The 144,179-nt window shown below is 41.4% G+C and overlaps 5 protein-coding genes and 1 pseudogene across 7 annotated transcripts in view; 2 read left to right on the top strand and 4 right to left on the bottom strand.

The window, feature by feature from the left end:
• The window catches only part of LOC138981787 (myoferlin-like), a 128,037-nt gene extending 114,717 nt beyond the window's left edge, over window positions 1–13,320 (top strand). For both annotated transcript variants that reach the window (XM_070354866.1, XM_070354867.1), the window contains 7 exons: window positions 250–393; window positions 938–1,028; window positions 2,598–2,697; window positions 3,805–3,989; window positions 5,708–5,817; window positions 6,345–6,492; window positions 7,011–13,320. In XM_070354866.1, coding sequence (XP_070210967.1) covers window positions 250–393; window positions 938–1,028; window positions 2,598–2,697; window positions 3,805–3,989; window positions 5,708–5,817; window positions 6,345–6,492; window positions 7,011–7,049 — 817 coding nt within the window. In that variant the 3' untranslated portion in view covers window positions 7,050–13,320. The remainder of the gene's footprint in view (window positions 1–249; window positions 394–937; window positions 1,029–2,597; window positions 2,698–3,804; window positions 3,990–5,707; window positions 5,818–6,344; window positions 6,493–7,010) is intronic.
• Window positions 13,321–14,779: 1,459 nt separating this feature from the next.
• LOC138981791 (4-hydroxy-2-oxoglutarate aldolase, mitochondrial-like) lies at window positions 14,780–27,395 on the bottom strand. The gene is made up of 8 exons (XM_070354871.1): window positions 27,255–27,395; window positions 25,945–26,167; window positions 24,145–24,273; window positions 22,318–22,445; window positions 19,951–20,085; window positions 19,503–19,599; window positions 17,198–17,331; window positions 14,780–16,130 (listed from the first exon to the last, which is right to left on the bottom strand). The coding sequence occupies exons 2-8, from the start codon at window positions 26,150–26,152 to the stop codon at window positions 15,981–15,983; spliced, it is 981 nt and encodes a 326-aa protein (XP_070210972.1). The 5' UTR covers window positions 26,153–26,167; window positions 27,255–27,395; the 3' UTR covers window positions 14,780–15,980.
• Window positions 27,396–36,339: 8,944 nt separating this feature from the next.
• Window positions 36,340–49,646, bottom strand: LOC138981783 (probable ATP-dependent DNA helicase RecS; annotated as a pseudogene).
• Window positions 49,647–63,139: 13,493 nt separating this feature from the next.
• Window positions 63,140–74,344, bottom strand: LOC138981781 (THO complex subunit 3-like). Its single transcript, XM_070354858.1, has 6 exons — window positions 74,073–74,344; window positions 73,140–73,296; window positions 70,295–70,499; window positions 67,887–68,048; window positions 66,422–66,522; window positions 63,140–65,270 (listed from the first exon to the last, which is right to left on the bottom strand). Exons 1-6 carry the CDS (start codon window positions 74,247–74,249, stop codon window positions 65,110–65,112), a joined length of 963 nt encoding a protein of 320 aa, XP_070210959.1. The 5' UTR covers window positions 74,250–74,344; the 3' UTR covers window positions 63,140–65,109.
• A 6,520-nt stretch (window positions 74,345–80,864) lies between these two features.
• On the top strand, window positions 80,865–124,716 carry LOC138981785 (uncharacterized). Of its 2 annotated transcripts, none has more exons than XM_070354860.1 (17): window positions 80,865–81,043; window positions 95,544–95,778; window positions 97,584–100,011; window positions 100,403–100,675; window positions 101,911–102,267; window positions 102,979–103,696; window positions 104,102–104,253; window positions 104,758–104,895; window positions 105,315–105,444; window positions 106,263–106,406; window positions 108,802–109,064; window positions 109,639–109,786; window positions 112,485–115,268; window positions 116,085–116,206; window positions 116,974–117,052; window positions 118,576–118,685; window positions 120,780–124,716. In XM_070354860.1, the coding sequence occupies exons 2-17, from the start codon at window positions 95,615–95,617 to the stop codon at window positions 120,951–120,953; spliced, it is 8,184 nt and encodes a 2,727-aa protein (XP_070210961.1). In that variant the 5' UTR covers window positions 80,865–81,043; window positions 95,544–95,614; the 3' UTR covers window positions 120,954–124,716. The 2 variants fall into 2 exon arrangements, with proteins under 2 accessions (XP_070210961.1, XP_070210963.1); XM_070354862.1 differs by lacking the exon at window positions 80,865–81,043 and adding an exon at window positions 88,697–88,805.
• A 408-nt stretch (window positions 124,717–125,124) lies between these two features.
• Window positions 125,125–136,061, bottom strand: LOC138981795 (uncharacterized). The gene is made up of 7 exons (XM_070354876.1): window positions 135,883–136,061; window positions 135,268–135,361; window positions 134,926–135,059; window positions 127,142–127,244; window positions 126,370–126,655; window positions 125,962–126,016; window positions 125,125–125,275 (listed from the first exon to the last, which is right to left on the bottom strand). Exons 1-7 carry the CDS (start codon window positions 136,050–136,052, stop codon window positions 125,218–125,220), a joined length of 900 nt encoding a protein of 299 aa, XP_070210977.1. The 5' UTR covers window positions 136,053–136,061; the 3' UTR covers window positions 125,125–125,217.
• Window positions 136,062–144,179: the final 8,118 nt, after the last annotated feature.

The raw sequence follows: 144,179 nt of genomic DNA, 5'->3' as shown, positions 1-144,179 counted from the left end.
TGACAGTTATTTCCTAACATTGTGTATTTCCACAACTGTAAGGGAGACTGTGCCAAAGCAATCTAAGATAGTAAGGCAAGGCAAGGCAAAGGTTATTTTTGTTAAAACCTAGGGTTACATGAATTTGAAAAACAATTACATTTGGACTAACAAGCAACTTTCGTCCTCACTTTTACTACCATTTTGTTGTACTGTGCTGTAATGGTGAATGTATTGTGTGATGACGTGTGGCTGTTTGTGACCGTGAAGGTACGAGCTGCGTTGCATCATCTGGAACACAGTGGACGTCATCTTGGAGGAGGAGTCCATCACAGGGGAGAAAATGAGCGACATCTACGTCGTTGGCTGGATGTCCGGCATCGAGCAGAAACAAGAGACCGACGTCCACTACAGGTGGGTGGATGTTCATTTGTTCAGGATGCACTTGCATGTAAAACCATACACACACACATGCACGCCTTGCACGCACACGCATGCACACTCACATACACACACACCCGCACGCACACACACACACACACACCCGCACGCACACACACACACACACACACACACGCACGCACACGCACGCACGCACACATGCACACACACACACACACACACACACACACACACACACACACACACACACAAGCAAACAAGAACTTTCTGTTATATTAGACTTAGGCTGGTTTTTGAGATGCATGTGCAGCATCAAGTTGATACGAAATGAATGCACTTGTAGCAAACACACAAACAAACAAACACATTTCTCTTGGATCAGGGGAAGGCTGATTTTAGATGAGTTTAATTTGTGTGAAAGTTTCTTACCTTTTGCTTCTTCATTTTTTATTTTTTATTATTCCTCATTTGTTTCTTTCATTGGTTTAAGTTAAGGCATGTTGTTTTACTGCTTGGTCTGCGCCTTTGTGTTTTAATGATTTGCTTTTGACTCCAGGTCGCTGGACGGAGAGGGCAACTTCAACTGGCGCTTTCTCTTCCCCTTTGACTACATGGTGGCTGAACAGACCATGGTGGTCAAGAAGAAGGTACTGGCCCTGTCTTAACTTTCATGTTCAAAGTGTTATTTTCTGTGAACGCTATTTTCTGTGAACGCAAGTGTTTCCCATTGTCAAAACTCGTACCATTTCGCTGAGTACAGTGTTGTTCCCAGACACAGTAAACAATAGGTCAGTTGGACCTGGATTCAAAATATATAGGTCAATATGTCCTGCCCGCAAAAAGATGTTGCGTCAAAAGACATTCCATGTATCAAAGCTATCTTTGTTTGTGATATGGAAAAGAGATTATAGAATACTGTCTCAAACTTCCGTTCTGCTTCTAAACTAGTCTGTAAAATATGTGTTGTATCAGTTTAAATCATATCATAGCAACAATGTGTGTCATTCATTTACAAAGTGCACAGGAAATGTTTCAGAGTGATGATTGTCCACCGCAATATCACTTGAAAATCAGGGATCTAAGAATTGTAGAGGCTTCTTGACACTCCACAGAGAATACCACTTTAAAGCTATGAAAAAATATTAATGTCTCTGCCTGTCCACTTGCTTATACAGTAGAACCCCCCTTTTAAGACGTCCTCTATTTTAAGACCATACTTTTTACATTTAGTCAAGTTTTGACTAAATGTTTTAACATAGAGGGGGAATCGAGACGAGGGTTGTGGTGTGTGTGTGTGTGTCTGTGTCTGTGTCTGTGTCTGTGTGTGTCTGTACGTGTCTGTGCGTGTGTGTGTGTAGAGCGATTCAGACTAAACTACTGGACCGATCTTTATGAAATTTGACATGAGAGTTCCTGAGAATGATATCCCCGGACTTTATTTTCCTTTTTTCGATAAATACCTTTGATGACGTCATATCCGACTTTTTGTAAAAGTTGAGGCGGCACTGTCACACCCTAATTTTTCAATCAAATTGATTGAAATTTTGGCAAAGCAATCTTCGACGAAGGCCGGGGTTTGGTATTGCATTTCAGCTTGGTGGCTTAAAAACTAATGAGTGAGTTTGGTCATTAAAAATCGGAAAATTGTAATTAAAATTATTTTTTTATTAAACGATCATTTTCTGATTCCAAAAACATATAAATATGTTATATTTGGATTAAAAACAAGCTCTGAAAATTAAAAATATAAAAATTATGATCAAAATTAAATTTCCGAAATCGATTTAAATACAATTTCGTTTTATTCCTTGTCGGTTCCTGATTCCAAAAACATATAGATATGATATATTTGGATTAAAAACACGCTCAGAAAGTTAAAACGAAGAGAGGTACAGAAAAGCGTGCTATGCAGCACAGCGAAACCACTACAGCGCTGAACAGGCTCGTCAGTTTCACTCCGTTTTGCACAAGCGGCGGACTACGGTCATTGTGAAAAAATGCAGTGCGTTCAGTTTCATTCTGTGAATTCGACTGAGCTTGACTAAATGTTGTATTTTCGCCTCCTTTTTAAGACTATACTTTTTTCAGATTGTCTCTTCATGGTCTCCGTAAAATGATGTACCTCCTTTTAAGACCATACTTTTTTCAGATTTTGAGAGGTCTTAAAAGGGGGGTTCCAGTGTATTCCCTGAGCTAAGAGTGATTGTTTTGTGTAGGAACACTTCTGGAGCCTGGACGAGACGGAGCTGCACACGGTTCCCATCCTCATGGTCCAGATCTGGGACAACGACAAGTTCTCTGCTGACGACTTCCTGGGTAGGATATGCATGCCTCCATCATCAAAAAACAAGAATTGTAGGTTATTGGAACGTTTTAATTTTTGACAAAAAAACTAAACATTAACGTTTTGTCAATAATTAGACGTCCCAATAACCTACAATTCTTGGTTTAATGATTCTGAATGTTGGAACGTTCTGTTTTGGGATTAATGCGTGCCTCCTTTTTCTTCCCCTTCTTTTTCATCTCCGCCTCCTTCTTCTCCTCCTCTCCATACTTCCTGTTGCCTTCTTTACCTAGGGCATATTCAAGTTTTCTGGTTTGATTTTGAAAGAAGCAGAAGTAAATTTATTTGTGAGAAAAAAATCAAAAGCTTGGGGTTAGCAGAGAAAGAACTTGATGGACAACAGGGTGGGCCACAAAAAGAGGGACAAAATCAAACTCTCATATTTTCTAAGAAAATAATTGTTTCTTTCTGACCAGAATGTCCTTTGTTGTTGTTAACCACACTACCAGTGTTTCTGAACTTATCAACCAAGCGTGTGATAGTATGACGATGTGGTATTTTCTTCCCAGGGTGTTCGCGTCGAAACTGTCTTTGAACCAGAGTAGGCGACTTACAGTTCCACAATCTTGGTCCTCTCTTCGACGGAAAAGTGATCGTAGGGGTCCATTCTTCTGTCAGATAAAACTTACAGGTCTTCTGGATATATCACCTGAAAATCAGAAAGAAACAATTATTTTCTTAGAAAATATGAGAGTTTGATTTTGTCCCTCTTTTTGTGGCCCACGTCATCCAGCAGCGCGGGGCCTGGATTGAACATGTCATCAATTACTGACAAGACCAACCAAATGTTCTTCGATTTCAAAATGCTTTGGTATAATAAAAATTTGAGATGTTGTCCACATCTGGTGAAAAAAATCTTGCGAAAATTCTTGTATTTGTAGAAACTATTACAGTTTCTTTTTGTCCCTCTTTTTGTGGTACACCCTGTAAAAGAATGGACAGGCCTCATCATACCAAAACTCAGCTTACCAGAGACAGAACTGGAGAACAGTTGTAGTTGTTTCAACCTGTGGGGAGTTAAGGTAAAAACACAGAGATGATCCCACCGATTTTGATTGTTTTTAAATGTCCCTTTACAGGAACGATGGAGTTGAACCTGAACTGCATCCCGCTTCCGGCCAAGCGCGCCAAGTCCTGCAACCTGAGCCTGTTGCCAGACATGCAGGGCGTGAACCAGATCAAGACAGGCAACCTGTTTGAAATGAAGCGTCTGAAAGGATTTTGGCCCTGCTATAATGACGAGACTGGAGAACGTCTCCTTACGGTAATTCATTCTTTAGTCATCATTTTGTGATTCCTTGATTGTTGGAATCATAAACTTAGTGAGACAGATCGATAATAACAAGATCTTAGAAACTAAGGGAAGTAAACAATTTATTTAGCACATTTACTTTCCTTTATTTCTTAGATCTAATCCTTGTTAGAATCATAAACAAATGAGGCAGAATGCGAATGACAAGATCTAAGAAACAAAGGGAAGTAGCACTCTATATTTAGCACATTAACTTCCCTTTAGTTCTTAGATCTAATCCTTGTTTGTTAGTCTGCCTATTTTGACAGCTTTCCTTCCTGGTTTGAAGCAAGGAATTTCAATTACAGCGGCACTGATGCATCTTTTCTCACAATTGAGTGGGAAATAACCTGAATACAAATCTTTTCAAGAGAAGTGAGGTGTTTGTCACATATTTGAGATGAGACTTTAGCTTTCTGTTTGAATACAATCAAGAAAAAGTTGTTTGGAGGGAATGGTTTTCACAGTGGTACAGTGAAAACTGTCAAATACGGTCACTGGACTTAGCGGACACTCGCAGAATACGGACAGTCAGTCTCGGCACGGACTGCTTTACACTGTAAAACACCAGTACGTTACGGCCACCTCGGCATTACGGACGCGGACACGTATTTTGGGTCCATAATAAGTCATATACCGGTTCCCCTGTCATATCTGAGAGAGGAAACACTTCCTGCATCGGGGTCAGTGACCGACTTTAACTGAGTGAAAATATGTGTGCGGCCAGATCAAAGGCATTGTGATAGCTGGGTGGCCTTGTTAAAATACACGACCTTCTTCCCAGGGGTCAATGACCCAGTTTTTGCCATGAGAGGTGGTTCCCCTGTCATATCTGAGAGAGGAAACACTTCCTGCATCGGGGTCAGTGACCGGTCAGTGACCGAGTTTAACAGAGTGGAAATCTGTGTGTGCGGCCAGATCAAAGGCAGGGCAGTACCTAGTAGCTGAAACATGCATTATCACAAGTTTTTAGACTTGTTTTACAACAGTCAATATTAAATGTTTCTCTATTTTTTAGTATGCATTCTTATTCTTTTGATTGGAAATGAGTATTGTTACAACATAATTTCCATATGGATTAATAAATTTGAGTTGAGTTGAGTTATTTAATCTAAACAGCTTCTGTTTTTCTTATAAATGTACATGTACATGTGCAGTGCTCTCTCTCTCTCTCTCAACTTGACTTTGTTGCGTTTACTTGCACCTGTCTAATAAGGACACCTGCAGAATAAGGACACTTTTGTCTGGTCCCAAGGGTGTCCTTATTTGACAGGTTTTACTGTAGTTGTCAATATTACAAAGTTAAACAAGTGGTTGTCAAAGTAACAGAGTTGTCACTGTGATGATTGTCATTTTTACAGTTATCAGAGTGGTTGTCATAGTTACAGAGTTGTCACGGTGATTATTGTTACAAAGTTATCTGAGTGGTTGTCATAGTTACAGAGTTGTCACTGTGATGATTGCTACAGTTATCTGCATGGTTGTCATAGTTACAGAGTAGTCATGGTCATGATTGTAACAGTTATTCGAGTGGTTGTCATATTTACAGAGTTGTCACAGTGATTATTGTTACAGAGTTATCGGAGTGGTTGTCATAGTTACAGGGTTGTCATGGTGATGATTGTTACAGAGTTATCGGAGTGGTTGTGATTGTAAGAGAGTTGTGACGATGACTTTTGTCATGGTTACAGGGCAAGGTGGAGATGGAGCTGGAACTGATCCCGATAGAGGAAGCAGAGACCAAGCCGGCGGGATTGGGACGGGAGGAACCAAACGCCAACCCAACCCTAGAGCCCCCCAAGTAAGTGCAGTGCAACATCATAGTCGGTTGTCTTTAGCCTTGCTGTGTCTCTCTGCTTGTTGATGTCTTTCTCTGTAACATTTTGTCTGTGTGCCTTTGTGTGTCCTGAGCTTTTTGTGCCCTTTTTTCTTCACAGTGCTTTTGTGCCTCTCTTTGTGCTGATCTGTACTTGTCTGTGTCTTACTTATCTTTGGTGAGGCCTTTTCTCTTTTTCTTGTTTCTATTCAGCCCAGTGGGCTAAAAGCACAAGGAACACAGCTTGGCAATGGAGCAATCACTGGCTCACCCATACACATAATAGAGCTTCATACCTAAACATGGCTCTCAGGCAAAATACAAATAAATAAAGATCATTGGGAACAAAAACATTTCCATGTACCCACATAGAGTTGATCACAGTGATGTTGAATGTACCCACGCTTTTAACACTAGTGGGGCCACTTGGTACAGAGATGACTTATTCATGCAATATAGGCAGCTGTATTCTGTCTTCAGAGGATACAGTGATAATCTGAATCTGATTTCAGGCGGCCAGAGACGTCATTCCTGTGGTTCACATCCCCGTTCAAGACGCTCAAGTTCATCATCTGGCGCAACTACAAATGGGTCATCATTGGCTTCATCGTCCTCCTCTTCTTCCTGCTGCTCATCGCCCTCTTCATCTACTCCTTCCCCGTGAGTACTCTGCCACTTGGGGCGGCTTTTAATGCTGAAAAGGCCCAGTATGTCAAATTTAACGTTTTTACCAGTTGTAAAGTCCCTCAAGGCCTTACTGCTGCTCAAAGAATGGAAGCCAATTTTGGAGTTTTGTCATTATTCACTTGTTGCAGCAACTTTCTATTACAGGTGCAGGATGTTCATATTTTGTTGTATGTCAACTGTGTTGAATTTAATAATAGTATCAGAGGTGGATCAAGTTTTTACCAGATTGTTTGTGTAATTGTAAAGGTGTTATAAGTTGGAATCAACCTGTCTTTGTTGGTAACCGTGGATTCATTGTTCTGTCAAAAAATTATCAGCAAAGCAACAATTTTATGTTTGGACCAGCTTCGTTTCCTGATTTCACAACCATCCTGATTTTGCAAAGCAATTACCAGTTTGCTGCACTGAAGCCAGTCTCTGAGCTCATGAGGTGTGATGTATTGTGTATATTGTACTGTTTGTTGACTTGTCTGTGACTGTGTGTTTTGCAGGGAGAGGTGTCGAGATGGATAGTGGGCAACCCATCTTAGAGCAATCAACCCTGGCCTGTCCGTCTAGAGCACCAGTGTCTTACTCGGTGTTTGAAGTGTCGTCCCTTGACGTCCATCGCCCGCCGACCCACCTCCTCTCCTCCCATCTCCACTCTGCCTCTGGTCAGCATGGGATTAGAGGCAGACTGCATACACCCTCGTGCACCCCTTTTTAATCTTGTCTAACCTCTTTCCCTGTCCCATCGGAAGCTCATTTATCAGTACTCCTGGCTACTACAGCTGTTTCTTATTCATGTGTAGCTGAGGTTGGTGCTTGACTGCCAAGCGTCAGACTGGCCGTTCAGTTCTGATCATTATATTTTCACAATGTAACAACCTACACTCTACATGAAAATGCATCTTAGATGGCATTGTCAGAACTGTGCTGAAAAAAGGATCTGAAAACAAACATTTTTAGACACAGCTGCATGTGATGTCAGCCAGTGCTTTCCAAATTCCGGTTGTGCTTCAAGTATTGTGAAGCAGAAGTAGGCCCACCCCCCCCCCCCCCCCCCCCCCCACACACACACACACCCTCTTAAGAGACACCAAGCCCTTTCTTAAATGACGAAGCCTAAATCCTTGTTCAGTCATTTAAATCTTACAGGCAGATAGTTTAGATGTTGACGAGCATGGGCGAGTGTAAACTGATGCATCCCTCTGCTTGCTCTCCCTCTGTCAACAACAGGGCGAAATAGCTCACCTGATCACCACTTTCATGGTGGAGCGCTTCGCAAAACAGTCCCCCTTCTTGGAGGCCTCTTCTAGTGAACACATCTTAGGTGAGGTGGAGGAGCTGAAGACTGCTGTGACCCCCAACAAGCCCAAAGTGTCTCATGAGTCCAAGAAAGCACGAGATACTTGGCACGCTCTGCGCCCCAGAAACCACCATCCAACGTGGGAGGACTTATTTTACGACACGGAAAGATGAGGTCCAACAGCGCGTACTATCTGCGGTGAAACTCAACTGGCAGCCTACTCGCACGTCGGATGTCTGCCCACCAAGGTCAAGGTCGGGTGATCTTCACGCCAAGGTGACAGTGAGCCTCTGCTTCCAGCCCCATGCAAGTAGAGACAGAGGTGGTGGAAAAGCAGTCAAGGGGTGAAAGGAGTATGTGTTGGTGAATGCGATTTGCAACTGCTCTGCACATTGGGTTCCAGGTCCATCAAGCCTGTCTGTTTTGGTGTAATTGTCACACCACGGCCTTAGAACTGAGATTTTGACTCGCGTTTGTATAAACATGGGTCCATGTCATTATCACAGTAACGTACCACAATGGTGCACGCTGGTATCATCACTGACATCAGTCATTGAAAAATGTTAGCTCTGTAATAATCCCCATAGTCGATCAGTCTGCTTCTTGGACATGAAAAATAATGAGCCCGCTCCCAGAAAAGCTCCATGGAAATTTCGTCACACACAGAAACCCTTTTGGGACTTGTTCATTATGATGATGTACAATTACAGGCCTAATTGTCGACAATTGCTGATATTGGCACTATTTTGGATTTTATAGTTTGTCCACTAGCAAGAAAAATCTATTCTGCTAGTCATAGCAAACCAGATAATGGCACAAAATTAGATAGCGTCTGCATTTGAGGTCAATGCACAATGTAGCACTTGGGTGTTGTTTTTCTTGTTTTTCTGATCATAATGGCACAATGTTATATACATATTTTTTCTACTGGTGAGAAAAAACTATTTTGCTAGTCATGTTAAACCATCTGGTTGTAAACCATTCAGTTATGGTCCAGCTTGCATACGTGCCTTATAGATGGAGTGAAAATTGCACAGATTTTCAACGTTGATACATTCAGGACAATATTTTCATCAGTCATTGAAATAAGGACGCATTTTTAACATACAGAAAAGGCAGGGAATATGTACAAGTGAAAATGCTGCTGCGGATTTGTATCGATCTTTTGTAGTGTGCCAACTTCCATCACTGAATCAACAGATAGTGGAAAAATAAGCATGCATAAAGAAAGATGACTGCAAGACCATGTTGCTGTATGACTTTAAAGTTGACCCTGACAGGCTTATGTTGATGTTTTATTTGACAATATTGGGGAACACCTATGTTTTGACATGAAGACATGTATTCCATGACTTGTTAATAGGAAAATAGCTGCTGTCCTTACACAGCAGAAGTGCTGCATGCATATTTGTGATACATTTTACAACTTGTTTACGTCTTCCACTACTGACCAACGATCATACGCTTTCTGGCTTATTTGTCAGGGCAGGACCTGTCATAGCAATACTTTTTTAGCATATATATACGTATACACTTTTTTTTAAATTTTTATTTTTTTAGTTCTTTGGTTTTTATTTTGTTTTTACTTGCATAATTAATTGTCCGTCATGTAACGCTCACCAAACTGTGCCTGATATTTTACTTTTCGTTTTTACACTCCCTTTCCCCTTCCACTTTTCTTTTTTTTTGTTTCATTTTGAAAGTGAAACTGTCTTCAAAACTTTTTTTTACATTATCTATCATGCTTCAGATATACGATATTGATTCCTTTCATAATTAATTAAGTGTCTGTGCATGTTTTGCATTTGTGATAACATCTTTTTATCAAAGTGACAGTAATGGTTGAATCAGTTCACGGTTTGTGCTGACTCTGAATTTCTACTGCACTTATTTCTATACAACTTTATGCATGAATGATCACACTTTGCTCATTTGGCATTTGCAAGTGATGTAGGCACCCTACTCACAAAGCAATATGTACTTTACTTTTCTTGTTTTTGTGTTTGTACAGTGTGTTGTCTATTCTTATGGAAAAAGAAGCAGTTTACTCGATTGCAAAGGAACTTGAAAAATTGGGTTTTTGATCACCATTGGTACAGCTGACTGTAAGGATCTTTGTGATTGTTTGCTTGTGCTTTAAATGATCACGGTCTGTCTTCAGATCACAAAAGTATCTGTACTTAACTGTAAAGGTGCAGTTGCTGGGTAGAAAGGGTATTTTGTGAGTGGAATAACAATAATGGCAAGAGTCTCAACAGCAGTAGCTCCCTGTCACTCATTGCATTAAACTTATACTCTCAAGAGAAAAACAAAATCTGCTACATTAAAGTTTGATTTCATTTTCATTTAAGCAACAGCATCACCTTGAAGCTTGACATAAGTTTTTTTCTTGCTTGATTCAGGTGAAGACTCTTTCCCTCCATTTCATGGCAATCTAGTGTTTTTGTGCATGATGTTTATGTATATACACAGGGCCGTAGCAGCCCTACCGGCCACTCCGGCCATGGCCGGACCAGTTTTTTGTTAAAAAAAAAAAATCGTCTTCATAAGCTTCAGCGCTGTGTTAGGAGGAAGGAGGGGTCGTGACTTAGATCGCACAATGACAGCGTTAAGCGAGAAATTGTCACTAATAGTTCAGGAGAACATAATGGCCAGGGACCGTACCTTTTTATTTTTTTTATGGCCGGACCACTTTTAGGAGCTGTGCTACGGCACTGTATACATACTGTGCATGTAAACCCTTCTCTTCCCTCACCATTTTTGAGCGTTTTAAACATGGCTGACTGAATTCATAGGAAGCATGGCTAATCCTGTGTTGCAGTGTCATAATGACATGTGCAGAGACATATTAATTCTTTGACATCAAAATACTGGTGAGGAATTAATTACATTATCGGTAGGTGTGATGGCATATTACATCCACCAGCATATTATTGACATCTCTATTGATCATTGTTCTTGAGGCCCTTAATTATCTTTGAAGGAAAACTATTACGTGTATGCAGGTTGTTTTGTTTTTCTTGTAGAGCTTTGAATTTTGGTATCATTATAGGCATCTTTCACTTACTAATATTTGTGTGTGTTTTCATGAAAATACCACATGCATGGTTCTTCGGTTTTTGTGTGCGCATTAATCTTCTTGACTGAATTTATTCTATATCTTTACTCTATTATCTCGTTTGCATCAGCTTTTCTTTTACATCTGCTTTTTCGGTTTATTTTATGGATATATATACACATGCTTCTGGGCATATATACATGATCTTGTACCTTGTTAAGAATTGTTCTGTTTGCCACCTTGCTTTTATACACTCTATATGACTGTGTTAGAAGTGTCTGTGCAGTTAATTGCAAGACATGTTTGACATTGTTTTGTACTTGCATCTTTGCAGTACACATTTTTTTTGAGGTTATTTTATTTGTTTGTCCTATTTTGTTGAATTTTTGATCTTCGTTTGCATGGAAAGTCATTAGTGTGAAGGCGATCGATAGAGTGAGGAGCAGTCATAGTGATCAAATAAAAGGCTCACAGGCAAAGTGGTCTGTCTCCAAACTTAATAAGTAGTGAAGAAAGAGAACGATTAACAAAATTGCTGTTGTGTGGAAGAAATATCTGTTCTTAACTATCACACAAGATATTTCACTCGAGATCATCTTACATTTGAGTAACCTTAGAAACTATGGAAAAATTGAAAGATATGTTCTTCAGCATCCTAAAGTTGTTACAATTGGAGTCAGGCCACTTTGCACCTCTCCCATCCAAACACTGACAGTGCTGGGAATGGTAAACTTGTATGGGATATAACAACCAGGATAATTTTTCATAAACTCTAATGGAGACTGGTGATCAAAAGCCATATTGACGGGCTGATGTGATGAAATCTTATTACATGTGAACAAGACTGAAAGACGGAGAAAAAAATCTCCAGACTATACTTATACTGGTGGTTTTCTGCATGAATGTATCTGGTGTGAACTTGCACGTAATGGGTGATGATAAATTGTAACCCCTTTCCTCTGAAGTTCAAGCAATATTGACATTTACCAGAATTTTTTATTTTGTTTTTAGCAGAATGGGAAACTGATAATATATAAGAGAAAAGCATTTGTTCTTGCCTGCTGTGACTGTTAAGATGTGCAATAGATCAAGCTCGTCTAGGGTTTTCAAGGGTCAAACTGTAGCTTGCCAAACAGTTGTTGATCACGCTTTTCATGATGGGTTTTGTTTTGTTTCCGAGCATGGTAATGGTTTCCCTTTCTTCTGTTTTCATTGTTTGCCGTGTCTCTGTGGATTTTTTCTTTGTTAGCTTAATTGTTTGTTCTCGGTTGGGTATATAGCTGTCTTTTCTGAGGTCTGTCTAATTAAAGTTGCTGAAATAAACCCACCACTCCACAAAGCAGTAGATTTCATGCATGCTTCAATTCCCACCTCACCTTGTAAAATCGACAACTTCTCATGTTCTTATATCATTTAACCCTGTTATTTCTTTTAACTTGCATGTTGAACAATCACGTTGACGTTAAGTAGATCTAAAAAAAAAAGTGTTTGGTCACAGTATGAAAGTGTTAAATTAATGTAAAAACCAATGTTATCACTTTTGTCTGCGTTATTCCCTTCTATAAATCTAGTTTGTAGAATATCTTATTTTCTAAACTCCCTTCCCCTTATACGTATAGCGTCTCCTTATATGTTCTGTCATTTTGATAGCAGATGTTTAACTTTGCACACAACTACTGTGCTAGCTTTTTCTGCATTAGTTTTAATAGTTTTGTTGGTTCAAAATTCTGAAAATGACCACAGCTTCCAAATCCAACTGCATTCCAGTCAATTACATATACATGTAGTTACTTGTTTTACTAACACATTTTAGGGAGCTGAGATTTGTGTCACTTACCAAGTCTTTTTGTGTGTTGAAAATGGTATTGTTTCAAAATGATATTTTAGTAAAAGTCCTTCAGGGCCTGCTACAAATCAAAACGCATTTTCATGACACTAAAAAGGCAAAAGCAGGTTGACTCCTGCAACGCTTAAGAAACTGATATTTGGCATTTTTATCAACATTGTGATGATTTTGGTATTTTTGTTAATTGAAGGCTTTTATCGTATAGTACACACCACTGTGAATGTTTGAGCATTAATTAGTCATGCCCTTTTTTTCTGTTATACATTTGTTGTTTGAGTAGTGATTTTTTTCTTTCAGTGGTGAAAATATTCGGTGTTTAACTTAATGTATCTACAGAAAATGTAGGGGAGAAGGTATATTTTTTTGGATACTGTGATAGGTAAAACACATTTTAAATAGTAGTGAATAGTAGTAAACCAATGTCAGTTCCAGTGGGGGTATTGTTTTCTAGCTGGTTTTTTTTTGTTGGACAGATGTTAAACGTACACATTTTGTTTAGTCATTCTTTGTGCTTGTAACTTTCCCCAATATTTTATTCTAATAGTCGTACTATTACTTCTATATACATATGTATATTGCCAATAAAACCAATCTAATACTTGAAGCAAAGTGTGTGTGGATCCTTGGCAGAATGAGTTAAATATGCTTCATGCAGCTCTTCAACACGATAGTTTAAATACATTGTTAAAAGGATAACTAGATTCCTTACTGTGCAAAGGAAGATGTAAATAATCACATCTCTCCAAGCTATAACAAGGAATAATCTGAACATCTTTTCGCTTGGACATGCACAACAATCAGAGAGGGTGATTTTTTAGATTTATTAAAAAATTTGCTGATTTAGCTCTTCCTAAATGGACATAGGTGTCATTCATGAAATGAACCGGTCACACAATTCTCACTCTGCATAAGAAGCAGCCAGGCTGTTGGCTTTCGGTGTGTGTCCAAGTAAAAAGGTGTGGACAGAGATCTGACTGTTTACATGATGGTTTACACAAGGTTGGCACATACATTATTTCTAAGTTTGAATCTAAACCGAGTTATTATGTCTAAGTCAGAGTTGCAAGTATTTACTCTCTCTCTCTCGCTTTCTCTCTCACACACACACACACACACACACACACACACACACACACACACAGACATTTTAAATATTCTTGATTGTATATCTTGTTTTCTTTTAAGTCATAAATATCACAATAAGTCGCAATGAATCATTACATGATCAGTTACATCACCTCACGCAAGCTTAGCTGCGGTGTAATAAAATTATAACCTTCCATGAGTATTATAGTATTTTTTTCTAGACCAGCAATGAATGTTGTGCAAACCACCTGCATTTTTAGCTGTACGTTAAAAGATCATGAACATTAAATTGTACAACTTCTATATAGCAACAGAAATTGGTGAAAGAATACATTGCACTTTGGATTACAAGCAACCAACTGTACAACTGGCTGAGAAAAACGCTATACATATTGTTCACAACCTGCTGAATTGACCGGTTCGCTGCCAGGAAATATTTGTATACAAAGCATTACCTTATTTCAATTTACCTTTATATTTTTACCCCAGACCTTTCTGCAATACCTAAACAGTCCAGAATTCCACAGGTTCTGAAAATTGAGAGGCTATTTAAGGTTCAAAAGTTCAGGAAATTTCAGGAAGGTTTGGATAGGTTTGGGAAATTTAGAAATCATACTGATCAGAAAATCTCGAATTATAGAAATTCAGTGAGCCAAGGTAGTGCTCCGATGAGTGTGGACCGTCTTTAGATCCCTAGCCTCTAGCTGTCATCTGCTAGCATGGACAGTGATAACTCGTTCTGTGCTACAATTATTGCTCTGTAAATAATGTATTTGACCTATTAACAACATTTAAAAAATTGTGTTCATAATTGAAAAAGTTTAATTGTCAACTTTGATTTGGCTCTTGGGCTTATTTCGTTAATAAAAAAAAGTCAGGAAATTCTGAGTAAAAAAGTAAAAGGAACACTGATTAAAGAATTACAATACATGATGAATCCCCCCTCCAACCTCATAATCTTCCTAGTACCCCCCCCCCCCCCCACACACACACACACACACACAAACACACACATGTACAAACACACTCAATATGCACAAAGCTCTAAAATAGTGCTACACATCACACAATTACTTACTGCTTCAACAAGCCTCTCCTATGAACCAATTTGGCAGCACAAGTTCAAGTGATTTCAAGCTACAACCAATACCCATGACGAGCAACATATTACAAAAAAATTGACAATTCTTTTTCACATGATGTGACATGTTATGGCATGCAACAACTCGCACCACCTGATCAGACTTTCACAGTTCATCATCACCTGATCAGACTTTCACAGTTCATCATATCATAAAACTGCAAGACCATGGAATGTTTAGCAACACATGCAGTCAATCTACTTTAAAACATACATTTTGAATACAATATCCATACTTAACCCTTAGGCTGGTTGTCGCGACATATGTCACGCTACTTTACATATACTGTCACCTGGTTGTCACGACACTATATGTCGCGCTACTGGCTCAGTATGTTTGGTCGGTTCCGATTACCTCCCATGGATGCGAAAACCTATATGCCAGTTTTTCTTTATTTTTTTCTCTGTTAATTCACCAGTGGCTATGTAACGTGTTGCAGAATTGCACCAGTGTAAGGATTAATAGATGTCTGAATTTCAAATGCACAGCCCTGGAATATTTTTCAACGTTGCTCAATACTGTTCGACTTCATTTTCACACCAGTTAAGAGAGTGGTTCAACAATACAGTGGTACTTGTGATGAAAGGACACCCTTGGGACCAGTTAAAATATATATATCTACATTGCTGGTGACTGGAATATTTAGGTCAAGATAACTGCAATACTTTACAGAAGGTGTCCATTATCGGGAGGTGTCCTCTCACCAGAGAGGCCACAGATTGCAGCTACAGTGGGACCCCCCCTATCAAGACCACAAATCTGAAAAAATCGGGTCTCAAAAAGGGGACGTGTCTGAAAAAAAAAAAAGGGTGAATTTTAAGAGGTTATGAACAGAGGTTATGATCTAAGAAAACGGGGTCTTAAAAGGGAGGGAGTCTTAAATTGGGGGTCTTTAAAAGGGGGTTCCACTGTACCTCTGTTCCTATTTTCATTTTGGTCCTCAATGGTCAAATACAAACTGGGAGCAAAAAACAAAAAAAAAAGGACCAGCAGACCACCCTGTACAGTCGCCACACCGTACATGCAAACAGAAGACGCTGGCTACATGTAGCCCGACTCCTTGAATACGTTGCGCTGAGCAGTGAGCTGGGACTCGGTCAGGGGCAGCATGGGAAGGCGAGTGGGGCCGCCATAGTAACCAAGGTCATCCATAGCGGCTTTCAGACCTGGCACACCCAGCTGCTTGGTGACCTGTGCAAATTGCATACCAATTAGGTGAGCCATATCTTACAATTAACTAAACAGTTGCAATGTATCATATTGTGCAAGGACTAAACAGGTGAGAATTCTATTAAAACAAGAAGAGCAAACGCTCGATCGAGTCACTTTCGCAGTTCTGAATATTATATGAGGCATCAGATGGACAGGAAGAAATTGCTATTCACAACACAATGAGTCACGTTCACATAAAATTTGAGCCCGGTCACTTTTATAGTTTCCGAGAAAAGCCCAACGTTAAGTTGTGTGTTGCCGAACAGAAAAGGCTAGTTATCTCCCTTGTTTTTCTGATAACGTTCGTAAAAGGCTACAGATGTAAATACTTTGATGTAAAGAATAATCCTACAAAGTTTCAATCACATCCGATGAACTTTGTCAAAGATATAAAATGTCTAATTTTTCCTTTGACGCTGACCTGTGACCTTGAAAAAGGTCAAAGGTCAACGAAACCATCGTTAAAGTGTAGAGGTCATTGGAGGTCACGACTAAACAAAATATGAGCCCGATCGCTTTGATAGTTTCCGAGAAAAGATATAAAATGTCTAATTTTTCCTTTGACGCTGACCTGTGACCTTGAAAAAGGTCAAAGGTCAACGAAACCATCGTTAAAGTGTAGAGGTCATTGGAGGTCACGACTAAACAAAATATGAGCCCGATCGCTTTGATAGTTTCCGAGAAAAGTCCAACGTTAAGGTGGTGTCTACGGACGGCCGGCCGGACGGACGGCCGGCCGGACAGACTAACACTGACCGATTACATAGAGTCACTTTTTCTCAAGTGACTCAAAAAAATAGTAACATTTCATGAACAAGACTTAAAAATGAATTGTTAAATACTTCTGCTCACACAAAAATAACACTGCCGTATCAACAGTTATAACCATCTCACAAAATTTAAACTCCTGGGCAAACACAGAGTATGGCTGCTTCAATTGTGGAGTAGAAAAGGATCATACTCATAACACTGCTAAAATAATAGTCATAGCTCCCGAACGCAATATAATAAGAAAAAAGAATTCAAATAATAGTTTTATCACTCACAGAGGCATTGGGTCCCACAAGTCTCTGCTGTAGGGCTTCAGCTTCCTTCATCTTGCCGGCCTTGAAGAGTTCCACCAAGGTGCATAACTCCTGGCCCAGGATGTTAGCCAGTCCGCACACACCTCCCACACACCCTGCACAAGTCAAATGTTGACAAAAATGTCCTTTGAAGTTACACAGTCCTTCAATGACACTGTTTGAATCATCAAAACTCTACCACAGTCGAACCTGTCGGTAACGACCACACAAAGGGCCAACCAAATGTGGTCCCTGTAGACAGGTGTTCGGATAGGGGAAAGGAACAAGTCGGGGGGTTTCTTTGAGGTTGTCCTAATGGATCACAAGTTTAATTCTTCTTCTTCTTCTTCCTCGTTCATGGGCTTAGACTCCCACGTTCACTCATGTTTTTAGCACGAGTGGATTTTTACGTGTATGACCGTTTTTACCCCGCCATCCAGGCAGCATACGCCGATTTCGGGGGAGGCATGCTGGGTATTTTCGTGTTTCTATAACCCACCGAACTCTGACATGGATTACAGGATCTTTTCCGTGCGCACTTGGTCTTGTGCTTGCATGTACACACGAAGGGGGTTAAGTCGCGAGCAGGTCTGCACATAAGTTGATCAGGGAGATCGGAAAAATCTCCACTCTTAACCCACCAGGGGGCAGCGACTGGGATTCGAACTCACGACCTCCCAATTAGGATGCCGACGGCTACCACCACGCCACTGCGCCCCTACAAGTTTAATTGATATGTTTTTAAATCAAATGCCTTTGATCAGGGGTGACGCTCACTAAAGATCAACAAAGAAGAAATTCCTGTCTTTCAAAAATTAGGTACATACAGTGGAGTCCAGCTATAACGAACCTGGGTATAACGAAATCCCGCTTTTAACGAACTGCCATTGATTTCCCGGCAGACAGCCTTCTATTTCTTACTTGTTACTTTCTGGCTACAACGAACCTTTTGAACTCATTTGCATAACGAACCCCTCTTATAACAAAGATGTTTTCATCGCCCCAGAGCCGTTTTGTCTCTAAAAGTCACAAGGCTACAACGAACTGATGTCAATAATTGTCTCCAAAGACAAAAATACACAAACACAAGTGCACATCGCGTGATGAGCGAACTCGGAACAAACAGCGGGAGGTGCACGGAACAGCCACCGCCGCTGTGTTTTCAGTATTCCAATCAGCTGCTAAGCTATGACAATGCTCTAAAAAGTCACAAGGCTACAATGAGGCAGATCAAAGGCAGGTCCATTGTGATAGCTGGGTGTCCTTCTTTATAGACACTGACCTTCTTCCCAGGGGTCATTGACCCAGTTTTAGCTATGAGAAGTGGTTCCCCTTTCATATGAGAGAGGAAACACTTCCTGCACCCGGGTCAGTGATGGAGTTTAACCTATGGGGCGGTCTCTTTGATGTCTTGAGAGGAAACTTGGCCAGAACTGGTGGACACCATGAAATCGGAGATTGATCAGAATGTACATGTACATGCTTTTACACGACTTTTTAAATTTTACTTCTAAAATTGTGACAGTAAAGTGAACATTTGAACTATGCCTCTATGGATTATATTATGAAGCTGTTGAAAACATGCAGAGATTGTACTCTCCAAGGAAAGATCGATGGGACGATCATTTGAAGGTGAGTGGGAAAACTTGTCTTAAGGCCATTTAGGGTTGAAAACTCTACAGCGAATTACTGATATAATGAACTAAAATGTATCTCCCTTGAGATTCGTTGTACCCAGACTCCACTGTACTACTCTCTGGAAGATTTCAAAAATCCATATGAAAACGTCAGGTACCCACGCAGACTGGATTTTCTATTCGCGCAATTCTGCCACTCTGCTGAAAAGTCTCATCCTTTCTTCTTCTTCTGCGTTCGTGGGCTGAAACTCCCACGTACACTCGTGTTTTTTTGGCCCGAGTGGAATTTTACGTGTATGACCGTTTTTTACCCCGCCATTTAGGCAGCCATACGCCGTTTTCGGAGGAAGCATGCAGGGTATTTTCGTGTTTCTATAACCCACCGAACTCTGACATGGATTACAGGATCTTTTTCGTGCGCACGTGGTCTTGTGCTTGCGTGTACACACGGGAGTGTTCGGACACCGAGGAGAGTCTGCACACAAAGTTGACTCTGAGAAATAAATCTCTCGACGAACTCACGCTGACAGCGGCCAACTGGATACAAATCCAGCGCGCTACCGACTGAGCTACATCCCCGCCCGTAAGTCTCATCCCTCAAAAGTAAGTTCATCATGGCAATTATGAGAATATTATGAAAACCATCTCACCAACACTGTAGGCTGGCATGAGGAACCCAGCGGAGCCAGCCAGAATCTGGAAACCTTTTTCCTTGGTTCTGAATGCCACCAATCCTAGTTTGCTCACCTTTCAATAAAAAAACAAAAACAATGCTGTTAAAAAAATCAACCAAACAACTAAGTCAGTTTCTCTGACAAACTTACAAACACAAAAAAAGAGGAGAATAATTCAAAATTCATATTTAGGCGGTTAGCCGAGACTACAAAATAGTGCATGTTTGTGTGGGTTCAATCGTAAAAACTAAAAGGAATTCTAACCAGAATCGATCGATACATAAATGTTATTTGTATTTTTTTAGCAAAATATGACATTTGACACAGATCGGTCTCGGAGGAACACTGACTGTCTCGGATCCGTGTAAAATGACATATTTTGGTCAAAAATACAAATAATGTATAATATATAATGTATACTCACATCACCTCCACTGTCCTTCAGGCCGATAATGTTTGGATGGGACGCCAACTTGACGATGACCTCAGGGGAAAGGTCAAGGCCTGTGTTACCAGGAACGCTGTAGAGAATGACTGGAACAGGACTGGTGTCTGCCACCTAGTAAGGACAAACAAAAGGTTAAGAAATGTGGGTGGGGGAGTGTGTATGTGTGTGTGTGTGTGTGTCTATGTGTGTATGTATCAATGGCATTCAAGAAGTTACTGCGCTAACAATACAGAATTAATATTTTGTGGCATAGGATGACAAAGTAGTTCTCCTCGATATGACAGCCCAGGAAAGTGCATACGCCTTGAGACACCTGTGGAACTGGGAGAGCTGTCTGTGACAAGGTCTGGCAACAAGGTATGTTCTCCTGCTTTACTAGACTCTTGCTGACTTTGAATTGGCAAAGCGGATGTTTTATGGGGCAGGGATGTTGCTACAAATTCATACCTATGGGACAAATGTCCTGAGTTCTTCAGCATCAACAGGACATTTGACCGCTTTCAGAAAGTGTAATAGGACATTATGAATTTGCGCCAAACAGCTTATAACACATTCCATGGAATTGTTCCAAAGTCATGCGCCCACACACACACGCAGACACACCCACACGCGCGCGCTGTAGAACACACACGTAATATAGTAAATACATCAACACAGTGTGCATATAATGTTGTATTTGTTTAGTTTCAAAGAAACCACAAAAAAGAAACCAACATGAACAACTTCAGAGCTCTTACTTTGGTGCATGATTTGGATAAAAGTTGAAAAACAAAATGATCGGTTTGATCTAATGCTGATCTTTTGCAGGCTTTAGTTTTTTTTTCCAGCGGCATAATTCAGTGCTTCGTCTCGTATCGAAAACAAAAGCAGACGACAAATTTAGTCAGTTGGAGTTGTCTCCCGTACTCCTGTAGCATGCACTGATCTAAAAATAATCCACTATTTTTAGATCAATGCGCTGCACCGAGACGGTTATACCCAAACAGCGCACACCGCAAACGGTTCGGGAATTCCCGACAAAAGAAAAGATCCGCACGCGGCACTGGCAACTTCAATTTCACAGGGTCCCCACTGGTTTTTAGAAACAAAATTCCATGACTTTTCCATGACTTTCCATGAGCCTCAATAACATTTTCCATGACTAGATCCACAGGTCGCCATTTCCGAACACGCAAACTGTTTACGTCTTGTCACTGCCAGTTTTGACACTGGCTTGCTTTGCACCGAATTTGAGTCAGTTTCTACGCAGTGTCTCTTCGACAAGCAAGTCAAGCATTTGTTACGCAGTCAGATTATCGGTAATGTTTGCTGGTCCTGTCATTTCAGTAAAATGGACCACAGGCGGAATGTATCGTTCACTGGACCACTACATTCATAGAAAGACTTTCTATGAAAGTCGTGATCCAGTGAACGATACCTTCCCCAGTCACTGTTTGTATCCATCTGCACTTTTGTAAATTCCGTTTCGTAACCGTCACTGTGACTTGACGAACTGTCATTTTTTTCACCGCGATACACAGTTCATTGCGAAGATCTTCCTTGGTAATTCGTTCCAATTCCGCATACTTTTTGTTGTCAAGAAACAAATCGAAAGAAACTTTCCAACTCATCATCCTTCATCTTGCTTGTCGAAGCGCTAAAGTACTTTATCGATGCAAAAACAAAAGCAGAAAACTTCGACGAAACCGACTCAAATGCAGCGCAGACGACACGACGAGATAACGGAAGGAAGTGAGCCTCGCTTTGGCTCAAGTGCCGTTAAAAATACCGTTATTCTCGTATGCAAATACGAACGAGAAGTTGGTCATACGAACAAGCCTTGTGCTGGCGACTGGCTGGCAAAGGGGGGGGGGGGGGGGAATGGCTGGGCGACGAAAATAGCCGCTGGCGTGCCAAAGGTTAATTTTTTTCTTTCTTATTTTTGTTAAATTCCATGACTTTCCATGACTTGAATTGAAATTCCATGACTTTCCAGGCCTGGAAAATAAAAAATCAAATTCCATGACTTTCCAGGTTTTCCATGACCTGTACGAACCCTGATTTCAGCTGAACACGAGAGCGTTCGGTCTTTTAGAAGATTTGTATCTTGAAATGAAAATTAACGAATATCGCGCTGTCCGAAGGAATGGAGTACATATCGGACAATGACCACGCTCAGGCTAAAACGATAGGACATCTGACCGACATGCGGCAATGTGAATCGGACATTTGGGGATTTTCATCGTTATATGTCCGATGTCCGACGCCTAACGACATCCCTGATGGGGTAATAATTTTGCCTAAACTCGCCCCTGATTTATGTGACTCAAGTATTTTTAAGCTCTCTTTTGCATAGTTTTGTACCTTAGTGAAGTGTGCGATCATGGCTTCATTGGTCATATTAGCTTTGTAGAAACAGGGAGTGACCACCATCACAGCTGCTGCTCCTGCTTCAGCCATCCTCTGCGTCATGTCTATCGTGCCGCTTGTGGCTGCAGAAATATCACAAAGCACAGGGATGTCATTTGGCGTCAGCAGTCTGTGAAACACTGAAATCTATCTTAAATCGCTGAAATCTTTGCCAATTTGCCAAACTTGTTCACAGTTGGTGGAAAGGTGACAATCAATTGCCGAAGCTTTTATGGCCATTTCAAGAAATTTTATTAAATAAATCCTAGCAAAACTTGGCCTGCAGTATTCATTCCTAGATATTTTTACTTTACAATTTCAATTTTCCTCATGTCTGTAGTGCCTCTTGTGGCTGTAGACAAATCGTAGAGTTTTTCCTCAGTATTTATGAAAATTGAGGAGTTCCCCTCTGAAAACTGAGCATGAGTAGAAAACAGCCAGACCAGTAAAAGTTAACCCATAATTAATCACAGTGGGTATTGTGGGAGTTTTAATAGCCTATGGATGCAGTAAAAGAACAAAAAAAGAAAACAATGAAGCAATTGCAATCTGTGATTGCAACATGCGCAACATACTCACACATTGCAATAACAAAGTAAACAAGAAGAGCAAACGCTCGATCGAGTCACTTTCGCAGTTCTGAATATTATATGAGGCATCAGATGGACAGGAAGAAATTGCTATTCACAACACAATGAGTCACGTTCACATAAAATTTGAGCCCGGTCACTTTTATAGTTTCCGAGAAAAGCCCAACGTTAAGTTGTGTGTTGCCGAACAGAAAAGGCTAGTTATCTCCCTTGTTTTTCTGATAACGTTCGTAAAAGGCTACAGATGTAAATACTTTGATGTAAAGAATAATCCTACAAAGTTTCAATCACATCCGATGAACTTTGTCAAAGATATAAAATGTCTAATTTTTCCTTTGACGCTGACCTGTGACCTTGAAAAAGGTCAAAGGTCAACGAAACCATCGTTAAAGTGTAGAGGTCATTGGAGGTCACGACTAAACAAAATATGAGCCCGATCGCTTTGATAGTTTCCGAGAAAAGTCCAACGTTAAGGTGGTGTCTACGGACGGCCGGCCGGATGGCCGGCCGGACGGCCGGCCGGACGGCCGGCCGGACAGACTAACACTGACCGATTACATAGAGTCACTTTTTCTCAAGTGACTCAAAAATGTTAAAGTATTATTGATCCTCTTGTGCGACGGGCGCAGTGGCTTGGTGGTAAGACGTCGGCCTCCTAATCGGGAGGTCGTGAGTTCGAATCCCGGTCGCTGACGCCTGGTGGGTTAAGAGTGGAGATTTTTCCGATCTCCCAGGTCAACTTATGTGCAGACCTGCTAGTGACTTAACCCCCTTCGTGTGTACACGCAAGCACAAGACCAAGTGCGCACAGAAAAAAACCTGTTATCCATGTCAGAGTTCGGTGGGTTATAAAAACACGAAAATACCCAGCATGCCTCCCCCTGAAATCGGCGTATGCTGCCTGCATGGCGGGGTAAAAACAGTCATACACGTAAAAATCCACTCGTGCTAAAACATGAGTGAACGTGGGAGTTTCAGCCCATGAACGAAGAAGAAGAAGAAGAAGATCCTCTTCTGCAACAAATGATCATTGCCATCACAGCTGTTGGCTTCTGTTATCTTTTCTGTCATGTTTTTTAATTATGCTGCCTGTCTCTGGAAAATTATCAGAACACACACACACCACTGCAATAACAAAGAAGAAACTAACATGTTATAAAACGAAACAGGAACAATTAGCAACAAAGCTTACATTCGCAACCGGATCCTGCAATGATGAGTTTCTCTTGTGGCACCATCTTCTTTACTCTCCTCACCATCTCCACTCTTTCTTCTGCTGTCAGGAATGCATACTCTCCATTGGATCCTTGGACGACATAGCCTGTGAACAATTCACATCTGTAATGAATTAATCTCAACAACCTTGTATTATAACGCAAGGTGACAATAAGATAATTTTTCATAGTCATGAAAATGTTCCTGTTCATAAATAATCAATGCTTGAATGTTTCCCCCCCTTCCTTCAAAATTCACACACCCCTCCCCCCCTAATCCTCCACACACACATACACACTCTGTCCTTGTCGTCTTCTTTGTAAGTTGGTTAGTTGATTTCTGATCTGCTGTACACAGATGAGTTTAAATTTGTTGGACTCCCACCGCAATATGTGGGAGTAAGAGAGAGTGTGAATTTTGAAAGCCAGAGGTCCCTGAAAGGCTTTTCAAACTGTGGATACAGATCTATATCAGTCTGCTGATGGAACAGGTTACTTCTCTGATTAACTCATCGTTCTTTTCCTTGGTACCGGTCCAGTTAAATGTGATTTGTATAATAATAATAATAATGGTGATTTCTATAGCGCTTTCGAACACACAAAGCGCTTTACAAAAGCAATAACAACATCATTACCAGAATGACGCCATTGACGGAATAGAACACAATCATAAACACTTTACAACAAAAACCAAAAACAAAACATAAATGTTACAAAAATCCAGAGGCTCTTACAGGAACGAACTCCCAGTATACACAACAATTATAATGCACACACACACACACACCCACACATGTCCACACACACACCCACCCACACATGTCCACGCACACACACACACACACACACACACACACACACACACACACACACACACAGTAAACATTGTTCATCCAAAAGTGCACATTCACATGGTCGCGACAACTACATCATCATAGAATGCTTCTCTGAAGAGGTGAGTCTTGAGATTTGCTTTGAAAGAAGGCAGAGATGGACTGAGACGTAGAGACAAAGGGAGTTTGTTCCAGATATGATCAGCTGCGACTGAAAGACAGCGGCCACCATGATCGTCCCTCTGATACTTAGGAGCTTTGACAAATTTATTTTGGGAGGCAGAGCGGACAACCCTTTCAGGATTGTTTTTCTGCACTAGATCGGACAGGTACTGTGGAGCCGTGCCCGCGGCAATTTGATAGAATATGCAGCAGATCTTGTATTTAATTCTTTGTTCGACTGGAAGCCAATGTAGCTGTTTGAGTAGAGGCGTGACGCTTTGTTTCATAGGTGTTCGAAACACGAGTCTAGTGGCAGCGTTCTGGACTAGTTGCAGGGGCTTGGTGACAGATTTGGGACATTCAGCAAGCAGTGAATTACAGTAGTCTAATCTAGAGAGTATGCCGGAACAGACTAGTCTTTTGGTTGCGTCTTCAGTAAGGTACTGTCGAATGGAACCTATACGCCGGATCTCCATTCGCGCTGCTTTACATGTTTGGACTACATGCTGTTTCATGCTAAGATCTTTGTCAAAAAAGACTCCGAGATCACGGGATGTATCCGAGAACTTGATGTCAATATTGTTCAAAGAGATTGTATGGTTTCCTGCTCTTTTTTCTGTAACAGATTAAGCATAATGAATAATAAGAACTGAACCGCAATGGAAGATAAGGTGTTTTCTTCAGTAAAAAATGTGTTTTACTTCAGTCCCTTCATCACTAATCTTTTTCCAGACACAAAAGTCACACTGCAACCACACTGAGGGTTTTAAAGTAGAATTTTACCTCTGAGAGGAATGGTGTTCCATTTGTTGATGTTGAACTCCAGTTTGTCATACGCTATGCTTTCGTCAGCGTTGAACGGTGTGGGTATGGGAGGATATACTCCGCTGATGTCTAGTGTGCTGGCAGCACGCACACCTATGTTACCGTGCAAGGAAGTCTGCAGGAGTTGTGGCAGGCGGGTCTTTGCCGCTTGGATCACTGTGGCCATTTTCTTTCTCTTCACCTTTTCAGTACAAAAACAGGCATATTTGCAAGGCATTTCAAATGATCCAGTCATCCACATTTGAAAAATGCAGTTAGTTGTAGTTATTGTTGTAGTTTTTCTCCAAAATGAATGTACATGTATGTAAAATGATACTCTTCTTGGACTGGCCGGTTAGAGGAGGCAACTACACTACAGTGTGTTACTCTCTCTCCCTCTTTCTAAATCCCCCCCCTGCACACACACACACACACACACACACACACACACACACACACACGTCCCGGCTGCTCCTTAATTCCCTTCTAATAGACCCTATTGGTATTCCAAGCTCTGGTAAGCTCTCGCAAATTTCAGAGCATAGCAAAGCACGTGGTACAGCGATCTCGCGCAAGCTGCAAAAGCCGAGGTTCGAAGTTATCGCGACGTTCAAAGCATTACAAAGAACGTGTCTCGCGAGAGCTGCTCAGATACCGAAAAGGTCTATTTCCATGAATGAAGCAGCTTTGATAATGTACATTGCAATGGTTTGATAATAAGCAGTGGCACCACCATCTCTCTGTCTCTCTCACACACACACACACACACACACACACACACAGTGACACACACACACACATGATAATACATGTATACAGTAATACACAGACATATATATATACATGCACACATGCAGTACTATGCAGATAATGACACCGTTTCTTTTCTCAGGGAAGAAAAAAATCACACAAAAACCTTGCATGATTGTGCACAAATCTACACATTTAATAAGTAGAGTATCAGTGTCAGTGTGTCACTCAACACATGATACGACGACCACCACACGCGGGGGGGGGGGGGGGGGGGGGCTATTCTTTGTATAAGGAGACCAACACACAACTAGCAGTTAATGACATTCTTTGGGGGCAGAAAGGAATGCGTCCACGTACAGAAATATCCAGTTTTACCCCCAAGTTAACCCCACAAACCCATGTCCGTGCACAGGCGGCGCCTGTGGTCCGTGTCACATGCATCCACACATTAATTGATTAAATTATCTAGATGCACCATGCAGCACCTGCTGTCTCATCGATTATTGAAGAAGTTGCTGAAAAAATATTTTACTCACCAAACGCAGCTTGCACGCAATCTGACAAGACGTCTTCACGGACACGGATGATTAATTGGCACTGAACAACTCCGGCAGAGATGGAAACTTCGTTGCCTACCTGTAACAACTTTCAACTTGCAGCCGACAGATTTCTTGTTCGCGTCCTTGACCTTGATGAGGCTGAACTCTCACCTCAAAAGGTCACGCCATGAAGCTTGTATGGAAGTGTGTGCGTGTGCGTGTGTGTGTTTGTCGCTGTATGTGAAGACTATGCGTTATTACAGCTATTCTTCGTTTTTATGGTTTCAATGTTTGTTTTGTGTTGGATTTTTTTTCGGGAAATTAAAGTTGATAAACATACGGAGCTTGTCACACAAACACACATACACACCTGACACACAAACACACACATGCATGTACCTTTGCCTTTTGTCTTCATTTTTTTTTTCAGAATATTTTCGTCACGTCGTCAATTGCTGACTTTTAGTGACTAGCGCTCTTTAAGAGGACAAAGACGGAGAAAAAATAAAAGTAACTGAGGATAGAAAAGACTTAAGCATAAAGGAAGTAGTCAAACGAAACAAAACGATCAAGGAGGAACTGAATATAACTGAGACCCTACTCTAACTTTGAAATAAAATAAGGAGTAGGGAGGAGTTAGAATGAGAGTTTGGAGAGCTCCCCTCTGAAAGATACCAGAGAGGGAGCCTCAGCAGCAGCTGCCGGGAGGGAATTCCACACGGGGATGGTACGCGGGAAGAAGCTGTATTTGAAACAGTTTGTACGGGCGGAAATTTGGCGAAGTTTAAGGTTGTGGTTGGATCGAGTTCTGCCAGTGCCAGGGGTGAGGTAGGGGTCTGGGGGGATATCTACCAGGTTGTTGATGATTTTGTGGAGCATTGTGAGTTGGGTCTTGGTGCGCCTACTTTCTAGGGTTTCCCATCCGAGTGACTGCAACATGGAACTGACACTACTTTCATAACTATAATCGTGTGTCACGTACCTTGCTGCCCTACGTTGAATCTGTTCTACCTTTTTAGTCATCTCTACGGTGTGCGGGTTCCAAACTGCACTACAATACTCTAAGTGTGGTCGTACGAGCGTGAAGTATGCGTTGGACTTGGTCTTCGGTTGTGCGTAGGTTTCTTTTCAGGAATCCGAGAACGCCGTTTGCTTTCTTGGTAACACGGTCGATGTGGGACTTCCATGAAAGGTCACTACAGATATCTACACCTAAATACTTGGAGCTGGTTGTCTGCTCTAGTGTGACTGAAACCTTTCAAAACATAGTCAAAGGTGGTTCTCTTGCGTGATCTGGAGCAAGTCAAAACACTACACTTCTGTGGGTGGAATTCCATACCCCAAGTCCTTTCCCACTGTGACAAGGTGTTTAAATCACTTTGAAGGAGTCTACAATCCTGTATGTCTCTAATTTCCCTGTAGACAATGCAATCATCTGCGAACAACCTGGTTTTAGAAATGAGTTTATCTGGGAGGTCGTTGATGAAGAGGAGAAACAAAAGGGGCCCCATTACTGTTCCTTGTGGCACTCCGCTCACTACTGGGACTTGGTCTGATGTTTCACCATCTACAACTACCTGTTGGGTTCTGCCTGATAAGAATGCTTCGATCCATTTGTGGGTGGTCCCCCTAATGCCGTAATGGTCTAATTTTGCCAGGAGTCGACGGTGTGGGACACGGTCGAACGGCTTTAGAAAAGTCTAATTACAGTGAAACCCGGCTATATTGAAGTGGCACGGGACCCGGGAAGACCTTCAATATAGCCGGAACTTCAATATAGGCAATTCTCGGTTATATTGAATTTTCCTCCTTGTTCCTTCAGAAATTCAATATAACCGAACTTTTTTTCACTATACGTTCTTATTTCCGTGTCCACACATTGGTTTGATGTGAGATATATTCCCATTAATCTTTCACCTAAAGCCTACGAGGGGTATGAGAGCCAAAACATCCTCCAGAGACAGGCAACCAACAACAGCCGCTGTTTCAAAGCTCCTACCTCAAAGACTGATCAATACAGGAACTCGTTCTTTATAAAGACAGTGATCGAGTGGAACAACTTGAGCGAAGCCACCGTCACCTTGACCACGCCCAGCGCCTTCTCATCGGCGTTAGGGGGGCAGAAACCAGTGTGAGAGCCTCAGTAGTTTTTATCCAGTTTTTAACATTGTAACATAGCATTTTTTAACTGTGCTTGAAAAGCCTACATTCTAGGGCAAACGGACTAAAACCGCAAGTACAGCAGCAAGAAGACCAGCTGGAGTTGTACACTATATCCACCTTGTGTACAGTGAACTTTTAAGACTCTTTTAGATGCGCACACCCAAAAAACGTCACGTTGATAGTCGTCGTCGGCTTCTGTGGCGCACCCGCCAACCACCAACCCAGGCGGGTTATCCAGATCCAGATCACCTGTTGGCTGTTAAAATTGTTCTTCGAGCCTCCTTGCTTTTTCTGCACACACACACACACACACGGACACACACGCCCCCCCTCCCTTACACACACAAACCCACAGAGCCATTCACAGTATCAGATGGACGCCAAATGAAGCATTTGTCACACAAAAATAAACAGACAAAAGAACAAACGAACAAGCAAAGTCCCTAAGATGTGCAGGTCCGATACGCAGTGCTAAAAAAGGAAGGGGGGGGGGGGGGGGGGGGGGGGGGGGGAGAGGAGGATGTACACAAGTTACCAGCGCTGTTTACATCAATCATACGACTCAGTGATCAACAGCGGGAGTAACTTGTGTACTGACCTGCTCTTCTTCCACCTGCCCCCCCCCCCCCCCCCCCCCCACCCCCCCACTCTGCACACATCAGAATTCACAACACATCGATCATACAACACAGTAAAGAGAAGCGGGAGTAACTTTTGAACCTTCTCTTCTTCCCCCCCCCCCCCCCCCTCACTACTGACTGCACACATCACACAACACGACACATTAATCATACGACACAGTGATGAACAGTGGGGGTAACTTGTTTAACTTCCCGTTCCTCAACTGATTGCGCTGACAGAGGCGTGTCATACCGCGCAGTCATTGTTCTTAAAAATAACAAGTCGCGTAAGGCGAAATTACTACATTTAGTCAAGCTGTGGAACTCACAGAATGAAACTGAACGTAGTCCGCCGCTAGTGCAAAAGGCAGTGAAAGTGACGAGCCTGTTTGGCGCGGTAGCGGTTGCGCTGTGCTTCATAGCACGCTTTACTGTACCTCTCTTCGTTTTAACTTTCTGAGCGTGTTTTTAATCCAAACATATCATATCTATATGTTTTTGGAATCAGGAACCGACAAGGAATAAGATGAAAGTGTTTTTAAATTGATTTCGAAAATTTAATTTTGATCATAATTTTTATATTTTTAATTTTCAGAGCTTGTTTTTAATCCAAAAATAACATATTTATATGTTTTTGGAATCAGGAAATGATGAAGAATAAGATGAACGTAAATTTAGATCGTTTTATATATATATATTTTTTTTTTAAATTTTCAGATTTTTAATAACCAAAGTCATTAATTAATGTTTAAGCCACCAAGCTGAAATGCAATACCGAAGTCCGGCCTTCGTCGAAGATTGCTTGGCCAAAATTTCAATCAATTTGATTGAAAAATGAGGGTGTGACAGTGCCGCCTCAACTTTTACAAAAAACCGGATATGACGTCATCAAAGACATTTATCGAAAAAAAGAAAAAAGTCCGGGGATGTCATTCCCAGGAACTCTCATGTAAATTTTCATATAGATCGGTCCAGTAGTTTGGTCTGAATTGCTCTACACACACACACGCACAGACAGACACAGAGACACACAGACAGACAGACAGACACACACACACACACACACACACACACACACACACACGCGCGCACACACACACACACACACACACACACACACACACACACACACACACATACACCACGACCCTCGTCTCGATTCCCCCTCCTATGTTAAAACATTTAGTCAAAACTTGACTAAATGTAAAAAGTTAAACAAATCTTTGGAGCAAACATTTAATATAGCCAGGTAAAAACGTCCCGTGGGCTTCTTCTTCTTCTTCTGCTGCGTTCGTGGGCTGAAACTCCCTCGTACACTCGTGTTTTTTTGCACAAGTGGAATTTTACGTGTATGACCGTTTTTACCCCGCCATTAAGGCAGCCATACGCCGCTTTCGGAGGAGTCCCGTGGGCTGAATTTTTGTTTCAATATAGCCGGGATTTCAATATAGCCGACTTCAATGTAGCCAACATTTTTTAACAAAGAAAAAGTAGAGCTTCAGCCGGGACCTGAAAAATTCTTCAATATAGCCGGGATTTCAATATAGCCTACTTCAATATAGCCGGGTTTCACTGTACTATGTCTGTCTGTTTACCTAAATCTAAGCTAGCGGCCAGTTCATGTGTGAGAGTCAGAAGTTGAGTTTCGCAGCTGCGGCGTGCTCTGAAGCCTTGTGCGTCTGTTAGGATCTTGTGCTTTTCTAAATGGGCCATGGTGTTGCTGGTAATAACATGTTCCTGGAGCTTACAACATAAACTAGTGAGTGAAACTGGTCTGTAGTTGGCTGCGTCGTGCCTGCTTCCTTTCTTAAAAATGGCGGAGACGTTCGCTCGTCTCCAATCCTCGGGGACTGCCCCTTCTTCTAGTGATTTGTTGAAAATTACAGTTAAGAGTGGTGCAAGCTGGTGGGCGCACTCTTTGAGAACCCAACCGCACGCCATACAGAGTTCCACTGGACCTACATTCCTAATGGATGGCTGTCTCAGTGCGCGCTCTCTCTCTCTCGCCTTGTCAGGCAGAGAAACGAGGTCAAACCAAATGCTGGGGATCGATCACATCCGGTTTCAATTCCACCAGCAATGTAATCTGCAAAAACTTCAACGTCGACGACATTCTTCGGGTAAAATGAAAGCTATTACTATGTTTTCCGCGTATAACTTATGAACTGTTGATTTTATGTGTGAGTTTAGATAGAGCGGACAGCGTCAGATAAACTTTATTTAAACGAGACAGATTAGCCGCGGGTGGAGGAGGAGGATGTTAGATACTTGAGGTAGGCCTAAAGGGATCAGTGTTGGCAGGTAGGGAAGAGAGGGTAGTAAAGCAGGATATCAACACTTAGGCCCGTAATTAGAAAGAGAGGGGAGAGGAGGATTTGTGAACGTCAAGGAGAAGAGCCCAGCCGCAATGTCCATGTTGCCGGGGGGCTTGCACGTGTGATGCATCAGCGGGGGTCTATAAGAACGGGAGAGCAACACATTGTGGTCAGTCCTTACCAGCGCGGCGCAGCGGGCATATGCCAACTATTTCTTACTGCAATATGGACTTCGAATTTGGAGCGTGGGCGACAGATCTGCCTTTAACGGTGGTTAAAGTTCTCCAGGATGAGGAGTTGAACACCCTCAATGTGCTGAGTAATGTGACTGCCCAGGATTTGGAGGGCCTGGGTCTCAAGCGTGGCCACTACGTAGCGCTGAGAGTAGCAGTGGCGGCCCTGCAAAAGCGAAGCGGGGGAGGGCCACTATCCCAGCGGGTGACAGAGGAAAAAAAGCGTGGAACCACTCCAGGGATTGTTAGGCGGCTTGTCACTGCAGCCAACAGGTGAGACCTCCTATCTTTCCATTCTGGATTTTGTGCCGGGGTCGATGGCGGCCGAGGAAGAGGTGACACTCGGGGGAGGTGTCATCCTAAAACTCAACCAGAGACCAAAACTTGACAAAGTCTCCCCCTGCCACTGGATTGTGGCAAACGCACGCATCATGGCGAGGTTGATTGCTGAGAAGCCCGGGTTTGACTCGACCGCCTACCTCCGGTACACAGAGATGATAGGCGAGCTGGGGACCAGATACTTGTGGCAGTCGGTGCTTCTGTACGACGACGAGTACAGAAGGCGCCAGTCGTCCAGCGGATTCAAGTGGGGAACCCCCAACCCCCACCTGTCCACGGTGATCCTGCGGGACCGGCTCCAGCATGGCGTCCAAGACAACAAGGGCGGCAAGGCTACGACGGCCAGCGGCGGTTCCCGGCGACCAGCGGGACCCAACGGGAAGGAAGTGTGCTTATTGTATACCAACAAAGGCGACTGTCCCTATGGGTCCCGCTGAACAGATTCCAGTCCACGTCTGCGACACCTGCGGCATGGGCCACCCCGGCAAGGACCACAAAGTGACAGAGCTCTACCACCTCCCCAGCCTAGGACACAGCGCAGCGAATTGCCGACAAAACGGTAGGCCCCACCTTCAACAGCCCGTTCCCTCAGCTAGATTCCAATAAGTGCAAATTTCTCGGAAATAGTGATTCCATTAATGCTAAATCTCAAATGTGGCACAAGGTGCTAGAAGGCGATCACGACAAAACCTTTTTATTAGATGGCATAAGAAACGGTTTCCGTGTAACAGAAGAGAGTAGGGCAGGCGTACTAGACGTAGAGCAAACAAACCATAGGTCATCGAACGAACACCATAAAGCTGTGGAAAAAGAGCTATTAGATCAGATAGAAAAAGCCGGTTATTACATTGTAGCTAGTAGAAAACCAACTGTGGTAAGCGCTATCGCTGCGATTCCCAAGGATGATGGCAGCATCAGGTTGATCCATGACGCTAGCAAACCCACAGGTAGGGCAATGAACGACTATTCTATACCTGAGTCAGCTAAATTTCAAACCGTATCTGACGCGTGCGCCCTAGCGAAGACAGGGTATTGGTGTGCAAAAGTAGACTTGCAGTCCGCCTATCGGTCAGTATGCATCAGTCCGGACGATTATTGAAGTGACAAGTTGCAGCAACTGCGGCAGCGACTCCTCCAGATCCGAGGAAAGAAGCGCGCGACAAAAACTCATCTTGAACACAAGGCCAGTACTGTAACTGCCCTTGATACGGATCGATCCAAGGGGGGACAATCTCAGTCATCTCAAAGAGGGAAATCCAAACGCTATCAGCTTTGTTCGATTTTATGGGCTTGGACGATAGAGAAAAATAAGAAAAGCTAACAGTGGGGTAAACCTGGACGAAATTGCTATCAAGAACGCAGAATTGATTTTTTCTGAGTTTTTTTTTTGCCGTAAGCGCCATGTTTATCGGAGCAGGAAACTCTTCCAGAGTGAGGCCCCTTTGTTGTTGTTGGTTTCACGACGGCCGCATTGTCAACAGCAGTTATGAGAAATTCAGAGCTTCAGTTTTTACTCTACACAGGAACCCACAATGGTAAGTTTTCGCTCTTCTCCTTTCTCAATTGAGTGCCAATGATCATTATGGTTCTTTATCATTCATGTCATTTGGCTCTTTTTCATTCGACAGGTTTTGCAAGGAGATTGTGTTGACTGCAATGATTACGGCCGTCCCTCTCTGCTCTTTCACACGCGTGTTCGTTATTTGATTTCAGCAACACAAACCAGTAGCATGTTCCTTAGACGCAGCAATTATCATCTCTCATGGGACACTGTCGTTGATGAATTGATTTCACGCAACCACCTTCTGCTAGATACTTTGCTCGCCTACACTGTCCCTCTTCAGAAACAGCACAGTGGAACCATTTTTGAGCAGCTGCCCGCTGTGCTTGGCATGGTGTATGCCACCATCATAAAGTGCAGGTGGAAGAAGCTGTCCCTCATCCAGCATGTCATTTCCCTCACACTTGTTGAGGAAAAAGTGCACCAGAAGGTATTCCTGTCTTTCACTTGCACGATTACATTGCCAGTTCAGCCTGCCAGTTAACACTGTTTTGATCCAAACTTTCTTCATGTTGCATGGTTTTGACTGATTACATTCTTTGCATGGAATTATAAATTACTCGGGTTTTAAAATAGTGGTAATTTAAATTATGAAGTGTACTTAGTTTCAGGCAAGAGATATCAACTTTTTTTTTTTAAATGAAACCAGCTGCCCTAATTATTATAGGCAACTGTATCAAGACTGGTAGTGTAAGGTTTCTTGATTTTTCTCTCACTTTTTTGCTAGTTGCTCTGATTAGCCTTTGGAAATAGTCCCAATTGCAAGACTTTATATGTAATTACATAAAAGAAATAGAATTTTTTTTAAATCAAATCCTGGAAGCACATTTTTGATATTTCTTTCCATGTAATTCTTTCTAAGGCAGATCTTAGGGTTTCGACATTTAGCGTAAGATCACATCATAATAACTACGAAGGGTGATTTGCATGTTTGAGCACACAAAAGTTGGCCTGAGAAGATTAAATTTAACTGTTTGCCATAGTCGGGGAATATTTCACAACTGATATTTTTTTTTTGCTTTTTTTTAAATACCCTTTGATTGCATTTATTGTTTTTATCTAATTTTCCCTTTTTGCATGTTTAATTCAGTTTTGGGATCTTGTACTTCAGATGAATAAAGTCCAAGATATTGTTTCCATTGTGGTAATCATGGTTGATTGTGTAACTTGTAAGTGTCTCAGTTTACTATTAAGTATGTGTTCTTTACCTGGTTTCAAAAGCTGTTCAAAGCTTTCAAAATCATGGGGCATGTTGGTGAAGTCTCCCTCACAGAATCACCTAGGCTTTAGAGACTGTCTCATTCATGTTGTAAATAAGGCAAATTAAAATAGCCACAATTATGGGTGCACTGAGGAGAAATTAATATTTTATTGCTCTATATTTCACATGATTCCCGAGTCGCAGCACAGAGTACTTGCCACAGAGCACAACGCTTTCACATACAAACTTAAAGTTGTGCTCTGATGTGAAAGGCGCTGAGACATTTCGAAACACGTGCTGAACCAAGGTTGGCTCGCAAAGTTACACCTCATTCAAACTCGTTGCAATTAGTTGACAAATGCTCTGCGGAGAAATCGAGAAATTTGGCTCAGTGGGACTTGGTTCTTATGAAGTTGACTTACCAAAGGAAAAAATAAAATAATCAGAAATTAATTGCTCATCAACGCGGCCATAACTGTGGCTGTAATGTACAGTTTTGTCTCAAGTACATAATTACTGTTACAGCCTTGAAAGCCCGGATGATTCTGTGAGAGAGACTACACCTACCTTATGTATCTTTAAGCAATAAAATATGTACATACAACGACAACATAAAAACACATAAAATAAATACTGAGACTAATGAACAGTTTTGTGGATTTCAGACTTGGTTTATTTTGTTGAATACAAAATGATCAACCCAATGTGTCTACTTGCTTTTAATGGACTTGTACTAATGATGAGGAGTAATGACTGCAGCCAGCATCTTGTACACAGATTCTGCCACTGAACGTTCAAGGTTGAACTCTCTGCATAAGTCATCTGAGCTGTTAAAAGACTTAGACATTGCAGCAATCTGCTGGATAACTGAACAGGTTATAGTCTTTCTTAAAGTGTGAGTAGTGTCTTTCTGAACATAATCCACAAGGCAGCTGCGAATACATTCCTTTGCCCGACTGTTAAATGGCAGCTGGTATTTAACTCCGAACTGAGAAAAGCAAATGTCACAACAATGCACAATTGTACCAGAAGAACATGGTTCGCTAGGACTTGGAAACCCAAAGCATTTGTTCAGGAAACTTTGCCTGCACTCAGTTGTGTTTCTGCACATGGCCCGCATTGTGTCTGTCACGGCAGGCACCCCAAGGTCTTGGTTGTTGTAGTACATTATGGCTGCTGAAGTGTCTCCTCCTCTTCCAGCTCGACCTGTCTGTTGCACGTATGCTGGAACACAAGAACAAACATTTTAGCATGTAATGAAAATATTGTTCACAATCTTAAATAAATACTATGGCATTCTTTTTCTGACTTTGAGTTGACAGGTACAGTGTATAACTGAAAGGCATATCACTGCACATCATGAAGGTAGATTTTACATGTCACCAAAGCTCAGTGGTATTTATGCACTAGTAGTAGTATGTCTTATTTTGTTACATGTTACATCCTATTGCAGTAAAACAACAATAAGAAAATGAGGTATACTGCACAGGAAAACAAACACTTGTTGAGATACTGTATTATCATTTTAATTTAACTCAGTGTTATTGTTATTGTCAGTGGCTCTGAAATATATTATCCCTTACAGTGGGGAAATCAGAAAAATAACATAAAATCTGGATGAGAAAGCTGTACATGTAGTAACTTTAAACAGGACTGTGATGTTCTCATTACAAGGTGTACATAGTGTTTTGTGTTTTCATTTTTGACTCACATGCGAAGCAAAAGTGAGTCTATGTACTCACCCGAGTCGTCCGTCCGTCCGTCCGGAAAACTTTAACGTTGGATATTTCTTGGACACTATTCAGTCTATCAGTACCAAATTTGGCAAGATGGTGTATGATGACAAGGCCCCAAAAAACATACATAGCATCTTGACCTTGCTTCAAGGTCAAGGTCGCAGGGGCCATAAATGAACTTGTCTAAAAAACAGCTATTTTTCACATTTTTCCCATTTTCTCTGAAGTTTTTGAGATTGAATACCTCACCTATATATGATATATAGGGCAAAGTAAGCCCCATCTTTTGATACCAGTTTGGTTTACCTTGCTTCAAGGTCAAGGTCACAAGAGCTCTTCAAAGTTGGATTGTATACATATTTTGAAGTGACCTTGACCCTGAACTATGGAAGATAACTGTTTCAAACTTAAAAAATATGTGGGGCACATGTTATGCTTTCATCATGAGACACATTTGGTCACATATGATCAAGGTCACTTTGACCCTTATGAAATGTGACCAAAATAAGGTAGTGAACCACTAAAAGTGACCATATCTCATGGTAGAAACTGAAAGAGCCAATAAGCACCATTGTACTTCCTATGTCTTGAATTAACAGCTTTGTGTTGCATGACCTTGGATGACCTTGACCCTGGGTCAAGGTCACATGTATTTTGGTAGGAAAAATGTGTAAAGCATGTGAGTCGTATGGGCTTTGCCCTTCTTGTACTAATTGTCAAGGTTCTATTCCCCCTGAAATTGTCTCTTTAAGGAGTTATAGTCCAGCAAACATGTTGAGGACTATAGATTCTGTTCAGGCCAACCAAAAAAAGTTGTCTTTCTAATACCCCAACCAACCCTATTTTTTGACCTGAACTTTTTTTGTATGCCAGGCCCAGAGTCACCCAAAAATATGTCGGAAAGAAAAGAACAACAGTAGTTCGTATTATCAAAACCGGCCAAAATATTGAAACCGCCATCGAAACCGACTGAAATATCGAAACTGACCTGATTTTCCGTTAATGATGATAGCTGATCAGTGCTTAAAGTTAAAGCAAACAATACAATACAATACGACGTACTTTAGTGTCCCACAGGAAAAATTGTTTATAACATATCGCAGAAACATAAAGTAATCAATCAGTTTGGCAAGTTGTGTCAACACACTAAACGGCACGGCATGGCGGTAACCGAAAGCACATTCTGACCAAGCATACCAAGTTATCGTTCCTGGGACTAAAAAAAAAAAAATCAGAAACAAATTGACCACCAGTGCTGTAGGTAAGAAAATCAAAAAACACAAGGTTCAACTTAAAGCACTTAAAAAAGGATTGTACAAAACCGTCGCAAAATTGTCGGCACAATTGCCTTTGCAAGCGGACAAACAAACAAACAGACAAAAAGATGAATATATTAGTTTTTAAACTTATCTGTGTGTGGCTTTGTCAGTTTGTCAGTTTGGTCTCAGTCCACTAAGGAACTGAGGCGACCGCGGTAGGCTAATGATGTTGTTCTGTCTCTCGATTGATTTGCTCGGTTTGCTCATACCAGTACCCAAGATGACAATATTGTCGATGTGTCAAAAAACATGAACAGGTCGGTTTCGATATATCAGTTGGTTTCGATGACGGTTTCGATATTACGTACTACCCAAGAACAACATAAACGACAGTAACAGACGACTCAGACAAGGTAAAACAATCATTTTATACCCTTTGTAACACTTTTGTTTACATAAATCTATCCATAGCGAGTCCTGTCTCCTTGTATTTTTTAGTTATTTTCAAGAATTCTACCCTAGCAAAAAAAAAAAAAAAAAAATCCCGACCTACCGACCTTTTTTTTTTTTTAGCTATGTTATCAGAAACAGACAAATTGGGGGGGGGGGGGGGCTTATACTCTTTTTTGTACAATAAAACATTAATTACGAGAGGTTAAAAACATTTGTATGCTTAGTTTTATGTGTTTTCTTTTTACCAATTGATATCAGCTGATGTTAAGGTGTTATTCAAACATAAATGATCTCATTAAGGCTGGAGTACACTTTGGAGGCCCAATTTCAAAGTGATTAGGTAGTTTTAAAAGTTACTTTTTCTGTTAGTTCAATGTTTGCTTTATCAGGAAAATACAAAATATAAAGGGCTTAACGCGCAAAATTTTAAGATAACGACTGAAGTTTAAGCATAGGTATCAGATTTTTTCACGCAAACACTACTGAATAAGTTGCAATATTGTATTGTGAAAATGTAAACAAAATAACAATCAGATGATCACAAACTGAAGAAGAGAAATAGGGAAGCAAAATAGAACATTAAACGTAGTGATTTTACTTGTGAATTCGGAAAAAAATCCTTTTGTATCCATTTTGAAGCTCAATTTGAAGCATGGAACACCAACAAACATTGATTAAAAGTGTTAAAGTGATTACAGTGTTCAGAAATAGTGTTAGATACCAAGTTGAGTTATCCCTCTTTACCAATTTAAAAAAAAATACACCTCTTAACGCGCAAAATTTTGAACTGTGATGCTTTTACTAACCCCACCCCCTTCCCATTTTTCAGAAAAGAGTGCATATTATCTTCCAAATAGAAAAGCAGGGTAGTCAGATGATCAAAAACTTAAGAAGAGAAAGAGGGAAGCAAAATAGAACATCCAACATAATGATTTAACTTGTGAATTATGAGAAAACTATTTTTTTTACCCATTTGTGAAGCTTAATTTGAAACTTGGAACACAGACAAACATATATTAAAAGTGTTAAAGTGATTACAGTGTTCAGAAATAGTGTTAGATACCAAGTTGAGTTATCCCTCTTTACCACTGTTAAAAGAAATACACCTCTTGTCACGCAAAATCTTGAACTGTGATACTTTTACTTCCCCCACCCCCTACCCATTTTTTCAGAAAAGAGTGCATAATTATTATCTACCAAATAGAAAAGCAGGGTAGTCAGATGATCAAAAACTGAAGAACAGAAATAGGGAAGCAAAATAGAACATCCAACATAGTGATTTAACTGGTGAAATCTAAAAAAAAAACCACTTTTTTACTCATTTTATTAGCTTAATTTAAAGCTTGGAACTGAAGACAGAAAAAAAAATTAAAAGTGCTAAAGTGGTTACAGTGTTCAGAAATAGTGTTTGATACCAAGTTGAGTTATCCCTCTTCATCACAGTTAAAAAAAAAACACCTCTTGTCGCGCAAAATCTTGAACTGTGATGCTTTTACTACCCCCACCCCCTACCCATTTTTCAGAAAAGAGTGCATATTATCTTTCAAATAGAAAAGCAGGGTAGTCAGATGATCAAAAACGTAAAGAAGAGAAAGAGGGAAGCAAAATAGAACATCCAACATAATGATTTAACTTGTGAATTATTAAAAAAACATTTTTTTTACCCATTATTGAAGCTTAATTTGAAACTTGGAACACAGACAAACATAAATCAAAAGTGTTAAAGTGATTACAGTGTTCAGAAATAGTGTTAGATACCAAGTTGAGTTATCCCTCTTTACCATTTAAAAAAAAATACACCTCTTAACGTGCAAAATGTTCAACTGTGATGCTTTTACTACCCCCACCCCCTTTCCATTTTTCAGAAAAGAGTGCATATTATCTTCCAAAAAGAAAAGCAGGGTAGTCAGATGATCAAAAACTTAAGAAGAGAAAGAGGGAAGCAAAATAGAACATCCAACATAATGATTTAACTTGTGAATTATGAGAAAACTATTTTTTTTACCCATTTTTGAAGCTTAATTTAAAACTTGGAACACAAACAAACATAAATTAAAAGTGTTAAAGTGATTACAGTGTTCAGAAATAGTGTTAGATACCAAGTTGAGTTATCCCTCTTTACCACTGTTAAAAGAAATACACCTCTTGTCGCGCAAAATCTTGAACTGTGATACTTTTACTTCCCCCACCCCCTACCCATTTTTTCAGAAAAGAGTGCATATTATCTACCAAATAGAAAAGCAGGGTAGTCAGATGATCAAAAACTGAAGAACAGAAATAGGGAAGCAAAATAGAACATCCAACATAGTGATTTAACTGGTGAATTCTAAAAAAAACCACTTTTTTTACTCATTTTATTACTATTAGCTGAATTTTAAAGCTTGGAAGACAGAGAGAAAAAAAATGAAAGTGGTTACAGTGTTCAGAAATAGTGTTTGGTACCAAGTTGAGTTATCCCTCTTCATCACAGTTAAAAGAAACACACCTCTTGTCGCGCAAAATCTTGAACTGTGATGCTTTTACTACCCCCACCCCCTACCCATTTTTCAGAAAAGAGTGCATATATATTATCTTTCAAATAGAAAAGCAGGGTAGTCAGATGATCAAAAACGTAAAGAAGAGAAAGAGGGAAGCAAAATAGAACATCCAACATAATGATTTAACTTGTGATTTATTAAAAAAACATTTTTTTTAACCCATTTTTGAAGATTAATTTGAAACTTGGAACACAGACAAACATAAATTAAAAGTGTTAAAGTGATTACAGTGTTCAGAAATAGTGTTAGATACGAAGTTGAGTTATCCCTCTTTACCAATTTTTAAAAAAACACACCTCTTGTCGGCCAAAATCTTGAACTGTGATACTTTTACTTCCCCCACCCCCTACCCATTTTTTCAGAAAAGAGTGCATATTATCTACCAAATAGAAAAGCAGGGTAGTCAGATGATCAAAAACTTCAGAACAGAAATAGGGAAGCAAAATAGAACATCCAACATAGTGATTTAACTGGTGAATTCTGAAAAAAACCCACTTTTTTACTCATTTTATTAGCTGAATTTTAAAGCTTGGAAGACAGAGAGAAAAAAAATGAAAGTGCTAAAGTGGTTACAGTGTTCAGAAATAGTGTTTGGTACCAAGTTGAGTTATCCCTCTTCATCACAGTTAAAAGAAACACACCTCTTGTCGCGCAAAATCTTGAACTGTGATGCTTTTACTACCCCCACCCCCTACCCATTTTTCAGAAAAGAGTGCATATTATCTTCCAAATAGAAAAGCAAGGTAGTCAGATGATCAAAAACTTCAGAACAGAAATAGGGAAGCAAAAAATAACATCCAACAGAGTGATTTAACTGGTGAATTCAGAAAAAAAACCAATTTTTTACTCATTTTATATGCTGAATTTAAAGCTTGGAAGACAGAAAAAAAAAATTAAAAGTGCTTCAGTAGTTACAGTGTTCAGAAATAGTGTTAGATACCAAGTTGAGTTATTCCTCTTCATCACAGTTGAAAGAAACACACCTCTTGTCGCGCAAAATCTTGAACTGTGATGCTTTTACTACCCCCGCCCTCTACCCATTTTTCAGAAAAGAGTGCATATTATCTTCCAAATAGAAAAGCAAGGTAGTCAGATGATCAAAAACTTCAGAACAGAAAGAGGGAAGCAAAAAACAACATCCAACAGAGTGATTTAACTGGTGAATTCAGAAAACACACACTGTTTTACTCATTTTATAAGCTGAATTTAAAGCTTGGAAGACAGAACAAATAAATTAAAAGTGCTAAAGTGGTTACAGTGTTCAGAACTAGTGTTAGATACCAAGTTGAGTTATCCCTCTTCATCACAGTTAAAAGAAACACACCTCTTGTCGCACAAAATTTTATACTGTGATGCTTTTACTACCCCCACCCCCTACCCATTTTTCAGAAAAGAGTGCATATTATCTTCCAAATAGAAAAGCAAGGTAATCAGATGATCAAAAACTTAAGAAGATAAATAGGGAAGCAAAATAGAATATCCAAAATAGTGATTTAACTGTAGATTTCAGAAGAAAAAAAACCTTTTTTTTAATCATTTTTGAAGCTGAATTAGAAGTTTGGAAGACAGAAAAAAAAAAGAAAAAAAGTGCTAAAGTGGTTACAGTGTTCAGAAATAGTGTTAGATACCAAGTTGAGTTTTTGCTCTTTATAAAAGAAACACACCTCTTGTCGCGCAAAATCTTGAACTGTGATCCTTTTACTACCCCCGCCCTCTACCCATTTGAACAGAAAAGAGTGCATAATTTGTATTCTCTTCCAATTAGAAAAATAAGTAAAAGCAACTGGACATTTTTAAAATACATCTTTTCTGTCAGTCCAAGGATTGCTTAGTCCATTAAAAACAAACAGACTAGGATTTAACGCACCCATTTTAAGAAAAAGTTAACATGATAATTGATATATCAGACTTTTTTTATGCAATTACTACTGAAGATTCCAGACCAGGTAAAACAATCATTTTATATCCTTTGTCACATTTGGTTTTTCTTTTTATAAATCTATCTATAGCGAGTCTTGTCTCTTTGTGTCATTTTGTTATTTTCAAGAATTCTATCCTGGCAACAACAACAACAAAAACACCTACCTACCTACCCTATTTTTTTTTTAGCCATGTTAATAGAAACAGACAATTTATTTGTTTTGGCCTAAAGATCTTGAAACATTTGTTTTAATAGAGAAATAACAAGTACAGCCATTAGCTGTGTCACTCGAATTTCTTTGTCAGGCTGAAACTTAGCTGTTGCGTTGGTGTCTGCTGTGTGTATCTGGGTCCAAAGCAACTTTCACATTCTCATCTACACACTCACGTTACACAAGTATATATACAATTCCACCCACAGAGGCGTTCGGGGATGGGGGTCTCGCACTCGGGCGAATCACACCACAAAATACAAAGTATAACGTACACAGATTTTACTATTGAACCAAAAAGCAAATTAAATCATGAATAAATCAATCAAGCAAAACTTCCACACAATGACACACTCACTCTCGGTTCACACTGCGCTCTGGACGTGCACACTTGGCAGCACGTATACCGTTCCGGCACCGTTTGTCTTCCTGCAAGTCCAGCATAGGCACACGATTGTCCAAGAATCACAATAATCCTCGTGAATGTCACAGCAGGCATAGTAGAAAAGTCCAAAAGGGTGCGTTGATGGTGGTAATCCGGTGTACACACACACACACACACACACACACACACACACACTCCGGTTTGGTAAGTTACCTGATAAATAATGTAGCCTGTGGATTTAACGGGGAGACTGGTCAGACAGGAAGAGCATTTCACATTTCCGATGTTCAGCGATAAACTTGTTTTCTTCGAGAGTTCGATCTTCGTGCGATTCTGGCGCGTTGTCACCAAGAACGTAAAAAAAAAACCCCAGGATATCATCATGATGCCTCTCTACAAAAACCAGGCATTCTAGGAACTCTTCATCTAAAGTCAGTCAGTATTAGCCCCTCAACACAATCCTCATCTTGTCCCATAGTGATTTCTGCCGCCAAAGAACGTGTGGTTCTTAACTCACAAGACGGATTTGTCGTCTTCCATTGCGAAATTCAGATCTACCCCAACTACGTGCATTGATCTGAGCAATAAAATGTAGATGCGATAATCTGCAAACATCTCTTCAACACAATCTACATCTTGTCCCATCGTGATTTCTGTCGGCAAAGAACATGTGGTTCTCAACTCACAAGACCGATGTGTCATCTTTCAGAAATTCAGATCTGCCCCAAGTACGTGCAATAAAATGTAGAAGCGATAATCTGAAAAAAAATCTTTTCGCGTGAACGCTGCCACGTTGTCATCAGTCCGATGTCTTTTATCCAGAGCAGGGATGAACACACTTTTTCATCAATAGTTTGTTATGTTTATCCGCAGACTGCTTTCCATTACTTGTCGTCTGTTTTAGCTTGACTCGTGGGGTTCTTCAGCCAGGCAAAAAGTGCTTGTTTACAGTGACACGTTCTCACGCACGACATGTCGTAAATGCAAGTTCTAACGATTGTTTTTTATTGCACTGATAGAGAATGTCGATATTTGTAAACGTCTGCCATTTCCTAATGTTTATTTCATTATTTTGCATACGGATATGGCTAGTAAGTGGATAATCTGTTACGACACGAAACGCGTTCTAAATCCGGGAAGGGAGGCTACTCCAACGTAGAAGGGAGGCTACTCCAACGTACTTTCCAAAGTGTGCTCCAGCCTTAATGGGGTTAAAATCAGATAGTCTGGTGAACAAATTCTGGACTTTTGATTCTGTTTATACTTTCTTAGTTATAAAGTATTTACTAAGAGGAGTGTACACAGTTTTAGTTACCTTCAACAGTTTTAGGTGTTCCAACGTTGACAACACGCACCACATTCTGTAGATCTGCACCCATCCCCAGAGCACTTGTGGCAAAGACCATCTTCAAAGGACTCTCAGCTGGGTCTCTACTGAGATTTGTCCAGATGATCTTGCGTACCTATTGAAATAGATGCAGAACATATATATTGTAAAATTTAAAAAGGTACAGAAAATGTAAATCAAAAAGTTAGTGCTGGAGATATTAGTAGTGTATGAATTATGATTAGTAGTTATTACTGTATCAGAATGTGTGCAGCATGTCATATTAGACACAATATAGAATTACAGAAACCCTTTAAAACTTTTTCTACCATGTTGTAACAACTGTACATTCCTGCATTTACAATTATGATGTTTTTTTTAATTCACTGTTGGAGCTGTATTTTTTTCTCTCTCTTTTTTTTCTTGGATTTGTAAGAAAGCAATAAAACAAATACTTACAGTTACACTTAACATCTATGTTTCTCTGTTTGTTTTCTTCATTTCATTTTAAGAGGAACACCAAGTCAGTTATATATTTTGAAGGAATGATACAGTTTCCGTGTCATCATATTTGTCTTGGACTGGAATCACAGGGAGTATCATATTGTAAATTATATGCCACATTATCCCCTTCACTGTGTTTACACAGAAAAAGAGAAAGATGCTGATAGGACTGTCCCTCACAGTTTATATTAGAGGGGTTTCTCTGTAACCATTGATAATTGTATGGGAACATAAAAAAAATATATATAAAAAAAAATAGAAAACACATAAAAAAATCCTTCGGGTGCCAAGCATTTATACAATATATTTACCATAATTACCAGGTTACTTCAATTTAGCAAAACTTGACTTGGTGTTCCCTTTCAACTCACTTTTTAAAGTACACAACTATGCATCCTAATTACAATGATTGGAAATTGTCATCACAACTATTGTCTGTTACCTCTTCATCTTCTCCCTTATCAACAGAAGCATGGAACTGGACAACCCTGGCGTGCTGAAGATCTTGATGATCTCCTGCATACATCTTCTCCCCAAGAAACCGCTGACTGAATTCATATGCAAGTCCCACCCAGTTCTGGCTGCCATTGAAGTACACAACTGTTAACGGAAAGTCTTGTTTCTGTACAATCAGTTCCACAAGCAATGGCTCAATGGCCTCCATTGTATCTGCTGATGCTGGTCTTTGCTTTATACTCAGAAACGTAGAAGCATGTGCAGGCCGTTCTAGCACTGACTGGGGCTTTCTCAGGTGAAGGGAGTCTGCCAGCTGTTGTTGGGAATCCACTGTCAGTGTTGCACTCATGGCTAGGACAGGTGCATTGGGCAACAGGATTCTAAGGGCAGACAACTCATGATATGCCGGTCGAAATTCACTTCCCCATTCAAGCACACAGTGGGCTTCATCGATGACTATAAACGTTTGAATATCAGGTGGCAATGATGACAGAAGTTCGTTCAGTTCTTTGTTTCGAACAACTGCTTCCGGGTGTGCAATGTTGAACTGCAGTTTGGAAATCTCAATCTTTACTTCTTTCACATTACCGGTTGTCAGTTCCTTACACACTGGTCCAAGTTTTCTTAGCTCTTGCTCAATGATGATGTTCAGTGGTGCAACAATCAGCACAAGACTTTTCTTAGCTCTTGCTCAATGATGACGTTCAGTGGTGCAACAATCAGCACAAGACTTTTCTCATCTTCCCCATGGCAAACATTGACAGCGGTAGGCAAAATTTCGTAGATCAGTGACTTGCCATAGCCAGTTGGCAGCATGCAGATGGTGTCTTCTTTCTTAAGTAGGTGGTCGATGGTCAGAGACTGAAGTGGGCGCAGTTCATGCACGTCCTGATGAAACTGTTTGTTGAAACGTTGGACACATTTTTGCTGCAAAGTTGGGTCCTGAAAGCAAAGAAAACTGTATCAAAAGTGTACAAAGGTGATATAGTAATAAAACAACAGTGCCACAAACAAACAAAACATATGAGACTGAAAGTCAAAAAGGGGGAAAATGTGTAAAAAAGTAATATAAAACAAGAGGCGAAGCCTTCAAGGCTCACGTAAGAAATCGACAAACAGTAACACAAACTCAATCACTCCGTCACACACACACACACACACACACACACACACACACACACACACACACACACGCACACACACACACACACACACACACACACACACACACACACACACACACACACACACAGTAAGCATAGGTGAAACTATGCAAGAAAGCGAGACCCTGGATCTGCCAAGAAGTCTCGGCCCGCTCACAATAACAATGACCGAGACTTTCAGTAATTCCTTTGCGTGACGTCTAACCCTCTTACGTCATAATGTGACGTCTTCAAATAGTTTCTATCACACACGTCGAACACTTTTGACCGAGACTGACGTAATCCATAGACTCGGAAATGTTAAAGTTTCTACCACAGACATACACACATACATACGCACGCACGCACAGACAGACAAAGTTTATCATCGCATAGGCTACACTTACGTGAGCCAAAAACCATGTTTTTATCTGCCTACCGACCCTATTTTCTTTTGGACATGTTACCTTAATCACAACATTTGTTCCCCTGTATGAATGGAATTTAAACTCATCTTATTAAATCTCCATTTCTATAGTAAAAAAAGAATGGATTCAGAGTTCCCGGTAGGATTTTTTTCAGAGAGTCTCACTCTCAGCTGACTCTCAGCTAAAAATTTCGGGAGTCACCAGGCTGTGACGCAAACTTTCTCTGCCAGATTTTCTGAAGGGGGATGGGGGGGGGGGGGGGAGGCTTAAGCAAACTTTCTCTACCAATTTCTTTTGAGAGCGGGGGAGGGGGTGACGAAGTTACCGGCAGGGGTGGGCGGGTGTTTATGCTAAAGAGCTTATGCTTTCAGATGTTTGATTCGTGGGAGAGATTCAAGATTCACATTTTTTAGAGAGAGAGGGAGAGAGAGAGGGAGATAGAGAGAGGTTATTTGAAAACCCGAGATCTACTCATTGTGCAGTTCTCAACTGAGCAGTTTTCAGACGACACAGTCCGAGCGTTGTTATTTTAAAACCCGAGATCTACTCATTGAGCCGTTCTCAACAGCCTGTAGTGAGAGAGAGAGAGAGAGAGAGAGAGAGAGAGAGAGAGAGAGAGAGAGAGAGAGAGAGAGACGTACACACCCACATCCATGACTCGGACACGCACGCACGCACACACACGCACGTACACACGGCGCACTGACAAACACTCGCACACACCATCGCACATACACACACACTCACTAAAACACACACACACACACACACACACACGCACACACACCATCGCACACACACACACACACACACACACTCGCACACTTCAACCTCACTGTCAAGGAGGCAGAGAAACTCAATGTGAGCAGAGGGAGGGGTGGAAGGAGGTGGGAGAGAGAGGGAGAGAGAGAGAGAGAGAGAGCCGCGCTCGGACTACTGTGGCGAAGTTACCGGGACCGGTGACGAATCTACCGTGTGACGAACTTACTGGTAGCCGAAGCAGGAGTGCAAACCTCAACACAAGCTTCTAAAAGTTTTAGATGGGACTAACAATACTGCAAAGTGAAAAGCTTAAAACAAGTTCGATCGATCTTCTCCAACCGGCCTCAAAGACAAAGGAAAACTGACGGTGCTGGGTAATTGAAATCAAATAATGAACACTGACAGCATGCACAGCTGTAACCAACACCTTTTGCTCACAAGACATGTCAAATAAAGTGAAAAATAGCAACGACTTACCATTGTGCACTCCCGTGTCGAGCTAAAACTGAATTTGCGGTGCAAATTTCGCGTCTCGCACATCTGATGTTGACATGCATCAACAAAGGGGCCTCACTCTGGAAGAGTTTCCTGCTCCGATAAACATGGCGCTTACGGCAAAAAAAAAACTCAGAAAAAATCAATTCTGCGTTCTTGATAGCAATTTCGTCCAGGTTTACCCCACTGTTAGCTTTTCTTATTTTTCTCTATCGTCCAAGCCCATAAAATCGAACAAAGCTGATAGCGTTTGGATTTCCCTCTTTGAGATGACTGAGATTGTCCCCCCTTGGATCGATCCGTATCAAGGGCAGTTACAGTACTGGCCTTGTGTTCAAGATGGACAAAAACTCAGCTACAAAGCATAGCGGGGTCCCTTAATTGGGCCTGTCAGGCTGTCAGAGGAGGAAAATTCTTTCTGCGGCGGATACTGGACACGATTAAACCCCTTCAGCAGCAGCGACACAAAGCGAAACTATCTGGCGAATTTCATAAGGATGTACAATGGTGGCTTTCTTTTATGCATGTATTTAACGGCACAGTATATTATTTTCACAATGCAAAACAGCATGTTCATGTAGATGCATGTAATATTGCAGCGGGTGCCTTTTGGCAAGGTGACTGGCAGTACACCATCTTTGAAAAAGACATGCAGGCAGCAAAGGAGCTACATTATTAACTATAAAGAAGTGTGCGCTGTGGTGCAAGCAGTGACACGATGGGCTCCGATGTGGTGCGGACAAGAAGTGATTATTCATACCGATAGTACTGTCGCAAAATATTAATAAGGGCAGATCGACTAATAAGTATGTGAACAGTCTGCTCCGTAAAATGGCGTGGGAATGTGCAAAAGTGAACTGCAAAATCGCGGCGATACATGTGGCTGACACAATTTCCCGCCTCCATGAGCCCAGACGGCGCGAAGACTTAGTGCGTCTGTTGACATTCTGGCACCGGGGGAGACCCCCCGACATCAACCTGTGTGACCATATGTCTGACCAAGCCCTGTTGTTCCTTGTTTTTCAGACCAGCAGCCCCCATTAGGGGCGCAACTGACGGCAGAAGTGTTGGATTACAGAGCAAGTGCCTTTTCTGATAACACTAGGAAGACTTACCGCACCCACCTTACCTCGTATTTACGTTTCTGTGGGGAGATGGACATAATGCCAGTGCCTGTGAACGAGCAGACTGTTGCGCAATACGCAGCGTACCTAGCCCGACGTTTGAAACCGTCCTCCATCAAGCAATACATCAACATTATTCGCATTTTTCATCTTGAAAGCGGCTTGCCGCACCCATTCAGGGATTCGTGGTACGTCCAGACAACACTTAAGGGCATCGAAAAATGCAAGGGATGTGCGGCCACTGATAAGAAAACCCCAATCACCCCTGAATTACTACACACAAAAAAAAGCCAGCTGGACCTTGAGTGTAGGCAAGATATTGTGTTCTGGGCTGCGTGTTTGGTGCTTTTTTTCGGAGTTCTCCGGAGATCGAACTTGTTTCAGGACAACGGGAACTTCGATCCTTGTAAGCAGCTCACAAGAGACCAGGTGGTTAGGCCCAAAAAAAAAAATTGTCTGTTTCTGGTCACCCGACCGACCCTAAATTTCGGCGCCGACCCTAAACTTTTTTTTTTCAAACTCAAAAATGTTTTATTTTTTTTTGGTGGTAAAGGACAGGGTGAGAAAATGAACAACAAAAACGTGTGAAAACGAAAGTCCGCTGACGATTTGTAAATGTGTTGAGTGTCTTGTCTCTATGTATAGTGAATCCAGTCTCTTTGCGCGATTTTTAAAGTTAGTTTTATTGGTCTACATTTGGGGTAAAAAAAAAAAAAAAAAAAAAAAAAAAAAAAAATCCCGACCTACCGACCCTATTTTTTTTTAGCCATGTTACCAGAAACAGACAATTTTTTGGGGGCCTTATTCTGGGTACGGGCATGTCAATAACGCTCCAATGGAGCAAAACGATTCAGCGTAAAGAGCGCTCTGTTGAAATTAAGCTCCCGGCAATGTCACTCCATCACTTGTGTCCAGTGTCTGCCGTGACCGCTGTGATGGACCCCAAGGCGCAGGTCTTCCCAATGAAAGGATCAGACTTTAATTCCAGCGTCGCGGACGACGCTGGTATCTGTGGTTGGGGAGAACGTGCCTGTGGAGAATTAGTCTCCAAGCCAAAGCGCGCTGACTCTCCAAGCCAAAACAATTTCAAAGCTGAAAAAAAATGTACAATTTACGCGAAACGATTAAACACAGCTTTCGGGTGTTTTTTATAATCTAAGATGTACATAAATATACCACTCCGACCATAAGGAAAAGAAAAAAAGACACACAAAAAAAAAGACCGAGAGGAGCCGAGTCAATCCGAGACCAACCGAGAGGACGTGTTTCGCGCCGTTTCGACGTCGTTTGTTCAGATGCGGCCGGTTGGATCAGTTGCGGTCATACAGGGGCGCCTTGCACAAGAAAAGATCTTCAACAATCCCGATCATCATCATGGTACAATAATGTTTTGTGCGCCCCCATGTATGTGTTCTGTGCTAATAATGCACGGTTGTGAAATGTCCGTACACATTTTGTGGCACTATGTAATTGTTAGTGCATCCTCCTGCGGATGCTTCGTGCTAAAAATGCACTTCCATTAAAATATTGTACGCTCATGTCAGTAATATATTTTCAATTGTTTCTCTGTCAATTTCAAGTGTTTGTTTCCAATTACTTCAGTATCTCCCTGTTGCAATTCCAGGTGATTCATTATGCATGTGCCAATTTGAGGTGTTTAATTCTGATTCCTGTATTTACAGTGTAAAATTAAAACTATTGTTTTAATAATAATAATAATAACGATTACTTATATAGCGCGTAAACCTCGTGGTGACGAGCCCAGAGCGCTTTACACTTACACAATCATAATACAAACAAGGAAAGAGAACTAAATCCGAATAAATTCAAACATGGTCACACCCACCCACACACGCACGCACACACACACGCACACACACACACACACACACGCGCGCGCACACACTCACACACAATCTTTCTTTCGTCATTGTCAATGTTCAGGTAACCCGCAATGTCATTCCATGTACGCATACGTTATTCTAGTACAACACACACAGGCACATACACATCCTCATGAACGCCACACTTTAGTATATATAATACACGTGGCAGCGCCGATGACTCACCGATCATGGGATCTCCTTCAGAGGTCTAACTTAAACATGTGTGTTTTGAGGGCTGTTCTAAAGGCAGATGGTGACTGGGAATCCCTAATGCTCCGGGGGATTTTCTCCCAGACAAGAGGTCCCTGGTACTTGAAGGATCTCTCAAATCCATAGTTAGTTGATTTTCTGTTTCTTTTTGGTTTACTAAGTACATTGGTATCTGTTGCAGAGCGAAGAGAGGAGAGGTTTGAATATTTTGATAACATCTCAGAGAGATAAGCAGGTCCTGTACCATGAAAGAAAGAGAAACAAATGCATGCAATTTTGTATTGAATACGACTTCTTACAGGCAGCCAGTGAAGGGATCTCAAAACAGGTGTGATGTGGTGTCTTTTAGGGGTCTTTGTGATTAATCTAGCGGGAGTTGTTCTGTACTTTCTGCAGTTTTTCAATGAGATAGTCAAATGAACCAGAAAGAAGGGCATTTCCGTAATCTAGCCTTGAAAGAACGAGAGAGCAAATGAGGGTTTTTGTAGCATCGGAAGAAAGGCAGTGGCGGATGGAGCTAATTTCAAACATTCCTATGACACCTGGTAATGGTTCTGTGGTTTTGTTTTTAATTTGTATTTTGTTTTTCTGCAATAAATATTTGAAATGGATCTGAGGCCGGCTTACTACTTTTAGCACTCTTTTTCACCACATTCCCACGTACAGATATTGCAATATCAACTCTTCCTGTCTACCTGTTTCAAACAAGCTCTATTTTTTGATTAAAAAGTTTTTACTAAATGTCTTAATATAGAGGGGGGAATCGAGACGAGGGTCTTGGTGTATGTGCGTGTGTGTGTGTGTGTGTGTGTGTGTGTGTGTGTGTGTGTCTGTGTGTCTGTCTGTGTGTGTGTGTGTGTAGAACGATTCAGACTAAACTACTGGACCGATCTTTATGAAATTTGACATGAGACTTCCTGGGAATGATATTCCAGGACGTTTTTATTTTTTTTTATTTTTTTATAAACGTCTTTTATGACGTCATATCCGGCTTTTTCGTACAAGTTGAGGCTGCACTGTCACACCCTCATTTTTTAATCAAATTGATTGAAATTTTGGCCAAGCAATCTTCGACGAAGGTCGGACTTCCGTATTGCATTTCAGTTTGGTGGCTTAAAAATTAATTAATGACTTTGGTCATTAAAAATCTGAAAATTGTAAAAAAATAAATAAATTATAAAACGATCCAAATTTACGTTCATCTTATTCTTCATCCTTTTCTGATTCCAAAAACATATAAATATGTTATATTTGGATTAAAAACAAGCTCTGAAAATTAAAAATATAAAAATTATGATCAAAATTAAATTTCCGAAATCGTTTTAAAAACTATTTCATCTTATTCCTTGTCGGTTCCTGATTCCAAAAACATATAGATATGATATGTTTGGATTAAAAACACGCTCAGAAAGTTAAAACGAAGAGAGGTACAGTAAAGCGTGCTATGAAGCACAGCGCAACCGTTACTGCACCAAACAGGCTCGTCACTTTCACTGCCTTTTGCACTAGCGGCGGACTACGTTCAGTTTCATTCTGTGAGTTCCACAGCTTGACTAAATGTAGTAATTTCGCCTTACGCGACTTGTTTTTTCTTGTGGCTGTTTGATCAATTCATAGCAAGCATTGACTGAAATAAACAATTTATATATCCAGCACAACATGCAATTCATTGACTTTTGACCCTAACCTTTTAACACTTCCCAAAATAAATCTTTGGTGGACATTGCATCGACGCTGTTCATTTTTAATGAACATTTTTCTTGTAAGAAACTGCGCTTGACTACCGCTGTTGCTGGGGGAAACCTCTCCAGCCACAGCTTTCGGCGGGGTGGTGCCGCGTGGGCGTTGAGTTGTGGTGTGCCGGGGGAAATTGTCAAGGTGATGGGGGATTGGAAAAGCAACGCGTACTTAGGCTACTTAGACCAGCTGCCACAAAAGATCATCTTACAGATCACATGTAGCCCAGGCAACTCCTTCATGTATAACATTACAGCAATCCTAAACCTCCCACCTCAACCTAGTATACTGTCTTTAGTTGGGCTGAATAACGAGCTCATTTCTTTGGGATTATCGTGTGCCAGGCTCTTGATTTGCGCCGGGGGGGGGGGGGGGGGGGGGGGGCGATAAGTGAGTAGTTTAAAATATTGAAAATCTTCTTGCTTACGTTTTTTGTTCTCCCTGTCGCCGTAAATACTCGCTTTGTCGACTGTAAGTTGTGCAACAGTACCCTTGCAGACTTTCCTACTCCTAGTCTACTAAGCTGGTAGTTTTCAAACTTTGGCTTGTTCCCTCTCTACGCAAGTCAAGTTAAAACATTTAGTCAAAACTTGACTAAATGTAAAAACGGACAGAGTTATTTCAGGAAACGCACTGGCACTCGGAGTGTATACAGGGGTCAGAATCTTGAATACACTCAGCGAATTTGCCATTCGGACACCACTTTGCGATAGAAACGCAGAGGGCAGTTGATTATTAGAGTAGAAAGAAATCAAATCAATCTGATGCTGCATGGCCTTTCCTGTAACGTCACAAGGCTAGATTACATTTTCGATACTGAACTGCATCACTCAACACTCCGCCGGCCGGGCGGAGCCGGCGTCATTCGACACCATTTTGCGAAGGTACGCTTCACTTTCGATTCATGGTATCAAAGTAAGCTGGGCCGACAAACACAGACAAAAATAAACAAACACACACACACACAAAACTGATGCAACTGCAAGCTGCGTTTGGTGAATAAACTATTGTTTTCAGCAACTTCTTCAATATTACAATAATCGACGTGACGAGACAGTTAATATAGAAAATGTAGTGAACTTTGTAAGTTGTGGCTTGTGGCCACCCGGCTTCGGCGGAGAGGAGGAGGAGGGGAGATAGACACAGGAATAAAGAATACCATGCGAGTTATATATCTTCTGCTGTTGTTGCATTTGTTGTTGACGGAATGGAGAGAGAAAGACGTGTATGACGGTCTTTGTGTCCGTGAGTGATCGTCCAGTGAGTCCGGCCCTAACACATTCCCATCTTAACGACAAATTATCATCGATTAAAGTTTCCATCTTTTTGGAACCTGGTCACAAATGGCTGATCAGTAATCAAGTCGATTTTGTTTCCAAATCGTTCCTCGAACCTGATTACATTGGCGTTAGAGTGTAAGTAAGTGTGTTACTATGAAGAGCGAGATAGTGCGTTGCTAAGAGACTGTACATATGTGAGATTGAGTGAACAGTTGGTACATCGAGAAGTGATCATGGACATGTCCGGACGGGTTTACGTTATATCTGGAACCAAGACTGTTGTGTTAAAGGACCGTTAGTTATCGACTCTTGCATTTGATCGTTTTGCATGAATGTGTGTGACCGTGCATGTGCTCTTTTATTGTTTCTGATATTATACATTGTTGCTGTTTCGTTGACTGAACATGTCTTTGTCAAGTTCTGTTTGGTTGATGTCCTTTTCAGCGTTGAACTTGCGAGGGCGCAGTTTGGTAAAAACAACAACTGCGAGATGCATGACAAGGTGCATTCAGTCACCAAAGATAGAGTGAAATTATTCCCGGTCAATTAATTGTCCCTCTCTTTCTAATGATCTCCCCCTGACCCAAGTTGTGTCTGCCGTTAGGATCGCCGCTGTAGCTTGTAGGTGTGCCTAGATACTGGTCCCTAATTGGTTAATTGTTTAAACGGGTGCGCGCGAGTCATACTGATAGCGTGGGCTGTGTCAGTACCCCGTGTGATTTTCGTGGCGAAGCCGGGTTGTGATTTGGATTTGTGTTGTTCAACTTTTAATTGAACGATGACTGTGTTACTGTGTTAATGCAGGGAGTGTAGTTGAGCCATTATTAACTTCGTTTGGCAGGAGCAAGAAAAGATAACTTAGTTTGTGTGTGTTGGGAGAAGTATCTCGAGCTGGTTTTATCAGTGTCAGCGATGTGACCGGATTTCGTCGGAGGAAAGTTGTGTGACGAGTTCTGTAGGAGTTGTGCTATACATTTAGGAGTGATCGAACTACACGTACTGCCTTCTGGTATATGTTATAATAAAAGTCACGTTACTGCAACCCCTGACTTGGCGTCTCTATTCAATGCTTCCTGATCTGAGCACCCCTTCCACCACTCCACATCTCACGATGTTCAACATTCTTCGTTTTCATGGTTTCAATGTTTGTTTTGTGTGTTTTTTCGGGAAATTAAAGTTGATAAACATACGGAGCTTCATAATAAAAAAAAAAATGCTCACAGCACTGAATGTTTTTTAATCAATAATGTCAGCTGATAAAAATCGTCTGCTATTGTAGACTGCCTGGGGAAGTAAACCTCACATGATCTCTCTCTCTCTCCTGCCCCCCCCCCCCCCCCTCTCTCTCACACACACACAGAGTAGTAGGAGGCTTTCTCTCTCTCTCCCTCAAGATTACTTTCTTATTTTTTCATTAAAACTCTGTATGTGAATAAAAGGACAGGTTGGAAGATTATGCCAAGCCTTGAAGTTGAACCGGTACTCCTTCAAAATAACATTTGACGATCACCTGGGTTTTGACAAACATATCCAAAACATAATAAATAAAGCGAATAAAATGCTTGGTATAATAAAGAGAACATTTTCCTGTATTGACAATCACACATTCACAAAATTGTATAAAGCATTCTTTATTTGGTGTTTAACGTCGTTTTCAACCGTTCAAGGTTATATCGCGACGGGGAAAGGAGGTGGGGGGGATGGGATAGAGCCACTTGTTAATTGTTTCTTGTTCACAAAAGCACTAAGTATAAAGCATTGGTTAGACCACATTTAGAATATGCCAACGTTATCTGGCATCCGTATCAAAAGCGTCAATCAGCCGCCCTTGAAAGGGTGCAAAGGAGAGCGACAAAACTGGTTAAGGCCTTGAAAAACATGACATTACATATGTTGAAAGACTACGGGTACTCAATCTCCCAACCCTTAAATCGAGAAGACTCAGAGGCGACCTGATACAGACCTATAAAATCTTTCAGGGTATTGATAATGTCAAAGTCAAGTCTTTTTTTCAAGAAGTCTACCACTGATGTAACGAGGAAAAATACGGACAAAATCTTTATTGAATTTAGTAAAACTAATATCCGGAAACTTTCCTTTTCTAACAGAGTTGCACCATCATGGTGTTGTTGAAAATGCACAAACTATTGACGCTTTCAAAAATCTGCTGGACATACAAAAACTTATGACTGAGTCACTTTCTTTGAATTTAGTAAAACTATCCGGAACTATTCCTTTTCTAACAGAGTTGCACCATCATGGAACACACTGTCTGATGTTAAAAATGCACAAACGTTTTCAAAAATCTGCTGGACATACAAAAACTTATGACTGAGTCACTTTCTTTGTACGATAATTGATATTGAGTAAATACGACTTTGAGCATGTTAATATGATTTGACCTGCGACAAATTTGATAATGACATGGGACGCGAACAAAAAACTGTGAGGCTTATGGATACCAATCCAGTCACTAACCACTACTACTAAAATAAAGTTCTGATTTCTTTCTCATTCACACAGAGCCTAAAGCCGGAAGTGACACAATCAATCAATCAATCAATGACGCTTATATCGCGCATATTCCGTGGGTACAGTTCTAGGCGCTCTGCAGTGATGCCGTGTGAGATGAAATTTTATACGGCCAGTAGATTGCAGCCATTTCGGCGCATATTTACCTTTCACGGCCTATTATTCCAAGTCACACGGGTATAGGTAGACAATTATTAACTGTGCCTAAGCAATTTTGCCAGGAAAGACCCTTTTGTCAATCGTGGGATCTTTAACGTGCACACCCAATGTAGTGTACACGGGGGGAGGGTTCGGACACTGAAGAGAGTCTGCACACAAAGTTGACTCTGAAATAAATTTCCGCCGAACCTGGGATCGAACTCACGCTGACAGCGGCCAACTGAATACAAATCCAGCGCGCTACCAACTGAGCTATATCCCCGCAGAGCCTGAAGTGCCTCAATCGACGATTTTCTGAAATAACTCAGTTTTATGTATGGGCTGAGGATGAATTGCGAGTGATAATAAGCATCAAAATGATAATTTACTCCAACATACATTTATTGCAGTATCTGCTCAATAGTCTCATGTCCACCCAGCGACCTTCCCCTTGACCCTGCTTGTGACCTCGATGTTTTTTGCCCCCGCAAGGGGTACGGTACTCTCTAAGCACCCAAATCCTCAAAGAGAGATAACTGGCGGAAACCTTCCTCTTGTAGTCTCCTGTGCCAGTGCCAAAACCTCATAATTGTAATTATCAAGGGAATTAGTAATTTTCCCTTGATAATTACCATTTTCACGTGTTAATTACTAATTTTTCCGGAAAAATTACTAACTTTCACCTGTTAATTACTAATTTTTAGTTTTGGCTCACTTCCTGACGGATTGCTAGTGCCGAAAATAAAAATTAGAAATTTTCCCGTGAAAATTAGTAACTAACAGATGAAAACAGTAACTGACAGCGTTAATTGGTAATTATCACGTGATAATGGGTAACACCAGGTTTTGGCACTAGTAAGCCGTCATACTCCTGTCCGCCCAGCCGACCTTCTCCTTGACCCTGCTTGTGACCTCGATGTTTTTTGCCCCCGCAAGGGGCACGCACCCAAAACCTCAGAGAGATAACTGGCGGAAACCTTCCTATTAGATGCTGTTTTTTGAGATAAAAACAAGTCGCGTAAGGCGAAAATACAACATTTAGTCATGCTGTCGAACTCACAGAATGAAACTGAACGCACTGCATTTTTTCACCAAGACAATAAGAATAAGAATACTTTATTATCTCATAGAGAAATTCAGCTTCGTCAATCCCTCGCACGTGTATAACGCAGTGAAATTGACAAGCCAGTCAGTTTAGTGTAGCAGCGGTTCCGTTTAGCAGGATAGCGCGCTTAAATCTGTATCTATTCTTTTTAACTTTCTGAGCTTGTTTTTAATCCAAACATTTCTTCTTCTTCTGCGTTCGTGGGCTAAAACTCCCACGTACACTCGTGTTTTGCACGAGTGGAATTTTACGTGTATGACCGTTTTTACCCCGCCATTTAGGCAGCCATACGTCGCTTTCTGAGGAAGCATGCTGGATATTTTCGTGTTTCTATAACCCACCGAACTCTGACATGGATTACAGGATCTTTTCCGTGCGCACTTGGTCTTGTGTTTGAGTGTACACACAAAGGGGGATAAGCCACTAGCAGGTCTGCACATAAGTTGACCTGGGAGATGGGAAAAATCTCCACACTTAACCCACCAGGCGGCCGCGGCCGGGATTCGAACCCTCGACCTTCCGATTAAGAGGCCGACGTCTTACCACCCTGCCACAGCGCCCGCAAACATGTCATATCTATATGTTTTTGGAATCAGGAACCAACAAGGAACAAGATGAAATTGTTTTTAAATCGATTCCGGAAATTTAATTTTAATCATAATTTTCATATTTTTAATTTTCAGAGCTTGTTGTTAATCTGAATATAACATATTTATATGTTTTTGGAATAAAAAAATGATGAAGAATAATATAAAATTGTTTTTGGATTGTTTTATAAAAAAACAATTTCCATTACAATTTTCAGATTTTTAATGACCAAACTCATTAATTATTTTCTAAGCCTCCAAGCTGAAATGCAATACCAAAGTCCGGCCTTTGTCGAAGATTGTTTGGCCAAAATTTCATTCAATTTCATTGAAAAATGAGGGTGTGACAGTGCCACTTCAACTTTTACAAAAAGCCGGATATGATGTCATCAAATACATCTATTTAACAAGAAGGGCAAAGCCCATACGACTCACATGCTTGACCTTGACCTTTACATGACCTTGACATTCAGGGTCAAGGTCAAATAACTAAACCTAGCAATGACATACACTAAGAACTGCTTTACACATTTTTCATACCAAAATACATGTGGTCAAGGTCATCCAAGGTCATGCAACACAAAGCTGTTAATTCAAGACATAGGAAGTACAATGGTGCTTATTGGCTCTTTCTACCATGAGATATGGTCACTTTTAGTGGTTCACTACCTTATTTTGGTCACATTTCATAAGGGTCAAAGTGACCTTGACCTTGATCATATGTGACCAAATGTGTCTCATGATGAAAGCATAACATGTGCCCCACATAATTTTTGAGTCACTTGAGAAAAAGTGACTCTATGTAATCGGTCAGTGTTAGTCTGTCCGGCCGGCCGTCTGGCCGGCCGGCCGGCCGTCCGTAGACACCACCTTAACGTTGGACTTTTCTCGGAAACTATCAAAGCGATCCGGCTCATATTTTGTTTAGTCGTGACCTCCAATGACCTCTACACTTTAACGATGGTTTCGTTGACCTTTGACCTTTTTCAAGGTCACAGGTCAGCGTCAAAGGAAAAATTAGACATTTTATATCTTTGACAAAGTTCATCGGATGTGATTGAAACTTTGTAGGATTATTCTTTACATCAAAGTATTTACATCTGTAGCCTTTTACGAACGTTATCAGAAAAACAAGGGAGATAACTAGCCTTTTCTGTTCGGCAACACACAACTTAACGTTGGGCTTTTCTCGGAAACTATAAAAGTGACCGGGCTCAAATTTTATGTGAACGTGACTCCCAGTGACCTCTACACTTTGACGTCTGCTTTGGTGACCTTTGACCTTTTTCAAGGTCACAGGTATGTCTTGAAGGAAAAAAATTGAAATATCATATCTCTGAAACTATTCATCGGATTTGATTCAAACTTTATAGGATTATTCTTTACATCAAATTATTTACATCTGTATTGTGTTGTGAATAGCAATTTCTTCCTGTCCATCTGATGCCTCATATAATATTCAGAACTGCGAAAGTGACTCGATCGAGCGTTTGCTCTTCTTGTTAAGTTTGAAACAGTTATCTTCCATAGTTCAGGGTCAAGGTCACTTCAAAATATGTATACAATCCAACTTTGAAGAGCTCCTGTGACCTTGACCTTGAAGCAAGGTAAACTAAACTGGTATCAAAAGATGGGGCTTACTTTGCCCTATATATCATATATATAGGTGAGGTATTCAATCTCAAAAACTTCAGAGAAAATTTGAAAAATAGCTGTTTTTTGGACAACATTTATGGCCCCTGCGACCTTGACCTTGAAGCAAGGTCAAGATGCTATGTATGTTTTTTGGGGCCTTGTCATCATACACCATCTTGCCAAATTTGGTACTGATAGACTGAATAGTGTCCAAGAAATATCCAACGTTAAAGTTTTCCGGACGGACGACTCGGGTGAGTACATAGACTCACTTTTGCTTCGCATGTGAGTCAAAAAATGAAAAAAACGTCTGGGGATATTATTCCCAGGAAATCTCTTGTAAAGTTATATTATCGTTCCAGTAGTTTACTCTGAATCGCTCTACACACAGACACCACGACCCCCGTCTCGATTCCCCCTCAGTATCCACTGTCTCCATGATCGCTTGCCTTGACAGATCAATGTGAGTTTTGTCCGAAAGCGTTTCCTAAAGGATTGCACAGGCAGATTTTTTTCTTTGAACAGACACAAGTCGTGTGGAATGCAAAGTTTTTGAGTGAAAACCTATTGCACCCCAGCCTGTTACACTGGAGAGTGTAATGCGGTTGAAAACTTAGTTTAAAAAAAACCCACCAAGTGCTGTTTTTTGGCTCACGTAAGTGTAGCCTATGCGATCGTAACTTTGTCTGTCTGTGCGTGCGTGCGTATGTTTGTTTGTTTGTTTATTTGTTGCTTAACGTCCAGCCGACTACGCAGAGCCATATCAGGACGAGGAAGGGGGGGATGAAGGGGGCCACTTGTCAAGCGATTCCTGTTTACAAATGCACTAACCCATTACTTGTGTCCCAGCAGGCTTTAGTAAAACTAAATTAATACCTACTGGAAGATTACCAGTTTCCAGTATGTTAAAATAGGCTTAACCTATCTACTGCTGGACTTACATCAGAACACTAACAGATTAAACTATACATGAATCGCGAGACAAGCGGCAAGAGAAGAGATTTTTGGAAAAAATACAGGTGAATGAGCAAGAAGGCAGAAAAAAGAAAAGAATTCATGAAGAAAAAGAGAGCATGACAGGAAAGAGGAACCAAAAATCTACCTAACAGCAAACTAGAAAGCTCCTGCGGTTCCAAAAACAGGAGGGGCCTTTAATTTCATAACCGCAGTGGGGCACTGCGGTTGCGTGCGTATGTCTGTGGTAGAAACTCTAACATTTGAAGACGTCACATTACATTGACGTCACATTATGACGTAAGAGGGTTAGACGTCAGGCGAAGAAAGTACTGAAAGTCTCGGTCATTATTATTTTGAGCGCGCCGAGACTAGTTGGCAGTCGTGTCCTTGTAAGTAGGCTACATGCAGACAGACAGATCTAGATCTAGTGTCTCGCTTCTTCACCTATGCTCTTTCTGTGTGTGTGTGTGTGTGTGTGTGACGGAGTGATTGAGTTTGTGTTACTGTTTGTCGATTTCTTACGTGAGCCTTGATGGCTTCGCCTCTTGTATTTCTTTGTTATTATTGCATGCGCACACCCTCCCACACACACACACCCATTTGGTTGTGACATGAAAAGAAATGCACAAACAAAAGCAGGCATTAAAAGTATTTTTAACATAAAAATGTACATACAGTTCCATCATATATGCACGCAAGTGCATACAAATCATCATAATCATACAGTAGTCTCTCTCTCTCCCTCTCAATCTTACAAATGCAGACTGCCAGCTGTTTCGTGTTTAAAACACAAGTGCTACTGAATCCTGCATGATCTTCAATATCTCTAGGCACGCACTGCTCTGGCAATCGTACACCCTCCCTTTTAAGACCCCATGATTTATTCTGTTCGCTGCCACAAAATATTTGAATACAAAGTATTACCTTTGTTTACCTGAAATGACAACTACATTGTAACAGTGTGTCCTTAATGTATTTAAATGAACACACACACACACACACATCGTTTGTTGTTTTTCTTCTTATTCTCTTGTTTATTGAACGGTTTGTTGCACATTAAAGCGAGGTACCCAGCTGACCTCCTACAGGCAGCGAAAGGGTTAACCCCTTCACTGCCACAGTATAACAGCATTTTGGTATTGCTGTGCGCCAGAGCAAATTTCGCTTTCTTCGGTAGGTTCACTAATCTGTTCACTGCTCAATCATTTATTGAGATATCTCTTAGATCTTTGGCATGTGGTTTGCTTACACCCTTGGCTATTATCTGATAACATGATCATTGGACTTTGTTTGTGATTGTTATAGTAAAAATCGATATGACCATTTTTGTCAAAAATTACAGTTTCCAAACTTTCACACACACACTGCAGCATGTAAAACCGCAGAAAACACAGCTAAAACTGGTGTCAAACATCAGGTACTCACATTACAGCCCATAACAGTATTCTTCTGTGTGGTAATCCATAAGTCACTTCTTGTAGAGCTTCCAGAACACTGTATCATTTGAAAACAGGTCTACGAGTTGATGTCCGACTTTCGGCCGCCATTTTGAATCTTATAGATCGGAAAAAACTTCTAAAAATGTTTTTACCACGTGGTACTAACTTATCTGAACGGTCAATGGGAAAGAACTGTGTTTAAACCCCAACAAGAAGTTGGACAGTGGTTACCTCCCATTTAGTTTTCACAAATGTCCTGAAAAGTGCTGATGTAAATGCCACATACCTAGTAGTGTATGGGCGTATGACAAACCAAACATGACCACGTATCTAGTACGTGCTGGGCAGTGAAGGGGTTAAACCCTCTCTCCTTTTAAGACCCTGATTTCTGACATTTTCTGTTCAAAATTTTGCACATTAACCTTCATTTCAATACCTGAATTTCTCAGATTTAAAAGAGGGGTACTATTGTAGTCAAATTGTGTGTTCACAATCAGTGTTTCTGATATCTATTTAGCACCAAACTGCAATGCAAGATCTCCGCAACCTCACTTCAGCCAACACATGTTTAACAGGTCAATTTACCTGAACACACAAGACAACAGGACTCAAGAGACATCATTTTCATCAGCTGACTAAAACAGAATTCTGTAAACCCTCCAATTAGCAATGCACAGATCAACTTCAATTCTGCTTTGGGGTTTTTTTCTGTTGTTTTTTTTTTCCAGGGAAAAAAAAGTGAAAGGTTTGGTTTTAGCAAAGCAGGTTCCAGAGTGCTTCAAACCACCTGAGAAAAAAGTCTTTTTTTTTTTTTAAAGCAGAGCCCGCTAGTGTCAACTGGACACTATGACGCCGAGTCAAAATTCTGACTTCCATCCTTCTTACAAACCAGTGTTGTTACTTTTCTGTTTGCTCTTCATGCCTATGTTGCTCTGGAATCTAAGTAGACAACACTGGATTTTACATGTAAAGGAATGGGTTAACTGAACGTTCTTGACTTTCAAAAAGCCCAGGATGTCCTGAACGTTCCAAACTTTCAAGAGCCCTGAACATTCCAGGCTTTCTAAATCCCTGAATGTATTAGACCTTCAAAAGCCCCGAGTGTTCCAGAATTTCAAAAGCCCTGAATGTTCCAGAGTTTGAAAAGCCCCGAACCTCGTTTTTGCAAGCATCATCATGAGTCATTTGGGAATCCAAAAACGCGTACAACACCGGAGTCTCGATCCCTGTCTCTGTCGCTGCGGTCGTCACATGCGTAGGCCAGGAGGTGACGTTTGGGATGCCAGGCGACGGTGAAGGTGGGCGTGTCACAGGGTATTTCATGAATCTTCTCTCCTAAAATGGGGAAAAAGCAGTACTACTTATAACGCAGGAAGACCAGTTATCCCAAAATACAGCCACCTTGTCACAGTAATCAATTAAACTTGAGAACATGGCAATGACTTTGCTAAGAAAAAGTCTCAAGTACAATCAAAAGAAAGTCCAATAGAATACCATTATTTCTTGAAAAATCTGGAGTACCACGTATATACAGTGGAGTCCGGGTACAACGAATCTCAAGGGAGATACATTTTAGTTCGTTATATCAGTAATTCGCTGTAGAGTTTTCAACCCTAAATGGCCTCAAGACAAGTTTTCCCAATCACCTTCAAATGATCGTCCCATCGATCTTTCCTTGGAGAGTACAATCTCTGCATGTTTTCAACAGCTTCATAATATAATCCATAGAGAGAGGAAAACTAACAGCGGGAGGTGCATGAAAAGCGTCAGTTTTCACGATAAAACTTTGACTCGCTCATGCACGGGACATAACTGCACTCCGGACTGTCCACAGTGTTGAGCAATTTAGGAGACTTCACTGCCTGAGGAGAGTATTGATTCAAACGAACGCGTGGTTCTATATCGCGTCACTCGGTCACGGATCGGAGAAAACAAAAAAACAGTTCCAGATTTCCAAACCATGTTCGTCAGCCATTGTTTTTAGCAAGACAGACCACATGTGCACGAGCTTCGCTGACGTACATTGCAAAATGTCATGACGTCATCACAACTTTCGGTTTTGGTTCGATCTGTTCCGTGCACCTCCCGCTGTTAGTTTGTTCAGAGTTCGCTCATCACGCGATGTGCACTTGTGTTTGTGTATTTTTGTCTTTGGAGACAATTATTGACATCAGTTCGTTGTAGCCTTGTGACTTTTAGAGACAAAACGGCTCTGGGGTGATGAAAACGTGTTTGTTAAAAGAGGGGTTCGTTATGCAAACGAGTTCAAAAGGTTCGATGTAGCCGGAAAGTAACAAGTAAGAAATAGAAGGCTGTCTGCCGGGAAATCAATGGCAGTTTGTTAAAAGAGGGATTTCGTTATACCCAGGTTCGTTATAGCTGGACTCCACTGTACTGTCCGACAAAAATGTATACCCATGCACAAAATACCTTGTCATAGTTGACACAACCTGAGCAAACCTGGTGAGGTGAGGATTGCATCTTACCTGTTTCTACCTCAGCAATGTCGATGACAAGATCCTCGGATGCTGAGGCAATCATCTTGCCGTCATGGCTAAAACTGAGTGTGCGAATGGGCCAGTCTAACCTGCAACACAATGGGTTAAACACGTCACATCTCAAAACGGGGTGTACAGCACATTTTTACACATCAATAACAAAGCAAACTTATTTGCTGCATGACAGGGTATTCCAATTCATGCCTGCTTAATCTACAAACACACAAACACACAGACGCAGACACACACACAAAAACACACCACAGAGACAGAATCAAGTAATCTACCTTTATCAATTGCTGGGCTTTCTGTGCCTGTTCTGATTCAGCCATGATTATCTTCAAATTATATACCACCCACTGTAGCCTGATTGTGTAAGGAAACATTAGCAACCAATTAGTTAACTCATTGTCTCCCAGGTACGGATATATCCAAACCCACTCATATGGCTCTATCTGACCAGGTACGGATATATCCGCTTAGACTGTTAGTTTCAGTCGTTTCTTGTAACATCGATCTAACGCCTGCATTCCAGCGTGTTGATACACAGTTACAACACAGTTACTACAATTCTGAGTGACCTGCTGCAGCACAGCTGATCTCGGCTAAAAAAAAAAACTTGGTCAACATAGGTGGGGTAGAAAGTGTTAAGCTCACTATCTGAGCTGTTAGAATTTGGAAAAGTCTCTCTTATGCTCATTGTTCATAGTGAATGTATTTCGGATTCAGAATATCGTGACAAGGGTAAAAGACTGTGACAGTTCCATTTCCATAAATTTGTTTAATCTGTTCTTCAATGTACAAACAAACAAATAATGACATGGTTGGCTACTAAGACAGAAGTGATGAGTGGACAGGCCAACTCCCAACAAGCAATATACATATTTACACCCCCGGTATAGGGGTGTGTATAGGTTTCGCTCGATGTGTTTGTGTGTTTGTGTGTTTGTGTTCGCATATAGATCTCAAGAATGAACGGACCGATCATCACCAAACTTGGTGAACAGGTTCTATACATTCCTGAGACGGTCCTTACAAAAATTGGGACCAGTCAAACACACGGTTAGGGAGTTATTGGTGGATTAAGATTCTACAAGGACTTATAGAGTGACATATTAATGGTCAAAGGGAAATAACCTTCTCAGTTGGTGGCAGTGAGAATGGTTATTTCCCTTTGACCAACGGGGGTGTTTTTCCTACCTCGAAGGAATTTCTTGTTTACCTTGCAAATATGTGCACGTAGATAATGTAGCAGGGGTCTTCATGATTGTGTTATATTAGGCTACACCAAAAGGGAACATATTCACATCATGCAATAACCTCCCAAAGAGGTACACTTTAAGAGAAAGTAGCAGTGGTACCACAGGTACAATAATGGCTTCGCTACGACGCTTTATCATTGTCAAGCTAAGGCTTAGATGAGAGGGAAGCATCCCAACATGCAGTAAATTACCTTGCAAAGGTGCGCACACAGACAAGGTCGTGGAGGTCCCACAGGCTGACCAAGGCATCAGCACTGCCAGTGGCAAAGTAATGACCAGTGGGGTCGAACTCTATGCAGATGCAGTTGGCCGGGTGAGCATTGAGAACATGCTGCAGCTTCAGGTCTGGATAGCTGGAAACAGACAGCGTTTAAAGGAATGCTATTCTTCCATAAACATGTGTTTTCTTTATTAAAACTAATAACTCTGAAATAAGTCAGATTGAAAGTCTTAATGTTTGAGAGCTTTTATTCATATGTGCACGTCCATGATACTTGGTAACAGTTTTGGGACATGAGTACTTTGACAAAAAAGTATCAATAATCAAACTTAAACAGGCTTGTCCACATACAAAAGACCTGTTTTCAATCAGATATTCCAAAGACAAAAAATTGAAGGTTCTCGAGCATCTATTTCATCACAACACATTGACAATTGGGTGGGGTTGACTGCGTGAAGTCAGTTAGTGTGCTTTGCGCACATTACAGAAGGAAACGAAACCAAGTGAGATCGGAAAATTGTCTGCGTTTATCGCCGATCATTGATATTTTTGAAAGATCTATTGCTCAATTAATTAAGTAAGTTATAATTCAGCATACAAAATAATGTTGTTCCTGTAAAATGTGCGCGTTAGTACATGTTAGTACTTTAGACAATTTATTCTCCCTGCATTGTTTATGGAAACGAAAGTAACTTACGACAAGGCTTTTTTCAATTCCATCTAAATCTGAAATAACTAAGTGTTATATTATTTTCTGTGTTTTTATTGGAAAAATGTACCCTAACCTCAAAGCATATGTCCCAACAAATGATCTTTGGTGTTTCTAACAAAAACACCAGTGCATAGAAGTGAGAAGCTTTGTTCATGTCCCCCTTTTAGGCGCCCTTTTGAGGCCATGCTTTGATAAACAAAAATATTTAAAAAATTCACAAACACAACTGTTTTTGCAAACACGTTTTATTGGATCAGACAAAGTTGTCCTACATCACATGAAACCATCAACTGAGTCCAAGGCTTTGTGAGAGCAAGTTTATAGACCAGCAAAGTTAATCACTCACTAATTTTGTTACTGTTAGTGTTACCCAGTATCACGGACGTGCACATATGCTTTTTCTTTTTAAGACTCCATTCCCACAGTTCTGTACCAGACATTCCTCAACTTTAAACCGTTATTTCTTCTGGTTTCTGGGCACATTTCCTAAATTCATGTTAGTATCGTTACAGAAGTTTCCCAGGGAGCATGTGATCAGAGGTTACTTTCGTGAACTCAAAAACAGCACAGCCCAGCTACTGAAGTCCTTAGAGTATGAACTTCAGATTAATATTTTGTGCTTTCTTCACTCAGTAAAGCTTTACATACCATGCTAAGAAATTTCATATGTACAGTAAAACCTGTAGAATGCGGTCACTGGACTTAACGGCCACTCGCACAATACGGACAGTCTTTATTGGCACGGATCGTTTCCTTCATTAAAATCACTGTACTTAGCGGACACCTCGGAATTACGGACGCGGACGCTATTTTAGGTCCCTACTAAATTGTGTAACTGCTCAATACGGAAAAAGGATGTTCGTTTAACTTCCAAACATCATTGCGATTGACTGTCTTCTCTCTCTCGCAAGCTTGATTTGATTTGAGAGGTAAAAGAAGCTTAATCGCGATTGGTCGGCTTTGAGCTGAAACTGAAACAAGCTTATTAGCGATTGGTCAGCAACCTCATAGCCAATGAAATGCATCGAAAGTATTCTACGGAAGTTGGTACATTTGTAAACAACATCAAAGATTCTCACACACTTGCACAGCTGATTCAGTCGCTTTTTGCCGAAGTTTGAATGAATCATGATGGCTTCTAGGTTGCGGAAGGAACGAAACGCTCTCACTTTAGAGCAACGAGTGTCTGTGGTGAAAAAGCTGCAGAGCGGACAATCATGCTGATCGATCGCGCAAGAGCTGGGCTGTGGAAGGACGCAGATTTCAAAAGTCAGCATAGACAGAGAAAAAATTATGGCTTTGTGGGAATCGGGAGACGGTCGAGCAGATCAAAAGTGGATTTCGAAGAAGGCAACTGATTATGAGGAACTAAATGATGCTGTTTTCCAATGGTTTTCAACAAAGCGTGCTAATCATTTTGTCCTTCTCTGTGGACTGGATCTGTTACAACTGGTAATAAAATACTGTATTTCACTGTTTTTACTTGTTATTTTTTTAACTCTTAAATATGTACATACAATATAGCACTTTCCTTTTCGCAACCACATTTGCTTGAACCTGTAAAATAAGGACACCTGCAGAATAAGGACACTTTTCAAGGGTGTCCTTATTTGACAGGTTATACTTATTATATGTATTCCAGTATCAAGAGAAAAGCTAGAGCTTACCTGAAGATGTGAATGCTGCCATTTCCTGAAGTAAGAAAGAACAAGTCTCCTTCGTTGTTCCAAGATATTTCATTCACTTCAAACTTGTACTGCTCCTCTGCTCGAGATCTTGCTGATCGTACGTCAAGGAATGTGACAAGGTCATCTTTGTTTCCGACAGCTATTGTGCTGCCATCTGGTGACCAGCAAATGTTGATGTTCTCCCCTGTGGATGACAAAATCTTAAGTATATATTATTATATATAATAATAATTATGCTGACAAATAAAAAAGAATTTATTCCAAGACTCTGCTTTTAAAAGCTATGCACTGTGGAATCACTGGATGCAGCAAATTAGTCTCTTCTTTGCCACTTTATCTTTTAAAAGCACAGCACGTCTCCCGTAAACCATCACAGATACTGTCAGGCTTTTACACACAGTACAAACACGCTTTCGTTTAAACACTCACCGCTTGAGAACATCCTAGGTGCCCTACGTAAAGAGTGAGCAATTTTCAAAGAATTGATTTTGCGGATTGTCTGATCAGACAATCGGACGGTGGGTTTTGGCGTTAGACCTAACTTTTAAAATCTAAATAATAAATTGACAGCTTGTTACACAAACATTCTTAAATCATAAAAGAATTCTTTTTTCATCAAGACAATATCAGTACAATTCGAAGTTTTGAAAGTTTGAAAAAAGAAAAGCCTGGAAGCAGGGTCATGCAAGGTCGTAGTTCTCATAGCAGACGACGGTTATGCCTATCGCCAGTTCCTCTGAACAGTCAAAAGCCATCGCTAGAGTACGTGTGAATCGCAGCCGTTTGTTGCGTTTAGATTCAGAGGTACATAATAACGTGCTATTGCAGATAAGCTTACAGCAAGTCGCATTGAAATCATAAACTGACGACTACACTTTGAAAATTACTCGCTCTTTACGGAGGGCACCTAGGATGTTCTCAAGCGGTGAGTGTTTAAATGAAAGGGTATTTGTACTGTGTGTAAAAGCCTGACAGTATCTGTGATGGATTACGGAAGGCTTACTGTGCCTTTGAGATTGCAGCACAGTAGTCTGTTTTCAATTATGCAAATTCTATCTCCAACTGTGGGAAAGATGCATAACGTCAAAAAGGTTCAGTGTGCCATGGAATCCCAAAGTTTGTGAAAGCTATCATTTTAATTATTACTACATGTATTTTAACAATAACATTATCTGAGATTACTGAGTCTCCACACAAACTAAAGACACTTCCCAATACAGTCTTCTATTTCTAAGTTTTGCTCTAAACATGTGCCCAGAAATGTGCATTCCTGGTATGTAATCAAGAGCACAAAACACTTTTTATTACCTTTGGAGACAAACAGAAGTTTGGGCTAAGTTAATATACTATATATATATATATACTAGATGATTACCCGCTTCGCCGGGTACCGGCTTCGCCGGGAAGAAGTAGAGCCGAATACCAGGCTGCGCCTGGGACCCGGCTTTGCCGGGTGTACGCCGGCGAAACGCGCAAAACACTGGAGACCTTCTAAAAATATTAACGTGCAGTGACCTTCTGAAAATAGTAACGTGGTAACGGGAATATGGATTGACGCCACACGGAGGAAGGGAGATAATCGCGGCTGAAAACACTGGAGAAGATAAGGAAGAGTTACTGGTAGTGGATCCCGACAAAAACAAAACAAAATCGGTTCAGCGCGACAAACGCTGCGCGCTGAGAGCACGTGTTGAAATATCTCATCGATGAGGTTGTGTTCGGGGTGTAGCTGAATACGGTGTCCAACTTTGAAAAAGATCCACCGAGAACTTTGGCCGTGCATCGCGAACAGACAGACAGACAGACACTAGTCGTATATATATATATAGATCGATAGCCCCCATAAAAAATCTGATGGTGGCAATTTTGCCGACCTCAAAGGTTTCCAATTGCAAGAGCATCTATATATACGACTTGTGTCTGTGTGTGTGTCTGTTCGCCATGCACGGCCAAAGTTCTGGATGGATCTGCTTCAAATTTGGTGGGCATATTCAGCTAGATCCCGGACACAACCTGGTCGATGAGAATTTTCAACACGTGCTCTCAGCGCGCAGCGCTGAACCGATTTAGGTTTTTCTGTTCATTTCACCATTCCCAGTAACTCTTCCTTATCTTCTCCAGTGTTTTGCGTTTATCTCCCTTCCTTCGTGTGGCGTCAATCCATATTCCCGTTAGTACGTTACTATTTTTAGAAGGTCACTGCACGTTACTATTTTTAGAAGGTCTCCAGTGTTTTGCGCGTTTATCTTATCTCCCTTCCTTCGTGTGGCGTCAATGCATATTCCCGTTAGTAGGTTACTATTTTTGGAAGGTCACTGCACGTTACTATTTTTAGAAGGTCTCCAGTGTTTTGCGCGTTTATCTCCTTTCCTTCGTGCGCCGGCAAAGCCGGCGTACACCCGGCTTTGCCGGGTCCCAGGCGCAGCCTGGTATTCGGCTCTACTTCTTCCCGGCGAAGCGGGTAATCATCTAGTATACAATATACCAGGAGACAACAGCAGTCACACCCTATCACAAACAGCTCTCTACAATCCAGAGGTGTCTCATCTAACTTGAACACAAAATGTAGAGCTAGATACATTATTCAAATTAGTTCATACTCAACACCACTAGACACACTCTGCCGAACAGCAGCTGAAATGATGAAAGGACTACTGCGTCATCTTGTCATACTTATTTGACCTATTTATCCTCTGACAAGACTTACATTAATTCAGTATATTGAGAAACCAATACAAACTCAATTTTTTGACAATTAATGTTTCATTTCCAAGAAGAATACACCCAGACCCAGGGTTTCGCTACGCAGGAAAGATAGTTATACCTTTTGTGTTGATAACTGCTGCTGCCTTACTACTGCGTGCATCCCAAATGCGAACAGTTTTGTCACCAGATGCTGTGGCCAAGAGATCTGGATTTGATGGATGCCAACACAACTGATCAACACTGTCACCATGGCCACGAAAAATGTGTTCTTTATTCTGAAACAGAAAAAACCATCACAAGAACGTAAAGCTCAACAGTATAACATTATTCAAGTGACATTAAGCTAAAAATGCTACATTCCCTGGATCATTTTATCACACTCACCATATAACCACTTATTTACAGCGTTAAAAAGTAGTTGTTTAGGAGCTTGATCAAGAGTCCACCTTGCATTATCCTTATTCACGTACTGAGACAGTTCTCTTCTCTCTCACTCACATCCAGTGATCCACACACTGACAGTGTGATACACACAAAAAATGACATATGTAATGTATGCATCACTGCTATAGTGCTATTCTTCAATAATGATTAGTAGATCACCCTACCTGGATCTGGATTCTTTACGTTGCAGGAACCACTGTTGGTCATCTTCGCAACGGATGCGGGAGAGCGCATAATAATAATTTTGAGTACAATAAAAGTCCTGACTTTGGTGGGACAAGTCATATATTATACAGTCCCGTCACATCAATGTCTTTTCACTCTTAGTGACTTATTAAAATGTTAAAAACTGAGCTCTGCAAGTGGTCCGTGTTGGCAGTTGGGGCAGCCCTGATGATGACGGCAGTCTCAGCGCTGAAGATCACTTACCTTACCCACTTGACTAATTCATACTTGCAAAGAGTAGTTGTTAAAAACTTGGATGAGATCACTAGCAACCATTCACACTAAAGTCCGCTAATTTGGAATAACTCAGAATGTCACTGTGCATGATGAGTCGGAACAGCACTGTCAATTTCATTTTCATGAACCAAATAAAATCACCAACCAAGCGTTCCCTCTCCACAACATAGATGGCAACCGTCTTGTCAAATGATCCTGAGGCTAGCCTTCTGCCATCTGCGCTCCAGGCTACCGAATGCACCTTGGCCGTATGGATCTGAATGTCACGGGTTCTGTTGTTGGCTTGAAAATGCTTTTGCATTTGCTCAGCGTGGCTCGCCATTTTCAATGTTGCCGGTTTGGTAATCCCCCTTTTCAAGGATAAGATAGAGAGTACAGTCCCCTGGCACTCTTTCACAGGCACATGACGGTAAAATAATGTGTGTGCCGTGTGTGCGTGTGGTGTGTGTGTGTGTGTGTGTGTGTGAGAGAGAGAGAGACTCGGAGAGAGAGAGAGGCGTGCACCTGTCGGCAGTCTCTCTGCCTCCATTTCCATCATAACTAAATGCGGAGACAGAGAGAGAGAGAGGGACTGTGAGAGAGAGAGAGAGAGAGAGCCTGACTGACTGAGAGAGAGAGAGAGAGAGAGCCTAGAGAGAGAGAGAGAGAGAGAGAGAGAGAGAGAGAGAGAGAGAGAGAGAGAGAGAGAGAGAGAGAGAGAGAGAGAACGAACGAACGAACTTTATTACTCAAGGATGGAGATTTTAGGCTCACGCCTAGTCTTACAATCTGTCCCTGCTAAACTAAGACATACAAATAAAGACAATAAAAGGACAATTGTCAATCGCAATCATACTGACAGTATTACTAATTTCAACATTACCTATACGACTACATAATGCATAATAGAACATTAAAATGTACATGTATGTCAATATAATACAAAGAAAACGAAAATTCGACTCGCCACACACACGCGCGCCGCATGCCTGCAATCACGTTCGCACTCAATACAACACACACACTCACACACACACACACATACACACACACTGACACACACATTCACACACACACACATACATACACACACACACACACACACACACACACACACACACATACACATATGCGCACACACATACACACGCACGCACACACACATACACATACACACACACAAACACGCACACGCGCACACACACACACAACAACAACTTCACTGATTATCATCATCATCATCATCATCATCATCATCATCATCCTGATCATCGTCAACATCATTATCATCATCAACAAAATATATAGAGGTTAGTGATAGCAATGCATTCTTGCTAGAAACAGTTTCAGAATGTAACTGTTCGTGACAGCAGATATTTGCGAAGCTGCGATTTGAAGTGTTTAATCGTGCTTGACCCCTTTATCTCACATGGTAGCGAATTCCAAATTGTTGAGCCCGAAAACGCTAAACTGGTTTTATATAAATCAATACGGGGTAGCGGGGAAATTAATTTGTTTGAGCCATATCTGTCTGTTGCTTTCTGAAATAATGATCGCATGTACTGTGGGGTCTCGTTTATTTGTACCTTAAACATTAAAAGCGCCTTATTAAAAAATAACTGATCTTTAAGTGATAAAAAATTAAGAATGCTAAGCTTTTGATCTGTTGATGTTTGCGGACCCGGCATGATAAGTTTGGCTGCGCGACGGTGAAGAGAATTTACTTTCAGTTTAAGTGAACATCGCTACAACCATCCCAAAGTGTAGATGCATAATTCAGATGAGGTAAAATATGACCAAAATAAAACAACTTGAGTGCTGAGATATCAGCGTAATGCTTTAATTTGGAGAGAAGGAACAAGTTTTTAGATAAGGTTTTGGTAACACGATTGAGGTGGGACTGCCACTTTAATTCAGCGTCTATTGTGACCCCGAGAACACGATGGCTGGTTACTCGCTCAATGGGTGACTGAGATGAAGATTCAGAGGAGCGAGTTGGTGTTTCTGTCGTGTTGTGATCACCATGCATTTAGTTTTGCCTGGGTGTATAATCATTGAGTTTTGTTTACACCAATCAAATATGTTGTTCAAACTCGTTTGAAGAGAGGTTTCTATAGATTGTAAACTTTTACCGGACGTGTAAAGAGACGAGTCGTCTGCGAAAAGGTCATTAATAACCGTCTTGTCTGATATATAGAGTGGTAGATCATTAATGTAAATGCAAAATAAAAGTGGGCCCAAAACTGATTCTTGTGGGACGCCGTGCATGAGCCGTCCTATCGAAGAACGGTTACCACTAAGGGAGACAAACTGCGTTCTGTTCGCTAAATAAGAACGAAAAAATGGTAAGTAGGATTCGTCGCCTAAATAACAAGATAATTTCTTTAACAGAATTGTGGGATCAACAATATCAAACGCTTTCTCAAAATCGAGGAAGACGGCGCCGACTGTTTCCGAATGGTAAATGGCAGAGAGCCATGTATCGCATAGTTTAACGAGAGCTGTGTGACACGAAAGTTTAGGGCGAAATCCTGATTGAGATGGAGCGAAAAGACCACGGCTTTCCATGTGCAGAAGCAAGCACTTTTGTACATGTTTTTCTAATGGTTTTGATAGAACAGACAATAGCGAAATTGGCCTAAAATTGTTTATGTCGGTTAAGTCTGTTGTTTTTGGAAGTGGAATTACTTTTGCGGTTTTAAATATTTCTGGAAACACATTTCGGTCAATACATAAGTTGTACGCATATATGTAATTGGCTCAACAAGAAAGGGTAACGCTAACTTGAGTAAGGAAGCGGGTATGTTATCGGGTCCCATTGACTTTTTTATTACTCAAGTCAGTTATTAGTCGCCCGACATCGTGGACTGCAATGAATGGGATGTTAAAAGGTTCAACTTCTTTCATATTGGCCTGGCAAAATAATTGAAGAAATTGTGGGCATTCATACTCGCTTTTGTCCTTTTCCCTATAGGTAGACTCCAAAAGTTTACTAGGAAGAGATAAGAAATAATCATTAAAGGCACTGGGTGAAATACCAACCGAAGTTGAATGTTGTCGGGTTTTTGATTTTGCAGTTACTTCGCCGTTTATTGCTCTCCATAAGGAAGCAGTATCTTTCTTCTCAGAAACAAGTTTATTAAAATAATGCCTTTTGGCCCGGCGCACGAGGTCTAAGACCTTATTTCTTTGTTTCTTGTGATCAGCTTTTAATTTGTTCTCTTTATAGAAATCGCGAAGAGCCATAGCGTTTATAATGTCTTTATTTAACCACGGGGGAAGTGTGGGGTGCTTAACCCTCTTTTTGCGCAACGGTGCATGCTTATCAATAATTGGCAAAAATGCCTCATACAAAGCAGAAAAGGCATTATTTGGACAAGTATGATTGCAAATAAGATCAGGGCCGGACTAGGCTAAGAGGAGGGGGGGGGTTGCTAGAGGTGGTCCAGAGGGATATCCCCCCTGGCGGCAGGGGCGGACTAGTTCATTTTATGGGGGGGGGGGGGGGTCAAAAGTATATTGTGAAGATATGGGTGTGAAGGCGCGAAGCGCCGAGCCGACGCCGCGAAGCGCCTAGCTTGCTAGGGGGGTCAGGGGGCATGCCCCCCCGGAAAATTTTGAAAAAAAGGATGCAAAATGGTGCAATCTGGTGTATTCTGAGGATGATCATTACCAGTTTCAGGCAGCAGATTTTGTCACTGATTATAACCCCCAAAATTGAAACTCAATGTAAAATAAAGAAATGCATACCTCATTCAATATTTTTATATTTTTATATTTATAAGATGGGTCCGGAAACCCTAGAACCCCCCCCCCTTGTCCGCCCTTGGGCGGGGTCAAGGGGCAGAGGCCCCCTGAAGCTGATGGGTAGGTCATATTCTGAGATAAGAAAATGGTCGCTCCTTGCATGAAACGGCATAAAATAAGCAATAATAAAAAATGTTTTAAATAAGTAAGGTACATGTTCAGGCTATGGGGGGGGGGGGGGGGTGGGTTGCGCAACCCCCATAACCCCCCCCGGTAGTCCGGCCCCGAAGATGAAAGGGCACAGAAGCAATGTCTCGCAAAAAATCCGTCTCATTGAAATTTTTAAAGGATCTGTACTCAATTGTTGTATGGCCCTTAGGCGGACGTTTTGGTAATTTAAAAGACCAAGTGCAAAAAATAGGGCTATGGTCACTTATACTTTCATTGGATACAAACACTTTAGAAACATTGCACACATTGTTTGTGTAAATATGATCAATTAACGTTGCACTAGTACTGGTTACTCTTGTTGGATCTTTGATTAATTGCTGAAGACCAAACATCGATGTAGTAGAAGACCATGCATGTTGCGGTTTATTTAAATCATAATTAAAATCACCTAAGAGGAGAATGTTAGAATTACAGTTATTAACGTTGTCCATCATGCGCACAAAATCGTCAATCCATGCCAAGTGAAGAGGCTGGATTTTTATATTTATTCCCCCCTCTGCTTCTTTACCTCTGTAAACTTGTAGGGGTAGTTATTTTTCGATAATGACCCAGCAACCAAACAAATAACGACCCAGCAACAGCCTGAATCCTCGATAGTGCAATGGGTTGAGAAGTTGTTCTGTTTCGGTACTACTTTTTGCGACAGAAAAGTTCCGAACGCTCTAATGTACGAAGTATACATCTCTGGAGCAAACAATACAAACATACCGTATTTAAATTAACAACTACAGGCCTGAACACATGAATCTCCATATAAAATCCATGAGTTCGGTTGTTTTCTGAATCTAGATCTGCCGTGCTCAACTTTGAACCGTTCATCACAAGCAATTTCCCAAGGCAAGTAACTCATACGTTGTCTAGCGACAAGAGTAGTTCCCCTTCTTTTCACTCAGTTTCTTCGACAACAGACTGCAATCCGACGGTCAGTTTTCAACAATATTTCATTTAATAAACAGATCACACGCAACCAAATGCACACATCTCATCAATTTAAACAACATAAAGCGGTTTCATACACTATTTTCCCCAGAAAACTGAACTTCATACAGTTTTTAACGTTTGAACACGGGTGCAAAAGTTCGTCTGCTAGTCCCATTTAACGAAAGAACATTATCCTAAGCGATACCAAAACATATACAGAACACACAATATCTGCCTTTGCCGCCACTGCAGAATAACAGCATATCTGTGTACTTGATTTTAGTCCAAAATAGGAAAACTGACAAGAATTCGAAGTGTTAACAGAATGGAATGATTTGCACGGAACTATACAACCGCGCATTAATCGATCGCCTGCGCAGGTTGACTGGTTGAGTGAATAGGATTCGATCAAACTTTCGCAAAAAAACTTACTCCTCTTTTCTTTGAATAACTGAAGAAAAGAGGAATAAAGAAGTTACACACCTCGTCTCAATGATTATAAAAAATAATGGTCTCAGTTCGCGGTCATGAAAAAGCTCGCTAAAGCTCGCATTTTTCATGATCCGCTAACTTCGACCATTATTTTTAATAATCACTGAGACTCGGCATGTAACCTCTACATATACCCCACTAACACAGAAGGAGATTTAGAGTGTTTTATCTCCGTCCAGATGCACTCCACATTCTCTGACTCTAAATCAGTTCTCCTTCTTGTGATTTTCACAATACTGTCATGGATGTAAAGCACAAGTCCAGTATGACTAGACTGGTTGCTGTCGCGTCTTAAAATTGTATAGTTTGTAATGTCAATAGAGGTGTCGTCGATCCTGGAATCAAGGCGAGTTTCGCTAAGTCCAAACAAATGAATTGGCCTGTTTGGTCGGTTTAACATTAAGCACACATCTGGAACTTTGTTAAACAAATGATAAACGTTAAGGTGTCCTATACGAAGGCCAGATGTAGAATCACCCAACGGCATAATTAGGTCACAATGTAGGTCAGATCAGAGAAAAGTATTTTCCTTTTGTCACAGTAAAACCGGACAAGAAAAAGGAAAAAAAAAGTAAATTGTAAGGGGCTTATTGTCCGTCAGGTCTTAATTGCCTATATTGGACATGAATTGGTTTATACGATTCGAGTTTTACGCCCTCACGGCTTTTTGATGTTTGCGTGTTTAGGTGTTATCAGCCATCTGCACTTATGGTAGAATGACCAAGATCTTTAACGTGCCATTGTGGTGACACGGGGGTGGGAGATGGATACCGTCTCTGGGTCTGCACATAAAGTTGACCCGTGTCCGTCCCGGCCCGGATTCGAACCAGCGACCTCTCGATCACAAGTCCAGTGCTCTACCACCTGAGCTACCCGGGCCCCCGAAAAAGGAAAAGCAAATGTCAGTGTTTACCAAGGCACTTAAATTGTCCGTGGGATGAAAACCGCAACAGAGAGTTAAAAAACAAAAACTCAGTGTAATTCCAGCACACAAGAATACTTTTGCAAAACAGGTACCACGGGTAGCAAAAGTAGAGAATAAAATTTATCAGAGAGCTCAGCAGTATTTCTTTTCCCGATCACACCTTACGTGAGTGTTAATTGTTGGGTTACTTTCCGTTTATCTTCATTGCTTTACACCCAATTTTGAACACTACCTTATGATCTACAATGCTTCTACAAAATGCGCTTCATGTACATAAACTTATATGTTCTACCATTAATATTTTTATGTAACCTTTTTTTTTTTTTTTTTTTTTTCCCTAGTCATAGTTATAGTAAAATAGTTTAGTCCCTCTTTACACCCAATTTTGAACACTACCTTATGATCTACAATGCTTCTACAAAATGCGCTTCATGTACATAAACTTATATGTTCTACCATTAATGTTTTTATGTAACCTTTTTTTCCCTAGTCATAGTTATAGTAAAATAGTTTAGTCCCTCTTTAGGGCGAGGGCCAGATGCAAAAAAGCATATCTATGCTTATTCTTGTCACCCTCGAAAAATAAAGATTTGTCATTCCTAAACGGTTCGTATTCTTATTTTGTTTGCTGTCGTCCATGCACTTCCGTCTTCATGAGTCATACACGGATGTCAACGTGAAATCAACAAGTTTCTCAGAAAGGTTAGCCCTGTTTCCCGGGGTACAAGACACCATCCAGAAGATAGATGATGTAATCTCGAATCACTACTTCGAATCAAGCTCGCACATACTCATGTCATTGCTCGGGCTTTGCAGCTCAGGTGAGAAAATTATGACTATGTCGCACCCTGTCCGCGCATAAACCGTGACTGGCTATCGGGCAGACTTGGGCGTTCGTTCTGTGGTAACTAAAGGGTAGACTCCATGATGCACCAAAGTCAAACAATGCACAGGATCCCAGTTTGACTATGTCGTCAGGATGCTAAGACAGCTAGGGGAAGAGGTTCACATACGCTGTAGCTCGACAGTGCATACAATTTACAAATTACTAAATTTATTAAGAGTCACAGTGTCGATAATTTCTGAAGTTGTGATTTTTATACAAATTTTATTTATTTTTTATTGCCGTTGAGCCCTTTAACATACGGGTATATATGTCATGCCGAATTCACGGACATGCCGAATTCGCGGAATCGGCAAAAATAGGGTAGGAAGGTTGGCAATCACTTTTTTCTTTAAACATTTTTTTCTATAATAGCAGAGCAACCAAGCGTGTAGCACTCGCAACCGAAGAAGATGCCGCGATTTTTGTCATGGCAAGCGTCTGTTGGGCCTTTTTAGTAGAAGGAGTTATTTCCCTTGCATCGTCTGTCGTCTGCATGACGACTCGAGCGCTTTCGCTTTCATTGCGTTTTCTGCACTCGTTTTCTTGTTTTCAAATTTTTTTCCCGACAAATTAATGTAATAAAAAGTTACAGTATCGGCCCCTAAAAATAGGGTAGGTCGGGTTACCGTAACCACACCTATTTTTATTTTAGGCCTTATCATCACACTTAGACAGCTAGATACTCGAATGGATAAATATCGCAATAATCGATATGTTATGGCAAGTTATGGCAAAAAGTGTAGTTTTCGTGCATTTCCGGAGTTAGGCTTGACACATACTAAGCACATACCATGAAAATCATAATAGGGAGGTAAAGTAATCATAATGCAATATTCTGGTGACGCAAAAAATAACAGACTGGCTGCCGCTTTTGCAAAATGGGCACATTTTAGAAGCCCATTTGCCCATTTTGCGAAATCAGCAGCCACTTTTTGGTTTTAAAGTTCTCAAATGTCATCACACTTAGACAGTTAGGTAGTTATTATTTATAGTGAGTATTTCTACGCACATACCCTCCCAGAGGGGAGGCTCATGGCGTTTACAATATGCCGTGTGAGATGGAATTTTTTACACAATATATCACGCATTCACATCGGCCAGTAAATCTCAAGCGTGTTAGGCGAGTATATACTTTTCACGGCCTATTATTCCAAGTCACACGGGTATTTGGTGGACATTTTTATATATATATATGTCTATACAATTTTGCCAGGAAAGACCCTTTTGTCAATCGTGGGATCTTTAACGTGCACACCCCAATGTAGTGTACACGGGACCTCGGTTTTTCGTCTCATCCGAAAGACTAGCACTTGAACCCACCACCTAGGTTAGGAATGGGGGGAGAAAATTGCTAACGCCCTGACCCAGGGTCGAACTCGCAACCTCTCGCTTCCGAGGCAAGTGCGTTTACTACTCGGCCACCCAGACATCCCTGGGTGGTACTCGAATGGCAGATATTGCAATAATCGATAAGTTATATCAAGTTATGGCAAAAAGTGTACCGGTAGTTTTCGTGCATTTCCGGAGATATCCTCGACACAGACCAACACAGACCATAGACACTATAATAGGGAGGTAAAGCAATGTTAATGTAATGTTTTGGTGGCACAAAAAGTAACAGACTGGCTGCCGCTTTTGCGAAGTGGGCAAATTTTAGATCGCGATATATCTGATTCACGATACAGTAGGCCAAGTTGAGTCCTAAACTGCAAAAAAGAAAAAAGTTTTAGTTTATTTTTAGTTGTTATAATGTCTCGGTTTTAACATGTGAACACGAATTTGATTTTGATGAATACTGTCAGAGTTTTTCTTGGTGTTGTATGAGAAAGACAAAAAAACTACTCTCACCTCTACTGTTGCAGAAAAAAATCCTTCATAGGCTCTGCAATTGACAACCTCAGTCCAAAAACAAGGGCAAACTATTGTACAGCATATTTGCCAGTGTAATGTAAAGGAGGAGGGATTGCTAGTAAGAGAGACTGTGGAGCACCTTTCTCTGCAGTCTCATCCACCAGAGCTAAGAGCACTAAGAACCATAAAAGGGAGGGAAGAAGAGGAGAGGGTTGGGTGGGCACAAGAGATAAAGTTGAAAAGAGAAGGTTAGTCCACTGTCCACTCTACAGTCTCTGACACAAAAGGATTGGCCCTCCCACTAACCATGCTGCCTAAGGGGTGTATGTGATGTGCGATGGGGTGTAACGTTTAAGGCTGCTGTACTTGAATCCAATGTTTTTTGTCTGCTTCGACAAATGCATATGATACCCACCAGAACGCACAAAATATGACAACAAACGTAAGTTGCGACTCTTGACACTGAAGAGTTTGATGAAGAAAACCGCCCAACGGTTAATTTTTGAGTCACTTGAGAAAAAGTGACTCTATGTAATCGGTCAGTGTTAGTCTGTCCGGCCGGCCGTCCGGCCGGCCGTCCGGCCGGCCGTCCGTAGACACCACCTTAACGTTGGACTTTTCTCGGAAACTATCAAAGCGATCGGGCTCATATTTTGTTTAGTCGTGACCTCCAATGACCTCTACACTTTAACGATGGTTTCGTTGACCTTTGACCTTTTTCAAGGTCACAGGTCAGCGTCAAAGGAAAAATTAGACATTTTATATCTTTGACAAAGTTCATCGGATGTGATTGAAACTTTGTAGGATTATTCTTTACATCAAAGTATTTACATCTGTAGCCTTTTACGAACGTTATCAGAAAAACAAGGGAGATAACTAGCCTTTTCTGTTCGGCAACACACAACTTAACGTTGGGCTTTTCTCGGAAACTATAAAAGTGACCGGGCTCAAATTTTATGTGAACGTGACTCATTGTGTTGTGAATAGCAATTTCTTCCTGTCCATCTGATGCCTCATATAATATTCAGAACTGCGAAAGTGACTCGATCGAGCGTTTGCTCTTCTTGTTATTTGATTAATTAGCATAGTTATGGAGCATTTTCGAGCAAATCATTGCACACTGTACTTACTACTCTTAGTACTAAATTGACTGAATAAGCAAAAGGGGGAAAATTGAAGAAGAAAAAAACGTAAAGTGTCCAAAATCAAGAACAGTGGTAGCTGTCATGTCAGGCCAGAGATGAGATAAGACGACATAGAGCTCTCAATGAAGGGCACTGGGTGTTTTACCCTTGTCTACAGTGGAATCCCCATTTTAAGAACTCTAAAAATCTGAGAATTTGAGGTCTTAAAAATAAAATTGAGGGAGTCTTAAAAGGGGGGTTTCACAATATTTCACCAAATACGCTCTCATAAAACGCCATTTGGCATTTGCAATGTCCCAATGGTGTCCTTTTACGACACGACAGATACCACTGTAGTAGTACTGTAGTGCTGAACATGTATAACGTATCAGATTTGAGTACATTAATTGGTATCCCCTTTTTAAAGGTACTGAACTTGTCAAATCCAGGTGCACGGAGCCCCTGGGGCTTTTAGTCATACCTCAGGCAGCTATCCGTTAGAAGAATTACCAAGTTTCATTGACTTGCACCCAAAGAGTCAAGAACTGCGATTTTTTTACGAATTAATTTCGTACTCGGACCCGGCTGGTCTTGACCTATTTTTGGATCTAAATTTAGATCAGGTAGATCACCACATCATGCACAAAAAGACACGTCACTAAAGCAAACTATGTCAGACATCATCATGATTTTGTGTAAAACAAAATGGAGGCCGGAATCACTCAGTTGAATCGAACTCCGACCAAACACCAACGTAATAACTAGGTTAATTTATGCACTCGCGTGAACAAGAAACTGTCGAGCTTCACAGATGTCGTCGTTGGGTAGTTTTGGGTTTGTTTTACTACCATAGGAGGATTTTTGAACTGTAAATGCACTCAGCTGCAACAAAAACGCAAAACGAAGGCTGTGCGCTGCATTGTGCCTTTAAGACCCCCGATTTAAGACTTCCTCCTTTTTAAGACCTTACTTTTTTAGATTTTTTGTTCATAGCCTGTGTAAATCTACCTCCAAATTTAAGACCCCTCCTCTTTCAGGCCGGATTTTCTCAGATTTTGTTCAGTCTTAAAAGGGGAGTTCCTCTGTATCCTAGTCCTATTACAAACGTGAACACATCTGCAGTAATGTAAAGTAGGCAAAATATCAGGCTTACTATTGCTGAGTAGTTATAAAAAATACTATCAAGAAAAGAATACAGTAGTTTGTTAGTGTTCAGGTGTTACTGTTAGACTTCATAGTTGGCTGACACTGCAACAGTGACATGACAGTATTCAGAATTCTAATGCCGCTCTTCACACACTACAAGGGTAACAATACATGTGTTCTTTGTTAATGAGACGTAAATTGTTCACTTTTACACACACACACACACACACACACACACACACACACACATGCACGCACGCACATATGCACGCACACAATCATTATGAATGTGCACATATCTATATATATATACGACTTGTGTCTGTCTGTGTGTCTGTGTGTCTGTGTCTTCGCGATGCACGGCCAAAGTTCTCGATGGATCTGCTTCAAATTTGGTGGGCTTATTCACAGAGACCCCGGACACAACCTGATCGATGAGATATTTCAACACGTGCTCTCAGCGCGCAGCGCTGAACCGATTTTGGTTCCACCTCAGCTACCCGGGCCCCCATACCGACACACCAAAGCCGCTACACCACATCACAACGCCAAAGTTCTCGGTGGATCTTTTTCAAATTTGGACACCGTATTCAGCTACACCCCGGACACAATATCATCGATGAGATATTTCAATACGTGCTCTCAGCGCGCAGCGCTGAACCGATTTTGGTTTTTGTGTTCATTTCACCATTACAAGTAACTCTTCCTTATCTTCTCCAGGTTTTCAGCGTTTACCTCCCTTCCTTCGTATGGTGCACTATAGTATGAGGGGGCATCTTCGGATATTCCCGGCGTTCTGTTACTATTTTTAGAAGGTCACCGCAGTGTCCAGAACGTAAATTGGACCCGTAAATTATCCTCACTGTAAAAGTGCAAAGGTCGAATCAATTTATAGCCACGCCAAAAATACACTGTCATCTATCTCTCTATATATACGGCTTCTCTGTGTTTGTGTGTGTGTGTGTGTGTGTCTCTCTCTCTCTATGTGGGCAACACCTGTGGATTGTTCAGTTCTGTTTGTGATGTGGTCTGGCGGCTTTTGTGTATTTGTATGTACTGGCCTTCCTTTGAGAAGCCATAACAGATCAAAAGGGCTTAGAGATAAGCTCTAAATTGCTCAATCCTGTTTGAGTGGAGTTCGCCTCCAAAGGTGATTAACACGGTTACATTCTTCGACAAGGATGGGACTCGATATGGTCAGGAATGGCATTATGGTCACTGAATCATTTTCGTGCTGTTCCCATTCCACGAATCTGGGAGGGACCTAAGCTTGGCGGGTCCATTGTTCGGACCCGGCAAAGCCGGCGTACGGCTCTAAGTATTTCATCCCGGCGAAGCCGGCTACCCGGCGAAGCGGGTATTAATTTCCTCTAGTCGTAGATAAAGGAGGCCAACCGTCTTAAAACTATAAAATTAAAAAAACAAAAAACCGGGGTGGGCGTTTACTAGGTAGTGACCCCTCTGCACAACTTTTGGCCAAAAGTGGGGGGTGGGCGTTTGCTAGATACTGGGCGTTTGCTAGGGATTTTACGGTATATAGGGGAATAAATTTAAGGCACTTAGCATGTCTGCACATCAGTTGACCTGGGAGACCTGTAGCAGAAATTGCAATGAAGCATTTCATAAATCATTTTCAAGCAGCAACAGAAAGAAGATGCAGATGATATGTCAAAAATAACTTAATTAACCTCGACAGTACAATATTGATACTTGGCTGATTGTCGCGTTGTTGGTTGGTTTTAACTCTCAACCAATGAAATTCAATTCCCCAAACTGAAAGTGAAAGAGTGTTGTTGCTAGTGCACGTATAATCTGCGTCTCGATTCAGTAACAACAATCTGTGTGTGTGGGGTACGTGTGTGTGTGTGTCAATGTGTACATGTGTGTGAGGGTGTGCATTTGTGTGTGTTAGTGTGTATGTGTGGGACAATTTCAAGCTCACATGTATGTGAGTGTGTTTGAGTGGGAAAGAGAGAGAGAGAGAGTATTGAAAATAGTACTGGAAGTGGACTCAATGTCATTGTCAGCAATTAATGCAAAGTCAGCCCATTTACTATTCAGTTTCAGTTTGGACCCATTGATTGGTACATGTATGTATACATTTTTCCTACATTGTATTTGACAGGGGAGCAGGGCAGGACTTAATTGGTCCAAACACTTTTTTTCTCTTGGGATGTACACTACAAAACTTGGAAAGGATTTGTTTTGAACAAATTGTGCGGGGCGGGGATGTAGCTCAGTCGGTAGCGCGCTGGATTTGTATCCAGTTGGCCGCTGTCAGCGTGAGTTCGTCCCCACGTTCGGCGAGAGATTTATTTCTCAGAGTCAACTTTGTGTGCAGACTCTCCTCGGTGTCCGAACACCCCCGTGTGTACACGCAAGCACAAGACCAAGTGCGCACGAAAAAGATCCTGTAATCCATGTCAGAGTTCGGTGGGTTATAGAAACGCGAAAATACCCAGCAATGCAGCATGCTTCCTCCGAAAACGGCGTATGGCTGCCTAAATGGCGGGGTAAAACTGAAACGGTCATACACGTAAAATTCCACTCGTGCAAAAAACACGAGTGTACGTGGGAGTTTCAGCCCACGAACGCAGAAGAAGAAGAAGAAGAAGAACAAATTGTTTTCTTTAATCATCCAATGGCATACTAGTACTATGATACACAACCAAACTATAGAATAACAACAAGCTATAATAGCTAGCTCATACTGATGCTCTTCAGATTAGGGAACATTTGAATTTAGAGTGTACTTAACTGTAGCAATTAATCTGTCCTCAGTTCTGCGTCGAACTTTTTCAAGTTTATTTTATTGCTTGAATTCAGTTAATAAGAGTACAATGCACTGCAGTGTATCAAGTGTGACCTTGAAAGGTCCTTGAGTCTAGCTAGACAGACACTCAGTGTAAAGTGTGCACCGATACATGCAGTGCCGTTATGTAGCTCACTTTGGTTGCTCACTCAATGAATGAAACATTGTTACTGTTAGCATTTTTACTGGGGTTCAGTGCTTGTATAATTTATGACAATAAAATTCAAGTATTATAAATGTTATTTCAAGTGTATAACTAAGAAGTACATGTACTGTAACCTTGACAGCTCATCTTGAACTACCATTCAACAATAATAGAAACATGAATTTTTTTAAGAGTTTAAATTGCACAGAGAGCTGAGATACTGTAACTTTGACAGGTAATCCTCTTGCATTGCTATTAACACTTTATTTTTAATTAAAAATAGTTAAATATTACAGTCTCAAGAGCTCTGATACTCACGCCAGTTAAGTACATAGTTCACTCAGTGAGTGCACTGTTTGCTGACCCAAATAAAATAGCTAGAGCCAAGTTCTTTCCTTTGTCAGCCATATATGGGAGTTGAGTGTCCCTGTTTCTTTGTCGCCCACACCCTTTTCCGCAGAAATTAATCTGGCTGGCTGGCGGTTTGAGGCCTGTTTTTAGCTCAGTTACGTCATGAGTAATGTACGTGTTGGCTACTGCATGGTTGCTGCAAGACTTGGTCGTCTTCTTCAGGTCTTAAATTCATTGTGAGTTAAATGACACAGTTTAATTCAACAAGGTTAGTATTGCTTTGCGGCATTTTTTGGAGGTGAGTTTTGATTACAAAAAATCACCAGTAAAAATAGAGTTCATTTTGTGGGTGCATGTATGCTAGCGGCTGTCTGTTTGCTGTACATACCTTTGCAGGCGGAAGGTCATGTTTGAGTTTATACGAACTACCGGGTATGTTTAAATTCTGAAGAGACTATGCTGTAACTGTTGTTACAGTGCATTCAATGCATTTTGCAGGTTATAACTATAAGTCAGGTTTTGTGGTTAAATTGTTTGCATTTTGCATCTGTGGAGTAAGCCAGTTTTGCAGACAAAAATGGCCAACTTTGCGCTTTCAAATAAGGATGTTTGGACTTTACAGACAGTTTCTAGTCAATTCTGCAGTTTAAGTCAGCTGAATTATGCAATCATAAAGCCAATCATGAAGTTTTACTTTTTTAACTGTAAAACAAGAAGAAGAAAAAAGTCGCGTAAGGCGAAAATACAACATTTAGTCAAGCTCAGTCGAACTCACAGAATGAAACTGAACGCATTGCATTTTTTCTGCAAGACCGTACACTCGTAGCATCGTCTGTCCACCGCTCGTGGCAAAGGCAGTGAAATTAACAATACAGAAAAGCGCGGTAGCGGTTGCGCTGAGGAGGATAGCCCGCTTTTCTATATCTCTATTCTTTTTAACTCTCTGAACGTGTTTTTAATCCAAACATATCATATCTATATGTTTTTGGAATCAGGAACAGACAACGAATAAGATGAAATTGTTTTTAAATCGAATTCGGAAATTTAGTTTTAATCATAATTTTTATATTTTTAATTTTCAGAGCTTGTTTTTAATCCGAATGTAACATAATTATATGTTTTTGGAATCAGAAAATAATGAACGATATGATAAACGTATTTTTGGATCGTTTTATAGAAAATAATTTTAATTACAATTTTCAGATTTTTAATGACCAAAGTCATTAATTAAATTTTAAGCCTCCAAGCTGAAATGCAATACCAAAGTCCAGCCTTCGTCGAAGATTGCTTGGCCAAAATTTCAATCAATTTTATTGAAAAATGAGGGTGTGACAGTGCCGCCTCAACTTTTACAAAATGCCGGATATGACGTCATCAAAGACATTTATCGAAAAAAACAAAATTGTCCGGGGATATCATTCCCAGGAACTCTCATGTCCAATTTCATAAAGATCGGTCCAGTAGTTTAGTCTGAATCGCTCTACACACACACACAGACAGACAGACACACACACACACACACACACACACACACACACACACACACTCACACAGACACACACACACACACACCCACACTCACACAGACACACACACACACCCACACACACACACACACATACACCACGACCCTCGTCTCGATTCCCCCCTCTATGTTAAAACATTTAGTCAAGTTGACTAAATGTAACAATGTGTTTCTGTGTAGTGTATTAAACATTTCGCAATACATCAAGGGCACATTGTAAGTTGTTAATTCAGGTAAATGCTTTGTATACAAATATTTACAGGCAGAGAACAGGTTAATGACAGATTCTTGATTACTCTGTACAAGTAATCAAGAATCTTGTCATTGAATTGTGTGGGTATCAAAGGATTTAATTCATTTTAAGGCCAATTATGGACTTGACACTGGGGGCGTTTTCACTTGAAGCTCATACCCAGACCTTATACATGAAATGTTCTCTGTTCAAAGTATTTTCATCCTGCAAGAGTACCGTCTTTATTACCCCCCCCCCCTCCCCTATTATTTATTTACAGTGTTTATTCAATTTTGTTGGTGCACATACAAAGATCACAGTGACTTTTAACTGTCATGACATAATGCTTGCTTGGTTCACCACAAATAGTAAGGGGAAAAAGAACCCGGCCGGATGTTCACACAATATCGTGCTGCACAAAGAATGATAATACTTCCATTGTTCCAATATAGCGGTAATTAATCAGGGATGTGATATTGATACGCCCTTCTTGGATTTTGCAGAAGTTTCACTGAACTGACTCCAAATCCAAGAAAATCTAAACGGAACGTTCCAAAATCAAAACAAGAATCGCTAATGAGTTCTAAAAGATCCTCTATGACTGACTGCAAACTTGTTAAACAAATGTTGGGAATACAGGGAGGGTGGTGGGTGTAAGGTGCGTGACTGAGTGAGCAGAACTGATGTTTGTGTGAGTCCTGATTGCATTGTTCAAGACTCAGGACTCAAAGTTTTACTGTCCTTAATGACGGGCGCAGTGGCGTGGTGGTAGGACGTCGGCCTCCTAATCGGGAAGTCGTGAGTTTGAATCCCGGTCGCTGCTGCCTGGTGGGTTAAGAGTGGAGATTTTTCCGATCTCCCAGGTCAACTTATGTGCAGACCTCCTTGTGACTTAACCCCCTTCGTGTGTACACGCAAGCACAAGACCAAGTGCGCACGGAAAAGATCCTGTAATCCATGTCGGAGTTCGGTGGGTTATGGAAACACGAAAATACCCAGCATGCCTACTCAACGAAAGCGGAGTGAAGCTGACTATGCTCTCAGAGTATAGTTTGGGGAACCCAAATAGGCAAACGAGCTCACACGTAACGAGAACAATTCTGGAACGCTGAAGAAGAAGAACTGTCCTTAAAAAAACAAGGAAATTTGCCATGCAGTGTCAGGTGATAACAGACATCAAATACATCACATTTGCTAAGAATTAAGAATTGCACTTAAAACTAACGACACTAAACCGTATCACATTTACTAAGAATTTAGAGTTGTACTTAAACACATCTAACATGACTGTATTAATTTAAAACTATCATAGATCTTGATATCCGTTTTAATTCACAGTGCATGATCAGCTCAGTTATGTGTTGACGTAATAATATTGCCCTACTGTTCAACTACCCTATTTTAATTGGAAATGCATTCGCTAATACTAGCAGACTGAGAACTGCAATTTTAAATTCTCCGGTTACAAATGGTTTTGCGGCATTAACCTTGTGCGAACAATTAAAATACTATTTGAATAATAAGTTATGGTGGTTTAGTATCAATGAGACTAATTTCCTTTTCCCTCATAGAAATGAGACCAGGGGGTGGTGTGTGACGTGCCATTAGTTTGTTTTTAATGAGTTTTTTGACACCAGGGAAGGTGAATGTTTCAAGGAGGTATAATCATTCCCCCCGCGGGTTAGGGGGAAGAATTTACCCGATGCTCCCCAGCATGTCGTAAGAGGCGACTAATGGATTCTGTTTCTCCTTTTACCCTTGTTAAGTGTTTCTTGTATAGAATATAGTCAATTTTTGTAAAGATTTTAGTCAAGCAGTATGTAAGAAATGTTAAGTCCTTTGTACTGGAAACTTGCATTCTCCCAGTAAGGTAGTACATTGTACTACGTTGCAAGCCCCTGGAGCAAATTTTTGATTAGTGCTTTTGTGAACAAGAAACAATTAACAAGTGGCTCTATCCCATCTCCCCCCTTTCCCCGTCGCGATATAACCTTCGTGGTTGAAAACAACGTTAAACACCAAATAAAGAAAGAAAAGAAAGATATAATCATGAACTCTTCCGCACGCTTGTTTTGTAATTGGGCGCATGAGGAAAACTGTTCATAAAAGAAGTGATCTGACCCTGACCCTCTCCTTGTTTGTGCATGTGCATGGTTATTTTACCTTGGCGCGTAACAGGATTCGTGACTTTAAAGCTGTTCTCGCCATGTTTTTCCTCCCCTTGTATTCACAAATTATCGTGTCAGTAGCACATGTAATGACAACAGTAAGTGTCAAATGGATATCAACAGCAGATACAGTTGAACCTGTCTGTAACATTTTAGTAATACCAACCACTAAAGGGACCGGCCAGAAGTGGTCATTGCAAACAGGTGCTGCAGGTTGCTGTTGAAAGCTGAAAGTTGTTTAGAAAAAACTCAAAAGAGATCCTTGAGGGAAAGGTTGTAATAGGCAGGTGGTCATAAATATCAAGAGGTGGTCATTTGGGCAGGTTTGACTGTAGAAAGGAATGTATACTATCACAACTTTTCCTGTATTTTCAGAAAAAGAAAATAGTCCTTGACCTTACTAGTCACGCGGTCCTTGTGTGATCTAGTTTTAAATGGAAGGCTCATTCATAAATCTTGACGTCCACAGTGCTTGGCGGAAGTTACCCTTTATGAGCAACTCTTTGGTCTGTTGAAGAGCAACTCTTTGGTCTGTTGAAAAGGTTCTGGTTAGAGGACATTTTCATTTTGCAGGCTTCTTTGTTATAAGTTTACAAGCAGTTTTTAATTATTCGTAAGGGACTTGAGATTTCTGAGACAGGGACAAATATATGACACAATTGACGAAGAGGTTGTGCGTCTTCATGCATGCGTATAGAATGCAGTTTGAGCTTTTCTTTGATTAACTGATCGTTGATTTGGCTGTTCGCTTTTGGTTGGTTTTGCTCATTTCACAGTTGCTTGTGTGTTGAAAAAGAAGCAGGTTTGTGGAGACTGGATTTGTTGTTGTTGTAATAATTGTTGTTTTGGTTTTAGACACTGAGTTTCTATCTATATATATATATGTACGACTTGTGTCTGTCTGTGTGTGTGTGTGTCCGCAATGCACGGCCAAAGTTCTCGGTGGATTTTTTCAAATTTGGAGACCGTATTCCGCTACACCCCGGACACAACCTCATCGATGAGATATTTCAACACGTGCTCTCAGCGCACAGCGCTGAACCGATTTTGGTTTTTCTCTGGATCCATTCCCAGTAACTCTTCCTTATCTTCTCCAGTGTTTTCAGCCGCGATTATCTCCCTTCCTCCGTGCGGTGCGCCGGCTTTCCGGGTATTCGGCTCGACTTCTTCCCGGTGCAGCCGTACCCGGCGAAGCGGGTATTCATCTAGTACTGAATATACTGTCTGTGTTTTATTCAAAAAGTTTGAAGAAAAAGGAGAAAGTAGGGGAAGAAAGGTCAAATCTTATGTTCCGATTCGGCAGAAATCTGAAAAGTTTCACTGTGAAGTTTTCAAATTGGCTTCAACACCTTTGCATTCTTGTTTTTATATTTAGTCAAGTTTTGACTAAATATTTTAACATCGAGGGGGAATCGAAACGAGGGTCGTGGTGTATGTGCGTGTGTGTGTGCGTGTGTGTGTGTGTCTGTGTGTGTGTGTGTGTGTGTGTGTAGAGCGATTCAGACTAAACTACTGGACCGATCTTTATGAAATTTGACATGAGAGTTCCTGGGTATGAAATCCCCGAACGTTTTTTTCATTTTTTTGATAAATGTCTTTGATGACGTCACATCCGGCTTTTCGTGAAAGTTGAGGCGGCACTGTCACGCCCTCATTTTTCAACCAAATTGGTTGAAATTTTGGTCAAGTACTCTTCGACGAAGCCCGGGGTTCGGTATTGCATTTCAGCTTGGTGGCTTAAAAATTAATTAATGACTTTGGTCATTAAAAATCTGAAAATTGTAAAAAAAAATAAAAATTTATAAAACGATCCAAATTTACGTTTATCTTATTCTCCATCATTTGCTGATTCCAAAAACATATAAATATGTTATGTTCGGATTAAAAACAAGCTCTGAAAATTAAATATATAAAAATTATTATCAAAATTTTTTTTTCGAAATCAATTTAAAAACACTTTCATCTTATTCCTTGTCGGTTCCTGATTCCAAAAATATATAGATATGATATGTTTGGATTAAAAACACGCTCAGAAAGTTAAAACAAAGAGAGGTACAGAAAAGCGTGCTATCCTTCTCAGCGCAACGAATACCCCGCTCTTCTTGTCAATTCCACGTGCACTGCCTTTGCCACGGGCGGTGGAGTGACGATGCTACGAGTATACGGTCTTGCTGCGTTGCGTTGCGTTCAGTTTCATTCTGTGAGTTCGACAGCTACTTGACTAAATATTGTATTTTCGCCTTACGCGACTTGTTTAATTTTGGGGTGTCTCTTGTGGGTGAATCTTGCATTCTTGTTTTTTAATTTGGCGCCAAGTGGGTGAACCAGTGAAATAATATTGCATACATGTAGTTCTTTCCGTGAGATTTAATCGTTCATTATGGAGGAGCCAGATTAAATCTTTGCTCACAGACTTTTGAGTGTTGACCATTAAATGATTAATAAAAGTCTTCAGATTAATGACTAACACTTGACTAAGCCTTTGGATTCTCGGGGTACATATGCCGCAGCAGCAATTTAATTCATTCCGGATTCCTCCAATGCACTCGGTTCTAAGAGATTCCTCTTCAGCTGTCCCGGCCTACATGCGTGTCAGTCTGGCTGCCTTGACCTCTCCGGCACCACGTCTGCCTTATCCACTGTTGGCCTAGTGTTTTTCCTTTTGGGTTCCTGTCAAGGGCCTGTCTGATGATTTTCGAGGGAGATTGCGTCATTGCGTTTGGCTGATCCACTCCCACTTCCTTTTTTCTTGATTTGTATCGATTGCTGTTTGTCTTGCTCTGTCCCACTCAGTGGTCTTCTTGGGCCTTTTAAATGGTCTTCGGTCACTGACACATACTTTATTTGATTTAGAATTACATGTAGTCATTCTTCTGACACCTGGCCGGTGACAGTGCATGCATCCAATAGTTTTGACATGTAGGAGGTCTGACTAAACAAATTTTGACATTTAGACCTTATTTTCAATCCAGGTCCCACTGACCAGGATTGCCCTCCAAGTATGGAAACAACACTGATGAGGCTTGAAACTACCTTCAGTTGCATACATTAAATTGTTTGGATGAATTTCCTGTTTTGCAGAGTGCTGCGTAAAGCCTAAGGTGCCTCCACTGAGACAGTAAAATTCCTCTCTGCACCAGCCTGCGAGGAAGATGGGGGAGGAAGAGGCAAAAACAACTGGTATCCCAGAACTTGCAAATGGTATGGGAACACCGCAATACCCTAGTGCTTCCAGTGTCCCTGAAAACATGAGGTGGATTCGCATGGCACCGTCCGACAACAGTCTTCAAGAAAGCGGGGATGGTTTTTGCGAAATGTGAGGTTGACATGAAAACTAAATAGGGTTAAGTGGGCAAAATGGAACTGGGAAAAAATCTGAATTTAACTGATAATATGTGGTGAATCAAACATTTTGATTGTTCGATACAAGAAACAATTAACAAGTGGCTCTATTCCATCTCCCCCCCCCCCCCCCCCCCCCCCCCCCCTTTCCCCGTCGCGATATAACCTTCGTGGTTGAAAACGACGTTAAACACCAAATAAAGAAAGAAAGATTGTTCGATAAAGACACTGGTAAACTCTGAATTTTGATTTTAAGACTGAAAAAGGTGTGTATGTGTCGTGAAGTGGTTTGCATGTGAAATAAATGAAATTACTTTCATATGTACGTGTTCTGCCCTATTACTCAGTCTCTACCCTTTTCACACCAAACACTTCAACAACAGAATTTGGGAGGATACAGGCTTATTATTTCCTCAACCAAAAACAACATAATTCTTCACTTCAAATACATCAATACGAATCAACTTTTCGACACACAGTTCACACAATCTTTTAGCTTTCACTCAATGCATGTAAATACATATTATAAAGATACTTTCTCAAATATAGATTAACGCACAAAAGAAGGTACTGACAGACACTCACGAGTTCGAATCACGGCTCACTGCATGTCGCCAGTTTCACTTCCTTGTGTCGCTGAATCCTCGTGGAGTAATGAATTCCCAAAAACTCTCATTGTAGATGCCAACACACCTTTCACGTTTCTCCCCGAGAAACCCTTTCGCCATTAGCGAAAACAACCGTCGTCAGCTACGACCGGTAACGATGAAGACTCCTTCGTCTAGTCATCCTGCGCCGATGTGGTCCCTTGCTCGCCACCATCGTCCCGCGCTCCTCCGTGTAAGGTCCCTCCCTTGTACACGCCATGGAAAACCCTCATGGAGACTCCTAAAGAATTTAACCAAGTCTTAATACAACATTCTCTAAAACCATCTCTTCTTCCAAACGTTCATGTACCAACTCATACATTCTCGTTCATTCTACGTTCACATTCCGTCCACATTCACTATCCAAACTAATGCTTAATCTATGAATAACACTGCCATACGAAGCATCACCGTCTTAAACATAACATAAATGCGTAACATTTATGTTCAAGAAATTCCCCATGAAAAACCGTGATACAATTACATCAAGAATTCTCTTAAAACTTCACACTAGAATTTAGTGCACTTTGTATACACTAACCTTTACATTCCAGCTATGTATTCCAACGTCAATAATATACAACATAGTAAATCATTTACCTTAAGAGACCCGTCTCTTGAAAGAGTACTTGTTCCCAGAACAAGACCGACACGCGCCGACAACCTTCCCGGTTGAAAATCTCAAACGCTGTGACGTTATTTACCCCAAACCAGCTACAGTTCTCATAAACACAACTCATGTCAAACTATGGTTTTCTCGTGCAAGGCACAAAACCCGTGATAACGCCTCTCCCGTCACCTACGCATCGCACTGCAATATTTAGGGAGGTTAAAATCACGACGTTGTTCACATCACAAATTATGCTACTCACATCTTTGTGACAGTATGTGTGTGGTGTTTGCATCAGAATTCAGGGAAGTAGGGGGAGAGAGTAAGGAGAGTTACATGTTATGTCTGGCTTTTAGTGTGTTTCATTGTAAAAGAGAACACACTCATCGCTTTTTCTCAGCAGTTTAGTGTTAATTGTTCCATTTCATCTGGCAGTATAATGCCTTTCTTATCACTCTCCTTTGTGTTTGGTTCATAATGAACACAGTTTCTGATGTTGAAACAATCAGTTGTATTCGACAGGCATGAAGACCATAACCAGACCATCCCAAAAGTCTTGTGGGGAGCTCCGCGCAAGGAAAAAGGAGACAGCCCCAAAGCTGATCCCAACAGCTCTGACAAACGAGGACCCGAACCCGATGCATCGCTGCCATCAATTCCAAGCATCCCTCGCTCAGGCACCAAAGCAGCTGTTGCGCAGAACAACAGGAAAAAATCAAAAGAGAAAAAAGGCAGAAAGAAGCTGGAAGAAGACTTGCTTCCTGGCGAAAACTCGGCAGTAGATCTACCTCCACGGCCCAAATCAAAACAGCGGATTCTGGAAGATGTTGAGCAAGAGAAAAGCAGAGCGCACATCTCACTGGATAACAGGCTTGTTGAAGAGCTGAATTCCCTTCACCTGCACCAGGGAGAGGTAGAGGATATCTGTGCCCTGGCTCAGAAGAGTGGAAACACACATGAATTTCTGAAGGGTGTCTGCAGCAGTTTGGAGAAGTTTAGCCTCAGTTGTTTGGGGGAAATCAAAGATGAGATTGAAAAGCAAGAAATGGAAGATCCGAAGAAAGAAAACGGAGGTGACTGCAGTAAGGACATGGAGCTGAGGAACCAGCCATCAGAAAAGCGAGTTGCCATGGAGAGGGCTCATAACCTTTGGCGGAACAATCGTCTCACCACCCAAAACCTGTTCCACATCTATTGCTGTTATCAGGAACAAGACTTCGTCAGCCACAGAGATCAATTAGGTAAACTGGACAAATGCAACAACCTCTCTGGTTTGAGACAGACCATGAACTTGACCACAAATTTGGACTACCAGTCTAGTTTGAAGGGGGGCCTCTCCAGTATCATGACCCTTGGAAAAAAGGAAGAAACCTCTGGACCAGAATCCAGTCAGGAGTGCCACCTCAGCGAGTTGTTGATGGGCGATGAGAGATCTGTCAGGTCAGCAGAACCAGTGGAACAGTCATTCTCCTTCCCAACCTCCATGGGTTACCAGACGCTGCCACTGACAGGAGGACTTGAACCCCTTGGGTTTGCCCAGACCACCAAGTGTCTGGAGGCTGCTGCACTCTTCATCATTCGTTCCATGCTGATGGAGTTCGGGAACAGACCAGAATGCAAGATATCTGATCACCAAGACCTTAGAGGCTGCAGGAAGGACGTTGAAAAGGGAGAGAGAGAAGTTGCAGGGAAGGAGAAAATGCTGGAGAAGGGGAACGCAACGGAGGGAGACAAGGAACCTGAGCTTGAAACTGTTGATGCAGTTGAGGAAGATGCCCCTGAACCTGTTTTCCTGGAAAAATCCGACTTTGAGGAAAACGAAAAGGGAAAGAAGGAGATGACATCTGCGGACCCAGATCAAAATGCAGCGGACATACCACCACCAAACATGTCAGAAGACTTCAAGGAAGACCCGATAAATCCATCGTCAAAAGAAGCACCTCTGTCCAAGCAAGATGGTAAAGGACGCACACAGAACAGAAAGATGAGGAAACCCAAGTCTGGATTTTCATCCACCAAGGCAAGACAGCAGACGCCAGAGCCCATTTCAACTGTACCAAATGTGACTGATCTTGAAACCAGTAGAGCCACAGACGAAAAGAACACTGGAATGAAAACGGCAAGAGATTCAGACATCCAAACCACAGGCGCCTTGCTGATAAAGAAGCTGTTGCTGAATGAGAAGACAGAAAATGACATTTCTGAAAAGAACGTCTGTTCACAGAAAACCCTGGCCCCAGAACATGCACTGCAAGGATCAGATGGTGATAGCTTCTCAGAAAAGAATAGGGATGAGAAGGAAGATATGCTTCAAACTGAAGATCTATTTGCTCAAAATACTCTTCGTGAAGACCAGGATGCTGCTGGAGATGATGATGATGATGATGATGATGATGATGATGATGTTGCACGGCTGGTTGAAGCTGAACAGAACCATCTTCTGGAACCGGAGTCTACTGTTCAGAACGCTCAGCAAGATGACGACCTGACACAAAATCTGGATGGCACTGTTGTGGATCACAACCCAGACCTGAACAGGACTCATGAGGATGCTTTTGATTTCAAGAAAGTCACTCTGCTGCAGAAGCGCATGACTGCCAGAGAACAAGAAACATACCCTGCAGCCACCAAGGAGGTAAGGAAGCACCACAGTCTTGATGAGTTCCAAACAGCTTTTGACAAAAAAGAGGGAACCCTTACAGCTGCACCAGCAGGTCTCAGAAGAGCACTTGCCAGAAAGAACCCAGCTCACGGAAAGCTATTGAATATTTTGACAGCAGGACAGCTTCTGCCTTTACCAAAAGATGAAAACGACTATATGCCCAGAAAACCATCAAGAGTTGATATCCAAGGAGCAGTTGTCGTGATGTTAACAAACAGCGACACTGCCAGTGGAGGGGGATCAGGTGGCAAGGGACAGGGAGACAACTCTGTCAACTCTGGCAGCAAAGTAAGTATAGGTGACTGTTGTGGTTACATTGTCTTCTTTCTTCTTGTTGAGAGTGAATAATGCTCCCTGACTCTCTCTGTGACAGGGGAACCGCAGGTTCGGGTTTTTTTTCTCAGATAAAACAGAAGTGGGAATTAGACTCATTCAATGCTTTACAACAACAAGTTCCAAACACCCTAACAGTAACATGAGCACAAGCAAATTCTTACGATGATAATTAACATGAAAGTATCAACACCAAAATTAATTTTGGGCTTTCCTCTTCTAAATGTAAAGATTTACATTTGAGAATACTGCAGACCTTACTCCTATCTAGTTTTTTTTATGTGAGCCTTAGTGTTTAAACAACAAGGACAAGCAAACAAACATGGGCGCCTCCTATCGTTTTCAGGGAGGAGATGGAAGTGGGCAAAGCCGGGGAGGCGCTCGACCCAAGACCACCAGGACCGGCAGCAACGGCGGAGGAGGAAGAGACGATGAGGATGAAGACCGCCGGCCTCCGAAGCGAAACCTCCCACTTGACTTGCCACTAGGGTCAGACATTGCTTCTGTGGAAAACCCCAAAGGTCAGGGTGTGGTGCCACCTGATAACTTCAAACGACACCGCAAGAAACAGCATGGGGCCATTTCTAATGAAGAGCTTTGTCAATGCTTGGGACAAGCGGTAAGTGGTGGTGTTTTCTCTTCTTTGGTATTGGCAAATTCTAAGACATGAATAATGGTAATATATTTGAAATCATGTTTTGGGGCAAAAAGCGATGTTTGTATTAAACATTTCAATTATTTTTTTAAATGGATGGACTTGAGTTAAAAATGAATAGCTCCTGAGGAAAATGACAACTGCAGAAAACTGAGGGGAGGGGAGTTTCAAAAATTAGATATAAAAAAGTACTTGTTTTTTTTTCAAATGAAAGTTTTGTGTTTCTGACAAAACAGATTGGAAAAATATTGAAGATAATAAAAAAACAAATCGCGTAAGGCAAAGGTACTACATTTAGTCAAGCTGTCGAACTCACGGAATGAAACTGAATGCACTGCATTTTTTTCACACACAAAAATACAGCTGCGTCGATCCCTGCGAGAAGGAAATCGCTCATTTTTTACATGCAAAACAAAGTGAAATTGATAAGCTAGAATAGCTCGGTAGCGTATTGCGCTAAGCAGGAAAGCGCGCCTTTCTGTATTCTTTTTAACTTTCTGAGCTTGTTTTAAATGCAACATATCATATCTATATGTTTTTGGAATCAGGAAATGATAAAGATTAAGATGAAATCATTTTTGGACCGATTTCGAACATTTTAATCGTAGTACTTAATTAACCATTGATCATTAAATTGTGATCACATTTTTAGAGAAAACATAACATTCGTATATATTTTCAGATTCAGAATTTGATGAAAAATACGATGCAATCAATTTTGAATCTGTTTGCAAAATTTTATTTTTATGACAACTTTAATGAGCCAACTCATTAATTAATTTGGAAGCCTCCAAGCTGAAATGCAATACCAAAGTCCGGCCTTCGTCGAACATTACTTGACCAAAATTTCAAGAAAATTAGTTGAAAAATGAGAGCGTGACAGTGCCGCCTCAACTTTCACAAAAAGCCGGATATGACGTCATCAAAGACATTTAACGGAAAAATAAAAAAAAACGTCTGGGGATATCATACCCAGGAACTCTCATGTGGAATTTGATGAAAATCGGTCCAGTAGTTTTCTCTGAATCACTCTACACACACTCACACATTCATACATAGATACATACATACATACATACACACACCAGACCCTCATCTCGATTCCCGGTCAACGTTAACACATTTAGTCAAATCTTGATTAAATGTAAAAAGAAAGACAAAAGTAGTAAGAAGATCAGGAAATCTGATCTGCATTTCAGGGGTCTGGAATTGAAATCCTCCGTCAGTCGAGCCGGGCGGGAGAACTGAACCGATGCCTGTTGCTGTGCCTGCACGAAACCAGCCGTGTCACGTCCCCATCGCCCGAAGATCTGACATGCTGCACATGCGCCATCCTCCATTCCCTGCTGTCCCATTTCACCAACAGCGCGCACGACAGCGGGGAGTGTTCCATGTGCCAGCAGCTCTTTACGCTGGTTAAATTCCACGTCCTGGAGTGTCTGGCGTGGAGGAGGGAGGGAGAGGAGGAGGAGGAGGATTTGTCGCTTAACATCTGTCACAAGATGCGGCAGGCCGGCCTGTTTGCTGAGGAGGGTGTGACGTCTGCTTCTCCTAGGGTGAGTTGTTGGACAGGGGTTGAAGGGGGCCTTGTAGCTCAGTTGGTAGAACACTGGCCTTATGATCCTTGAGTCACGGGTTCGAATCCAGGCCAGGACTGACAGGAGTCAACTTTATGTACAGACTCAGTGGTCGTATCTATATTCTTCCCCCGTGTCACTAGAGCGGCACTTTGAAGACCTCGGTCATTCTGTTATAAGTGCAGGTGGCTGATTACACCTGAACATGTACACACCTGGGTAGAGCGACTCTTGTTGCTGCTAGCTTTCCACTAGGTGGAAGCGACCCGAATTTCCCAGCAATGGGATAACAAAATATTGGAAATGAAAAGAAAAACACACAAAAAATGGTATTGGAGGTAGATGAAAGAAAGAGTATCAAGAAGAGGCAACATTTTTATTAACCAATTATTGCGAGTATGGCTGTAGTAAGCAATAATTGATAGCTAGCTTTCAGCCCCTGATGACTTGAAATCTCCTGAGACACCTCTTCTCCAATCTTTTCTCTTAATGAAAACATGGTATTTTCTGACATGGAATCCAGAGCTGAGTTTTGGCTTAAAAGATTAGATACACGTATGACATGGAATTTTTGTTTGATTGTTTCTGGGGATTTATCTGTCTTATTGTTGGGTAAATATAGGCTTCTCGGAATGATTTTTTTTATTTGATTCACACATTTTCACAGATATTGTGATGTTTGACTGACAGGTGTGGATGAAGGTGAGGAAGTACCTTAGCGCTGCCCTGGGTCCAGTCATTCTCTTGGACATCACCACACAGGGGGGAGAGTTTGGACAGTTGGAGCTACACGAACGCACTGAACCCTTACCGCACACCACCAACTCTACCACCATGGATCCACACCCCCATCCTCTCCCATCACCCAGGACCAAATCCGCCCCTGAACAGTTCTCCCTAGAGGGTCACACACAAAATGGGGCTGCTGTTGCTGCATCGACTTCTTTGTCGCACACTGCGTCAGAGTTCAGCCAAGCCGTCATGCCGAAACCATCTCAGGGCCCCCAGTTGCGGCGACGTCTCAGCACCAAGGTCATTCTACAAAGAACCATTCCTGAAGAACCGCCCTCGCCGAGCGCTTCGTCCGTACCTCCTGCCACTCCTGTGACAGAAACAGAGGAGGATGTCTTTAAAGTGGAAAGTGTGAAGATGAAAGTGGAAACGATCGTCACTCTTCCGAGTCATTTTCCACAGAGGGCTCCAGAGACACCGGACGAGCAGGAAGACATCATGGCAATCATCCGTTCGTACGCTAAAGGGAGAAAAGAGGAAGCGTCGAGGAAATATAGTGATGACCCCTATGCCACCCAGCGTGTGTACGGAGGAATGGGAACCATAAGCATGCCGGAGATGCAGAATCGACTGATTCGAGTGGAGCAGAACTTGTCTGTGGAGATGAAGCCCACAGGTACAGACTGCTTCTTTTCTTTCCTTGTTGGTTGGCTTATTTGTGTGGGTGGTGGGGTTTTTTTTTAATGCTGTGTGTGTGTGTGTGCAAGTGTTTGTGTGCATGCATGTGAGTTCTGTATGCCTTCCTTTCTTTATTTTACCAGTCAATTTTGTTCTCACAGGAGTTTTAATTACCCTCTTTCACTTAGTGGCTCTTGTACAGTACAGGCATTTTGTTACAATCGCTTTGAACCGAGTTATGTAGGTTTAGGATTTGTGCTTATTTATATTATAAGGCAGAAGTAGGTATGAGTCGAAACGTAAATGGATTTCATGGCTTATAATTCCAGTCACTGTTTAGTGTTTAGAAACGTTCACTGAGTGGTTGCCAAGATAAAGTAGCGGTGTTGTGTACTGTCATCAGGCGTGCCAGGCATCGGAGAGGTGGTGTACGGCACGCGTCAGCAGTTGTTGTTGGTTGCACGCAACTGGGCCCAGGAGAGGGACGAGTGTAAGGCTAGCGGAAAATGTCGCTACCAGCACCGCGAGGAGGGCGTCATTCTGCATCCTTTCAAGGTCAATTATTCTTTAATTTTTTTGTCTTTTTGTGTGTGTTTTATTTATTTTATTTTTCTAGAAAAAAGGAGTTATTTTGTTTACAAATGAGCTAGTGAATTTGATGTATTTTATGTTTTAAACCGCCTGACACTGCAAGGCAATTTTCCTTGTTTTTAAAAGGACCTTAGATTATTTAGTCTTCAGTCTTTGAGTCTTGAGCAGATTTTTACACAAAATATGTTAGCTGGGGAGGCCCGTACTTGTTAGCATTCAATGCAAACCTGCCTGTGAAAGACAGTTTTGCTGTATGTTTTTATTTCCTGGAAAGAGGTAACATAACATTGGAAAGAAAACTGCTTTGTTTTTGCCATCACAGCTGTCACAGAGCCAGCTTCCATTCTATAACGTTTGTCTGTATCTATCGTATGAAGCATGAATTCTATATCTCCCTTTGCATTATTATACTCGCAGAACTAGCTGAACTCGTAGAACCAGCTGAAGATGGTGTTTTTGTTTAAACAGAAAAAGCTGAAGATTCTGCATACGCGTTATCAGAAGCACATGCAGTGGGAGAGACTGATCCACCTTGGCAACGGAGTGACAGGCAAATGTCACCTGTGCATCGATCGTACGACCGACTTCAAGTTCTGCTGCAAAAAGGTGTGCATGCATTTTTGGATAATTTTGTAATTTTTAGTAGATGTAAGTAAACGTCGCCTCCAAGAAAGAGTCATGCTCGTCCCATGTAATTGGTGGCTCCAAGAAATTGTCAGTTATCATACCCCAATTGCATGTACATGTACCCATGTATAACGATGGACTGTACATTTAGAGTTGAAATGTTTGTCTCTCAGTGTATGTGTCAGTGAAGGGTAATGTCTAATGAGGACAAAAGATGGGTGCGCTTTACCTGGAACTGTCAAGAACAACTGCTAGGAGACAGCATTCTTTGAACAGTGTCTGTGCGGGTGGGGGGGGGGGGGGGGGGTCAATTAAAATTTGGTGTCATGGTGTGCATGAGCCTTTTTCTGTCAATATCTGACAGTTTTCACTAATTTTAAGTTTCCTTGTCACGTTAGATGCACATCCTGCAGTATGAAGACCAAGAACTGGAGATCTGGAGCGAGCTGAGTCATCCACACATCGTCGACTTCTATGGTGCCATCCGCCATGGAGAGAAGATCTACTTGTTCGCAGAGTTCATTGATGGTAGGCTTTGTCTTTATGCATCTGCTTGGTTTGATGTTTGGTTGAGAAATTAGGTGTGTGTGTGTGGAGAAGAGCTTTGTTGGAAAAAGCAGGGAAGGGAGGTAATAGGCACTGCTCATGCAGTTGTCTGACACATCTGTAATTTGATGTTTGGTTGAGAAAGTAAGTGTGCCTGCGTTCATGCATTTGTGTGTGTGTGTGCGTGCCTACCTGCATGTGTGTGCGTGTTCTCATGCGTGTGTGCGTATGTGTGTGCACGTTCATCCATGTTCCCCCCGCGGGTTAGGGGGAAGAATTTACCCGATGCTCCCCAGCATGTTGTAAGAGGCGACTAACGGATTCTGTTTCTCCTTTTACCCTTGTTAAGTGTTTCTTGTATAGAATATAGTCAATTTTTGTAAAGATTTTAGTCAAGCAGTATGTAAGAAATGTTAAGTCCTTTGTACTGGAAACTTGCATTCTCCCAGTAAGGTCATAAATTGTACTACGTTGCAAGCCCCTGGAGCAAATTTTTGATTAGTGCTTTTGTGAACAAGAAACAATTGACAAGTGGCTCTATCACATCTCCCCCTTTCCCCGTCGCGATATAACCTTCGTGGTTGAAAACGACGTTAAACACCAAATAAAGAAAGAAAGAAAGTTCATCCATGTGTGTGTGGAGAAGGGGGTAAAAAGCAGACAAGGGAAGGGAGGTAATAGACACTGATCATGCAGTTGTCTGACACTGAGCAAAATCTGTAGGTCATTGAAATTGCAACCTTCTTGAACCACTCCTCCCATATATATGACATCTATTGGTTACCCCACATTGTCACCAGGGGGTAGCCTGGCAGCACTGGTCAAGGAGCAGTGGACTGTGGGAAAACGACTCAGTCACTGGATGGCGCTCAACTATTTCCGTCAGCTGCTACACGTGCTGACCTACCTAGAGTCCATGGGGGTTCTGCATGAAGACATCAAAGGTGGGCATGTTTGCTGCTGCCGCTCTTTATTTCTGGTATTCGGTATTGGTATTGATAATGGTATTGTATGGTCCTGTGAGATTACACTCATGGAAATTGGGGCTGCTTTCTCACTGGGGAAAGCGAGCTGCCAATGCCTTACAGTATGGTGCTACCCATTTTTACACCCCCGGTATAGGGGTGTGTATAGGATTCGGTCGATGTGTTTGTTTGTGTGTTTGTGTTCGCATATAGATCTCAAGAATGAACGGACCGATCGTCACCAAACTTTGTGAACAGGTTCTATACATTCCTGAGACGGTCCTTACAAAAATTGGGACCAGTCAAACACACGGTTGGGGAGTTATTGGTGGATTAAGATTCTACAAGGACTTATAGAGGGACATATTAATGGTCAAAGGGAAATAACCTTCTCAGTTGGTGGCAGTGAGAATGGTAAGGACGGGGGTGTTTTTCCTACCTCGGAGGAATTTCTTGTTTTTCTCTTTTTCCTGCGTGTGTGTAGTCATGGTTCCAAGCCTGAGACTTTTGCTGTGAACTTGGGATCTTTATCATGTGCATGCGTCCACACAGGGGTGTTAAGACACTGAATATTATAGTGACAACTCTATTTCAGTGTTTGTAAAAATCTTAAAAAAGTAGGAAGAGTGTTAAAATTGAGGTAATTTTACCAGACCTGGGAACCCATACGATTTCGCCGTATTTTGTACGCCTTTTTGACTAAAATACAATCAGTACAGTTGTTTGAAAAAGAATACGATGAGAAAAATTCCTTGACAGCTTCTCTTCACAAGCGCATCCCTGTCTATTTACTGGGGCACTGTTTATTTTAGTGATTAAAAATAACTTTATAACTCGGCATTTGATCAATGATGACAGCTTTTGGCATTAAACATTGAAAGAATCATTAGTTTTAACGGTGCAAGGGACGCGTGCGAAGCATGTTTGAATCATGGATATTCAAATGTGTGGATGTGAATGAATGTACATGTGCTACAATGCTATCATTGAGGAACAAACAACAACTCCAATTATAAGTTCCCTCCACTGTATTGGGTAAATTCAAGGATACAGTTATGATACATACACACACATACACACAATCATGAATAGAAAGATATCAGGGTTATATATTCAAAACAGGGTACTCACAGGTTTGAAGACAGGTTTGAAAATCCCGTGCACAAACTAACCATAATATTACCCTGAGTGTATCAAAATCGCTACCCGTGAGGTAGACAGAAAAAACACACACACAGTCCGTGAAATCACAGGCACACGATATCCACAGTATAATACCAACACACGGCAAGTGTGTAAGTAGAAAAAAATACAGTCACTGTTCAGTTATGATTCTGACCAAACTGCGGCAACCATCTGATCTAGATGCTAAACACTAATCATATCTTAATTAAATAGGTTCTCCTCAACATGGCTTAGCTCAGCTAGAGCACACACAAAAACTGTCGATATGTCCTTCACTTGAAAAAAGTAGCGGTGTACTTAATTCTCCGACTGGCGATCTCGACCAAACCAGTTCACTTCGTCCTGTGACCTCTCGGGTCCAACTATCAGGACTGTAACCTCACTGCTAGCTTCGTGAAAGTCCCGTCGAACTTCAGCTAAACTGATCCATAGAAATAAGATATTCGGCGGCTTCTCAGATTATTCTTCTTCCCCAGCATCTGGCCGCAATCCTCTTCTTATGGACAGGTTACTGGACGCACTGTTAAAGTGCTTTGACGATCGCGTCTCCGAAAACACAAGTAAGGGCTGGAACCTTCTACTGCATTCTCTCCGGGCATTTTCTCCTCCCGCGCGATTAACATCGAGACCTTTCTCTTCGATGGACAGTCGTCAATTGTACTGCTAAACTAGCTCCGATTCACGAAGTCAACTGTTCTCTGGTTTGTGAGCTGTGTTGACTCCGTGCAATACAATTTCCACGTGTATCTGGTTGGCTTCTGTGTATCGTGGAGGGAACAAATGCTAACTCGACATGACTCAGTTGTTAGCTGTTTGATTTCCTTCACAGTGGAGTACTCTAATTTTTCTGAAAAAGATAGAAACCTTGAAAGCATGGTTTTAAAATAAAAGGGGTCTTAAAAAGGAGGTTTCATTGTACGTTTGTCTCCCCACCATTCCATTTGCCTTCCCTACATAAGAAGTTATAAAACTAGCTTGACAGAATTAATTGTTAGTGTTCAGAAAGTCATATATATATATATTGAAGAACCTTTTAAATTTGTGTTATGAAAACATGTAATGTTTGTTATTTGCTTTGTATTTTCTAGTTGCAAACATGAACACTGAAATATGATGGATATCCTTTTGATCCCTCATACCAACGTACATGTCAAAACTCATTTGTGTTTTTTTGCATCACTTCAAACAGCGGACAACTTACTCGTGAGACAAGGCACCACAGAAATTATCCTGGCCGACTTCGGAGCAGCCCAGCAAATCCCCCAAGACCACACCCCTCCCAATCGCCATCCAACCGGATCTCCCGCTCACTGGAGTCCGGAGAAAGCCGCCAGCGAAGGTCATGGCTTCCCCTCTGACCTTTGGGCGTGCGCGTGTGTCTTGATACACATGTTGAGTGGCAGTCCACCTTGGATCGTTCGCTATCCTGATGCTTCCATTCTGAATTTTATCGTAAGTTTTTTATTTTGGTGAGCTGGGATAAATGTTAGATCATGGTGAATAAAATCGGATGGATTAAATTTTCTTTGTTGTGCTCTTTTTGCTAGTTTTGTTCTTTCTCTTTTTCTTTCTTTTATTTTGCCTCTTTTCTCTCCTTTTCGTTTCTGCATGTAGGAGGACAAAGGTTAGGGAAAGAGACTGCATGAGAGTATGTGCTTAGAAGTTGGTTTGTGCTTTGTATAACAAGTCCCCTGTGTGCTTTTGTAATGTTAATGGGTGGGAACTGTGTCTCCTGTTAAAGGAATGAGGTGTGCTTGATGTCACAGTTCAGTGGATACTGTAAGTTATCTTCTTGCATTGAAGAAAATCGTTTCATATCTGTGTGTCTGTAGTTCAATTTCATTTCAATTCTGGAAGAGTCTGTCTCTCTGTATAGGCATGTTGCTGTTGTTTCGTTTGGAGCGGTTGAACAATTTTTAGCATTTCTATCCACAAAAAAGTGGAATGTCACAAAGACTTGAAGGCCGTGTCACAAAAGCTGTAACAGGAATGAAAAATACAAACATTCTATGGAATTATTTTGCAGATCTGGTCGAAGCCTGCACCAGTGGAGGATGTCCCTGATAATGTCAAGGACAATATGCGTGACCTCATTTGCTGTTGTCTGGTGAAGGACAAGGCCATTCGACCCACAGCACAGCAGATTCTGTTACACCCTGCGTTTCAGCAACTAGGTAAAAACTGCTTGTGGACTTTTAAGTGGTATGATAGGATAGGGTCCAGTTCTGTTTTGAAAGGTAAATCTTTTTCAGAAATGGAAAAGGGTTTCTCTAAGAGAGAGTGGGGGGGGGGGGGGGGGGCCATGTGTGGCATAGTCCCAAATTAACCCCGTGGAAATTACATCACATACTGTAAGAGGAGCGACTGTTTAAGATTCACTCAGTGGGACCATGCATGAACCTCGCATGGGGCTAAATCAGGCTATTGCCCCGTGTGTATGGTTGTGAGGACTTTGAGAGACCGGAAGGTATACAGGCAAATCCAGCTAACTCACAAACGGTTAAGTCAAAAATTCGCTTAGCACACAAAGAAATTCTGGTCCGGAATTATCCCTCTTTATCTATGTGTACAAAGTACCCTGAGCTCGAAATGGGATTTCTCTTACGTAAGTCGAAAGACGGATAGCACACAACAGAAAGTCAGTCCCAAAGACAAAGTTTACTCTATATTTACTACAGCAACTCGAAACACGAAACTTGGCGTCTCACACTAGCGCATTGTGTAACCTTATTCCCTTCTTCTCTACACGGACGCCACACCGACTGACCAGTCGGCACGCAATAAATTATGAACTGAAGTTAGGAGGGGGCGAGGAGTAAGGAGGGGGCGAGGAGTAAGGAGAATTATCCAACTCCAAGAAAACATTCTGAAAAAGGTGGGGAAGTGGTGACAAGGCAGTGAACGCACTCACCATGCACTGACATCATACGAAAGCAGCCACACAAACACAGCACAGAGGCAGAGGCACGTGTGCAGATGCTTTGTGAGAATAAGCGTTGAAAACCAGTTTGAATAAAAAAAACAGCAGATAGAGCCGCATGTCATAATCATTCTTCTTGTCTGGCTTTATTGACTGCATGCCGATCTTGTGGCAGTGACTTTTCACTCTTCAGTCGGACTGTACACAAACCGCTCTCACTCTCCCTCACTGACTACCCTAAGCCCTGACAACTGATCCTTGGAAATTGTTTGGAAGAGTACACCTCTCTATTTCTCTCCAATGCTCTTCCTGCTGACTTCAGTGACACCGCCGGGACACCCCACTGAGTTTAGCCAGCTACCCCCCCCCCTCTCTCTCTCCCCCCTCTCTCTCTCTCTCTGGTGCTGTGGCCAGAGAGGTGTCACCGGCTAATTGAGGCCAGCTGCACTGTTCACTCAGAGCAAAACTAGTTGACTGTGTCTAACTTTTGACAAAGCAACACAACTGAAGGGTTCACAGATTAGGTAACCGACTCACTGGTCAAGGCTGCAGGGAAACAAGAGTATCTTGTCAATGAAAGAGGTTACACACAGATACGCGATGCTGAGAACGGTGGCCGATTTTTCACTCTCTTTCTCGGAGGGCCTTCATCATTGCAGGGACTGCTGTAAAGAAATGCTTGCTCAGAAACTAACTCTTTTTGCATTCAAACATGCACCAGAACTGGTGGACACCATCGACAATGTCAAACATGAAATCGAAGCAGTTTGCTTGAGGAAACGGTCGTCAGCAACTCAAACTTCTCTGTTTTCTTTTTTTAAGAAAATCTGAGGTGAATTTCTTTGTGGCCCCGCCCCCTCCCTCTGTAAGGACCCCCCTCCATAAGGACCGATTTTTGTCAACATTTTCAAGGTCGCTAGAGAGGGGTTCCACTGTACTATGACCAAGTCGAAATTTCGGATAGGACACAATAACAATTCGGTCCCTTCAATTTCGTCTTATCCGGATTTGCCTGTAGTGTCAAACCATTGATTATGTTGAACAGTGAACATTTTCTGTATTTCTTTATTTCTTTATTTTTGACTCTTTATTGAGGATTTAAAGATCTGTTTACTGGCATCTTAAAGCTGAGAAAAGTAGGAGTCAACCTGCATACCAATACTATTGCAACCTACATTTCCAGCAGTTTACTTACGTATGGAACGCATAATAGTAAATAGTTTTGAGGACTTTCTTTGGCCACAGCTTACCAATTTCTTGAGTCTTGGGTTTTTAGGTACGAGGACTGTTGAAATAAATCCACATCAATAAATCTACAGAATCTATCTAAGTTCTCTGCTGTTTGGTACCATTATTCTTAGCTAAAAGACAGGGTTAATCACGAACAATTATTACCAGTTTGCCAGCAGGAAAAATTCCTTTACTGACCAGTCTCTACGAAGCTGCCATTAAGCGGAAAGCTCTCAAAATTGTCCGTGATCCGATCCATCCTCTCAACTCCTGTTTCGAAATTCTCCCTTCAGGTAAACGTTATAAGGTCCCTTTGGCACGCAAAAACCAGTTTAAAAAGTCATTCCTGCCTTCTGCAGTCACCATTTTAAATTCTTCTCGCATCACGTAGAGGCTGGTCGGCTGGAAAAAAACAAACAATGTGTACATGTGAAGGTGTGTGGGAAATATTTGTAATGTGATTACTCGGCTGTGAAACCCAACTCCTGTGATATGAGAGGGTAAATTTACATAGTGCAATATCATATTTGATTGTATCCCTTTTATGTTTTATGTTTTATGTGTGTCGTCCTATACAATTGTTGTTATAATCGTTTACAGGCAGACAGGGTGTGCCGAAGAAAAATTTCCATTTTTATGTAATATTTTAATGGACAATAAAGTGCTGTTATTGTTATTGTTATTATTGTTTAAGTTTTTTTTCCATTTCTTTTTTTTAACAGACCAGTCTGGTTACTTCTTCTCAACTTTCGCCCAACCTGCGATGGCAACACAGGCTTCCGGCCCCATTGTCACGGCAACCACAGCGTATCAGCCACACCAAGAGGCACATGAGCCGCAGCAGGCATCATGGGAAGAAGGAACCGCAGGCGGCAGCAGCCTTGAAGCGTCTATTACATCAGTAGAAATGCAAGCCCCACCCATGTCGGTAAATAGCACAACCTCGATCCACTCTCTGTCGGGCGTGAAAGTTGTGGAGGTACCTCGGGAGAAGAACACAAGTCGTGAGATTCGATCGGAACTGCAGTCTTTGCCTGCGTCATTTCCCACCGGGGCCGCTGACGAAAACAGAGGGGAAGCATCAGGAATAGTTGCATCTGAAGCAGACTCCACGTCCTTGAAGAAGAGACCCGAACGCAGGTCTGCTCCTGACATGTTGCACTCCACTTCACCCCAGGGAAGCTCTTCGGGCCCCCAAGATCGCCGGAGAAGGGAAGGGGTGGTGGTGGTAACCTCGTCCGTTGAGATGACTGTGCTGGGCAGACAAAGAGGAGTGGAAAGCGCAATCACTATGCAGACAACCACCAGCACTGTCTCCAGTCTCACTGGTGTTCGAGACTCTCCTGTGGAACAGGATGATGTGGTGGTGCAGCGGAAATTTTCAACCCACAATTCTGCAGCAGCTCAGGCAAAAAGTAACCTGCCGCTCCGCTCGAAGTCAGCGGATGAGCTGATGCCGGAACCTCTGCCTGAGATGCCGTTGCCCGTCCTGACCCTGGCTTCGGAATTTACTACCAAAATGCAGCACATCACCTTGGCTGTGGGTCCCAGCAGTTGTCAATTTCTCTACACCACATCTCAGATGAGGAATTCAGGTCCCACCAGCCTCCCTGTTGGAAAAATGGATGCACTGTCTAGGGCGAAGGCACAGCAGAGTGTACCGACAGTATCAGCGCCCACTCTGCAAGTTCCACCTCCCTCCAGTTTCGGCAGGAGCACAGGCAGCGAGACGTTGCCCAGCAACTCTCTTGGGGACAGAGAGAATCAGAGCAGTTTGTTATCGCATGGAGGTAGAAGTCTGGGCTCCTTTGGATCCTACGAAACAGAGATTACACCCACGAGGCTCGAGATGGGCGTCGACCAGGTGTCGGCTGCTGCTCCAACTCCTGAAGGAGCCCAGCCAGCTGCAGCTCAAGCCGAACAGTTTGTGGGGGGCTCATGTGGCATGAGGGAGGAACCAGCATTTACCAGCACCAGAAGCTGGACCCCTACTCTGGTGGCGATTCCTCCGGAATTGCCAGGAAAGCTGATGAACATTCCTCCACCAGACGCATCCAGCGTTGAGCATAGCAGCTATCAGACTGCCTCTGCAGAACTTCCAATCACAATAACATCCCGTAACACAAGCGCTGCTTTCAGCACAGGCACTTCTTCACACTCCCACTCCACTAGCAAGGCCAACACAGGAGTAGCATCCAGGACACACACCATCAACCCTTTCCAAACCACCATCCCCACAACCGTCACTGATGCTAGCAACCCTTTTCAAGCTACAGTCACAAATACTCCAGTCTCCGGACAACATGCTCAAAACCAAGCCGTCTATCCGGTCCTGCCACCCCTCACTGCAGCAGACATCCAGTTACCCAGCCCTGTGCATGGCGGAAGACACTACCCCATGCTGTCCATGATAACGGAAGAGCGAGAGTCTTTGTTGCCGTCGACTCAGACGAGTGAGTCGATGGGGTCGAGCGATGACGACATGATTTCCAACTACATCCAGGATCAGTTTATGTCCTGTTCACAAGGAGGCCAGGACTCCTTTCTTCAGTCGCTGACAGACCAGGCAGGACACAGACCCAGGCTGGAGGTCTACCCTTCTCCCCCAGGCGCTGAGTCAACATCAGTGGATCAGCAGCACATGCCAAATTTTCACTTGCTTTCTCTGCAGTCGGATTCCAGCACTCTTCGGTCTATCAGAAACACGTTCACATCGGAAGAGATGCAGGCCATGCATTATTCTCTGTCTGCGGTCCATGCTGCTGGTGGCATTACTGAGCGTTCTTCTCTTTGTACTGCTCCCTCCGCTCAACAAGGCTATAGTGCAGCTCAGCGAGGCATGGATGAGCCTGACCGAGCTCATGCAAGGCACGGTAGAGCAAGAGGCAGTGAGGCCATACATGCTGAGGCAACAAACATCAGCGCCATTCAACCTGGTAAAGCAGGAGGTCCCCTTGCGAGGGTCAACTCGGATGAAGATCGCATCTCCAGTGGAGACCTGTTTGGATCAGGTCCCGATAACAAGGACTTTCAGGAGGCCATCGCCTACAGACAGGAGCAGCAGCAAGCGCCGCCCCACCATCAACAACAGCTGCAGCAACAACAGCGAGCGTCCCTACGTATACATCAGTCATCATCAGCTCCTTCTCTACTAACGCAGCCAGCTCCCGCCCCTGAAGTGATATCTCCGCGCTCAGCCAGGAAGAACCCAAATCTTCGCCTTGACGTCTCGCATTACCAAACCTCCACCCCAACCAGACCAACCAACCGCGGTGAAGTTCAGCGAACGTCTCAGTCGTCTGCACCTCCGGACTCCGCTCACAACCAACAGACGCAGGGGAGTGATGACGCCTTCATGTTGAACACAGGTGTTTCACCGTTGACCGCCTCACCTTTGGTTGTCGTAGCCAGGCAGACGGAGGGGAGGCCAAGGTCACGGAACGAGTCTGGGTCATCAACGTCAACCCCTCGAAGCAGCACGTACGACAAACAGGAGCAGGAATGGAGTGAGTGTTTAAAGTGTTTTTCTTTGGTCTTGTGCTTGGTTTGTTCTTGTAAACATGTATGTGTTAGTTGTGAGAGGTGTGTGTGGTGTGTGTGCGTAAGAGAAAGACAGAGTTAGTGTGTGTTTTTGTATGTGTGTGTGAGAGACAGAGTGGATGTGTGAGTGTGTGGGAGAGCAAGAGAGTGAGTGTGTGTGTGTATTTGAGAGCAAGAGAGTGAGTGTGTGTGTATTTGAGAGAGAGAGTGTGTGTATGTGTGTGTGTGTGTGTGCATGTGTGTGTGTGTGTGCGTGCGTGTGTGTGTGTGTGTGTGTGTGTGTGTGTGTAAAGAGAGAGAGTGAATGTGTGTGTGTGTGTGTGTGTTTGTGTGTGTGTAAAGAGAGAAAGAGAGAGTGAATCTGGAACGCCGAAGAAGAAGAAGAAGAAGAAGAAGAGAGAGTGAATGTGTGTGTGTGTGTGTAAAGAGAGAGAGAGAGTGAATGTGTGTGTGTGTGAAAGTGAGAGGGAGAGAAAATCAGAATGAAAATGTGTGTGTGTGTGTGAGAGAGAGAGAAAGAGAGAGTGCATTGTGTTTGTGCTTGATTGCTCCAATGTCTGATTTTAGAACAGATACAGTAAAAATGGGGTTGGATGAAGCAGGGGAAAATCTCACTTAATTAGGTTGAATGAGAAAATTGCAAATTGTAAATTCATAACTTTGATATTATTGAATGAAGAGGAATATTTATGTCCTAAAGGCTATTCATTAATTTGGCCTCTTAAGGACAGGATTGGGGTAATATTATTATATTGCTGACAACATTTTATAATCAATTCCAGCCAACCTTCAGCTGCAGACGCCAGGTTTCGATATACTGCTGGCCCAGGATCCCATGATAGGGTCTGTCTCAGAACTGTCAGACGTCTCGTCTAATCACCATTTTTCTATGCTATATGACCAGGTGAGTTTGTGAAACTATTCAGTGATCACACAGACTATGAATAGAACAATCAAAAGTACAAATCCAGGCTCCCGAAAAAACTGGTCAATCTGTCAACACAAGCAGTCAGACCAGCTCAAATTCCATAGAACAACCTGTTCTGGATAGATAATTGTTTTGACTTTCTCTGTGTATGTAAGAGTTGCCAATTTCTGTATATATTCTGAATTTTGATTGTCATATTTTTTTTATTGGTACCTTGCGTTTTTGGAGGTTAATTTTGAGGGGTACCCTTATTGGAGCTGCAGTCACATGATCCCTGTCAAATAAATCTTTAATTCGAGAAGTGTGCAAGATAGCTAAGTTGAGTGCCTTTAATTGCATAGATTTTTGGAATGAAATGACATGGGAATGAATATTTTCATTTTGGTACGAAAATAGTCACAATAATATTTTGGCAAAGTTTACCGTAGATTTTTGTTGGTGCTACAGGTTTGACTTGAGATCAAGTTGTTAAGTCTGTGGCGTATTACATGTGAAATGAGAAGTAGAAGTATGCCTCCATTGTTTTTGACAATAACTGTAGGGTGATTCATTCCCGGGGAGTTTGAGATAGGGGATTTGTGTGGATATTTTTGTTATTGGAATTGGATTGTTTTTCGTTCATTCTGTATTTTCTTAGTAACCAATTCAAAGGGATTTTCAGAAATTGTAGTATATATTTGTGACAAAAATAGCAGCTAACCTATTCTGCATTATCTTATGTGTGTGCAATGTTTGTATAACAGCAAGGGGAGAGCACTTCAGACCAAGAGGAAAGCAGCATACTGGTCATGCTTCAAGAAGGGATCAGCGATGAGAATCTAAGTAAGGCCATGAAACTTCTGTACTTTGTGTGTGTGTGTGTGTGTGTGTGTGTGTGTGTGTGTGTGTGTGTGTGTTCTCTCCATTCAAATTAGTTTTTTCCTGTTCACCGTTTTTCCTCTTTATTTAACTACTAGCAATCAGGACGGGGCTTCACCCAGGGGGCAGCTGAGTACGAAGTCATTTGTTTAATTGCTATTGTCGAAATAAGATGTAAAAGAGAGAAAAAGTGAAAAGAAAAAGAAAGACGCAAAAAGTCAAAATCAAATTTTGGTATAGAATCTGTGGTTTACCTTGGATTTATCTGTGGATTTAATGTGCACATGCACAGTATCTTGTTCGTACCTCTTGCAACTACAGTGAAAACTGTCAAATACGGTCACTGGACTTAGCGGACACTCGCAGAATACGGACAGTCAGTCTCGGCACGGACTGCTTTACACTGTAAAACACCTGTACGTTACGGCCACCTCGGCATTACGGACGCGGACACGTATTTTGGGTCCATAATAAGTCATATACCGTACTTTCCGGGTGACAAGGCGCTTCGTTATCTAAGACGCACCCCCTTCTTTTTAAAATAAATTGTAATCCAGTCACCCATTGGACGCAGGGGGCCAAAATGACCCAGTTTTTGCCATGAGAGGTGGTTCCCCTGTCATATCTGAGAGAGGAAACACTTCCTGCATCGCGGTCAGTGACCAACTTTAACTGAGTGAAAATATGTGTGCTCTGTGTGTGCGGCCAGATCAAAGGCATTGTGATAGCTGGGTGGCCTTGTTAAAAGACACGACCTTCTTCCCAGGGGTCAATGACCCAGTTTTTGCCATGAGAGGTGGTTCCCCTGTCATATCTGAGAGAGGAAACACTTCCTGCATCGGGGTCAGTGACCGGTCAGTGACCGAGTTTAACAGAGTGGAAATCTGTGTGTGCGGCCAGATCAAAGGCAGGGCAGTACCTAGTAGCTGAAACATGCATTATCACAAGTTTTTAAACTTGTTTTACAACAGTCAATATTAAATGTTTCTCTATTTAATCTAAACAGCTTCTGTTTTTCTTATAAATGTACATGTACATGTGCAGTACTCTCTCTCTCTCTCTCTCAACTTGAGTTTGTCGCGTTTACTTGCACCTGTCTAATAAGGACACCTGCAGAATAAGGACACTTTTGTCTGGTCCCAAGGGTGTCCTTATTTGACAGGTTTTACTGTACTGAGTTTTGGCAACCACAGACAGACAGACAGATCTAAACACTAAAATATTCATTCTAATATCTAGATTTTTTTGTTCTCACGAATGAATTTTTCTTCTTCACCAGACCAACCGTTACTCTTAGCTGTTGCTTTTCCTTTTAGTTTCTTTCTTTCTTTGTTTTGTTGTGGGGATGTTTTGTGTTGTTTTAGTTGGTGGGTGGTCTTGTTTGCTGTTTTGTTTGTTTTTGGTGAGGTTTTGTTTGGACCTAATTTGTGCAGCATGCTGATGTTGATTCGCTTTCCTGTAAATTGGTGTGTATATTTGTTGTTCAGAAGGTAAGCCCCTGATCTTCACCAATCCCGAAGGACAACACCTCTTCACCATGCGCATCTCTGGAGGCAACAAAGCTTGGAAAGAACTGGCCAACACCTTTCGCGCACAGGTGGGTGTATTTTTATTCCTGTAGTAAATGCATGGTACAACTCGCTTGCTTTAGTCAGTTTAGTGTATAGTCAGGGTTCGTACAGGTCTTGGAAAACCTGGAAAGTCATGGAATTTGATTTTTAATTTTCCAGGCCTGGAAAGTCATGGAATTTCAATTCAAGTCATGGAAAGTCATGGAATTTAACGAAAATAAGAAAGAAAGACAAATTAACCTTCGTTGCCCAGCCATCCCCCCCCCCCCCCCCCCCCCCTTTGCCAGCCAGCAGCGATTTGCGTCGCCAGCACAAGGCTTGTTCGTATGACCAACTTCTCGTTCGTATTTGCATACGAGAATAACGGTATTTTTAACGGCACTTGAGCCAAAGCGAGGCTCACTTCCTTCCGTTATCTCGTCGTGTCGTCTGCGCTGCATTTCAGTCAGTTTCGTCGAAGTTTTCTGCTTTTGTTTTTGCATCGATAAAGTACTTTAGCGCTTCGACAAGCAAGATGGAGGATGATGAGTTTGAAACTTTCTTTCGAGTTGTTTCTTGACAACAAAAAGTATGCGGAATTGGAACAAATTACCGAGGAAGATCTTCGCAATGAACTGTGTATCGCGGTGAAAAAAATGACAGTTCGTCAAGTCACAGTGACGGTTACGAAACGGAATTTACGAAAGTGCAGATGGATACAAACAGTGGCTGGTCCAGTTTAATGAAATGACAGGACCAGCAAACATTACCGATAATCTGACTGCGTAGCAAATGCTTGACTTGCTTGTCGAAGAGACACTGCGTAGAAACTGACTCAAATTCAGTGCAAAGCAAGCCAGTGTCAAAACTGGCAATGACAAGACGTAAAAACTTTGCGTGTTCGGAAATAGCGACCTGTGGATCTTAGAGTCATGGAAAATGTTATTGAGGCTCATGGAAAGTCATGGAAAAGTCATGGAATTTTGTTTCTAAAAACCAGTGGGGACCCTGGACAGTGGAACCGGCCCCTTTAAGACCTTCACAAGTCTGACCAAAGCAGGTCTTAAAATGGAGGGAGTCTTAAAATGGAGGGAGTCTTTAAATGGAGGGAGTCTTAAAAAAATGGAGGGAGTCTTAAGTCTTAAAAAAATGGAGGGAGTCTTAAAATGGAGGGAGTCTTAAAATACCCCCCGCGGGTTAGGGGGAAGAATTTACCCGAGGCTCCCCAGCATGTCGTAAGAGGCGACTAGCGGATTCTGTTTCTCTTTTTACCCTTGTTAAGTGTTTCTTGTATAGAATATAGTCAATTTTTGTAAAGATTTTAGTCAAGCAGTATGTAAGAAATGTTAAGTCCTTTGTACTGGAAACTTGCATTCTCCCAGTAAGGTCATACATTGTACTACGTTGCAAGCCCCTGGAGCAAATTTTTGATTAGTGCTTTTGTGAACAAGAAACAATTGACAAGTGGCTCTATCCCATCTCCCCCCCCCCCCCCCCCCCCCCCTTTCCCCGTCGCGATATAACCTTCGTGGTTGAAAACGACGTTAAACACCAAATAAAGAAAGTGAGTGTTAAAATGGCGGTACTTTTACACAGGTTATGAATAGAAAGTCTAAGAAAACCGGGTCTTTTTGGGGAGGGAGTCTAATAAATTGGGGGCTTAAAAGGGAGGTTCCACTGTTCTAACAGAACACCATGCTCAAAGCCGATGTGTTCAGTGTCTGCACATGCTGGCTTTGTGTTCTGATACTGTTTAAGTTGAATTTTCTGGGGACACTGCCCTTTTTAGGGTTACTGCTCCTCGATCCTGTCAGCCTGGGCCCTTTGGATATTCTCGTTTTCATTGAAAGAATGAAAACATATCTTTCACAGTGTGTAATGCCTGGTATGATATGTACTACACTACAGTGGAACCTCGGTTTTAAAACTCAAAGGTTTAAAACTCTCCCCCTTTGGTTCGCCATAACTCTCACTTCCTCTTGTAGCACATGTCGTATGCATTTAGAGTGCTTACATTCTTTTGGTTCGCACATCTCTCCCTTTTTAACTTTTGAGACCTTGGGAATCCATTCAGTCTATTGGATTTCTATGTATGCTGTGTTACGGCTTTGTATTGAATTTCTTTTTACGGTCTGTTACAGCTTTACCAGGCAGGGTTTCGTCATTTCCTACTTAAACATGACGATGGCAAGACACTTGTTGACTGCTTCTCAACCTTCGACCCCACTACCATCACCAGTGTCAAGGTCTTTGAGCTTGCCGAAGAAAACGACATCTCCAGTGTGTGTTGGTGCGCTGACCATCTTGTGTACTGAGAGGAAAAATGGCTTCATTTTTGCTCATGTTTTTTACATTTAGTCAAGTTTTGACTAAATGTTTTAACATAGAGGGGGAATCGAGACGAGGGTCGTGGTGTATGTGTGTGTGTGTCTGTGTCTGTGTGTGTGTGTAGAGCGATTCAGACTAAACTACTGGACCGATCTTTATGAAATTTGACATGAGAGTTCCTGGGAATGATATCCCCGGACGTTTTTTTCTTTTTTTCGATAAATGTCTTTGATGACGTCATATCCGGCTTTTTGTAAAAGTTGAGGCGGCACTGTCACACCCTCATTTTTCAATCAAATTGATTGAAATTTTGGCCAAGCAATCTTCGACGAAGGCCGGACTTTGGTATTGCATTTCAGCTTGGTGGCTTAAAAATTAATTAATGACTTTGGTCATTAAAAATCTGAAAATTGTAAAAAAAAGAAACAATTTATAAAACGATCCAAATTTACGTTCATCTTATTCTTCATCATTTTCTGATTCCAAAAATATATAAATATGTTATATTTGGATTAAAAACAAGCTCTGAAAATTAAAAAAATTACAAATTATGATCAAAATTAAATTTTTGAAATCAATTTAAAAACACTTCCATCTTATTCTTTGTCGGTTCCTGATTCCAAAAACATATAGATATGATATGTTTGGATTAAAAACACGCTCAGAAAGTTAAAACGAAGAGAGGTACAGGAAAGCGTGCAATGAAGCACAGCGCAACCGCTACAGCGCCAAACATGCTCGTCACTTTCACTGCCTTTTGCACTAGCGGCGGACTACGTTCAGTTTCATTCTGTGAGTTCCACAGCTTGACTAAATGTAGTAATTTCGCCTTACGCGACTTGTTTTCTTCTTCTCTTCTTTGTCCTTTTGCGTTGGTTGTGATATTTGCTTTGCCGGACTTTTTTAAGTTTCAGATTTGCAGCTGTTCAATTTTTTCTGCACATATGTACACTTGCACCCAGATTCAAGCTTTTCTAGTGCAAAGATATAATAAGAATAAGAATACTTTATTATCTCATAGAGAAATTCAGGCGTGGTACATAACAATAATACAAACAGGACATTGTTTTTACATAAGACATATAGCACTATATAACAGGGCAGGTTATAAACACACCTCCCACATACCTCTCTGGCCATTCCTTGCATTGTGCTTACGCATTCAGTGCATACTTGCAGTCACTAGCACATGCATCCGTGTATGCATTGTTGAACACACAGAGAAATTCAAACTCTTACTGGGGGGAATCCTGGCATGCACATACAGGCATGCTCTTGGAATAGTACACCTATTTGGTTATGCAACAAGTGCATCTGTTAATTTTTCATCACTGTTACACTTTAGCTTGAACACCTTGTATAGTGTGAGTATTTTTTCTGACAGTTACTAACTTTTGTAAATCGGTTTTGCTTTCTTTAACTTGCGTCATGTCAGAGGTTTTTAAAGGACAGTTTTGCAGGATGAATTTCTGTACATAAAATGTATGTTTAGAGGATTCATCTGGAGATGTCAAATATTTGGAGATGACAAAGAAACATGTTTGATAAGATTTGTGTGTGTAGATGTGACATATACACCTGTGATTTGCATGCACCATTTTTCCTGCCATAATTTGGGGCAAGTGCTAATATGAATTATAGCAATGTGGATTGCCTTGTATTTGCTCAAGGAGAGTTATGAGAACCAAATGATGTTGCTAGAAAAGGGTGTTGCCAAATTAATGATGATAAAGTTTTGTCAGACTTTTGCTTAATTTGATACACATGAATGTGAATGAAAAGATGTGAATGAAAAGTTGTGATGCAGATGAAGAAAGTCGACAACACATTTTGACATTTTCTCATGTGTCAGACTTTTGTTGAATTAGTTATTCTTCTCTATGCTTTTGCTACATTTTAAAAGTATATCATGTACTTGAACTTTTAATCAGAACTACATTTTAAAGATTGTTTTGTTAATACTAAAGAACTTAAGAATTGACATCATGTGATTGCTTTTGCTCCTAGAGAATATTGACAGTACAGTACATAATTATAGTAAGTTTGCGGTAAGATTTTTACATTTCTGATCATGGTCATTATATTTGTCTTTGTACTTGGAGAATATTGAAAGTGGCTTGAAACAGTATTCTTCTCTGTAATTGTATTTAGATTTCAGATAATGTATTTCGTCGTCGTCCTGGAATTTTGACGTAACTCGATTCTTGGCGATTTTGATGTTTTTGTGCTTTAGAGACTCACTCACTCACTAGTGAGTAGTAATTTAGACTAAGTAAATCATTCTCCATGAAAAATATTCTTTGAAATACGATGGGAAATACATGATTTAACATTCTTTTATCTTTCTATCCATACCAGGTTACAAATATAAACACTATTTGACAATTAAAATAATCAGTTTTGGCCTTCTGCTGAAAAGCTGTCTAACATGAGTGACACCAAAATTCCATGATGACGTTGATTTGCTTTGACGCTTGGAGAATATGTTTGTAGTTTTGTTAGTTTTATTGTACGTAAGTGCTTGAAAGGTCACACTTTTTTGCCAACATATCTTTTTTTTTATTTCTATTTGATAAAGGGCAGTGCGGAAACACAAAATAATGTCAGAACATGTGTGTTACAGTAAACTGCTGAGATTTTCACCTCAGATTATAATGCAAATGATGTTACAAATTGCTCAAATTGTTACCCCAGAATTGATTGTCACGATCATTCATTAGTAACTGAATGACAAGTAAAAGAAAATGGGTGTGATGACAGTGCTAATACATGTATCGGAATAAAAAACCAAAATTGTTTGTTTTGTTACACATGATCCGCAGTTATGAGAAGTCGATTAATTTAATAATCAATTAAAGGCACAGTAAGCCTCCCGTAAACCATCACAGAGCTCCCCGAGCGTCTACATACAGTACAAGCATACTTCCATTTGAATGCTCACCGAACGGGAACATCCTGGCTGCTTTCTGTCGAGCGTGAGAAATTTTCAAAGAATTTATTTTCGTGGACTTGCTTGAAATTCTTTGAAAATTGTTCGCTCTTTACGGAGGGCACCTAGGATGTTCTCAATCGGTGAGTGTATAAATGAAAGGGTGTTTGTACTGTGTGTAAAAGCCTGACCGTATCTGTGATGGTTTACGGGAGGCTTACTGTGCCTTAACAAAAAGAGGACACAGCAGTAACCAGGCTAGGTCTTTCTTTGTCAATATTTTGGCAGCGACAAACTGCCTTCTTCAGGATGGTATCAATTTAATAAGTGAATAATCCTCAGTATCAGATGGACTTGCCTTATTACAGTATCTCACAGCAATCACGTAGGCCTGATGATACTGAGTGAAATGGTAGATGTAGTTGTCTAGTGTTTGCTCCTTTTGCATTATATGGTTTAAGATTTACAAGGCTTTTGCATAATATTTAGAGATCATAAGTTGTAAAGTGGATTTTTCCAGGAGAAAAGTAGACTTATTTTTGCAACCTATTCCTTTTAGACGTAGAGCAGTGAAGGAAGATCTTTTTACAATTTAAATTTTCTAAATGAAGCTGTTTTTGTTTTGTTTTCTTTAGAATCTGGTATCATAAATACACAATGCATAATCTTGTTTCATGCATAAGTTTGTTATGGTTGGAGGGAACACCTTGTTTTAAGAACATTTTACAGATGTTATGTAACCTCTTTTAAAATTTTATTTGTTAGCTGTTGGCCTGTTTTGAGAACTGCTTCTTTATAAAATTAATCAGTGCACTATCAAACACTGTGTTGAAATGGTATGTGTGTGTCAGAGAAAGAAACTGGCTTTGAATTTTCAATTCAAGATTAGAGTTGAAAATATGATATATTGAGTGTTTCTAGAACATTGTGTAGAAACTTTAGCACAAGAGCAAAAACTCTAAGATTCTGTTGCACTGCATAACATGGAAAACAAACCTTCTTCATGCTGCCTTTGTTTGTGGGTTGGAGGGGGAGGCACACTGTCACACACACACATGTGCATACACAAACACAGGTTTGCAAACAGACCCACACATACAAGTACATATACAAAAGTTCACCCACACACACACACCCACCCATGCATGCAATCAACCACACACTCACAAGCACACCACCCACACATACACTCGCACACACTCACACCATCAGAAATTTAAACGAACACCCGCATTTCGCAGAATTATTATTCTTGAGGTGGGCTCTATTCAGCAAAGGGCGGATGTTTTCCCGACAGAACTTAAGCTTTGAGTTCAGAAGTTTCAACCTCTCGTGACTATTGCTGCTGCAGCCACAAGCACAACAGTGAGCACGGAACATCTGCAACATGAATCATTTGTTGTACAATTCACCTGTTAGATTTAAACAAAATTACAACCCAGACAAGGTCTGGAGATATCAGTCTAAGTACTGAGTCCTTGAACTATGCTAAGCTTGGGTGCACAGTTAGATTACTGACCGTTGTGGGTGTGGGTGTGTAAGTGTGTGTGTGTGAGTGAGTGAGTGTCACTACTGTGTGGGCGTGTGTGTGTGTCAGTTTATCTGCCTGTTTGTCTGTCTGTCTGTCTGTCTGTCTGTCTGTCTGTCTGCCTCCGTTTCTTTTTCTCTGTTTCCATTTGTTTCTGTCTTTCTATCTCTTTGTCTGTCCCCACCCCTTCAAACACATGCACAAAGACTCTCTCTCTCACACACACACGCACACGCACAAGCACACGCAAACACACACACACGCACGCACACACGCACAAACACACACACACACACACACACACACACACACACACACACACACACACACACCCAAGCCAGATAAGTACGGTAAAGACTAGCATAGACTCGCTCACTGTGCCGTGTTTGTGTGTGTGTTTGTGTGTGAGTTTGTGTGTGTGTGTTTGTGCGCGTGTGATGAGGGTCGGGACATCCCTCCCGTGACCGGCACTTTAAATTATACGGACAACTGCGATGTCTCAAGCGTGTTCGTTAATGAGAGGGACTGCTGTACAAACCTGAGAGCAGAGGCGTGACCAGGTGGGCCAGCGGGAGTGGTGGACGGTATGGTCACTGAAGAAAAGGTAAAAGTCATTGATTTAAAAAAACAAAACATTTATGTTAAAAGCGAGGGTTAGAGAGCGACAGAGATAGAGAGGGGGTGGGTGGGGAAAACCGAGAGAGAGCAGAGAGAAAGAGAGAGTATGTGTGTGTGTGTGTGTGTGTGTGTGTGTGTGTGTGTGTGTGTGTGTGTTGGAGACTGACAGAGACAGAGAGACACCCACCAAGGACTGAAAAGGAATCGGAAGACACTTCGTCCCGACTTCGCCAAAAAAGTCTTTTTGTGTCTGTGTACAATCTTAAATATACGTACAAATGCCAGCATTCACTGTCAGAACGTCACAAAAATCAGTTCTGCGTCCTACCTGTTGAAACAGAACCGGCAGGGGATGTGGCTGGCTCAGTCATGGTGACGTTACTCTGTGACGTAGTGTTTGTTGGCGGTTCTGTAGTGGGAGGAATCTCTGACGTCACGTTACTCTCTGACGTAGTGCCGTTGATGTTTGACGTAGTGTTTGTTGGCGGTTCTGTGGTGGGCGGATTCTCTGACGTGACGTTGCTTTCTGAGGTAGTGGTGATCACTGAAGGCTCGGTTGTTGAGTTGCCGTTGAATTTGTGAAAACAGGCGTACTGGCTTGTCAGGGTCATGGACTGAAAAGTCAAAGAGAAAACCTTTTTATATGCAGGCAACTGTTGAGGAAAAGGTTGGGTTTTTTTCTTCTCAATGTTACACACGCATATTAATACGGCCGGGTGCACACATACACGCACACTCACACCCAGACACTCACACACGGACAGGCAGACACACGCACACAGAGAGACTCCAGACACACACATACACACAAACACACACACGCGCGCGCGCACACACACACACACACACACATACACACACACATACACACACACATACACACACACACACACACACACACACGCGCGCACACGCACACACTATACCTTATTCCGAATACTCCCTCCCACCCCGGCCCACACGGCTGACTCGTCAACAAATATTCAATCTTTCATCCAAATATTTGTCAACAGAGCGAAAGTTTGTCCACGGAAATTGAAGCTCGTACTTCTTACGAACAAGAAAACAAATATTTTGTCAATTCGTAATGAGTAACTCACGTAGTTTCGAGAACTGAGGGGTACTTCACCAGCGACACTCAAAGTACCAGTACCGTTCGCTTGTGGTCCGTCGGCGGCACACACCAGTGATACTGTCGTGGTTCTGCAAACCACAGAACGCGCATGTACACGTATTACTCTAGAAAACACATACATGAATATAAAATTTATGTGGAGAAATGGTTTGGCATTTTTTGCTGCGTCTCAAGAAAGTTTCGTTTCGTACGTGATCTCAAAATGTTGTGACTAAATTGAATACCCAAAATGCAAAGTCACGTCCGTACTCTACAATTAACAACAACAAACAACGCTTTCAAGTTGAATCAGCTCTGACATTAAAAGTCATGTGTTCACTAAATACTTGTCACTGTCTCAGGAGCTGATGTGCACCAGTCTTTCAGTACCCTACTGGATGTATCATGGCTGATGTGCACCAGTCTTTCAGTACCCTACAGGATGTATCATGGCTGATGTGCACCAGTCTTTCAGTACCCTCAGTACTGGATGTATCATGGCTGATGTGCACCAGTCTTTCAGTACCCTACAGGATGTATCATGGCTGATGTGCACCAGTCTTTCAGTACCCTACAGGATGTATCATGGCTGATGTGTACCAGTCTTTCAGTACCCTACAGGATGTATCATGGCTGATGTGTACCACGGTCTTTCAGTACCCTACAGGATGTATCATGGCTGACGTGTACCAGTCTTTCAGTACCCTACAGGATGTATCATGGCTGATGTGTACCAGTCTTTCAGTACCCTACAGGATGTATCATGGCTGATGTGCACCAGTCTTTCAGTCCCCTACTGGATGTATCATGACTGATGTGCACCAGTCTTTCAGTACCCTACTGGATGTATCATGGCTGATGTGCACCAGTCTTTCAGTACCCTACTGGATGTATCATGACTGATGTGCACCAGTCTTTCAGTACCCTACTGGATGTATCATGGCTGATGTGCACCAGTCTTTCAGTACCCTACTGGATGTATCATGGCTGATGTGCACCAGTCTTTCAGTACTCTACTGGATGTATCATGGCTGATGTGCACCAGTCTTTCAGTACCCTACTGGATGTATCATGGCTGATGTGCACCAGTCTTTCAGTACTACTCTACTGGATGTATCATGGCTGATGTGCACCAGTCTTTCAGTACCCTACTAGATGTATCATGGGTGATGTGCACCAGTCTTTCGATCAGTACTACTCTACTGGATGTATCATGGGTGATGTGCACCAGTCTGTCAGTACTGCTCTACTGGATGTATCATGGCTGATGTACACGAGAAAGAACCCCACTGGATGAGAGCCAGTCGTGGGGTCGGTTTCATTGATACGACCCATCCGACCTCAGCCCGGCAGGCTGCATGGTTCTGCGTAGCTCCCACTAGCAGCAGTCTTTCTGTAGAGCGCTTTCTTGCCTTCATTTTTTGATTGAGAAAAAAATGAAATTCAGACACCTCCACACTACCACTATCGCACCGTCTTCGAATACATCAACTTGCATTTCATGCACTAACATGGCAATCATTCCCATCTATCCCTGTATTTATAATCCGTTCCCGGTGTAACGACCCTTTTACTTACTTTGGCCAGTAAGTTGGTCAGTCATTCAATCAATCATTCATTCAGGCAGTCAGTCAGTCATTCAATCAATCATTCATTCAGGCAGTCAGTCAGTCATTCAATCAATCATTCATTCAGGCAGTCAGTCATTCAATCAATCATTCATTCAGGCAGTCAGTCATTCAATCAATCCTTCATTCAGGCAGTCAGTCAGTCATTCAATCAATCATTCATTCAGGCAGTCAGTCAGTCATTCAATCAATCATTCATTCAGGCAGGCAGTCAGTCAGTCATTCAATCAATCATTCATTCAGGCAGTCAGTCATTCAATCAATCATTCATTCAGGCAGTCAGTCAGTCATTCAATCAATCATTCATTCAGGCAGTCAGTCATTCAATCAATCATTCAATCATTCATTCAGTCAGTCATTCAATCAATCATTCATTCATTCATTCAGGCAGTCAGTCAGTCATTCAATCAATCATTCATTCAGGCAGTCAGTCAGTCATTCAATCAATCATTCACTCAGGCAGTCAGTCATTCAATCAATCATTCATTCAGGCAGTCAGTCATTCAATCAATCATTCATTCAGGCAGTCAGTCAGTCAGTCATTCAATCAATCAATCAATCATTCATTCATTCATTCAGGCAGTCAGTCAGTCATTCAATCAATCATTCGTTCAGGCAGTCAGTCAGTCATTCAAGCAATCATTCATTCATTCAGTCAGTCAGTCATTCAATCAATCAATCATTCAGTCAGTCAGTCATTCAATCAATCATTCATTCAGGCAGTCAGTCATTCAATCAATCATTCATTCAGGCAGTCCGTCAGTCATTCAATCAATCATTCATTCAGGCAGGCAGTCAGTCATTCAATCAATCATTCATTCAGGCAGTCAGTCATTCAATCAATCATTCATTCAGGCAGTCAGTCAGTCATTCAATCAATCATTCATTCAGGCAGTCAGTCAGTCATTCAATCAATCATTCATTCAGGCAGTCAGTCAGTCATTCAATCAATCATTCATTCAGACAGTCAGTCATTCAATCAATCATTCATTCAGGCAGGCAGGCAGTCAGTCATTCAATCAATCATTCATTCAGGCAGTCAGTCAGTCATTCAATCAATCATTCATTCGGGCAGTCAGTCAGTCATTCAATCAATCATTCATTCAGGCAGTCAGTCATTCAATCAATCAATCATTCAGGCAGTCAGTCATTCAATCAATCAATCATTCAGTCAGTCAGTCATTCTATCAATCATTCATTCAGGCAGTTAGTCATTCAATTAATCATTCATTCAGGCAGTCAGTCATTCAATCAATCATTCATTCAGGCAGTCAGTCAGTCATTCAATCAATCATTCATTCAGGCAGTCCGTCAGTCATTCAATCAATCATTCAGTCAGTCAGTCAGTCATTCAATCAATCATTCATCAAGTTCAGGCAGTCAGTCAGTCATTCAATCAATCATTCATTCAGGCAGTCAGTCAGTCATTCAATCAATCATTCATTCAGGCATTCAGTCATTCAATCAATCATTCATTCAGGCAGTCAGTCAGTCATTCAATCAATCATTCATTCAGGCAGTCAGTCAGTCATTCAATCAATCATTCATTCAGGCAGTCAGTCAGTTAAGCTGTGTCGGAAGCAAGGCAAGGCAAAGTAACCCCCTAAGCGAAGATTTTCAACCTTTACCGGTGTCACGAACTGAAAACTCTGCCTGAACAATCCTTCTCAATGCGGTCAATGCGCATGCGCTAACATGGGGAGATTAATCAGTTCGTGAACAACCTAACCCTAACCCTAACCCTAACCCTAACCCTAATCCGTACCCTTATCCTAACCCTAACCCTAACCCATGGTTCGTTCGATCAAAGCCGGGTCGCATTTTTTCAGTCCAAGATTGGCGCATGCGCATTGACCGCAATAAGAAGGATTAGGGGGTAAAATATCAAAGGTCTGCCAAACCCAGCAAATGCAGTAGGCAGCCCAGAGATCCCTAAGTACCTCTCCCAATTATAGTACTTTTCGGCAATATTTACAGTTTCAAATTGCTAGGATAGCTTCTTTGTGATTTTATAGAGGTGTTCTGGGGAAACTGAAAGGTAGCCTCGTCAGGGGACAACTATTCAAACCCATATCCTCATCACTTTGTTTCTCGATTGAGAATAATCATTTATAGATGACTATTTTTCATTTCCCTTGTTTGGGTGTATTTGTGTGTACTGTCCTCTCAGTGATTGAGGCTTATGTAAGGCTTGGTGATTGTATAGTACATCGTGCCTTTAACGGTTTTTGTTCCGTATTGTTGCCGTTCAAACTTGGGTTGAAGTCGGTGCATGGCCCCTTTCAAAAAGGGTACACACCGGTTCTTCTTGATTGCGAGTGTTATCGATTGTTTCGCTGTGGTTAAGCTCGTTCTGCATTTGAACGTCTCCTGTAGTCTTTCCAGAATGGGGTTTACCCTTTCTTTGGCTGGTTTCTGGTTCAGTTGAAGGGTTTGGTTAGGAGCGTCCGCGTTCGCGGGTAGTAGACTGATTTCGAGGATGCTGTCATGTTCTCTCATGCTGTTCGATTCCAGCTGTTTAAATAGGCAGTTTCGTCAGAGTTGAGGTGTGGTTCATTGGTACGTGTAGATGCAAGACAGTGTGTGTCAATCAGCGTTCCGCCAATGGTTGGGTGTGCCTCTTTGATGCGTGTAGTGGGGCCTTTCGGTTGGGTGGGCGGGGTTTGCCGCGGGGGTGATTTTTGGGCGCGAAGTTCTACCCTCCCTCCCCCCTCCTTCGCGTTGCGGCTGTGTGGCCGTGTTGTGTGTTGATTCCTTCGTTTTACTAATACTGTTGGTCAGTGTAGCGTTATTGGGTTGTTTTTGCTTTTTCCCGGCCACTGTTGGTATCCCGTATGTTTTTTCCGTGGCTTTATTTATTCTTTCCGTATTTTTTGTGTTTGTTGTTGTGTTATGAATAAACACTGGGGTTCCTGGCGTTGTGTTGTTTTCTTTACCTGGTTTAGGCAAGGCAGGTGTTGCTTGTTGTTTGATTTGTTACGAGGTTTTTACAAGAAGTTCTTTCAGGTTTCTGTGTCTGGCATAGGCCACAAGGGGAGGTTTAGGGAACAGTCTGGCACATTCCGTGTCTTGTAGAATCAATTTCCAGTGTTTTAGGAGTTTCTTTTTAAGGTGTCTCAGTCTGGGGTTGTATGTTGAGACCATGAGAAGTGGTGGAGCTTTGTTTTTGGTGGGATGGTCGGTTTTTTGTGTCAGAAGTGTGTTTCTTGGTATGTTCAAGACTTCTTGTTTGATCAGGTCTAATTCACCTGGTATGTATTCTCTTTCAAGGAGTTTTGATAGGAATAGATCAGTTTCCTTGTTCTGTGTGGTTATGTTGTTGTTGGTTCGAATGTATCTGATCATTTCACATTTTACCAGTCCTTTAAAAACGCTGGGAGGGTGGGCAGATTCACGATGGAGATACTGGAATGTTTCAGTAGATTTTCTGTGTTTTCAGGTCCAGTATTTTGTTGGACAGGAATCTGTTGCCTTTGTAGATGGTGGTGTCGAGGAACGTCGCTTCTGAGTCAGAGATGTTGTATGTGAATTTGAGTAGAGGGTGGTGGGCGTTGGCTATCTCAAACAACTGGTGAATTTGGTTTTTGTCAGCGTTGAAGAACATGATGCCGTCATCTCTGTAGCGTCCGTGCCAAAGAATCGTGTCTTTGTAGGCATATTTGTCGAGGATTTCATTCATGAGTTGAAACATGCGTATGTCGCATATTTCTGGGGATGCCGTCATTCCCATGGCGGCTCCAATGCACTGGTTGTAGTGTTGGTTGTTGAACACAAAGTTGTTGTTTTTCAAGATGAGTTCGAGAAGTGCCACGATGTGTGATTTGTGGATAGGTGGTAGTGGTGGAATACACAGGGTGCTGGGTAAAGCTTCGTTGACTGCACTGATGAGTTCATTTGTTGTCATGTTGGTGTACATGCTGGTGATGTTGAATGTACAAATGAGTACATTAGGGGGAAGAATGAGTTTTTCGATCTGTTGGATGAAATCCAATGTGTCTCTGATGTAGGTGGACTGTTTTTTTTTACAGTAGGTAGTAGGAAGAAATCGATGAATTTTCCCACGTATTGGGATGGGGTGTCGCATTGGGAAATGATAGGTCTGCTTGGAATTCTAGTGTCTTGGGCTCCGTTCGTCTGTAGGTTGCAGATTTCTTCTTTGGAGAATTTGTGTACTTTAGGAAGAAAGTACAGTTTCCCCGTTTTGTGTGCCTTCTTGGTTTGGCTCAGGAAGTTGTATGTTGGTTTGTTAATTTGTTGGGTTTTCTGTAGATGGGTTATGATTGTCATCATTTGGTTGATCAGTGACAGTTGATCAGGTGGGGGGATGTTTTTGTAGTGTACCCCTGAAAGCTGGAATTGTGCTTCCTCGTTGTAGGTGGATTTGTTCAAAATCACGATTGTGTTGTTTTTGTCGGCCTTGCGTATGACAATGTTTTGATTGTCAGATAGCTCTTTGAGTGCTTTCCTTTCATTTTCAGAGAGGTTGGATTGTAGTTTCTTCAAAGAAAGATTGTACAGTTCCATTCTGGTATTGAAGATGTATTTCTCGATGGCTTCGTTTCCTGGTGGGGGGTTCCAATTGGATTTTGTGTAGAATGGAGGTATTGCGGTCTCGGAGGTGTTTTCACGGAAGTAGAATTTGCATCTAATTTTTCGTGCAAGTTTGCAGAAATCTGCCGAGATTCGTTTTCTCATGGTTGGTTTGTTTGTTTTTGGTGTAGGTATGAATTTGAGGCCTTTTTCTAGGCCCAGGTATTGTTCATTTGAAAGTTGTACATTTGACAAGTTGATTACGAATTGTTTGGCTCGTGTCAGGTTGTTGTTGATCTTTTTTTCTTTTTCATTTGAAAGTCTGGTTAGTTTCCTTTTTTGGATTCGGAGTTTTGTTTTGGAGTGCCTTCCCATGTTTGGGGGGAGAGTGTGGTGACAAAGGTTCTTTGCCCACGGATGGTGAGATTGTAGCCCGTGTCCTTTTGATGAAGGAATGAGCGGGGATCAGCGACTTGTTGAGTTCTGGAATGTAGTGCTCGGTTGGAGGTTTATAATAGGTTCGAGTGTGCGGACGAGTGAGTTGGCGGAGGGGTTTAGGAGTGTCTCTCCAACCTCTTGTGCTGAACCTTAATCGGTTTGAAGGGTGGCGTGTCGGTATGTCGGAAATAGTCTGGTGCCGGACGGAGTGGATTAGGCGTATCAACGCTGTGTGGTCAGATGCTGCTGGTGTGGCGGTGATGTAATTGAGGCGGATGTGTTGCATCCGTTCAAGTCTGTGGTGTCTCGGTGTGCCAGAGAGAGCTGGCTGCTTGGCTTTGTTGGGATTTGTTGTGGCGTGTCAGTTTTTATGGCCGTAGGTACGTCTGCGGTCTGCTAGTTTATGCAGATGTGGTGGGCAGCAGCATGGTGGAACGCTTAGATAAGATTGTCTTTGATGCCCGCGTCTTTGTTTTTCTTGTAATGTTGGTCAGTGTCTAGTCGTTGGGTAACATTCCCCGTTGCTGTGTATTAGTGCAGCATTTATGATTTTTTCATGGTTTTATTTGTTTTCTTCGCATTTGCGTTCTTTTGTTTCAGAAGTGTTTTTCGTGGTGTGTTTATGACCTCTTTTTTGGTCAAATTCAATTCATTTAGTGTATTTTTTTACACAATTTTGGCAGAGGTTGCTGTTGTTGTTTCGCACAGTGGGGGGTTGAGCGTTTCTTCTGAAGTGGGATGTATTGTAGATATCAGTGGTTGTTGGGTGTGGTGAGGTGGGCCGAGGCGGTTCCGTTTGCGTTGGCACTCAATTCGTTAGGCTGTCTGTTGTTGTTGTTGGTGTACTTGTATCTGCATAGTTGTAGTTTGTTGATGGTGTACGAGTTCTCACTGTTGTTTCAGTTGTTGTGGTGGTATACATTGAGAGGTGTTGGTTTTATTAACACGCGGTGTTCACCGTTTGTGTTCAACTGTTTTTAGCAAATTGTTTCAATACTTAGGGGTATTGAGTACCGCTGTTGTAAGTCAACACGTGTACCGGTATTGTTGAGGAGAGGTTTTGGGTGTCTCTGGGTGCTTTTCAGCAGAGGTTTCAGTTCGTGACACCGGGCCAAGAGGGATGAACAAATTACAGAAACATTTTTTACCCGCAGAACACGACCGTTTATCTCACCTTTTTACTCCACCCTGAGTAGACGTGTAAGTCAGAACAGAGGTGTTGGTTTGTGGATTTTGTGTCAGTGCGACAGAGGCAGTGCTGCCAACATCCACTGTGTTGTTTGCATCCAGTGGATCGATCTGACACACCTGTCGGCGTCAGATGTAGGGCGAAAACAGATTAGTCATGAATTGATACAATTTCAACAACAACAAGAACAATTACAATTAAAAAAAACATGCCGCCAGCTTCGCGAAGTATACTTTGTGAAGTCGACTTGGCCCGGTTTAGGACAGGCTTTAGGCGCACTTTTTTGGAAAATAAAAATGTGAGCAAAAAGCAAACGAGTGCACTCACTGAAGTGTTGGCACAACCGGAACCCTCAGAAAAACTGGAACATGGGCTGAAGGAAAACTGGAAAGCTCCTTCTCGGTCGGGCAAATCTGGAAAACTGAGGGAAAGGTTTAGGGAGAGAGTGAGGTAAAATCCGCTGACTTGAAAACACTGTGCAGGTAAACACACAAACACACTCACACACACACGCACGCACGCACGCACACGTGCAACGGTAGTAGCTTGTAGCTGGCAAACGGCAGGAACAGGACAGCAGAGAGCAAGATTAGTAAGGGCTTCTCCCTGAGCGTCCGCTTTTCGATGCGCCCAGTTCAGTTTAAAGCGTCACGTAGACAAGTGATATATAGTTTAGCTGCCGCGAGGCTTTTGCCCAAGGAATGATGCTGTAACAAATCTGCAAAGCTGGGGAGCCGAATTCCTACATTCTGCACTGTCAGTGAAAACACACACAATCACTCACACACACACACACACACACACACACACACACACACACACACACAAACGCATACACACACACACATACACACACACACACACACACAAACTCATGATACACACACACACACACACACACACACAAGCTTATTCCACACACCCACACACACACACACTCACAAGGGTTGCTCGTCGTCTCTAGAAAGCGGTACCAGGTCAAGAGTGGTTTCCCCACAGTCGAACACACAAGGGGACGAACTGCTACACAGTGTGGTATCTTGGAGCATGGCTGGTTTCCATAGCAACGTGGCGCACACCGCCAGCACGTACACAATGTAGCGCGACGCCATCTTTTTTCGCTGAATCATATAAGAGGTGTCAACGATTTCTGTTTTCAATTGTCGGTGAAAACTGACAAGAGATCATCAGATTCAACGTTTGAAAACTAATTATAATAATTTCATGATCAAGCAAAGAACACCTGCAAAAATGACCTGCGACTGTTCTGAAAAACCGATTTGGTATAAACAATGAGTACACACCTAACTCCACATCTTACTGATAACAAGAGTCATATACTGATAACAAGAGTCATATACTGATAACTATACTAGAGTCACTTTCTGGTCAATCCATCGTATCAGTATATTATGTCTGTGATGATGAAAATAGGTGCGCTAATCGGGTACGGCGGGCTAATCGAGGCCTGTACCCGTGGGTGAATGTGTACCCGTTGTCAGTAGGCTAAAGTATTGATATCAGTTATATCATGTATATAAGCTGCAAACCTAGTGATTATGATTTTGTTATTCCATCTGAAGTTGTACATAGAGATACCTAGGGATACACTGAGTCAATAATGTAGTAATTGTGCCTGGTGTTTTGTTGACCAGAATTACGCACTCAATCATTCCCTCGATCCCTCGCTCTGATAGTTCTTTGATTATATTTTTCTGTTTTAGTCGACCCTATCAAGGACGAGGGCTGGATGTAAAAAAAGCATATATCCTTGCTTATCCCCGATAACACATATTTTGTCTTGTCTTGTCTTGTCTTGTCTTGTCTCTCACTCTCTCTCTCTCTCTCTCTCTCTCTCTCTCTCTCTCTCTCTCGCTCCCTCGCTCACACACACGCTGGCGCACGCACACACGCTAGCACTCACTTATATAGGTAGAAATACAGCGATACGTCTTTATAATTTCTTCTCATCTCTTAATTTCACATTACTTTGTCATCGCAACAAAAGTGTTCAATACTTGCACGACTGACCAGTTGATGATTTTCTTTTGAATTATTTCAAGTTTTATGAGTAAAATACATAAAACATTTGGTTACTCGTTTCTCGAACACTGCATAAATATTAGAATGTTTGCGGACACGATTATGTGTAGGATTAATGTTTGCAACCCTCGCTGTCAATGATTTTGAGGTTGACATCTCACGAAGAGGAAGGTTTTTGTTAGCTGTAGATATTTCCGCTATGCTGAACGCTTAAAACGAGCAAAACTACAGGGTTTTTTTACTTGAAAAGTAAGAATACTCAACACATTTCTTTGATCAATCAGATGTTGGGACTTAACACATTCCTAGAACGCTTTAGTGTGTGTGTTTAATTTGTTTGGTCATTATTGAGTAACTTGTTACAATTCTTTTTTTTATTTTACTTTTATTTTTTATTTTGACATTCAGTGACTACTTGGCCAAATGATTTACCAAGTCAAGTCAAGTATTTTATTGTTTTGGGCCCAGAGGGCTTTGAAACAAAGATATAACTTTAACAAAAAAAGGTAACAAATCAGACAGTTAATATATGTATACAAATTGAGCGGACAAATACAACAATACTATACAACCAAAATAAATTGGCAATATACACTTCCATACATACAAACAAAAATAAAAGAAAAATAGGTTTAACAAAATCAGGTAAGAGATCAGACAGATAATATGTATACATTAAGCGGACAACGATAATATAGCCAAAATAAATTGGCAATACCATTATGCCATGCATCTTTTGTAAAAAACACAAAACAAAACAAAAGCATGTATTACATACATATACATACCAATAAAGAAACTAGATGTAACGCTAACATACTAAAATCATAACGTGGGCTACAAATCTTGCTAGCTTCATTAGTTTTATCTTAGATTTACAATTCATTAACTGTTCATATTTTAAACAATTTGGGTGAGATCGGTAATAAGGATTAATTAATTTTCTTCTTTTAGACACTATACTTTCGTCGGTACAAATGAACAAATAGTGAAACTCATCACCTAATTAATTTTGATCGCACATATCACACAATCTTTCATTTCTAGGAGCATTAAAAAATCTGTGCTGATGTATTGGCAACTTATGATTGCTTGTTCTAAATTTTGCTAATTTAACTTGGAATTTCCCAGGCAACCAAAGCAAATACCTTTCCAGACACAAATCCTTTATATATATTCTGTAATTAAAACACAAGCTGTTGGCATTCACGTCAGTGTTCCATTCCTGCAGGAATTGATCTCTTAGCCTTTGTTTTACAACGTTTTTAAAACCTGAGACGGCAAGACTCTGAGTTGTCCATAAATATGATAGACCCAACTTATTTAACATAGTATTGACATGCGACAACCAGGGCAATTTAACGTTTTGTACATGGTACAACTTCAAATGTAGTTTTAACATTAAACAGGACATCTTATTCGCACCATCGTTCATTTCTTTCATCAGTTTATACCAATAAACCAGCAACTGACATTGTACCTCAATTCTAATTGGATAACGACCAAGCTCTCCGTAAACCATACAGGTGGGTGTAGTTTTATATACATCAAGAAGCATTTTTAAAAAATCGCAATTGAAACCTTGACAATATGTCTAATGAATCATATCCCCACACCTCACAACCACTGTACAGCAAAATTGGATGTACACACTTCTCAAAAAGATCCAATTGCACATCAATTGGTAATTTTAGTTTTCTACATTTTCGAATTTACGAGAACATTGCACGGTTACCAATCAAACATTAACGTTTCATGGCATTATGAAATTTGTTATTATAGTTAAATAGTACACATAGTCCCAAACTACTTGGACAGGTACTCCATTCAAGACAAAATTTGGGATATTCCGAGGGCGGAAGCGGATGTTCGTCTCACTAGGTGTGTTTATGTATGCGTGTTTCTGTTTGCGGAAAGCATGTCTCGAACATTGATGAAAGCTTTATTGATGAAACTGAATTGTTATTCACATTCCTGATAGCATTAATTTTGATTATTTACACATTTTATGTGTGTGTGTGTGTGTGTGTGTGTGTGTGTGTGTGTGTGTGTGTGTGTGTGCGTGTGTGTGTGTGGTGTGTGTGAGTGTGTGTGTGTTGTGTGTGTGTGTGTGTGTGTGTGTGGTGTGTGTGTGTAAGTGTGTGTGTGTGTGTTTGTATATACATATATATATGTGTGTGTGTGTGTGTGTGTGTGTGTGTCTGTGTCTATGTGTGTGTGTGTGTGTGTATGTGTGTGTGTGTGTGTGCGTGTCGGTGTCCATGTGTCTGTGTGTGTGTGTCTGTGTGTGTGTCTCTGTGTGTGTGTGTGTGTGTGTGTGTGCGTGTCTGTGTCTATGTGTCTGTGTGTGTGTGTGTCTATGTGTGTGTGTGTGTGTGTGTGCGTGTCTGTGTCTGTGTCTATGTGTCTGTGTGTATGTTTATAACACTTTTTGATGGTGTAAGTTTTTGATTTTGATTTTTTGGTGTAGCTCTTTTTGGTAGTGTCATTCCCAGAGTTGAGTTGAGACTCGAGAGTCCTTATGTAAATACATTTTCGTAAAAAAAAGAACATGGCTTCATAAATGCTGTCATGTTATTCCCTACAGAGCGCATATAATGCCACACAAGGAAAACACACATTAGCACACAATAATGCTATTATATCATCAGTATGAAATTTCTATTTACATCCAACCCACCCCCCACACCACCCCGCTCTCTGTCTGTCTTTCTGTCTTTCTCAATCACTCTCACATTTTTTTTTCTGTGACATTTCTTTTCATCGACATTAAGTGATATGGGATATGTTCTGGGTTCTTCTTCTTCATTCGCTCAATCGCTTCTATTACAAACAAAACTGTTTAGTTTTGATCTTTTATGCCGTGAGATTGACTAAAAGTTGTAATCCCACTTTTAATGGGCTTGCTGTTTTATTACTTGTCCAGTTATTTCAGTGATAAGGAAATAGCGAAGTCATAAACACTGACTTGCAGTGGACATTTACAACCTTTCTTTCGCACAACGTCAAATGAAACGCAGCCATTGGCGTTCACGATTACGTAATACGCTTCAACGTCATCAAGAAGAATAACAAGATATCGCAGGGCCAGTATTTTTACATTTAGTCAAGTTTTGACTAAATGTTTTAACATAGAGGGGGGAATCGAGACGAGGGTCGTGGTGTATGTGTGTGTGTGTGTCTGTCTGTGTGTGTGTGTAGAGCGATTCAGACTAAACTACTGGGCCGATCTTTATGAAATTTGACATGAGAGTTCCTGGGTATGATATCCCCGGACATTTTTTTCTTTTTTTCGATAAATACCTTTGATGACGTCATATCCGGCTTTTTGTAAAAGTTGAGGCGGCACTGTCACACCCTCATTTTTCAATCAAATTGATTGAAATTTTGGCAAAGAAATCTTCGACGAAGCCCGGGGTTTGGTATTGCATTTCAGCTTGGTGGCTTAAAAACTAATGAGTGAGTTTGGTCATTAAAAATCGGATACCTAACGAAAGTGAGGCGAATACAAACCGTGTCAGGCGAGTTCAAAGTCCTGGCCTACCTGCGCGGCTTGCGACCTCAGAATGGGACACTCCTATGACGGCTTACTAGCGCCAAAACTACAAATGAAATTTTCACAAGACATTTTAAAGTTTTCACGAGATAATTACATTTATGAGTGAAAATTACGAATTTTCTTCCTTGGCTCAACTAATACACATGGAAGTGAGTCAGCCACTGACCTTTATAAGGGAAAGTCGCCAATCCCGGAACAGTCGGCCAACTTGGAACACCTCAATATGCGATCAACGGGGAACAATTCATGAACAATTGTTTTGCAGAAATGTCTAGTGGCATTCCTTGATATTATTCCAGCAAAACAAATGACTACCGCAGCAAAAAAAAAAAAAAAAAAAAATGGTACGTTTTTTAAACTTTTCTTCCTTCTTCTTCTTATTTCTACCGTCTACAGTTCGTATTATTACTCTTTATCTATATACGTTCACGTAAAATGTTGATTGCTGTGATAAACCTTCATATATTTGCAATAACTTGAACGGAAAAAAAGATTTGAAACGTCACGTGTATCCAACAGAAAAACGCGAAATCCATGCAGGTGTCATGCGGCAATGATGGAACACATAAGAGAGGCAAACATGGAACAGTGTTCCAGCTTTGCCGCATTCTGTTCCATCTTACCCTCATCAAACAATAAACAGAACACTGCTGTTTTATTCACGTATTCAATTCTCTTTTCGGTTTTGTTGTGTTTTTCCTTTCTATAATTATTTTATATTGAATGATTGATTGATTTGTTTGACAGCATTATGAGACCCGAACGGCGGTGGTTACCAGAAGAAATGGGCTGCGCTTTGTCGGCAGTGAAAAACGGAGATATGGGTTTGCGTTGCGCATCAAGAGCATATGGTGTTACTGTCACAACTCTTAAATTTGCAAAAGAAGAAGTAAAGTTCACATGAAGACCTTCTACATTAACACCAGAGATAGAACAAGAACTAATCAATAGCATTTTTGAAGCTGAAATAAATTTGCCAACGTCACCCCCATCGTTGTTTTGTAACTGTACATGGAGATTCTGGTCATTATGATTGCTTGGTGTCAGTAGCAAATGTAAGCTTACCTGCTGCTGATGTCCTGCAACGCACAACCACAAGCTCGTCGAAGAGATCATCACGAAAAAAACAATCTTCTCCTTACAACCAAAAGCTGGAGATTTCACTTGCAAAAAGGCGTGCAGGTCAACAGAAAAGAGGAAAGAATGAAGCTACAAAATCTTCTGCTCAGAGAAACAAGAGGGGAATATCTTCTGATCAGAGGGGGAAAAGGAGAACATTCTCGACGATGCGTTCTATCCCGGGGGAAAGCACTTGGTACTGCTTCATGTGTGGCCCCAACTCCCCTGAGAACATGATACAGTACTAGTGCCAGAGGTGCACACAGTGGGCACACGAGGACTGCGCTGACAGCAGCGGACAAAAGGACTTCGAAATCTGTACTTAGCAATTTTTGTGTGTCTGCAAAATCAGTTCTTAAATAATTATGTTCTATTTGCTTTGAGACTTTATGCGTAATGATTTTTACATTTAGTCAATTGGGCAGGTAGCCCTTTTATATCTATTTGTCAACAGAAGAGGGGTACAAATGAAGCTGCGAAATTTCGTGGTACTGCTTCATGTGTGGCACCAACTCCTCTGAGGATATGACTGTTATAGTGCCAGAAGTGCACACAGTAATCACACGATGACTGCGCTGACAGTAGAAGACAAAGGACATTGTCTGCGAAATCGGTTCTTTGCCTATTTTCTCCTTCTTTTTTTTTAAGGTTTTGTTTTTCAGTCCTTTTTACACCTAGCCCTTATTTATCTTTTTGTTTTACATTTAAGGCTTATATTGTTATCCGATTTGTTATTTCCTTGGTAAAAATCAAAATATGATGTTGAAAAAAAGTCATTTACATAAAATGGCTTAATCAAAATGTTATGACGTATTTATTTATCTTGTGTGTGTGGCAATGTGTGCTTGTTTGTGTGTGAATGAGAGTGTGTGGGTGTATATGGGTGTGTGAGAGACACAGACAGAGCTAGAAAGAGAGTCAGGGTGTGTTTGTATGTGTTCCGAGTTTGACAACACAGTGTTCCACTTTACACACCCATGCGTCCAACCTGGAACAAATGCAGACATTTTTTATTATGATCAGTCTGATGAGTTGCGTGACTTTTATTCTATTTTATGTGGTTCGTTTATTTATTGATCGAGTCTAGTATGTGACAATATAAAGAACGCTTTGCAATATCCATTTTTTTGTCTGGTACGGCTGTTTCTCCTTAACTGTTCCAGGTTTAGCGACTTTCCCCTTGTTCACGTTAAACTGTAATTATCAAATGATAATGTTTAATTATCAATGATCATACTTACTTGTCATGTGTTCATATCTAATTATCAGGTGTTCATGTTTAATTATGGTTCTAGAGCAAGTAGGCTGAAGACAAAAATGAAAACTACACTACATTGGGGTGTGCACGTTAAAGATCCCACGATTGACAAAAGGGTCTTTCCTGGCAAAAATGTATAGGCATCGATAAAAAATGTCCACCAAATACCCGTGTGACTTGGAATAATAGGCCGTGAAAAGTAAATATTCGCCGTAATGGCTTGAGATTTACTGGCCGATGTGAATGCGTGATATATTGTGTAAAAAATTCCATCTCACACGGCAGAAATTATTATGTAAAGCGCTTAGAGAACGTCAAGCGCTATATAAATCTCCCATATAAATATAAACAAAATTAGTAATCAACAGTGTCAGTTAACGTTTTTGCTGTGCGCTGTGAATTAGACAGAACACGTGGTAACTGACATTTTCACGTGAAAATGATTACTAGATGGCTTACTTGCGCCAAAACAACCAAATTAAAATGTTCATGAGAAAATTACAATTATCAATGAAAATTACGAATTTTCTTCCCAAGATAATGTTTACTTTTTAGTTTTGGCTCAAGTAATCCATCTGGAAGTGTGCCAGAACTAAAACTTATTAAGTGTCACGTGCAAATTGAAATTATCAAATGATAATGTTGAATTATCATGTGATCATGTTTAATTATCAAGTGTTCATGTCTAATTATCAGGTGTTCATGTTCAACTATGGTTTTGGCGCTAGTAAGCCGAGGACATCTTAACTGAAAATTAGTTAATAACACTGTCGGTTAAAATCATCGCTGTGAATTACACAGAACACGTGTTATTTGCGATTTTCACGTGATATTGGTAAGCCGTCATGCGCGACTCTGTTAATTTTAAGATTTTTTTTTCCATTACTAGGATGTCCCATCGTTGGGAAATTCCGGTCGCTTCCTCCCAGTGGAAAGCTAGCAGTGACAGAGTCGCACTACCCCAAAGTCAAGGGATCTATTAGTCCCGTTACGCCGTTATCCCAATTCGCCCCATCCCATTTTGGCGAAATTTCTCAGGCCAAGTGTCATTTTACCACCATGTCATGTACCATTAGCTCCACGTCCCATTTTGGCGCAATACCGGATCGCCGTTATCCCATTTCGCCCCCATCCCATTAGCTTCACATCCCAAGTCAAGGGATCTATTAGATTTCTAGATTGTCTCATCGCTGGAAAATTCGGGTCGCTTCTTCCCAATGAAAAGCTAGCAGCAACAGAGTCGCGCTACCCTTAAGTCAA

This window comes from Littorina saxatilis, linkage group LG12, assembly GCF_037325665.1.
Source record: "Littorina saxatilis isolate snail1 linkage group LG12, US_GU_Lsax_2.0, whole genome shotgun sequence".
NCBI classification, from domain to species: domain Eukaryota; kingdom Metazoa; phylum Mollusca; class Gastropoda; order Littorinimorpha; family Littorinidae; genus Littorina; species Littorina saxatilis.
This window is presented reverse-complemented; position numbering and strand designations above follow the sequence as displayed.

What these genes read in the sequence shown, in the direction of transcription:
- LOC138981795 (XM_070354876.1), bottom strand. Translation starts at nt 136,052, where the DNA reads ATGGCGTCGCGCTACATTGTGTACGTGCTGGCGGTGTGCGCCACGTTG. An exon ending in CCGGTTGTGCCAACACTTCA is followed by an intron (nt 135,060 to 135,267) that starts GTGAGTGCACTC and finishes TGACGCCGACAG; the next exon opens with GTGTGTCAGATCGATCCACT. An exon ending in CCCTCAGTTCTCGAAACTAC is followed by an intron (nt 126,656 to 127,141) that starts GTGAGTTACTCA and finishes TTGACTTTTCAG; the next exon opens with TCCATGACCCTGACAAGCCA.
- LOC138981785 (XM_070354860.1), top strand. Translation starts at nt 95,615, where the DNA reads ATGGGGGAGGAAGAGGCAAAAACAACTGGTATCCCAGAACTTGCAAAT. An exon ending in CTGTCAACTCTGGCAGCAAA is followed by an intron (nt 100,012 to 100,402) that starts GTAAGTATAGGT and finishes TATCGTTTTCAG; the next exon opens with GGAGGAGATGGAAGTGGGCA. An exon ending in TTTCTATGCTATATGACCAG is followed by an intron (nt 116,207 to 116,973) that starts GTGAGTTTGTGA and finishes TTTGTATAACAG; the next exon opens with CAAGGGGAGAGCACTTCAGA.
- LOC138981791 (XM_070354871.1), bottom strand. Translation starts at nt 26,152, where the DNA reads ATGGCCACAGTGATCCAAGCGGCAAAGACCCGCCTGCCACAACTCCTG. An exon ending in GAACACCATTCCTCTCAGAG is followed by an intron (nt 24,274 to 25,944) that starts GTAAAATTCTAC and finishes AATTGTTCACAG; the next exon opens with GCTATGTCGTCCAAGGATCC. An exon ending in TGAAGGACAGTGGAGGTGAT is followed by an intron (nt 19,600 to 19,950) that starts GTGAGTATACAT and finishes TTTTATTGAAAG; the next exon opens with GTGAGCAAACTAGGATTGGT.
- LOC138981781 (XM_070354858.1), bottom strand. Translation starts at nt 74,249, where the DNA reads ATGGCGAGCCACGCTGAGCAAATGCAAAAGCATTTTCAAGCCAACAAC. An exon ending in TTGTGGAGAGGGAACGCTTG is followed by an intron (nt 73,297 to 74,072) that starts GTTGGTGATTTT and finishes TTTCTGTTTCAG; the next exon opens with AATAAAGAACACATTTTTCG. An exon ending in TGTGTGCGCACCTTTGCAAG is followed by an intron (nt 66,523 to 67,886) that starts GTAATTTACTGC and finishes ATTGTGTTGCAG; the next exon opens with GTTAGACTGGCCCATTCGCA.